The sequence below is a fragment of the Peromyscus maniculatus genome, chromosome 21, assembly GCF_049852395.1.
Source record: "Peromyscus maniculatus bairdii isolate BWxNUB_F1_BW_parent chromosome 21, HU_Pman_BW_mat_3.1, whole genome shotgun sequence".
NCBI classification, from domain to species: domain Eukaryota; kingdom Metazoa; phylum Chordata; class Mammalia; order Rodentia; family Cricetidae; genus Peromyscus; species Peromyscus maniculatus.
In genome coordinates, this window is record NC_134872.1 from 41,373,387 (window position 1) to 41,517,565 (window position 144,179).

At 40.4% G+C, this 144,179-nt stretch overlaps 1 protein-coding gene and 1 pseudogene across 1 annotated transcript; both read left to right on the forward strand.

Moving 5' to 3' along the window:
- Positions 1 to 24,907: 24,907 nt before the first annotated feature.
- Positions 24,908 to 79,812, forward strand: Efhb (EF-hand domain family member B). The gene is made up of 13 exons (XM_076557528.1): positions 24,908 to 25,871; positions 32,151 to 32,213; positions 33,124 to 33,267; positions 35,547 to 35,727; positions 40,667 to 40,777; positions 53,879 to 54,008; positions 60,995 to 61,078; positions 61,696 to 61,763; positions 66,227 to 66,381; positions 69,611 to 69,818; positions 76,763 to 76,975; positions 77,484 to 77,665; positions 79,579 to 79,812. The coding sequence occupies exons 1-13, from the start codon at positions 25,008 to 25,010 to the stop codon at positions 79,750 to 79,752; spliced, it is 2,577 nt and encodes an 858-aa protein (XP_076413643.1). The 5' UTR covers positions 24,908 to 25,007; the 3' UTR covers positions 79,753 to 79,812.
- A 3,077-nt stretch (positions 79,813 to 82,889) lies between these two features.
- LOC102926554 (GTPase HRas pseudogene) lies at positions 82,890 to 83,680 on the forward strand (annotated as a pseudogene).
- Positions 83,681 to 144,179: the final 60,499 nt, after the last annotated feature.

The following is a 144,179-nucleotide window of genomic DNA, read 5'->3' on the forward strand; positions in this document are numbered from 1 at the left end:
CTCAAAAAACATATATATATATATATATATATATATATATATATATATATATATATATATATATATACACTAAGGGCTCCAAGAATATTTGAGAGCTTAATTACATTTAGGATGATTACTACTAACTGGTTATGTTGTTATGCACCTTTAACCTTAGCACTCCAGGCCAGTTAAGGCTACATAATGAGACCCTGTTTAAAAAAAAAAAAAAGAATGTTGAGTAGGAAATTCTTGAGGAGCCCATACTCACTCTTGGGTTTGCCTTCCTTTCCATAGCTCTTCTTCAGTAAGCTCATCTTTCTCCTTAGTGCTTCTCTTTTCCTTAACCACTGTGCTTGAGCCGATACTAAAATAGGTTTATTCAACCCCACCTCTCCCATAAAATAAAAAGCATAATGAATGTTTCATTTAGATGACCTCACAGAGCTAAAGAGATGTCTCAGCAGATAAGGGTGTTTGCTACTAAGCTTAACCACTTGAGTTTGATCCTCAGTACCCACATGGTAGAAGAAAAGAACTGATTCTCACAAGTTGTTCTCTGACTTTCACATACTCACCAAGACATATCTATGCATTCTACCCCTAAAAGAAAGGTATATTTAAAAACTGAATTAAAATTTTGTAAAAAAAAAAAAAACCCACAAATAACATGTTAGATGCTGCAGTTCATGAATTACCGTGATATTTCTATTATGTTACTCTAAAGCAGTGGCTCTCAAACTTCCTAATGCTGTGACCCTTTAATATAGTTCCTCATGTTGTGGTGACCCCCAACCATAAAATTATTTTCTTACTACTTCTTAGCTGTAATTTTGCTACTCTATCAATCATAATGTAAACATCTGTGTTTTCTGATGGTCTTAGGTGGCCCCTGTGAAAGGGTCATTTGACCCCCAAAGGAGTTGCAACCCACAAGTTGAGAACCACTGTTCTAGAGTATTGTATGCTCATTCATTTCTATCTGCTGATTTTGTCTTTATTTAGTTTGTCTAGTATTTAGTTTATTGGATTAGAACAGAGAGTTCCACATGTTTCTCATGGATTCTGTCTATTGGTCATTTTAAAGAAAATGAAATGCTTTGCTGTTGGGTTGCCATTCATACCATATCCCTCTTTCCTTTTTTTCTGACCACAGATGACTAGACAGAACCAACAATTATCTATATTTTAGTGTCTAATATGGAATTCTACTGTAATGACTTAAAACACTGTTTCATGTGCATATTGCCCTTAACTCTCCAGGTACCCAATCATAAATTCCCAGTTTCTAGGCTTCTATCAATTACTCACAGCTTCCATATCATCTACCTTCTCTTCCTCCCTTCCTTTCCTTTCCTTTCCTTTCCTTTCCTTTCCTTTCCTTTCCTTTCCTTTCTTCTCTCTCTCTCTCTCTCTCTCTCTCTCTCTCTCTCTCTCTCTCTCTCTCTCTCGTTTTTTGAGACAAGGTGTTACTATGTAGCTCTGGCTGTCCTGGAACTCACTCTATAGACCAGGCTGGCCTCAAACTCACAGAGATCCATCTGCCTCTACCTCTCAGCTGCTAAGATAATAGGTGTATACCACTATGCCCAGTTTCTTTAATTTATCTTCATTCCTTGTTTAGCTGAAGAACTAATCTTTGCATAGATGGAAATGAGTGATTGCATTTTTGTTGTTTTGAGACTGTTTTACTATGTAGCCAATGCTGCTGGCCCCAACACTCAAATTCTCCTGCCTCTTACTTCCCAGTACTGGGATTATTAGATATGTGTTACCATGCCCATTCACATTTTTTTTTTCTATTTGTCTATATATTTTGAGACAGCCTCAAGTACATAGCTTAAACTGACTTGTATCTTCCCCCCAGTCCTCCTGTTTTTACTTTCTCAGAGCTGAGGTGAAAGGTATGAGCCACCATGCCTAGTTGACTTATTTTCATCTTTTATTTTTTTGTGACAGTGGTAATGGAGCCCAGGGTCCTTCACATGTTAGGAATTATACAAATGAGCTATGTCTTTTTTGGAATATTTTTTAAATTTTGAGGCAATGTATTCCCCCCCCACTCCCCAAAAACAAATGGTGTGGCAGTTAAAATAGATTGTGAAGTTGACAGGATCTGGAGTCATCTAGGAGACACCTGTGGTGGTAATCTAATTGTATTGAAATATTATTTTGATTTGTACTGAAATATTAATTTGATTGTATGTTAATAAATAAAGTTGTCTGGGGGTCAGAGCTATTAGAGCCATAGCAAGAGTGTGGCGGTGGTGGCACACGCCTTTAATCCCATAGATATCTGTGTGTTCAGGGTCAGAGCTATTAGAGCCATAGCAAGAGTGTGGCGGTGGTGGCACACGCCTTTAATCCCATAAGATCTCTGTGTGTTCAGGGATACAGCCAGCATTGGAGACATATGCCTTTAAGACCTAGGGGGCTGTACATTCAGACAGTGACGAGGCAGTCATGTGTTTGGGTTTACAACCAATGAGAAGGCAGAACAACATACTTTAAAAATACGAACCGACAGGAAGTAGGTCTTTTTTCGCGAAGCTGGGACAGCAGGAGGAAGGGTGAGATTTTAGCTCTGAGCTCTGACCTCTCGGCTTTCTCTTTTACATTGTTTCTGTGTTTCTTATTTAATAAGACGGTTGGTTACATCTACATCTGGCGCCCAACGTGACAAGAATCCATTAAAAACTGCTTGGCTTGGCGGCAGGTCCGCTTTCCCGCAAGGGCGGCAGGCGGCCCGCGGCGGCGGCGGCAGCGGCGGCACATGGCGGCCGGCGGCGATCGGCTTCTTAGTCCGAGCTGCCGGCGTCCTAGTCCGGGTAGCAACTTCTAGCCCGGGCCTAGGTCTGTGAGCAGCTTGCATAAAGCCGGTGCTACAAACAACTCAGACCTGCCCTGCCGAACAGGGCCCTGCCTGTAAAGTCAACGCACGTGGTCGGAGCTTAAGGAAGCCAGACCCAAGCCTTGACTCGGCACAAGAGGGAACACGTGGCTGCATTTAAGCTTTAGCTGGCTACGCTTTCTTGTGCGTTCTCTCTTTCCTCCTCTCTCTCTCTCTCTCTCTCTCTCTCTCTCTCTCTCTCTCACTCTCTGGATTTACACCTGGGACACTAGGTGGCTGCTTTGAAAATCCCCTCGGATTTCTACTGTTCTACGCAGATTTGGTAAGTCATAATATATCAGATATTTTAAAGGAAACTATCTAAAAGAGAATTTTTTCCACATTAAAAAACAAATGGGTTTTATGTGTACATTGGAAGAAAATTGGTTTTTGTTCGAAATTTTAGGCAGTCTGGCAATGGAACAACTATATAATATTAGTATTGGTGGAATTATGCACCTTATCACTATAATTATCCACATTTTAATATTTAAAAAGATAGTCAATTTAAGTGCCAGGATAACAGCTTTAGAAGAACTTGTTAAACCTGTAAAAATTCAGACAGAAGAAATTAACAGTGAAGTTGTTTCAAGTCAGGATCATAAGGTTGCAGAAAGAAAGCCTGTTTTCACACAGTCACCCTTAATTTATCCTGTAACAGTACAGCAGATGCCTGATCAAATGGCTACACAAAATACTTGGGCTCCAATTGAAATGTTGGATTTAAAAAGGTTTAAGGAGGCAATAGTATCTTATGGCATGCATTCCCCATATGTAAAGCAAATGTTAAACACTTGGTCAACATATAATAGGATAGTACCACAGGACTGGCGGGACCTCGCACAAGGTGTTCTGGAACCCAGCCAGAGACTTCAATTTCTGACTTGGTTTAAGGAGGAGGCTAAAAACATAGAAAAACAATGGAGGGATAAAGGAGTACAAGTTTGCCAGGATCAGCTTATGGGCGAAGGCCAATATGCTTCAGCACAAGCACAATGTTTATATGATGTCCAAACCCTAATTTTATGTCGAACGGCAGCCTTGAATGCATGGGACAAAGTTGAGGAACCAGGAAAAAAATCTGAGTCATTTACAAAGGTGAAGCAAGGCCCAAAAGAGTCTTTTACAGATTTTTTACAAAGACTGGCTTCAGCAGTAAAGAGAACGGTCTCGGATTCAGAAGCTGGTAAGGCAATAATTGAATCTTTGGCCTTTGAGAATGCGAATGCAGCATGCAAAAGAATAATCAGGCCATTAAGGGCAAGATCTGCACCTATGGAAGATTGGATTAGAGAAACAATTAATGTTGAAGCTGATGAGCATGATGATACATGGGTAGGAGAAGTAATTTCAAAAGGTTTGAGGAGTGTTAGATGTTTTGGATGTGGAAAGCAAGGACATTTGAAAAGGGACTGTAGACAGGTCATTTCCAGAAACAATGTTTCTTCAAGGAACAATGGCAACAGAATGCCCCTTCCTTCTGGAGTATGCAGAAGGTGTGGTAAGGGAAAACACTGGACCAACGAATGTAGATCAACAAAGGACAGACAGGGTAATCCTTTGCCTCAGTCTTCGGGAAACTCCCAGAGGGGCCTCAGGCAGGCCCCCAGTGCAAATCCAGTTCAAACCTTTCCGGCAGCCATAGAGGAAATGCCTGCTCTGGAGAGCGATTAAATAACCAAATGCCTATTGGAATAAATCATGCTGGTCAGAATGATGAAACAGAGAGAATAGAAAATTCAGGAGAAAACATAAAGAAAATTTTTTGGCAAACTTCTATTAATGAACAAAGACCAAAATTAACGATAAAAATAAATGGTGTTTTGTTGTCTGGTCTGGTAGACACAGGTGCGGACGTTACCATAATTGCACCAGAATTTTGGCATCCAACTTGGCCTCTTCAGGAGGTAAACGTTCAACTGTTAGGAATTGGGACATTATCTCAGGTGAAACAGAGTGCAAGATGGCTCGAATGTATAGGTCCAGAAGGACAGAGAGGAAAATTAAAACCATATGTGGCTAACATAACTATGAACCTGTGGGGTCGAGACTTGTTGCAACAATGGAATACTCAGATTAACATCCCTCCAATCTCAGAAACAAATCATAAACTAGCACATGTTACTGAGAGAAATATTAGAAGATATTGTTCTAATGAGTGGTCACCAGCCATCCATATTATACAAGAACAGGGCACAATAACTGATGATCTTCCAAAGACACCAACAGCTCTACCTTTAAAATGGTTAACAGACAAGCCTGTATGGGTCCAGCAATGGCCTTTAACAACAGAGAAACTCCAGGCTTTAGAAGAGCTGGTAGAAGAACAGTTAAATGCTCAGCATATTGAAGAATCAACCAGCCCTTGGAATTCTCCTGTATTTGTTATTAAAAAGAAATCTGGTAAATGGAGAATGGTAACAGACCTTAGGGCAATTAACAAAGTAATTCAGCCAATGGGTTCTCTACAATCTGGGATGCCTTTGCCTACTCTGTTACCAAAAGGATGGCCTCTCATAGTTATTGATTTAAAAGACTGTTTCTTTTCAATACCCTTACAAGAAAAAGACAGAGAAAGATTTGCTTTTACAGTGCCTACTTATAATAATTCTCAACCGGTTAAAAGATTTCAATGGAGGGTCCTCCCACAGGGAATGTTGAATAGCCCAACTCTGTGCCAATATTTTGTACAACAGCCATTGGAAGTGATACGTAAAAAATTTCCTAAATCTATAATTTATCATTATATGGACGATATTTTACTAGCTGACTCAAATGCAGATACTTTAGAAATAATGTTTGAAGAAGTAAAGAAAATTTTGCCTTGCTGGGGATTACAAATTGCTCCTGAAAAGATACAAAGAGGAGATTCTATTAATTATTTAGGATATAAAATAGAGCTACAAAAAATTAGACCCCAAAAGGTGCAAATTCGGAGAGATAGACTACAGACTCTTAATGACTTTCAAAGATTATTTGGAGATATTTCTCATCTACGAACTATTGTTGGGGTAAAAAATGATGAACTGACTAATTTGTTCAAAACCTTAGAAGGTGACAAGGACTTAAATAGTCCAAGAGAATTATCACCTGAAGCTGAGAAAGAATTAGCCTTGGTAGAAAAGAAAGTGCATGAAGGACACGTGAATCGTATTGATCCAAAGCTGGATTGCATTTTGGTTATCTTACCTTCTAGGCGTTCTCCTACTGGAATATTAATGCAGAGGGAAGATATTATATTGGAATGGATATTTTTACCAAATAAACCAAATAAAAAATTAAAAACTTATGTGGAAAAAATCTCTGACTTGATTTACAAAGGAAAATTGAGACTTCGTCAATTAGCAGGCATAGACCCAGCAGAAATTGTCGTACCATTAACTAAGGAGGACATTGAAAAATTATGGACAGAAAGTGAACCTTGGCAAAGAGCTTGCAGTAATTTTTTGGGAGAAATTAACAGCAAATATCCCAAAAGCAATAGAATTGATCTTATAAAGAGAGCTGAATGGATCTTGCCTCGAATTGTACGGCAAAAACCCATATCTGGAGTTCGTACATTTTATACAGATGCCAACAAAGAAGGAAAGGCAGGTTACAAATCAGAAAATTTAAGTAAAGTGGTTCAAAGTCCGTATAATTCAGTGCAAAAATCAGAATTGTATGCTATTCTGTTGGTATTAATTGATTTTTCAGAACCTCTCAACATAGTAACTGACTCTCAGTATGCTGAAAGAGTGGTGTTACATATTGAGACTGCAGAATTTATCCCTGATGCTTCAGAATTAACTTCACTATTTATTCAATTACAAGATACAATCAGGAAAAGGAATCATCCTTTATATATAACTCACATTCGATCCCATACTGGTCTGCCAGGCCCTCTAGCACAAGGCAATGAAGAGATTGATAAATTATTGATAGGAAATGTGCTGGAGGCCTCAGAATTTCATAAAAAACATCACGTTAATAGTAAAGGTTTAAAAAAGGATTTTTCCATAACCTGGCAAAAAGCCAAAGAAATAATAAAGAAATGTCCTAATTGTTCCTTCTACAATCAGACGCCATTACCAGCAGGATGTAACCCAAAGGGTACTCAGAGAAATGAAATCTGGCAGATGGACGTGTTTCACTTTGCAGAATTTGGAAAATTGAAATATGTACACCATACTATCGATACTTATTCAGGATTTCAATGGGCAACTGCTTTGAGTTCTGAAAAAGCTGATTCTGTAATCACTCATTTGCTAGAAGTTATGGCCATCATGGGTATACCTGCACAAATCAAAACTGACAATGCTCCATCATATGTCTCTGTTAAAATGAAACAGTTTTTTGCTTATTACAATATAAAGCATATTACAGGCATACCACATAATCCTACAGGTCAAGCAGTTATAGAAAGATCAAACAGAACTCTAAAGGATATGCTAAATAAACAGAAATGGGTAACAAAAACCCCCAGAAATAGACTGCATAATGCTCTTCTAACTTTGAATTTTCTGAATGCCAATGAGAAAGGAACAACAGCTGCAGAGAGACATTGGATAATAGAAAAAACTACAGAATTAAATCAGCCTATATACTTTAAGGATGTGCTGACCTCAGAATGGAAACCAGGGTATGTATTACATTGGGGACGTTGTTTTGCTTTTGTTTCTACAGGAGAAGATAAGCTGTGGGTACCATCAAAATTGATAAAGGTTCGATTTGAACAAGAGAGACCTCTTAATTAGAGGAGGTGATAGTTCATCAACCAGCATGAACATCCAATTTAAACTAACTTGTATCAATAAAACATGCCTTTTCATTTCATCAGATAATAACTTGCCAAAAAGGAACATCCCCAAAATTAGTCTTGGGGAAAGGTTTTTGTTTTTGTCTTTTAGGAGAATGAAGGTTAAGGAATCTGAAGAACACTGGACAAATGAGACAACTGAAGAAAAGGGACAAATCATCTATCCCAAGAAACAGAGTGAAACGGTGTATGGGTATATATTATCTAAAAAAAATTTTATGTCTTCCTAAATGTTTGTTTCTGCTTTTCTCTAAAGATTTAACACTATTGGTCTTCTAACAGTCCCAGTTCAATTAAAATTTAAAGCTGACTTTGGAGTTGGAGAATGGCTCTCTCCTTCTTTAAAATCAAGCATGTTGTTAAAAGGAAAATGCAAACTCCCTGTATCATGCCAGAATAAGAGCCATCTTCTGCTATGGTACAGGACAAAAGCAAAATTAATTAAGGGACTATTCTATTACTAATCTCAACTCTTTGATTCTATTCTGATTCTTTAAACTGTTCTCAAAGTATAAATTTTATATCAAAATTTACAAGATTAATATATATATATATACATTTTAAACTTTGTTAAGATATGAATGGTCACATAGAGTACTAACTAATTCTAGAAAAAAGGCTAGCTGCATATATATGTTTTTGTGTTCGAGTCTCTTATCAGTTTTCTGCAGGAAATCACGGCCTGGCCTAACATCAACTGAAGTCTCCAGAAAGAAGATGGGGCCCCACAACAACAACAATTCCACGTGGACAATAATAATATCATTAAGCTGACAAACATCATCCACAGATCAGCTTTGAACTACAAGGTGCTCAGAGCAATTTTGAGATGACTAGCTGAGATGATCCAGTCTCAAAGACTACTTGAATAAGGACTTGAGATAAACCCTGAACTTTGGCATTATACACAGACTGGATAGTGAAGGATATAGTTACCTCTCTTAGAATTTGACAATTAACCTAAAATTTTTCTTTCAGGATAAAGAAAACTTCGCCCATACCCAGCAGGAAGCAATTTTAAGAATACGACGCCCACATTCCCAAAGAGGTGGTGTGGGGCAGGTGGTTTTTTGGTCTTTTTAATGGGTTCTGGGTCTGGGATAATTTTTAGTATTTAGGGGGGTTGGTTACAAGTTATTGTCAAGGGTTAGGAAAAAGGCTAAGCAAAGGAGATTAGATTTAAGGTTCTTGTTTAAAAAAAAAAAGAAAGAAAGAAAGAAAGAAAGAAAAAAAGAAAGAAAAGAGAAAGACAATTACTAGTTTTAAATACTTTACATTGGATTGAATTGTTTTATATTGTACACAAATTTGAAACTGATATTGTTAGAAAATGCTATATGTATATTTCTAATTGTATTTATTCCATCCATTTAACAATGTAATGCAAATTTCTGATCCTTGAATGTTATTATTATCAACTATTAGGATATAAAGAAATGAAAGCTAGTAGTTAGACATTATCATAGAACTTGTAGTCATATTGGATATGTTTTAAAAATTGAGCAGAGATGTTTTAGACAGGTCATCTTCAAACCCTTCAGAGATCTACAGAATATGGCATTTAAAATGTTTTAATAACTTAGAAAATTTTTCTTTTTTGAGACATGTCGGCTCCTGGCAGTACCAATCTACTTTAGAGAAAATATGGGCATTGAAGAAACTGCATATGGAGTCAACTTTCATTCTGGCAAAAGTTAGCCACTGGACAACAAAGTATCCTCGAATCAACAGGACAAAATGGACAGACAGATCACGAAACAAGGGACTACTGATTCTTGCCAAAACAAGTGTGGTTATGGCTTTATCAAAAGGCATCTTCTGAGGCCAGGACAATATGGCCCCATCCCTGAAGTGGCCTTCGCATCCGGAAAAGGTACGGTGCCCTTTTCTTCGAAGGCAGCTTAACAGGCAGAGGGCCGATGGATTCTGTTGTACAATGGAACAGCAGCTGAAAGCTCATGCCTCTCAAAAGTAGACTGGCATTTAATAGAGGGATGTGGAGAAGAAGGGGATGCTGAGATGAAGCCATATATACACAGCCAAGAAGAATGGACAGCTGAATTAAAAAACTGTCAACAATTTCCAGAATTTAAAATCCTGAATCATGACAGGACACTAGTGGAATTCAGGTGTTTCTGGTACGTGGACTGCTCTCACCCAATGTGAGGTTGAACTGTTGACCTTGTGTACATCCTACTTCACAAATGAGTCTGTCAGATACACTAAGCCTATAGGCTGAAGATGATGCCCCAACACTGCGGAGAAACCTCAGGTGACTGCCCAGGCAGCTGGCTGTTTCTGTCAACTCACAAAATTTTTTTGGAAGTTGCTTGCATGCACTTCCTGTTTTTATTTTTGTTAGCTAATATTATTCCCTTCTTGGGTCTCTGAGGGAGTTGAAGATTAGTTAGTTATGGTTGAAGATTAGTTAGTTATAGTTGAAAATTAATTAGGATAGAAAGTACATTAGATACATCTTGGAATTATCAAAATAGGATAGATAATGGAATTATTTTCTCTGATTCGTCAAATACCTGTTTAGGTATTTATTACTTGTATATATTGTATATAGTTATTGTACTTTTGTATATAGTTTTTCTTTTGTTAGTCATAACCTTTTGCTTTTTTTCTTTTTATTAAAATAGAAAAGGGGAAATGTGGTGGTAATCTAATTGTATTGAAATATTATTTTGATTTGTACTGAAATATTAATTTGATTGTATGTTAATAAATAAAGTTGTCTGGGGGTCAGAGCTATTAGAGCCATAGCAAGAGTGTGGCGGTGGTGGCACACGCCTTTAATCCCATAGATATCTGTGTGTTCAGGGTCAGAGCTATTAGAGCCATAGCAAGAGTGTGGCGGTGGTGGCACACGCCTTTAATCCCATAAGATCTCTGTGTGTTCAGGGATACAGCCAGCATTGGAGACATATGCCTTTAAGACCTAGGGGGCTGTACATTCAGACAGTGACGAGGCAGTCATGTGTTTGGGTTTACAACCAATGAGAAGGCAAAACAACATACTTTAAAAATACGAACCGACAGGAAGTAGGTCTTTTTTCGCGAAGCTGGGACAGCAGGAGGAAGGGTGAGATTTTAGCTCTGAGCTCTGACCTCTCGGCTTTCTCTTTTACATTGTTTCTGTGTTTCTTATTTAATAAGACGGTTGGTTACATCTACAGACACCTGTCAGAGATTATCTTGGTTAGGTTAACTGAGACTTGAAGATCTATCCTGTATGTTTTGGCACCATTCTCCTGCCTTGTGTCCTGGGCTATGTGAAAAAGAAAAGCATGTTGAACACCAGCATTCATCACTCTCTGTCTTAGTTGTTTTTCTATTGCTGTAACAAACACGATGACTAGGGCAACTTATAAAAGAAAGCATTTAATTTGGGGCTCATGGATCATGACCATTATGATGAGGAGCATGGTAGCAGGCAGGCAGACATGGTGCTAGAGTAGTGGCTAAAAGCTTACATCTGACCCACAAGTAGGAGGTAGAGAGAGCTAACTGAGAATGACATGACATGGGTGTTACACCTCCTCTGACAAGGCCATGTCTTCTAATCTTTCCCAACCAGTTCCAGCAAACATACTTGCCTATACCACACTCTATTCTTCCTGAGTGTGGATGTAATACAAGTAGGCATTTCAAGCTCCTGTGCTTTGATTTTTCTGCATTGATTGTGTGTTGGACCCATGAGCCCAAATACACACCTCCTTCCTTAAGCTGCTTGTGTCTGGAAGTTTGTCACAGCAATAAGAAAAGTAACTAAGACATTTAACTTTAATATAAGCCAGAAAACAAACCAACGGCAAAATGAGGCTATTAATACTTGAGCTGGGTGTTGGGGGATATTAGATCACATTGTGAACTCCAAGTTTGTATTTGTGTTGATTAAATAAAAATAAACCTTTGTTCAGGAGGCTGAATTAGCAACTAGTTGACAGAAAGTAATCAGAGAGCATCTGGGAGAGATAGAGAGACACAGGAAGTGATAGGGAGGCATTTGGAGTGGCGAGGCCTTTTCCGGTTTGGCAGAGTGAAAACACAAGTCTTTCAGAGAAGCCATCAACGAGAGAAGCTCGTTGCCACCCAGCCTCTCTGTGCCTGCAGGATTTCACCACAGACTTTGAATCTTGAGTCTTATTTATAAATAGAACAACAGAGATTTAGTTAAAGCTACCTTTAATACCAATGACAGAGCAGGTGCCCGAGGGAACAGAATTCCCATCAGGCTTCAGCTTGAGCTGCCAGACCGCTGCTCTACAGGCAGGCCAGTAACTGCAGAGTTGCAATTGCTGTCTGAAATAGCAGTAGATTAAGGTGCAGCATTGTGCCAAGTTAAAACAATAGCTGGGGTCTAAGAAGATGGCTCAGCAGATAAGAACACTTGTGTAAGCACGAGGATATGAGTTCTAATACTGAAAGGGAAAAATCAGTAGCCCTCTTGAGAGATGCCCTCTCTCCCAACTCCTCTAAAGGTATTTGTTGACCAGCAGTTTTAGAACTGACCAGAAGTTGAACTCACAGGAAGATAAGCCTGGAACAACAAATCTATATATCCTGGACTTGGTAAAACAGGATATGGGCAGTAATGGACTCAACTGACCAGAAATTGAACTTATGGGAAAATAGGACTGGAACAATAAATCTGAATGTATTTATCCTGGGTTCAGCAAAAACAGGACATAGGGAGTAAAAATCATGTCTCTGTAGATACCCTGCATCCTGTTAGCCACTAGTAATTGCACACTTATAGTTCAGCCAGTAACTTCAAAGAACTACCTCACCCTGAGTCCCCTCATCCAACCAGAGATATGTAACCTTCTGAATGTAAACCTTTCCTACATAAACCCCTTGAAGTGAGTGCTTGGAGCCTCCTCCATCCACTATGTTGAGTGTTTGGAACAGACCAAGCTAAGGCTTGCTTTGTTATTAAACAGCCTCTGTGTGCTTGCATCAGATATTGGATCTGTGGTGGTCTTACTTAGGGATCAGATTGGTGCTGCCAGGAGCAATAGTGTCTCATATCAACAGAATTCTAAGTTATCAAAACATTTAAGTGCCATATTCTCTAGGTCTATGAAGTGTTTGAAGATTACCTATCCATCTGATATATGTTTCTGTAAATCTGGAGAATCTGACTAACATAACTATATAAATGACAAGCCAGAGTGACTATAGCTCAGTAAGTCTTCTCTACTAAAATAACTTAAGGAATAAGGCTTCACATTAACAAGATAAACAGTCTGTAAGCAGGTGTACCATATAAGGACAGTGATACACAAAATAGCTGTTGGAGCCCATTAGGTTTCCTAGTGGCTATAACCAGCAGGACTGCATAGGAGGTTGATTGGATCCTGGGCTTGGATACCAGGTGTTTGTAAGGGTCTAACTAGCAAGGGGGAGGTCTTTTACTCCACCCCTTGGTATTGTTATGAATAGCCCTTTGGAATAAAGCTCTGGGCCCATTTGGATAAGGATCCAGACCCACCCGAGTCTATTTCTCTCTGCTTCTTAACTCTGTAAGTCTCTTATCCCTCAATCCTCAAGTGTTCCTGGAGTAAATAATGGTGGGGGCTGGCCCCCCACAAATAGCTTAAACAGTGATAGGAATGTAGAGTGCAATAGGCAATATGACAATAATCCTAAATATGTATCAATATACAAAATATTCTAAACAGATATAGAACATACATACAGTATGACAAATATAATATATTTGTATCAATATACAAAATATTTCAAATAGGAGTAGAAATGTGTGTACAAGACAACAAATATAGCTTTTTATTTGTATCAATATACAAGAATCCATATCAGTGCAAATTATCTAAGCTGATATTTTAATGAATTAGTCTCTTAACTATGGTAATGAGGCTTAGAAAAAAAAGGCAATTTCCAGAGGTGGAAGGAACCTTGAGGTACCAAATGTTTTAACTGTGGTAAATCAGGTCATATGAGTAGAAACTGTACATGGGGTGCTCCTAGAAGCAATAATCCTTCTAGAAATAATCCAAACAGGAGACCCCAAACTTCTGGATTATGCAGAAGATGTGGCAAAGGCTGACATTAGACCAATGAATATAGATCAACAATAGATATACAAGGCATTTCTTTACCAGAAAGAAACACCTTTGGGGGGGGGGCTTCACAGATCCCCAAACCAAAAGTAGTCCAAACATTTCTAGCCACTGAAGGAAATTCCTCTCCAGGACAATTAAATAACCCAGTGCCTAATATAAAGAACAATACTGCAATGGATGACAGAACAGCTCTGATAGATGAATCAAAATAATCCAATAAAATGAATATTTTGGCAGACTTCCATAAATGAACAAAGACCAAACCTTAGACTTTGAATTAATGGCATTGTTCTAGAGGGCCTGGTAGACATAGGTGCAGATGTGACTATAATTACATCAAAATCATGGCATCCGAATTGGCTTCTTCAAGAGGTAAATGTCCAGTTTGTAGGGATTGGAACCCTATCTCAGGTAAAACAGAGTTCGAGATGGATTGAATGCATAGGGCCAGAAGGACAGAGAGGAAGGCTGAAGCCCTATGTGGTAAATGTAGCAATAAATCTTTGGGGCCGAGATCTGTTACAGCAATGGAATACCCAGATTAAAATTCCTACAATCTCAAAAAGGAAATACAGACCAATGCATGTTTCTAGGAATAATGTTATAACATACTATAAAAAACAGCCATCAACTGTTCAGGCTGTACATAAACAAAGCACAATTGCTGTTGAACTCTCAGAAGTACTATCAGCCCTACCTTTAACATGGCTAACTAATAAACCTCTCTGGATTGGACGATGGCCTTTGACAAAAGAGAGGCTAAAAACTTTAGGACAGCTGGTTCAAGAGCAGTTAAATGTACATCACATTGAAGAATCTACCAGCCCTTGGAATTCTCCTGTATTTGTTATTTTAAAAAAAAAAGTCCAGTAATTGGAGAATGCTGACAGCTCTGAGAGCTATTAATAAAGTAATCCAGCCTATGAGCACCCTATAGATTGGGATGCCTTTAGCATGAATCTTAACAGTTCTTATTAATAAGATCAAACCCAGGGCCAGTTATTGGGGTGAATACTGGAAGATCAGAGAGACAGAATGAGCCACAGCTAACTTCACCTGGCCAACTTCTCAGCTGGTCCTATTTTCTCAGACTGGAAGTTTCTGTGTCCTTATCCCAGTGGCTCTCAGCTGAACTGCTGCTCAAAAGCCTGAAGCTTAACCAGCTAAAAGCTTAAGCAGCTAAATGCTTAACCAGCCAAATGCTTCTAGTTTCTGGTCCTCACGCCTTATATACCTTTCTGCTTTCTACCACCACTCCCTGGGATTAAAGGCTTGCTTTCTGGGAATAAAGGTGTGATGAATCACCATGCCTGTCTGTATCCTTGAACACATGGATTTCTGCCTCTGGAATGCTAGGATTAAAGGCATGTACTACCACTGCCTATCCTTTATGTTTAATACTGTGGCTGCTCTGTCTCTGACCCCAGATAAGGTTATTAGCATGCATAATATTTGGGTGAATACAATACCACAGATGCCCTTGCCCTCTCTGCTACCCAAATAATGACCTATAATAGTTATTGACTTAAAAGACTGTTTCTTTACTATACCTTTGCAAGAAAATGGTAGAGAAAAATTTGCCTTCATAGTACCTAATTATGACAATTCCTAGTCAGTCAAGAGATATCAATGGAATATTGATATTCCCTGTCCTCCCACAAGGAATGTTAAATAGCCCTATCCTGTGCCAATATTTTGTGCAAAAACCATTGGAGATAATCCATGTGAAATTTCCACAATTCATTTGTCATTATGTGGATGATATTTTATTAGCTGATCCAAAGTTAGGTACCTTAGAAAGCATTTTTGAAGACGTAAAGAAAGTTTTGCCTCACTGGGGACTATAAATTGATTCTGAAAAAATACAAAGAAGAGATTCTATTAATTACTTAGTATATAGGATAGAGCTACAAAAAATTAGACCCCAAAAGGAACAACTCAGGAGAGATAGATTGCCGACTCTTAAAAATGATTTTCAAAATTGTTAGGAAGCATTTCCAACTTACAAGGTATCACTGGAATATCTTAGATGGAATATTTTAGATGGACTAAAAAATTTGGCTAATACTCTAAAAGGAGACAAAGAATTAAATAGTCCAAGAGAATTACCAGCCAAAGCTGAGAAAGGAATTGGCTCTAGCAGAAAAGACAATACAAGAAGCACATGTGGATCGTGTGAATCCAGAACTTAAATGCATTCTGGTCATACTCCTCTCCAGACACTCCCCAACAGGTATTTTGATGCAGAGGGACGATATTACATTGGAATGGATATTTCTACTATGTAAACCAAGTAAGAAGTTAAAGAGTTATGTAAAAAAGACCACTGATTTGATTCAAAAAGGAAAATTAAGACTTCACCAGTTGACAGGAATGGACTCAGCAGAAATTGTAGTACATTTAGCTAATGAGGAAATTTCCTCACTATGGAAATATAATACATACTGGCAGAGAACCTGCAGTGACTTTTTGGGAGAGATTAACAACTGTTATCCCAAAAGCATGAGAATAGAATTCATAAAGAGAACTGAATGGGTCCTTCCTCACATTGTACAACAAAAGCCAATTTCTGGAGTCCTCACTTTCTATACTGATGCAATAGATGCAATAAATCAGGGAAAGCAGGATACAAATTAGGAGACTTAAGTAAAGTGCTTCAAAGTCCATACAACTCTGTACAAAAAGCAGAACTGTATGCCATTCTTATCGTGCTGATGGACTTCACAGAACCCCTCAATATAGTCACTGACTCTCAATATGCAGAGAGGAAGCACCGCCTCCTTCGGGCTATACAGCCCAAGGTCACAGGTGGAGCAAATACCACTACAGTTCTATTTGTTTCTATTTTATTGATTTCAGTCCTGAGTTTGATTATTTCCTAAGTTCTACTCCTTGTGGGTATAATTACTTCTTTTTGTTTAGAGCTTTCAGAATTCAATGAAAATGAACACACAACATACCCAAACTTATGGGACACAATGAAAATGGTGCTAAGAGGAAAGGTCATAGCACTACGTTCCTACATTAAAAAAAAAGAGAGAGAGAGAAAAAAGTCTCACACTAGTGACTTAACAGCACATCTTGAGGTGTATTTCTTGCATGTAGCAGAAGGGTGGATCTTGTTTTTGCAACCTTTCTGCTAGTCTGTGTCTTTTTATTCAGGTATTGAGACCATTGATATTGAGAGAGATCAATGACCAATGATTGTTAGTTCCTGTCATTTTGTCTTTGTTGTTGTTGTTGTTGGTGGTGGTGGTGGTGTGTGTTTCCATTCTTTTGATTTTGATGGTCTAAGATTATTTATTTCTTGTGTTTTAATAGGTATAATTAACCTCCTTAGGTTGGAGTTTTTCTTCTAAAGTTTCTGTAGGGCTGGGTTTGTATATAGATATTGTTTAAATCTGGCTTTATCGTGGAATTTCTTTCTTTCTTTCTTTGTTTTCAAATCAGAGTTTCTCTGTATAGCTCTGGCTGTCTTGGAACTCATTCTTTAGACCAGGCTAACTTTGAACTCACAGAGATCTGCTTTCCTCTGCCTCCTGTGTGCTGGGACTAAAGCCACTTGCCACCACTGCCCAGATATCACGGAATATCTTATTTTATTCATTTATAGTGGTTGAAAGTTTTTCTGGGTATAGTAGTCTGGGCTGGCATCTGTGGTCTCTTAGAGTCTGCAGCACATCTGTCCAGGCCCTTCTGACTTTTAGAGTCTCCATTGAGAAATTAGATGTAATTCTAATAGGTCTTCCTTCATATGTTACTTGCTCTTTTTCCCTAGCAGCTTTCAATATTCTTTCTCTGTTCTGTATGTTTAGTGGTTTGACTATTATGTGCCAAGTGGATTTTCTTTTCTGGTCCAATCTATTTGGTGTTCTGTATGCTTCTTGTACCTTTATAGGTATCTTCTTCTTTAGGTTCTAACCTAAAATTTACCTATAAATTTTCTTCTGTGATTTTATTGAAAATATTTTCAGGGTCTTTGAGTTGGGATTCTTCTCCTTCCTCTATTCATATTATTCTGAGGTTTGGTTGGAAGAGGGAGGCCATACTACACTTCCAGAGCCAGCTTTTTAATAATGTAGAACACTGTAAAACAATAGTTTAATATTAAACATACCCTAAAGACACTTAATCCCTACAAAACTGAATCCAGTGATGGAGAGACAGAGCAAGCAGAGTATAAAGAAGGCTTAGAGATAACATTTCTGGGGGCAGGCCAGCTGTAGTAGCACAGAGAGCTGCAGACAACAGAAGAGGGGGCTTATGGTGCCCACCAGGGTTGCACACCAGGCACCCATATCACCCTAGCCCAGCAGCTAGGCAGTAGCCTCAGCCAGCTCTTCTGATTTAGGACACAAGAATCTCTTAACCTTTTTTTTTTTTTTTAAGCAATATGTCTGGGTTTAGAGGGGGAGTGAGCCAATTCCACCTCTAAAGCCAGCTTGGTATATTTGGGAATTTGGGCGTAGCATCTCTTACTACTTCCTGCTGGAGGGGGGTGCTGTATCTTATGGGGACACAAGAAAATTTTAGGCCTATGGGGTAGTCCGTGAGGCTGTATTGTGTGAACCAGTTGCCTTGAAATCACTCTGGATGTTGGAACATCTGGGCCATGGTGTCATCAGAGACCTTTCAGGGGGTCTTGGCTGGTGAAACCTGATTTATCTTAATCTGGAACAAATCCACAGCCTCTGCTTTCTGTGGAAACAAAAGCAGAACCTCTTTTCCAAAGAAACATATCCTTAAATCCAAATTTTGAAGTCAAGGTACCTTTAAAATATACATTTTGGCATAACTCAACAGCTTTTGCAATCAAATGTTTTTCTTCAGTTACGAATATCAAAGAGAACATAATCCAGATTCTCTGTGTGGTAGCCATCTTTACGTGGCTTATTTTTTATATTACCTTGAGCCTATTGCTTTAAACTGCACCATTCTAAGACTGAAACGGCGGTGTGGCTGCTGGCTCCGCCCATTTCAGCTTACCAACATGGCGTTTTCTGCCAGTTCTGTGAGTCATCAAGTCTCAGAAATAGTGAGTCTAAGCTTTTATCAAAGCAGCGTGTAGCCCAGAAACCTTTTTTTTTTTTTTTTTTTTTTAATACTAGTAAAGCCTAAATCTACCACACAGTGTAATGTGCTGCTGGTAGACACCTCATTACCACCATACTGCTGGTCAAACGCAAACGCCAGGAACCCGCCAGTAGTTCAAACCCGAGTTTTGTGGTGTCTAGCTGCCCTTATGAGACATGAAGCAGGAAACTGCTGGTTTTGGCTCTGTTTAGAATTGGTTATTAAATATTCTCAGGTTTAAGGTGGAAACTCGAGCCGTTGGGCACCATTTGTTGCTGGAGGGCTTCTCTCCAGCTTCCACCAAGCCCCACAGTCCCACAATCCATATATAAAATAATCACTCAGACGCTTATAATACTTATAAACTGTATGGCCTTGGCAGGCTTCTTGCTAACTGTTCTTTTATCTTAAATTAACCCATTTTTATAAATCTATACCTTGCCACGTGGCTGGTGGCTTACCCGTGTCTTTACATGCTGCTTGTCCTGGCAGTGGCTGCAGTGTCTCTCCTCCTTCTTCCTGTTTCCCCAATTCTCCTCTCTCTTTGTCCCACCTATACTTCCTGCCTGGTCACTGGCCATCAGTGTTTTATTTATATAGAGTGATATCCACAGCAGGACAGAGACAGAGCATGCTTCAGTGAGGAGCTAGCATAGAGGCATCTAGGAGCAGTCTACCTCACAGAAATCCTGAAAATGTTGGATGCAGCTCAGAGGAATTTTGGCTGTGCTCATTTTAATTCCCATCTCTGCAACAAAACTTGAAAACAACCCAACAGACAACAGAGAACGACAGAAAAAGACAGTACAGCAACACAATCAGAAGCAAACAAACAAACAAAAAAACAGACTAACACAGACATATCATAGCCACCTTCACTATTACACCAAAACCTGAAGGACAATATGCTGGAATTCCTGGCCCCTCCTCCAGCTACATGACAGCACATGCGCAATTTAGCAGCCAAGCAAGGGTGCTTATGTAATCCGTGCACTGTGTGATCGAATAATTTGCGTGCAGTGTGATCATGCAATCTGCGCATGCATGGCGTAGCTCCATAAACCCATATGCACGAGTGCAGGGGAATTTATAAGAAGCCGGACAAAGAGCCCTCCATTCTTCTCCTTCTCCTCCTTCCCCTCCTCCTCTGCCTCCTCCTCCTTCTCTTTTTCCTCCCCTCCTACCCTCTCTCTATGTGCACATGTCTTCCACAGGCTTGGTTACGCTCTCTTCTGTCTTTCCCTTCTGTTAATAAAGCTCTGCTTTGATAATGGGTTTTGTCATGCCTCGTGACTTTTCCTCACAGAGTAAAACTGCCACAATAAAGCCAACACAATAGAGCACCCTCTCTGCCCCAGATCTACAATTTTGTCAGATCTTGCCTTTTGTCTCTCCAAATGTCCAGACTTCAAAATAGAACAGAACAACTCACCGTGAATCACCCAAACTTCAGAAGTACATTGACCAGCAATTCTTACTTTCAGTTTGCAACTTTGGGGCAGCTGCAGTCTGGGATCCCCAGGGAATATCAAGTCCACCTCGGACATGTTCTTTCTGGGGCCTATCTCAGACTACTGGCCATGAGTCTGGGGTTTCCTAGGGATCTCACTGGGGCCTCCAAATGGTATGGAGTTTGTAACCTCTGGGAAAAGAACACAGACTCAATCCAATTATAATTAAAAGATTTGTTGATTAGCTGCTAGCAGGCTGAACAATCTCTGAGCCAAATTTGAAATTGTCCTGTAGGAGGAGTATGGGGAAGGACTTTTCGGGGGAAAAAACATATGAGACCTTCACTATCTGTATAAGTAAGTAAAATCTTGTCTGTTCTGCCAAGTTAAATGGTTAAGGCAACTCAAAACAATCCTATATCTGTGTAAGCAAGTTACAGAAGCCAAAAAAGCAATTAGTCATATCATAACAAGTAAGTCACAGCTGTACATTTCTGGGCGGGTGTCACTGAGTCAGGGTTACTGGGAACTTATCCCCTAGGGACTGGAGTTAGAGACAAACAACCGGTGGGTACCAAGATGGATGCCTAGCATAAAATGGAGCTTTTTTAGCCATAAGAAAAAGTATTTTCTGGGACTTTGAGCTTCAATTCTTCTCCTTCCTCTATTCCTATATTTTTGTTTAGTCTTTTACTAGAATCTCTTATTTCCTGGATGTTTTATGTCAAGACTTTTTTAGATTTAAAATTTTCTCTGATCAATGCATTTGATCATTTCTTCTATTGTATCTTCAACGCTTGAGATTATCTCTTCCATCTTTTGTATTCTGTTGGTAAAGCTTGTCTTTGCAGTTCTTGTAAAAATTCCTAACTTTTTCATTTCCAGAATTCCCTGTTTGGGTTTTCTTTACTGATTCTATTTCCATTTTCAGGTCTTGGACAGTCTTATTCATTTCCTTCTACTGCTTGTGCTTTTTTTTTTTTTAATTTAAGATATTTATTAATTTCCTCTTTAAGGACCTCTATCATCTTCACAGAAGTTTTAAGATCTTTTTCTTGTGCTTTAGCTATGTTGGAGCATTCAGGTCCTGCTGTGGTAGGATAGCTAGGCTCTAGTGTAGACATATTGTCCTGGCTGTTGAGAAGGCCAGGCAAATGCCATGACAGGCTCCTAATAACTCAGTTAAGAACTAGGCCTCAGTTCCTGCCTCTTCCACCTAGGGGAACTGCGCATACTATGCCTGGGCCAAACCCTCTCCCCCCCTCCCCACAGGTGACAGCCAAATAAGCGCAAAGCCTGGGATTTGTCCAAGAATGGAAAAGCTATAGCCTTAGCCCACCCCTGCTAGCCCTAACCAATTAGAAATGTATTAGTATGACTGCCACTTGTGTAAGCAAATCCTAGGTAGAATGATCACACTGCTTTTAGAATCCTTTAGTTGTGTATAAATGAGCCTGCAAGCTTTTCTTGGGGGTCACCAATTTTGCCAAGATAGTAAATGCTTTTGCTGATTGCATCCCATCTGGTGTTCTTTTACGGGATTTCTGGTGGACCCTAACAGCTGTTATTGACTGTTTTTACACTGGCTTTTAGACATCTGGGATTGGGATGATTATAGGTCTAGGTGCTGATTTCTAGATTTGTCTTTATTTGGGTTTTGTTCCTTGATTTCTGTTTCTTCTTTGGATTTTTGGAGAGTGTGATGGCTGTGTGTTGACTGGTAGGAAATATTCTTTGGACCTGATAGTTGTGACCACTGGAGGTTCTAGGTAAAAGATATTTCTGGGTATTAGTAGTTGACACTTAGGAATGGGGCTAGGCTAGAGGCCTGAAGGGGTTTACAGGAGGGAGGAGAGCAAAGTGTTCAACCAGGATTGCTTATTTCCTCTCCTTGGAATGGGGGAAGACAGTGAAGAGATATCAACCCTGAGGGTCTACTATAGTGCTGGTGATGAGACTTAGGGGGTTGGATCTAAAGAAACAGAAAGAGAGGGGAAGATCTGCAGATGGCCTATCTGCTTCCTTGGCAGGAGTAGCCTGTGGCTTACCAGGGCGCCTGCTGGAGTCTGCATCTGGGACAGAGCAACAAGGGAGAGAGGGAGTTGAAGATGGGGAGGGTCTGTGGGTTCCACAGGAGATGTGGGTGGGGGAAGGGAGGTCGTGGTTGGTGTTCTGTTGTCTTCCTTCTTTGTTTATTCAGTTAACATTCTTTTAATTTATTTTGAAATTTAATTCATTTTACATATGGGGTTTAGCATGCAGAGAAATAAGCTTCATTCTGACAATTTCTTCCATGTAAATCATTATCCTAGCTGGAAGATGGTGGCAAATACCTTGAATTCCAACACTCAGGAGGCAGAGGCAGATGGATGTCTGAGTACAAGGCCAACCTGTTTATAAAGCAAGTTCCAGGACAGCCAGGGTTACACAGAGAAACCCTGTCTTGAAAAAACAAAACAAAAAAACCCAAACAGAACAAAAAGGCAGTGTGTGTGTGTATGTGAAGAATTAGAGTGATGGCTCAGTAGTTAAAACTTCATATAGCTCTTGCAGAAGATCCAAGTTTCCAAGTCGGGCAGCTCCCAACTCCCTGTAACTCCAGCTCTGGGGGACTCCAACACTCTGTTCTGGACTCTGCAAGGTTCCTATGTACGTACTCACAAGTACATATATACACACACATTTAAATAAAAATTTTTCAGTCCGATATATAATCTTAGTTACTTTAGAAGATGAAGAAGCAGGATTACTTCAAAGCCACCATAAACACCTTAAACAGACCCTGTCTCAAAATGTAAAAAGGCTGGAGTATAGCTTAGTGATTGAGCATTTTCCTAGGATGTGTGAGGCCCTGGTTCAAACCCCCAAAAAGAGAAAAAAATAACCGATTGAAGCTGTGATAGAACATAAGTGTAATTTTAGTTTCTATTGAGAAGAGACTTCTCTTACTGAGAAGCTGACATAGAATTTTAAAGTAGAGGCCAGTTTAGGCTACAATATATCTCATCTCTAAGAAAAACAAAACAACAAAAAATGCAACTTCAATTTATGTAATCTCCCACATTGAAAAGCAATAAAGTTGAGTTGTCATGTTTATAAAATACAACATGTGTTATTGTGTTATACTCAACTGTTTTGATGGAGATAGGGTCTTCCTATGCAGGTCAAGTTGGCCTTGAATGTGCAGTTACCCTGCCTATCTTCTGAGTGCTGAGGTTACAGGCTTGTGTTGCTATGCCTGGCCTTCAAACTTCAATATAGACACTTAATATAATTTGAAGCCTAGTCATCTAAGGACTTTGAGATGTCACTATAAGAAAAAGATACTTTTATACTACAGCTGTGAAATATAACTTTATAGAATTTAAAATAATTCTTTAAAATTTTTTGCTACATTTTAATTTATTTGGGGGTGATGGAGGTTGCCATGGGGCACATGTGGAGATCAGAGAGCAGCTCAAAGGAGTTGGTGTGTGGGTCCTGCAGGTAGAACTCATCAGGTTTGGTAGAAGGTGCTCTTATCTGCTTGAGCCATCTCACTGGCCTTACTGTCGTTCTTTGGAGCTGCAGATAGAACTGGCTGGCCGAGATTCTGGATATCAGTATGCAGTGTCAACTGTAGGGAGAATGGGTGTGTAGGTGTAATTTTTTATTGTTGTTGTGGGTGTGGTGGGTATGAAACAGTCTCTTTAAGTAACCAAGTGGCCTTTGCTGGCCTGCACCTTCTTTGCAGACCAGACAGGCCTAGAACTCAAGAGATTCTCTGGCCTTAGCCTTCTGAGTGTTGAGATTAAAGGCATGTGATAATAGGCCCTGCCCATTCCTGATTCTTTAGCACTAAGATAACTCTAAGCACTGGAGATACTTGGGGGCAAGGGAACACCTAAAAGAAGCAGTCGCCACAAAATATTTGCTCCCAGATCACCAATGAAGAGGCAAATGGCCTTCAGAAGAGAATTTATCTCTCTGTGTTTGTATCTCCCTCCTCTTTCCCTGTTTCTTTTACTCCAGGCTAGCCTTGAACTCATGGCTACCCCTCTGCTTCTGCTTCCTGAGTTCTGTGATTGCAGTTATATACCATCATGCCTGGCTCGGTCTACTAAAACCATCATAATAGGACTGTATAACTTGGGAAACTGAAGAGAACTTGACAAACATTAGGTTTAGTATCCAAAAGCCACCTCACTCAAGTTTTATTTTTTTATTTTTATTTTTGTCTTCTATAGTAAAAAGAAACCCGGAGGTTTGTGGGGGAGGTGTTGGGGATTCGGGTGAACACAGATTGATATTGGGGAGATGGCTCAGCGGTTAAAATCTTGTGGAGAGTTCAGTTGGTTCCTAGCCCCCTCACAACTTCCTGTAACTTCAGTGGCTGGGTCCACAACGCATGTGGCTTTTCTGACATCTGCACACACACACACACACACACACACACACACACACACACACACACACTCATACTCACACTCACATACAGATAATTAAAAATAATATTCTTTAAAAAAAGAAAGAAGAAAGAAACCGGGGTTTGAGGGGAAAAAAAGGCGTGAACTTACTGAGGCACTATGAATGAGAGATGGGCGGGTTGAGTTACCGGGAAGAATTGCTCGCCAAGCCCCGCCCCAAGTTTGTTTCCCAGGTAACGGGGTAAACAGACTATCTACTCTCCTTCCCCAAGGTGTAACGCAGCAGGCAAGAAGCAGTCAGCAGGGAGTGCCGGGAGAATGTGTTCATTCGTGAGAGTGGGGTCCCCGAAAACTTGGCAAACTTCCCTGGAGCCAAGTCCAGCTTCCCCATTAGAGATGAGCTCCCGGGAAAGGATGAGGGCACCTGAAATCATGGAGGTGGGACTCACCCAGGAACAGAAGGACGATATAATAGACAGGACAATTAAGGATTCAAAATCTCCCAAGGAGCTGGAGCTTGAAATGAGACTAGGACAAAATCGAAGATGGAGGGAGAGGATGGCATCACCAGAAACAAAATCACCACCGTGCCATGCTCTTGGAGTAGGATTAGAAAGACATACTATTTCCAGGACACCCACGGAATTGGGTAATTTAGGACTCTACAGGGGCTCCACCTTCCAGGGCCCCAAACCTCTGGGTGTGTTACCAGGAAGAGTAGGGTCAGAAAACGAGGGCCTTCCACCTCAGCTTCCCTATGGAGGGACACAACAGCCTCCTTTGGGCACAGTGTATGCAAGTCCACAGGCCGCGGGAAGCACAAGGAGGCCTGTCGCCTTTGGACCTGCGTGGACAGATGCTATAGTGGAAGAGCAGCCTGCTGTAGGTTTGGAACTCAAAAAAGAACTGGAAAAAGAGCCCCCCTGTGTTGTGGTGAACCCCTACAAAGAGACACCCCCTGCGGAGGTAGACATTGGGTTACCACAAACCCAGGAACCAGGTAAAGCCAAGAATGCAGAGCCTCAAATAGGCTTAGTAACAGAACCTTTTGAGTGCCCATTTGCCCAGCAACCTAAAGAGAAAAAGGAGTCTGCGGCCATGGAACCTGGAGTAGAGGCTCCAGCCCACATCAGACCCATATACGCTGGGAAATTCTTTGATCGGATGCCTTGCTGGCCAAGTGTAAGTTCATGTCGTTTGTTTGTTTGTTTGTTTGTTTGTTTTCCTAGAATTTCTCCTTGAATATGTGGTAGCCATGTCTTTACTGAGATGATACAGTAGTGAGGCTTGTTTGTGTTTGGAGAAACCAAGTTTTTGCTGGGATTAGTTAGAGTTTCTATTGCTATGATGAAACACCATGACCAAAGGCAAGTTGGGGAGGAAAGAGTTTTTCTTTGACATCACAGTTCATCATCAAAGGAGGTGAGAACAGGAACTCAAACGGGGCAGGAACCTGGAGTCAGGAGCTGATTTAGGCCATGGACGGGTCCTGCTAACTGGCTTGCTCAGCCTGCTTTTGTAGGGAACCCAGGACCATCAGCCCAGGGATGGAACCACCCACAATGGGCTGAGCCCTCCTCTGTAAATCACTAATTAAGAAACTGCCTTACAAGCTTGCCTACAGCCTGATCTTATGGAGGCATTTTCTCAATTGAGGCTTCCTCCCCTTTGATGGCTCTAGCTTGTGTCAAGTTGACATAAAACTAGCCAGTACTGATTATTATGTTTTAAAGAATATATTTATTATTATTATTATTGTTTTTTTTGAGATGGGGTTTCTCTGTGTAGGCCTGGCTGTCCTGGATCAGACTGGCCTCCAACTCAAGGTTCACTTGCCTCTGCTTTGCAATTGCTAGAATTAAAGACATTTAATACCACCCCTGTCCGGAACTAGTACAGATTCTAATAACCCTTTGCTATTGGACTCTCTCCAGAAATTCCTTCTATTTCTTTGAATTCTCTGCCTACCATCCTAGATGTTAGTGTGCTGCTGTTTACACACCCCAATTTCTATTTCCTCAACCCTCTCATACATTATCAAGATTTCTAATGTTCCTATGATGAAGGGGGAGAGGCATTTTTCTTATGTTTAATATTCACTCAGGGTGTTGTCTCTCCTTCCAGCAAACACTTGCAGTCATCACTGTGCTAGAACAGGGCAACATGAGATGGGAAAGTCTATGTCCTTTGCCATGGAGGTTTAGGCTTAATCCAGTGATTGACAGAATGAATTTTCACAGGTGTCAAAAGGAAGATAAAAAATATGTTTTCTCCTTCATGGAAATGCATTCTTCAACACAAAGCTCAGAGAAATAGTTTATGAACAGGATAGGTGCTGTGGTGGTGACCCTAGACTGGGATAGGCAAAACAGGGAGATTGTCATGAATTCCACGCTAACTTTGGGCTACAGGGTCAGACCCTGTTCAAAAACCAAAACCAACCAAACCCCAAAAAAAAAAAAAAAAAAAAAATCCAGGGGAAGGTGTCAATCTCTAATTCAGAGGACTGCCTGCTTAGCCTGCAAGCAGCTCTGCATTCTAGCTGTAGGACTGCTTTTCCTCACCACCCAATATTCACTTTGGATACGATAAGCCACTGTAGGTAAGCCACAGGATAACCAAACTGTTCTTGCTTTATCTTTGTTTTGTTGTTTGAGACACAGTGTTGTGTAATGCAGCCACGCTGCCCTCAAACTTGCTACACCCCGAAGAAGAGAAGACGTTTGTGTTTCGAGACAGAATCTATGTATTTTAGGCTGGTCTCGAACCTTTCCATCCTCTTGAGCCAGCATCCTCAGAGCTAGGCAGGGCTAAGATTGTTCAATGAAGAAATGACTTTTTTTTTTTTTCTTCAAGACAGCGTTTATCTGCATAGCCCTGGCCATCCTGAATCAGGCTGGCCTTGAACTCAATTCACTTGCCTCTGACTCCTGAGTGCTGGGATTAAAGGTATGCACTATCAGCACCTGGCGAAGAGATGACTTTTGTTGTTGGTTATTTATTTTTCAGACAGGGTCTCATATAGTCCAGGATAATCTTAAACTCCTAATCCTCCCGCTTCAGTCTCAGGAGTATTAGGATTATAGGCTGGCCTGGAAGTTACAGCAAATCTCTTGCTTTAATGGTCCTTAGGCATTCTGAGTAGAGCTCATATGCTGAGATTTGAAGACAAAATTCTGCTAACAAACTCATAGGGATCCTTCAGAGTTTTGTCTGGGTGCAGTGGACTTTTGTTCCCCCTGGGGCTTAGTTTGCGCTTTTGTTTCGACCCACTCTGCTTTCTGGTCTGTCGTTGGGCTTCCCCAGCCACTGCTTCTCCTCTCTGTGTGCCTGTTCTTTCTGGATTGGTTCTGTTGTTTGTAGTTTCTGATCTGGCCTCAAACACACATGTATTGTAGCCTTTGGCTTCTGTGCAGGCTAGTCTTATGTCAACTTGAAACAATAATTATCTCAAAACACAACTGAGAAAATGCCTCTGTAAGATCCAGCTGTAGTGCATTTTTCTTAATTAGTGATTGACCGGGGAGGGCCCAGCCCATTGTGGGTGGTGTTATACCTGGGCTGATGGTCCTGGATTCTTAAAAAAGTAGGCTAAGTAAGCCAGGGGGCAAGCCAGTAAGCAGCACTCCTCCATGGCCTCTATCAGTCTTGACTCCTGGTTCCTGCCATGTTTGAGTTCTTGTCCTGACTTTCTTCAATGATGAAACAGTGATATGAAAGTATAAGCTGAAATAAACCTCTTTCCTCCCACACTTGCTTTTTGAAACACCACATAGTGTTTCATCAAAGCAATAAAAACAAAGACAGCTTCCAAAGTGAGTAGTTCTAAAATGTCTGCTTCTGCCACCTTCCACTTTTCCCTCCACCCACTTACCCTTCCTTTCTTCCTTCCTTTTTTTCTCCCCCCACCTTTTTGTTTTGTTTTGTTTTTTTGAGATAGGGTTTCTCTGTGTAACAACCCTGGCTATCCTGGAACTCACTTTGTAGATCAGGCTGGCCTTGAACTCACAGAGATCCACCTGCCTCCCTAGTCCTTTAGGTGTGTGCCACCATCACACATTCTTTTTTTTTTTTTTTACAACATTGTATATATGTATATATACATATATATACGTATATGTATATACATGATTATATTTTGAAGCAGAGTCTCATCTTACACTGAAGTGCAGGCTAGCCTGGAACTCATTATATAGCATCTCAGTCTTGTCTGGAACTCACAGCGTTGCTTTTGCTTCAGCTTTCTAAATTGACAAGATTATAGCTGTGAGCCATCATGCATGTGTGGCACACTATCTCTGACCAACTCTCTCTCTCTCCCACCCTCCCTTCCTCCCTCTCTGTAGCCAGTGCTGACTTCAAATTGGCAAGCTTTCTGCCTTAGCTTCTTTAAAAGGACAGCAAAGAGAAGGTCAAGGAAACAGTCACTAGTTGGGTGGGGTGGCTCAGTAGGCTGAAGCAGGAGGATTGACACAAATTCAGGGTAGCCTGGCTGTAGGACGAACAGTGATCAGCAGTGTTTAAACGGGCCAACAGAAAGATGAAGTCTGCACTTTCCTGTGACTCTTCTACCAAATGCCCTTTTACACGGTTAATTGAACATTAAAAAATGGTCTTTTTTTTTTCATTTAGCTAATAAATAAAAATTTCACTATATAATACAGAACTGTTTTATTTGGTATGGGATGGAACCCCTACAAGATGGTTTTCACTGAATCATTGCAAAGGCAAGCTTTTACACTGCTATTTTTGGTTTATGAATTGCAGAAATATGAATTCAATTATTAGAAGAAAGATTAACCAGAAAAGTGGCACATCATTTATAGGCACAGAGGTTCACAGAAAATAAGTGAGCCTAAAATGGGTAGTTAGACTCAGAGACTTATTACTTTAACAAAAGAGAGGTTGAGAAGCTGGCCACAGTGGCTCATACCTGTGAATCCCAGCTACCCAGGAACCTGAGGTAAGAGGACAGTAAATTCAGACCAGCTTGGTCAATAGAGAGTTAAGAGAAGGAGATGGGGGAAGAGGATGGAGGGGGCAGTCAGGAAGGAGACAGAGAGAGAGAGAGAGAGAGAGAGAGAGAGAGAGAGAGAGAGAGAGAGAGAAGAAGAAGAAGAAGAAGAAGAAGAAGAAGAAGAAGAAGAAGAAGAAGAAGAAGAAGAAGAAGAAGAAGAAGGAAGAAGAAGGAGGAGGAGGAGGAGGAGGAGGAGGAGGGAGGGAGAGAGGGAGAGGGAGAGGGAGAGGGAGAGGGAGAGGGAGAGGGAGGAGACTAGTCTTCAAGGAATGATAGATTATGGAGACGAAACTAGGAAATATTTCAGAAGAAATAATGCAAGACACAGGATATTTTGGTAGATTCTGTGCACTTTACCTGTCAAGTTGACATAGCCTAAAGCAGTGGTTCTCACCTTCCAAACGCTTTGATCCTTTAATATGGTTCCTCATGTTGTGGTAACCCCCAACCATAAAATTATTTCACATAAAATTATTTCAACCATAAAATAATTTCATAAAATTATTTCATAACTGTAATTTTGATATTATTATGAATCATAATGTGATATGCCAACTGTCTGATATGCCACCCCATAAGAGGGTTGTTCAACCCTCAAAGGGGTTGCGACCCACAGGTTGAGAAACACTGGCTTAGAGTTGCCCTAGAAGAGAGACTCTGTTGAAGCGTTGCCCAGATTAGATTGATCTGTAGTACCTGTAGTCAGGCCTGTAGAGGGGTTGTCTTGATTGCTAACTGATGGAGGAGGGCCCCTGCCCACTGTGGGCTGTTCCATTCCTTGGGCAGATGGTCCTGGTCTGCATAAGAAAGCTAAGCATGAGCTAGTGGGCCAGCAAGCAGCATTCCTCCATGGTTTCTACTGTACTGTCTTGCCTGGGAGTTCCTTGGTCAGAGGTAGTAGTGTGTAAATTAGCAGGCAGGTCTGCTTGGGTTTCTGCCCCAACTTCCCTTGATAGATTGTTACCTGGAAGTGTAAGCCAAATAAACACTCTCCTTCCCTACATTGCTTTTGGTCAGTGTTTTAACACAGCAACAGAATGAAACCAGAAGTCTGTTTATGCAGGATCATCTCCATGGACTGTCCTCAGGTGCTGAGAATTGTTCTTGCTGAGTTTGGGGACACTTCATAAAAGCAAGTCAACATCCTACTTTTAAGCAGAGCAAGAGTAGGGAAGAGGACTCATGTGTCTATTGATTGATTTTCATTACCCTCTGCTCAAAATAATCCATTGAATATTTTAGGTGATTTATTTTTATTCTTAGAGGATATTTTAATTTTTTAAAGACAGGGTCTCCTATATCCCAGGCTAGTCTCGGTCTTTATGTAGTTGGTGATGAGCATAAATATCTAATCCTCCTGCCTTTACCTTCAAAGTCCTGAGAGTGGAGGTGTGTCCCAGCATGCCTGGTTTATACAGTGCTGGTGGTCAAACTTGGGACTTCATGCATGTTAGACTAGTATTCTACCAACTGAGCTACATTTTTAGCCCTTGTTCTTTTTGTTTTGGTCTTGAATTCTTGGGGATGCCCAGACTCTCAAGTGCTGGGATTATAGGAATGAACCACCATGCTGAGTTCCCAATTCTTTCAATTTTTAAAAGAGCAATGTGAACATTACAAAATACCAGCCACTTTGAAATAAAGGAAAGTGATATATGTGTTGTGTTTCTGGGAGTTCATTTTTAAAAGCTTTGCTCTGAGCAAAGGAAGGATAGATAAGACCCAAGTTACAAACAAGTGGGCAAAGCCAAATAAGATTTGGATTATTCCCTCTAGGGACTGGGCTACAGATAACATGCCTTCACATATCAAAAATGTGTTTTCTGGGTTTACGTGAGAGTTTGTGCAAGTCTTGAGGCTGAGGCAGGGGAATTGTGAATTAGGGGCCAGCCTGGGCTACATAAGAAGATCTGTATCTTAAAAAACAAATTTGTATTGGAAATACACAGATATACTCACATATTTGGATGTGAAATAATTAACCAGTGAAAAATGTTAGGATTGTTTGTGACTGAGCATGGTAATGACTATAATCCCAGCCCCAAGGAGGTTGAGGCTGGAGAATTGCCATAAATTTGAGAGAAACCCTCTGTCAAAAAACAGACAAACGGTCTTATTGACATAATAAACACCTATAATCCCAGCACCAGGGATGTAGGTAAGGATTAGGAATTCAAGGTCACGCTGTACTACAAAGCCAGTTCTAGACCCAAACAAAGCAGAAAAATACCCTGTTGAAGGCAAGTAATACCTCAGACCATTTCCAGAATTACTGGATGACTTTCTGCCTTTTGTTTGTTTATTATTTATTTGTCTATTTATTTTATTGTAGTTTAAAAAATACTCTTTGTAGTATTTAAGGCACAGACCAAGTTTGAAGTAAAGTCCATTCTTTTAAAATGATTTTTTTCACAGTGAAATGATCAATGTTTTCTCCCTCTAAGGCAGGAAAAGTTAAGCCAGTTGGATACAGAGTTGCAGCCTGTTTGACTGAAAAGCTTCCCAGGGTAAGCACTTCCTAGCCTTTCATTTGTATCTTGAATAAGAGCTGTAGGAGACTGAATTCTCAGCTTTCCTGTGAACGAGTGCACAGATTCAGTGTGGTCAATTTTGAACTCTTACTATATTTTAAAGATGTCTATTGATTTGTCCAAGAAAATGAAAATTAAAGTTTACATTTCCTGTAGTTCACCAAAAAACTCTGGAATTCAATGTGTTTCAGTAGGAATAATGGGATGGGTTGTAGCCTGGATTTTTGTTTCCTGATCTCTCTCTCTCTCTCTCTCTCTCTCTCTCTCTCTCTCTCTCTCTCTCACACACACACACACACACACACACACACACACACACAGATCTGTGTGAATATATGCCACATGTGTGCAGGTGTCCATGGAGACCAGACAAGGTTATTAAATTATTTGGAGCTGGAGTAACAGGTGACTTTGTATGTGCCACCTGATGTGGGTACTGAGTATAGATCCACTCATACATTTCTAGCCTCCTAAATTATAATCTTAAAAAATGTTTTAAAGTTGATTTTTATTTTATGTGTATGAGTGCTTTGCCTGAATTTATGACTGTGTGCCACATGCATGCCTGGTGCTTACAGAGGTCAGAATAGATTGCCGGATCCCCTGGAACTGGAATTACAGAGTTTTGAGCCACTGTGTGGATGCTGGAACTGAATCTGGGTTCTCTGTAAGAACAGAAATGCTTTTCATGACTGAGCCATCTCTTTAGCCACTCAAACTATAATACTTGAAGTATTTTATTTCCACCAGTAAACAGATTTTAGGGGACATGTCTTCATTTGGGGATGAAATTCCTTCTCAGATAGCCAGCACTGCTTAGAGAAGGTGAATTGATATTTTAAAATTTGTGCTTCATGGTCTTGTTTCCTTGTCTCACTTTTTCCAGCTTATTACTCCCCCAGAGGCAAAAAAGTATTTCAACTTCAGGTATCCACCTCCTGGAGCAGAAAGAGTATTTTATGGCAGAGCAAACGATCCCCAAATTGCACCTTATTTGACACATGGAATAAGATCTAAAATTTCATTACCGGTAAACCTTTCTTTTTCTTTCTTATTGATTTACATTGCATTATTTTAATTTACCAAGTTAGAAAGTTGCACAAATAAAGGTATAAGTGAAATTCATAACTCCTGTGTACATTTTCTTTCCTCATTCTGTCCTCTAAAAGCACTAGTCTTGGGCAATGAATTGAGTTTTCAAGCAGCAGGAGGTAAGAACGTGTGAAGGAAGTGGGGTTCAAACAGCAGACTTCACTGTTCCCCATTTTCCCAGTAAGGAGAAATGTCACACTTTGTTAGCCATAAAGAGACCAAGATTGGCTGCTCTTTCCCATAGGCACAACAGAGAGTATATATAGATCTTGAGTGGACATGGGATCAATATTTGATAGTGGGTACCTGGCTATAATTGTCGTCTGTTTAGTTATCTGCCTTCCTATCTTCCTTTCTATATCTGTTATCTGCCCTTTATTTAACTTTTTTGATGGGGCTAAAACTGGAACTCAAGGTCTTATCTGAGCTGGGTAAACACTACTTTCAGTGAGTCCAATCACCAGCCCTCTCATTGATCACTGATTAGTCTGTGTTTTGTTTGTTTGTTTGTTTAAAAATCTTTTCGTGTGTGTGTGTGTGTGTGTGTGTGTGTGTGTGTGTCCATGTTACAGCATGTGTGGAGTACATGTATGGAGTACGTGTGTAGAGGTCAGATGAGAACTTGGGGGAGTCAGTTCTTTCTTTCCATCAAGTAATTTCTGGGGAATAAACTCAGATCATCACTCTTGGCAACAAGCTCCCTTACCTGCTGAGCCATTTTCTTAGTCTTAAAAAATTAGTTAATTAATAATTATGTGTGTGTCTCTGTATGTGTTGTGTGTGTGTGGGCATGCATGTAGGGACCCAGAGGTCAACTAGAATTGATTCTCTCCTTCCACTTTTACATGGGTTCTGGGGATCATACTTAAATTTGCAGGCTTTTGTGGCAAGTAACTTTATGTAATATACTTTCTTGTTGGGACCACCAGCCTACAAACAATGACAGGGAGACACTATTAATTATGAAAGCTAGGCCTTAGCTTAGGCTTGTCCCACTACCTCTTATAACTTAAATCAACACATTTATATTAATCTATGTTTTGCCATGTGGCTTTTTACCTTTTCATTATTTATGTCTAATCATATCTCTTCTGCGTACCACCCCCCATCTCATTGGCATCTCCTCTCCTCCCCCTACTTCCCCTCTCTGCCTGGAAGTCCCACACCTCCTGCCTAGCTGTTGGCCATTCAGCTCTTTATTTAACTAGTCATAGCAATATAACTTCACACATTGTACAAAACTCACAAAACCTTTACCTGTGAATGCATCTCTCAGGCTCTTTTTTGTTTGCTTTTGAGACAATGTACTGTGCCCAGCATCTCTCTATTCTTTCTCTTCTTGTCTCCCTGTTTCTTGCTATCTTTTTTTTAATCTTTTTGTTTGTTTGTTTTGTTTTGAGAGAGGGTTTCTCTGTGTAGCCCTGACTGTCCTGGAACTCACTTTGTAGACCAGGTTAGCCTTCAACTCAGATCCGCCTGCCTCTGTCTCCCAAGTGCTGGGACTAAAGTTGTGTGCTACCATGCTTGCTATTGTTTTTATCTTTTGTTCTTTGCATTTTTTTTTATTCTGTAGTCCAGGCTGGCCTCAATCTTCCTGTCTTTACTACTCAAGTGCTGGGATAACAGTACTGTGTCATCAAGCCCAATCTGGAATGCATATGTTTGAGAGAATGTTTGGAAATGGTTCGTGTCCTATGCTTGTCCTGCCTGCTGTTCTCGAGTGTTTGAGTCAATAACTTGGGAACTCCTTGCATAAGAACTACTTTGAAAGGTTTTTATTTATTTACTTTTTATTTTATGTCTTATTAGGCAAGTGCTCTGTTGCTGAGCTGTTTCTCTGTCTTTTTCTTTTCTTTTCTCTTTTTTTTTAGTTTTGACTTTTTTTTTCTGGCTCTAGGGCTTGAACTTACAGCCCTATGAGCAGTCTAATACTGAATCATATCTCCATGTGGCCTTGCACTCTCTCTGTAGTCCTTTCCATCCTGGATCTTGGTATCCTGGTGCTTCAGTTCCCCCAAGAGCTAGGATTATAGTCCTAGCTGAAAGTTCTGGATCTGGTATGTTAAAATTTTCATTACTGATTCTGTCAGTTCATAGGAAGGTAAGCAAACCAATGATGATGGGGAAGTAATGTTTTAATCATATTTTCTTCTCATTAGGATTTTCATTTTCTTACATATACTTGTTTTGATACTTTACACTCTATAATTTCTTTAGGTGAGCACATTGGTAAACCCACAGCCCATTACCACATTTCAACAGAAAATTAAAGACAAAAAAGAATCTATATATTTTAGCAATCAACGGGCACCATTGGGAAAATCTCATGATCAAACACCAGGATTGCCTAAAGGACTGGATGTAATCAACACAACATTTGGGACACCAGTTATCAGAGGTAGTAGAACTAAGGGGTAGGAGGAGGTGGGAAAATATGTCATATGAAACAGTATTACAAATGCCACTGGTATATTTTTGTTGATGATATGAAGAATTTTTAAGAATGAAAGATGCTCATCATCTTAAAATACGTTGTTTTCTGGTTAGACCATTCTTTTATCACTAGCTATCCCTGTTTACGGTGGACATCACATGCTCTCTGCCCCTAACTACAGCACCATTTTTGCATTTTTACTTTTGGTTTTTTGCTTTTATTTAAACCTCTAATTTTTTTTCTAGTTAGTCTTTATCTTGACATAGTACTCAGAAAAAGACATACAGAGAGTGACTCTTGAAGTTCTCCATGTAAAAGTAAAAAGATGGTATCACAGCAAGATCTCTCTCCTTTCTTCCCTCTCTTCCTCTTCCCTCTCTTCCTCATTCCCACCCTTCCTTTCTGCCTTTCTGTCATTTTTTCTTTCTTTTAAGGTTATTTTTTGAACCCAAATTCTCATAGGGTTTCTGTGTGACAGCCAAGACAATAAGAATTCTGGCTTTGCAATGGAGAGACAGTTAAGTATAGCAGATATAATATGACAGGAGACTCAGAGAAACTGGCATCAGGATCAACTCAGAGCTTCCCTCAATATCTATTTGTGCTGTTGTGTCTTTTTCTTAGTTACTGGTGATTAAGCTCAGGTCCTTGCATACCTACATATTAAACTAACGGGGCAGAGTGTAATTTCAACTTTCACACTTGATTTTGAGATGGAATAGAACTCCCCACCCCCTTTTTGAGATAGGCTCTTGTTTATTAAGCCAAGTTGGCTTCAAACTCATTGTGTTTGAGAGACAGAAGGCCAGGTTAGCATCAAACTTAATGGCAAACCTCTACTTTCAACTCCCAAAGTGCCAGTTTACAGACATAGGATACCACACCTCATTGCTCAACACATACATTTTTTTTTTTAAATAATGGAATTGGTCACAAGCCTTCTTCTTTTTATAATTTCTTTTTAATTATTACTTGGTGGATGGGTGGGGCATGTGCGTCATAGTTCTCAAGGAGGTCAGAGGACATCTTTGTGGAGCCAGCTCTCTCCTTTCACCTTACATGGCTCTGGGGGTCAAACAAGTTGAGTAGAAGTGATTTTACCTGAGCCACTCGACAACCTCACTTTTTCTTTCTTCTTTCTTTTTTTTCAATAGGCTATTTTTTAAAAGACCCTATCATGTTGCTGGGTCTCATTAAACTAAAAAACCCATTAGATTATTTTCTTTTAGGTAGTAATATTTGCTCTGAAAAGAGATTATTCTTAGAATGCAACAGTCTGCTGTGGTATCTTATTATCTCAGCTGTAGAGTTAAAATCTGTTAAAATTTGAACTGTGAAAGTTCTTTCTCATTTTTGCTTTAGTAAATATGTTTGTTCTGCTTAAAAATGTACTATAGAAACCCTGTCTCAAAAAACAAAACAAACAAACAAACAAACAAAAAATGTACTATAGAAAAGATAAAGTATCTTTCTTTTTAGTAATGCGCTGGTTAATTTTTCTTATCTTGGCACAATCTAGAGTCACTGAGAAGAGGGAATCTCAATTGAGAAAATATCTCCATATTGTCCTGCAAGCAAATTTGTGGGGTATTTTCTTGATTCATAATTGATGTGGGAGAGCCAAGTCCATTAAGGGTGATGCCATCCCTAGGCAGGTGGTTCTGAATTGCATAAAAAGGCAAGCTGAGGGGCTGGAGAGATAGCTCAGTGATTAGGAGTGTGTACTGATATTCCAGAGGACCTGAGTTGGGTTCCCAGGACCCACATTGAGTGGTTCATACTTGTAACTCCAGCTCCAGGGCATCTGATGCCTCTGGCCTTGTAGGACACCTGCACTCACGTGCATATAGCCACACACAGACATGCAAATACACACAATTAAAAAGTAATAAATAAAAAACAAGCTAAATGAGTCATAAAGAACAGATAATACCCAGCATTTATCTGTGATTTTTGCTTCATTTCCTGTTTCCAGGTTCCCACCCTGCTTGAGTTTCTGCCTTGACATCTTTCAGTGATGAACTGTGACCTGGAATATATAAAATAAATGAACCCTTTCCTCCCCAAGTTGCTTTTGGTTATGGTCTTTATCACAGCAATAGAAAACAGACTAGGAAAAGTAGGAGTGAAAAAATCCTAATTATAGGCTGGGGACACTGCTCAGTTGGTAGAGCACTTGCCTAACATGAAGAAGCCCTGGTTGGTCTCCAGTACCACACAAACCATGTGGGATGGTGCATACCTGTAATCCCAGCACTCAGGAAGTATAGACAGGGGATCACAAGTTACTGACCCTGTCTCAAAACAACAGAAACAAAAATCCTATTTATATAAACTTTCAAAAATCATATGGGCCAGTGAGATGGCTCAGAAAGTAAAGCACTTGTGCAAGTCTGGAATCTTGGGATAGAGCATTGGAACCCATGTAAAGTGCCACCCTCATCATGCACATGCATGCATGCACACGATGATAATGATGATGATGATAGAGACAGAACTATAGAAATTACATAGTAACTACTATCTAGGATTAGTTTACATTTTTTAAATAGGGAAAGTACTCTCTAATACTCATCTGGGTATGATGGTAGACACTTATAATCCTTGCATTTAGGAGGTTGATGCAGGAGGATGAGGAATTCAAGGTCATCTTCACTTACATAGCAAGGTAGAGGCTAGCCTGGGCTATACATGAGACCTTTTTTTTTTTTTTCTTCAAAGAAGCAAACAAAACTCTAAAACCACTGCTTCAAAATGTGTATCAATGGCTATAATGATTCACACATCAAAAGGAGCACTGTTTCTATTTGCTTCATTGAATCCCTGAAAGCAAAACAGGCCCATTATTACTTCCATTGGAACCATTTGTGAGAAACGTTCCAAGGGTTTTCTATATGTTTGTTTTGCTTTGTTTGTATATTTTATTTTTTTGAGACAGGGTCTTGTTTACTATGTCTGGTGCTTATTATGTAAAACAAACTGACTTCGAACTTTTAGAAATACATCTGCCTCTGGACTGCTGAGATTAAAGATGTGGTCTACCATGCCTTGTACCCCCAGGGTTCTCATGCTAGTCATTTTGATCCTGAAATATGAGCACACTGTATACTGGCAACATTCCTGTCAGAACACTTGAAGAATATTGTTGTTGGTTGTTTTTGCTCTTTTTGGGGGGCCTGCCATCCAGCTCCCAAATAAATGACACACGGAGCATCATTATTACTTATGAATGCCTGGCCTTAGCTTGACTTGTTTCTTACCAGCTTTTCTTAAGTTATCCCATCTACCTTTTGCCTCTGGGCTTTTTCTTTTTCTTACTTCTGTAAATCTTACTTTCACTCTTACTCTGTGGCTGGCTGTATAGCTAGGTGGTTAGCTCCTATTGTCCACCTCCTTCTCTTCTCATTCTTCAATTTCTCCCTCCCAGATTTCTCCTCTTCTTTTATGTCTCTGCCTGCCAGCCCTGCCTATCCTTTCTCCTGCCTTGCTATTGGCTGTTCAGCTCTTCATTAGACCATCAGTGTTTTAGACAGGCAAAGTAACACAGCTTCACAGAGTTAAACAAATGCAACATAAAAAAAAATGCAACACATCTTTGCATCATTAAACAAATGTTCCACAGCATAAGCAAAAGTAACACATCATAAAATAATATTCTACAACGGGATATAGTCATCATTACGTTCAACTTAGTGCTCTTCCTCAAATTATTTATTTTTTTGTGTTTGCAAGACAAGATGTCTTACTCTGTAGTTCAGCCTCACACTCAAATAGATTTTTCTGCCTCTATTTCCCAAGCACTAGGATTACAGATGTAAGCCATGCTGTGGGGCTTGAATTATCATTCAAGAAGAGACATATTATTTCTTTGAACATTAAAAATAAAACATCTAAAAATCTTTAAGTAGTGTTTTATAGGAAATTTTCCTCTACTAGGAATTAAACCTTGAGCCTTGAACAAGCTAGGCAAGTGTTCTACCTCTAACCTGCATTCCTAGGGATCTTTTCACTTTTTGTTTTAAGATGAAGTCTTACTGTATATCCCAGACTGGCCTGGAGCTTCAGATTTCCCAACTCTGCCCTGTGAGAAAAATAGTAAGTGAAACAAGACAACTCACTGTATGCAAACTGAGGATTTGTGGAAAGAGGAATTTCTTTTTGACTCCATGAGTTCCCTGTTATCTCTGGCTATGATGAGAATAGAGATTCAGATGAAAATAGACTAGATGTTTATACTCCCATTTACAGCTCCCAAAATTTGTACATTACATCCCACTGGACATTAATGTTGCTAACTTTTAATTCAGATTTGCTTGCATTCTCTTAGGAAGTTGGGAATAAAAGTAAAGCAGAACTGTCTAAAGTCTCAGGACTGAGAATTTAACTGGAGTTGGAGTATGGTGGAGGATAACTTGAGTGGCTCTGGCAGAGTTCTGATCTTCAGAATTCTCAGGGCTCTACAGCAAAATGATACATAGACTCATTCTCTCCCCTGCCTCTCTCCTTCCCTTCCCTCTCCTCCTCCTCTCCTCTTCCTCCTCTGTCTTCCTCTCCATTCTCCCTCTCTCTCTTCCTCCTCTCTTCTCCCTCTCTCTCCTTCACTCCACTCTATTAGGACAGGGTCTTACATAGCCCAGGCTAGCCTCAAATTCACTATGTAGTCCAGCCTTGAAATCCTGGTCCTTCCTCCACCTTTAAGTGCTGAGAGTCTAGGTATGTGCCACTATGTCCAGCTCATCTTGTTTTTGCTTATAAACATTCACTTATATTGGCCATGTGATTGATCTCTAAGGCATTCTGTGTAGCTTATTTAGCTTAGACCACATTTGTCTTTTGCTGTAGTTTATATACACAACAAATATGTAGGAGCCCTTAATATTGATCTCATTGATTCTTCCTTCAGAACTGTCTGCTAGTGACACTGTGAATCCACCAAAATCCTTTGAAGACGTGATTAAAGAAGGACAGGAAGGACACGATTTGTACATTGTCTCTCACCATGATTATTTTGCAGGTAAGACTCAGTATGAATTGAGGCTGAGGATATGGGACCTTCAGATTTGTCAAAAAGACAGCATAATGTTTGTGAAATTAGACCCCTGATGGATGATGAGATTGGTCAATAGGAGGCAATTTACTATCATTCATAGCATCATAAATCTTGGTAGCTGAGAACACATAGATTAATGTATCAAATTCGTAAAATATAGAACTAGCTAGGCATGGTGTTACATGATTATAATCCCAGCACCCAAGAGGCTGAGAGAGGATTCCAAGTGTCAGGTTCGCATGGTGTACATAGTGAAGCTGTATATTAAAAAAGAAGCAAGCAAGCAAGTAAACAAACAATAAAGAGCCAGGCATGGTGGCACAGGCCTTTAATCCCAGCACTCTGGAGGCAGAGGCAAGCAAATCTCTGTGAGTTCTAGGCCAGCTTGGGCTATATAGTGAGACCCTGTCCTGAAAAATAAGTAAATAAATAAATAGAAAAAAATAAAGAAAGGAAAAAAATAAAGAAAAGAAATAGACATGGTAACTTACTCCTATAATCTCAGCATTCAGGAGGCTATGCCTTAAGTTTGAAGACTCTGGGCTGCAGAGTGAATTCTAGATCATTCTTGGCTACAGTGAGACAGAACTTGCCTCAAAACAGCAAGGACAACAATAAAAGAAATGTAGACATACATGTATTATTAAAATGAAAAATCAGTTGTAGTGATGGTTCATCAGGTAAGGAAGTTTATCATGCAAGACTGGTGACCAGATTTTAATCCCCAGACCTTACATAAAGCTGTTGAGAGAGCAGAGTATAAAAAGTTGTCTTCTACATGTTCACTGTGGTACACTCCCCACCCCACCATGCACATGCATATACCAAACAATTGTAAAGGGAAACATCAGATGATATGTTATATGTTCTTATTCTATTTAGTGGTTTTTAGTTTTAATGATTTCTTATTACAATCTCAGCCCCACCCCTTACCATACATAAAGAAGAGCCTGTATTGCCCAGGATGCTCATAAATTCCTAGACTTAAGTAATCCTTCCTTCTAGCTGGGACTGTGGGCATGCAACACCAATCTTGGCCAAGTGTGCAGGTTTATGGATTGGATAGGGTAGGTTCAAATCCTGTCTTAGAACTTGAGAGTTTACATACCTGATCATCAATCCTTCTTAGTTCTTCAGTGGCATGGTATCCTTGTGAGAGATGAGTACATGCAAAAATTCTTAGCCTGGTGCCTAGAACAACAACCATCAGCTATTAAGTAAAGGTAACAAAGATAACTGAATTTTCCCAAGACCAACCCTGAGAAAATTCCTTCCAGAGTCCTGGGAAAGACACTTCATCTGGCATGGGATTATCTGAGGGAAAGGAATCTACATACACCATGTTTTTTTTTTTTTTTTTTTTTTTGTCCGTTTAATTTCTCTACGACAAAACTCTATACAGCTTCAGCTCCATCCTCACATTCAACTCCTCTCTGTGTCCACTTTTCCTATTTTCATAGTTTTAGTAAGCTCCTGTGCCTTTGACCTCATCTATGTCCTCTGCCCCTTCATCCTCCATTTTGCCTTCTTAGCTCCTTACTCCTGGCTCTCAGAAAACTCTCCTAGAGATCTTCTTTACCCTCTACAGAGTCTCTGTCTTCCTCTGTTATCTCTGGCCACGTGGTTCTGTGTCTGCCTCTGGAATTCTGCTCCAGTCCTCACTGCACTTGGTTATGCAAAAAGCCCTATTGTCCTCCTTTAATCTCTCTGCCATGCCACTAGGCCTGATGGAAGGGGATGGTCTGAGCTCAATTTGCACAAGAAGCAAAGCTAGGCATCTACAGCTTGCTTGTCTCCTAGGCTCAGCAGGGAAGTTAGTTACCTGGAGGTTCAGCAGGTCTGAGAAGCTGAACTGTTTGCCAAATGGTCTAGTAATATATGGGCCCACAAGAAATTCATAGCAAGGCACAGCTGAATATTAAGGCTGCATAACACCAAATATCCATGATAAAAATGGCTTCCCATTTGACAGATTCTTTGTCAGTCAAAGTATAGCTTTATAATACACAGGTTAATCTCTATAATATATTCTTGCAGCCCGCAAGAATTAAGTGTTCTTATGTAATGACATCACAGTACTAGAATCATTTTAAGGACCAACATTATAAATTTGATATTGCTGTAAAATACAACTCAATTAAAAAATATGTGAATGCTAGTCTTGATAGATTAAAGAAGTGAATTAGGCTCTGATTTGGGTCTTGAGAAAGCCCCATCTGGGATCTGCCATTCTCTTCTTTCTCAACTAATATCTGCTGTTTCCTACACTTCTTAATGTGTTCCCAAGGCCTGATAATCTCTACCTCTGACTCCAACTGCTACTGTCCTTGCTCACTTGAACATAGTATCTTTCTGATGCCTTTGACTCTTTTCTTTATCTGTCTCCCTCTGCTTCCCTGACCTGCCTTTTTTTCTTCCTGCCCTCCCACGTTTTTTATGAAAATCACATTTTGCCTTGTTTAGTCCACAGCTTGATCTTTTGATTCTTCTCTCTCCAGCTCCCAAGTAATGAGATTATAGGAATGTGTCATTATACCTGGTGTGGTAGGAATATTTAATTTGGAGCTGGCCATGATGACTTGATGCCAGGACTTTTAGGCTATCCTTGGCTATATAAGACTCTGTTCCAAAGCAGCAATAATCTACAGCAAAACAATAAAAACAAAAGATAACCATGACTAAATGTGTGTGTGTGTGTGTGTGTGTGTGTGTGTGTGTGTGTGTGTGTGTGTGTGTGTATATGTATGTGCATGTGTGAATTGGTGGGTGTTTAAGAACTATTTAGACCTGGGCTCATAGGAGCTCACAGACATTGGACTGACAGCTAGGGAGCCTACATGGGACTGACCTAGGCCCTCTCCATTTGTGTGACAGTTGTGTAGCTTGGTCTATTTGTGGGAATCCTAGCAGTGGGATCAGGACCTGTCCCTAACGCTTGAGCTGGTTTTTGGGAACCTATTCCCTATACTGAGTTGCCTCACCCAACCTTAACACAAAGGGAGCTTAGTCCTACCTCAGCTTGATATGCCATGTTTTGTTGACACCCATGGGAGGTCTGGCCCTTTCTGAACAGAAACAGAGAAGAGTTGGATGGGAGGGAGCAGAGGGGAGGTGGGGGTGGGGGTGGGGAGAAGAGGAAGGGAAAACTGTGGTTGGGATGTAAAATAAATGAAAAAAAATAATTCATAAAAAAAGAAAACTATTTAGAATAGGGCTGAATGTATTGAGTTGGTAAAGTGCTTACTACACAAGTGTGAGGGACTGTGTTTAAATCCTCAGAATCCACATAAAGCTGAGCAGAGTAATATGTGTCTGTAACTCCGGTCTGGAGAATGTCTAGAATATCACAGGCCAACTAGCCTGGCTATGCAGTGGCAGAAAACAGCAAGGAGACCCTGTTTCAGACAAAGTATATGGTGAGGACCAACACGCAACCTAAGGCTCTGCATGCATGCTACGACACAGCACACCCACATATATGAACACACACACACATATATATATATGCACACACATCACACAACACATCATACACATATATACGCACACACACACATATATATGCACACACATCACACAACACATCATACACATATATACGCACACACACACATATATATGCACACACATCACACAACACATCATACACATATACATGTACACATTGAAAGACCCCCGCTCCATTATGAGGACATGGGGCTTTGGGCCAATGAAATGCCCCCCCCCCCTATAACTTAGCCTAAGAAACGCCATTCTAAAGGAATCAGAAAAACAGGAGTTCACAGCCATAGCCAGCCACCCGGCCTTGACAGAGATAACTATGGCCAGCCATCCAGCCTTGAGAGAGATAACTGTAGTCGGCGGCCTTGGGAGAAAGACAATTGAGTCAAATCAGGATATTTTATGGCTGGCCCCCTGGCCTTGAGGAATAAGCAGCTGGCCTGGACAAGGCCAAATCAGCCACACACATACGACCCCAAGTTCACCCTGGCCTTCTTTGAAACAACGAATAGGGACCCTGTAACTATGCTTCTCGCTTCTGTAACCGCGCCTCTGCCCCTGGGATCCCATAAAAAGTCCCCCTTGCCCTAGGAAGGCGCGCAAGTCCTCCAAGAGACTTCGCCCCAGGTACCTGGTCTAAATAAACCCTCTTGCTTTTGCATCTGATCTGTGGTTTCGGTGTGTTCCTTGGGTTTGGGGTCTCTCCCGGAGGAAGATCTCAGTTGGGGGTCTTTCAACATGTGTCATGCACACACACACACACACACACACACACACACACACACACACACACACGAGTATTAAAACTGTACTAAGAACAGCTCTAATGGACAATAACAAGTTCAAAATTGTCTTCATTCTGCTGATTTTTATGGAAAGTACATTAGCCTTTTGAAAGTTACATAATCAGAGTTACTTTTTTTTCATGCTGAGACTTAAACTCATTGTAGAGAGTCTGGACATTAAAAATGAAGAAAAGGTAAATGTATCATATAGCCCACTATAACCACAGTTGGCAACCTGAGCATTTTTCTAGCCCTTATCCATTGAATTCCTTTGACCCATCTAGGTTTGGATAAATAGGATATGATGCTTCATGGTTTCATGGAATTGGATATACATTTAAGATTATTTAAGGGACTGGATTGATGGGTCAGTGCTTAAAAATATGTACTGCTCTTGCAGAGGGCCAGGGTTTGGTTCACAGAACCCATATTGGGCAGTTCTCACCCATTGGTAACTCTAGTTCCAGGGGGATCTAACACCTCTTTCTGGCCTCCAGGGATACCTGCCTTCATGTGCATGTACTCCCCCATAGACACATAATTAAAAATAATAAAAATGAGCTGTTCATGGTGGAACACACCTTTAATCCCAGCACTTGGGTGGTAGAAGCAGGAGGATCTCTGTTAATTCAAGGCCAGCCTGGTCTACAGAGTGATTTCCAGGACAGCCAGAGCTAAGTAAGACCTTGTTTCAGTAATAAATAAACAAATAAAGCTCAAAATAGTGCACTAGAGACAATGTTCAGAGGCAATAATATCTGCAACATCTTTAAAATACACTTACTTTAAATAACTCCTGGAATGATAGATAATTCTTGAATAAATACAGACTATATACAAATATTTAGTATTCAAAAAGATTTCTCAGTGTCCAATCTTTTCTTCCTTCTTTTTTTTTTTTTTTTTCTGTTTTGAGACAGTGGTTCCTATGTAGTTCAGGCTGGTCCCAAACTCACTGTATAGCTGTCATTGAACTAGGAATCTTCTTACTTCAGCCTCCCAAATACTGAGATTACAGGTATATGCCACCATGCTTGGCTTATGTGTGTACTTTAGTGTACAATATATATGTATATATACTCTTATATAATGTTGCGGTAGTGCCCGCGCTACCACCACCTGTTTACCATGTCCAAGCGAGGGGCTGTGGATTAAAAAATAGAGATAAGAAACAGCGAGTCATTCACCACAGCAGAACGCCAAATGCTGTTTATTGAAAGAGGGAGGAAACCTTAAATACAGGCTTACAGCACAATGGAGGAACCCCCGAGGGCAGAAGTTCGCTACCAAATGTTCTACATTCTTGCATCTAAGCTGTTTACACCAAATGCAGGATACACAAACAAAGAACCTCTGGTGAGTGTTCAGGAAGAAGGAAACCATCAGGGAATCAGCATATGGAGGACATCTGGTCAAGGTCAGCAAGCAGGCAACAGTTTACTCAAGATGGGAGGGCCAGGGCCCTACAATATAATCCCAGTTGATTCATTTTGCTGCATAGAATATTTTTTCATATTAGGATCTATAGCACATTTTGCTGTTGTATGATATTTTGTTTGTGTTCTGACAAATAAGTCTTACCTGGAGATCAGAGGGCAGAGCTAGCCGCTAGTTAACCATAGAGGCCAGGCGGTGGTGGCACAAGCCTTTAATCCCAGCACTTGGGCGATGGAGACAGGAATATAAGGTGGGTGGAGACAGGATCTCAGCCCCCTTTCAGTATGAGGATTTGTAGAGGTAAGTAGTCTCTAGTGGCTGCTGCTCTGCTTCTCTGATCTTTCAGCTTTCACCTGATATCTGACTCCAGGTTTTTATTAATAAGACTAATTAGGATCACACTACATTTTTCACTATTTTTAATTGAAAATAAATTTTTTCCTACAACATATTTAGATCATGATTTCCCCTCCCCCTTCATCCCCTCCACCAGATCATTCTCACCTCCCCACCCACTAAACTCTATGCGTTCTTTCCCTGTATGTTTAGAAAACAGGCAAAAAAACAAAAACAAAAACAAAAACAAACCAGAATAAAAAGAAAAAAGAAAAAGAAACACACACACCCATAAAAACAAAAAGTCATAAACCATAATGTGTAAGCAAAAGACTCTAAGATAAAAAAAATACCCAAGCAGACCAATATGAGACAAAAATACCATTGAGTTTGTTTTATTTTGGTCATCTTCTGCTGGGCCTACCTTTAAGTGTGGTTTATATACCCAGTGAGACTCCATTAGAAAAAGCTAATTTTTCCTTTGCAAGTAGTTGTCAATTGGAGATAATTTCTTGGTTAGAGATGGGAACTCATGTCTACTTCTACTTCTCAGTGCTGGGATACTATCTGGCTTAAATCTGTGTAGGCTTTGTGCATGCTGCCACAGTATCTGTGCATTCATATGTGCATCAGTCCTGTTGTGTCTAGAAGACACTGTTTCCTTGGTGTACTCTTTTCCCTCTGACTGACAATCTTTCAACCTTCTCTTCTGCATAGATCCCTGATCCTTGAAAGGAAGGATTTGATGAAGACCTCCTATTTAGGCCTGAGTGTTCCAAAGTCTCTCACTCTCTGCACATTGTGCATTTGTGGGTCTCCATATTGGATCCCATCTACTGCAAGAGGAAACTTCTTTGATGATGGCTGAATAAGACACTAATCAATGGATATAGCAGAAAGTCGTTAGGAGCCATTTCATTGTTATATTTCTTTGGCAGAATAATAGTATTTGGTTTTCTCCTAGGCTCAGGCCTGTCTCAGGTTCTTGGCCACTTTAGCATTGTCAGGAATGGGTTCCATGGAGTGTCTCTTAAATCCAGTCAGATAGTAGTGAGTTTCTCCACTATATTTGTACCACCGTTGCACCAGTGTATCATTCAGGGTTTGTAGCTCAGTTGGTGTTTTCCTTGGTTCTTTGATAACTTGCAGAGTACCTTTTAAGACCATGAGTACTAGTCAGTAGGGGTAAAGGCTCTAGATTACCACCAGCTCCATTTCTCTGTGTTCATTGTGTTGTGTAGGTGTTGTCTTCAACAATAAGGCTTTACCATCAGTTTGTGGAGAACAACCAATAGCCTTGGAAATAGCTTGGGTTCGTGGTTTCCCTGAGGCCCCTTTGGCCAACAACTCAATTAGATGTAACCCATCCCTGACACTGGAGGTTTCATTTGGTGACAAGAAAAGTCCAGTTGGGGCACTGTCTTCTCAATTATTTGGTGACTCCATTTACATTTCTTTCATAAATGTGTTTATTTTGAAAAGCTTCTATGGTATTAGGTTTCCATATGACCCCTCAAATGGCCCTTAGTTTCAGTTTTACTTTCCTTATCCCCCCTCTTTCCTCACTGTCTCCATTTAATTCTCCCATCAGATCACCCCTTGTCCATGCATAACTATATACTCTATTTCCCCTTCCTCGGGAGATCCTCCCCCCACTCAATCCCTTAGTCTATACCTACCTCAGTGATTATATGGATAGTAACCAATTATTGAAGACTTAACAGCTAACATCCATAAATAAGTGAATACATAGCATATTTATCTTTTGGGGTCTGTGTTACCTCAGAATGATTTTTGTCTAGCTCTATCCATCTAATTGAGAATTTCATTTTTTTTTAACAGATGAGTAATATTCCATTGTGTAAATGCATCATATTTTCTTTATCCATTCATCCATTGATGGATGTCTGGCTGTCTCCAATTTTTGGCTATTATGAATAGAGCAACAGTGAAATGGATGAGTGAATGCCTTTGTAATAGGATATAGAGTTCTTTGTGTATATGCCCAAGAGTTGCATAGCTGGATCTTCAGGTAAATATATTTCAGCTTCCTAAGGAACCACCACATTGATTTCCATAGTGGTTGTACAAGTTTGCACTCCCATCAGCAATGGAGGAGTGTTCCCCTTCCCCCGTAGCCTTACCCTTTACTGTACAAATGACAACCCAGCATGAGCTGTCATTTGTTCTATTGATCTTGGCCATTCTGAACTGGTGTAAGATGGAATCTCAGAGTAGTTTTGATTTGCATTTCCCTGATTACTAAGGATGTTGAATATTTCTTTGTTTCTCAGCTATTTTGTGTTTCATCTTTTCTGAACTTCGTGCTTACTTCTGTAGTTCAATTTTTAATTGGGTTATTTGTTTTCTTAATGTCCTGTCTTTCGCTTCTTTATATATTTTAGGTATTGACCTAAATCTATTGTTCTAATTGATAAAGATCTTTTCCCATTGTGTAGCCTGCCTCTTGGTCTGAATGATGGTATCATTGCCATACAGAGGATTTCCAGTTTCATGAGGTCCCATTTGTTAATTGTTGTTCTTAGTGCCTGTGCTATCAGTGTTCTGTTCAGAAAGTCTTTTCCTCTGCCAAGGACTTCAAGACTATTTCTCACTTTGTATTCTATCAGATCAGGGTATCTGGCCTTATGTTCAGGCCATCGACCCATTTGAAGTTGAGTTTTATACAGAGTGATAGATATTAATCTATTTCATTTTTAAACATGCAACCATCCAATTTGACCAGCACCATTTGTTGAAGATGTTGTCTTTTTTTCTCATGAATATTTCTGTTTTTTTTTTTAAATCAAATATCAGGTGTCCAAAAATACGTGGAATTATGTCTAGGTCTTTAATTCAGTTCTATTGACCAATGTGTCTGTTTTTATGCCAATGCTGTGCTGATTTTCATTACTATAGGTCTGTAGTACAACTTGAAATTGGGGGTGGTGATACCTCTAACAATTCTTTTTAATATTTAGGGTTGTTTTTAGCTATCCTGTTTTTTTTCTTTGTGTGTGTGTGTGTGTGTGTGTTTCCATATGAATCTGAAAGTTGTCCTTTCAAGATCTGTGAAGAATTGTGTTGGAATTTTGATGGGGATTGCATTGAATTTGTAGATTGCGTTTGGTAAGATAGCTATTTCTCTACATTAATCCTACCTATTCATGAGCATTGGAGATTTTTTCCATCTTATGATATGTTCTTTAATCTCTTTCCTTAATGACTTAAAGTTTTTATTATGTCTTTTATTTGCTTGGAGATATATATTTCTTGGTTGGCGTTTATTGCTTTGTGGTTAGTTGCTTTTTTGTTTGTTTGTTTGTTTGTTTTTTCTAGAACCTTGAGCTGTGTTTTTGGTTGTCTCACTGAATTTGTTTTCTTTTGATACAAAGTCTTACTGTGAGCCCTGGCTGGCCTATTCCTTGCTATGTAGACTTGGCCTCTGCCTTTCAAGTCTTGGGCTGCATCATGACATCCAACTATGATTTTTTATAAAATATGATCTCTGTGCCTACAGACTTTCCTTTTAGGACAGCTATATCTCAGATTCTGGTGGTCCGTGCTGTTGTTTTCATTTGATTCTAGAAATTTAAAAATTTCTTCAGTGAATCACTGCTCATTCAAAAGTATGGTCTCCAAGTATTTGTGTAATATCTGAGGTTAGTCTTCTGTTAATTTCTAGTTTTATGTCACTGTGGTCTGGTATGATGAAGGGAATTATTACAATATTTTTGTATTTGTTAAGGCTTGGTTTGGGGCCTAAACAGGGACCAATTTTACAAACAGTTCCAAGTACCAGGGAAGAATGTATATTCTCTGTCTCTTGGATGGAATATTTTTGTGGGGTGTTTGCTAAATCCATTTGATTGTTATTTTTGAACATGTTCTTGCTATGTGGCTCAGGCTGGTTTTATACTCAAAGTCTCCTTTGGCCTCCTGAGTACTGTCATTTACAGGCATGAACATTCACTCTCTTTATACATGTCCTTTATGCCAATAGCACATTTCTTGTTTTGTTGAGACAAGGTCTTGCTATTAGGTTAGACTTAAACTCATAATAATCTTTCTGCCATTGCCTCCTGATGATGTAATTGCAGTGGTCCCATTATACTCTCTTTTGTGTAGGTTTTTGAGTCAATTCATACTGTTTTGATTGCTACAGCTTTGTAATATAATTTTGTTTTATTTTATTATACTTTGCTGCTGGGAATTGACTAGTAGGATTTGGACATTCAAAGCACAAGTTCCATTATTGGGCTGCTTCTCCAGCCTTTGTCATATAATTCTATGTATATATTTATGGAGACAGGGTCTTACGTATCCCACGATGCTTTGAACTTGCTGTGCAGCCAAAGATGACTTTAAAATCCTGATCCTGGGGCTGAAAAGGTGGCTCATCAGTTAAGAGTCTGTGTTGCTCATTCAGAGGACCCAGGTTCTGTTCCTAGCACCCCATGATAGCTCACAACTTTCTGTAACTCCAGGCAAGTGCTCTGATGCTTCTGGCTTCTTCCATGGACACATGTACATACCACATTCCATACACATAATTAAAATAACACACACACACACACACACACACACACACACACACACACACATACACACACACACACACACACAATTTTAAAGTCCTGATCCTTGGGCTGGAGAGCTGGCTCAGCCATTAATAATGTTTGTTGCTCTTCCAGAGGACCTGAGTTTGATTCTCAGCATCTACATTGGGTGGCTCACAACTGCCTATAACTCTAGCTCCAGGAGATCCAATGCACTTTTCCAGAGTCCAACAGTATCCACACACATGTGTTAGACACACAGATACATAGATATATACATAAATAAAAATAAAAATGTTTTAAAATGTACTGATTCTTCTGCCTCCATCTAAGTACTAGGCTATTGAGACTGATAGGAGTTGGAATCTCTGTATTGCTTTCGGGATTATGGGCATTTAAAATGTGAGTGTGTGTGTGTGTGTGTGTGTGTGTGTGTGTGTGTGTGTGTGTATTTACATGTGCCCATGAGTATCTGATGAGAGGACAACTTTTCTGAGTTCGGTTTCTCCCTCCACCATATATGTCCTTGAATCAATATGTGATTTGTGGCAGGTACCTCTATCCACTGAGCTATTTCACCTGTTCCAGTATGGGTATTTTAATGTTATCAGTGAACAAAGAATATCCTTCCATGTGTGCCTTTATATTTTCTTTCCACATTGTTCTGTAGTTTTCAGTGTACAAGTCTTTCACCTTCTCTGCTAAATTTATTCCTAAGTGCCACGTGTGGTAGTGTGGGGCCTATTGACTCAGCTATTAGGAGGGTAGGATAGGATGATCTCTTTAGCCCATGAATTTGAGGCCATCCTGGACAACATAGTGAGATCATATTTCAGAAAAACAATGGCTTGGGATGTAGCTTAGTGGTAGAGAGCTTGCCTGTTAGGGTGCAGGGCTAAGCATTTGAGCTTCAGTTTTACCAACCACCCAACCAGCCAGCCAAGCAGCTGATCAGCCAGCCGATCAGCCAGCCGATCAGCAACCGAAAAAAGCAAGTTTATTCCTAAGTATTTGGCTAGTTGGTGCTATTGTAAAAGGGGTTGCTTTGTCAGTTTTTTTCTTTGTTCTGGGTAGTTATTTTTGGGGAGCACAAAAGTCCTTGCACTCATGGAGAAGCACTAGGGACACTAGGATTGTTAAACACACAGGATAGTCTCTTTAACGGGAGAGTTGTATATCCTATTTTTCTATCCAGAATAGAGGTGGTTAATAGCCAGGTGATCTGTGATATCTGCAGGGACAGGCCATAACTAAGTGCCCACAAGAAGGACCAGAGGTGGCTAATAGCCCAGATGACCTCTTCAGTATCTGTATGTCTGAGATAGCACCATATCCTTCCTAGGGCCCTCAAGATAATACTTGTAGCCTGTCTCTGGAACCTATTGTGGAGGCCCACAAAGGTTCCTAGTGAGATCTATGCTTGCTCTACCTAGCAGAGATGCATTAGAGGATTGCTTGACCATGTGCATGATTACCAGGTGTTTGGAAGGGTCTGCACTTGAATGTGCTAAGGGGAGGTCTTTTGCTCCACCCCTTGGCATTCCTTTAAAAAGCCCTTTAGAAGAGACAGAAGGGGCTGGTGGATAAGGATCCAGGCCCTCTGGAGCTATCCTGTGTTTCTATCTGTCTCTTTCCCTTCTGTCCTTCTATCTAAGTATTTCTCACTTCTCCGTCCTCAAGAGTACCCTGGTCTAAAAATGGGAGTGGGTCTCCTACAACCTATCTTCATAAAGAAATGACATATACTTTGAGAAGGGTTTTGATGTGATTATGCCTCTTTATGCACACAGGATTGTGTTACATCAATTTTTTCCCCCTAAATTGTACTGTACTTAAATATGCCTGCAATGAACTGTCCAATGTTAGACTGTAGAAGTTTAACCCAACACTGGCTACTGAGTTGTCTTGAACCAGACTGTGGATCATCAGTCTGCCAGCCCTGGTAGTTGCAGAGACCCCCACAGTTAATTTTATATGTTGATTTTGTGTCCTGCAGCTTTCCTAAATTCACTTACTAGTGTTACTGGTTTTAGGTTATTTATTTATTTATTTGTTTACTTAGGATTTTCCAACTTTATTGTTTTTGCCTTTTGAGATATGATTTCACTGTGTGGCCCAGGCAGGCCTAGAACTCACTGTCCTCCTATCTCAGCTTCTATGTACTGAGATTATAGGCATGAGCTACAACACCTGGCTACATGAACACAAGGAGCTCTGGATATAACATCCCATGGTGTTGCAGCATGTGCAGGGGAGGGTCTTTGTCATCTGTAGCTGAGTCTGCACAGCTCCCTATATGGGTACAATTGTGGTCTTTGTCCCACTCATCCAATACCGATGAGAACACAGTGTGCTTTCCCTAAGATAAGGTGTTTTTTTTGTTTGTTTGTTTGGTTTGGTTTGGTGCTTAACTCAGAAGTCTTCTTCCCTGCTCTCACTGCCCACAGGAGAAGCAAAGAACCGAAAGTATAACCCACAAAGTTTCCATAGGTTTGACTTGTATGGAGTCCCAACACCTCATTTTAATGATGGGCGCACCATGGCCAAAACTTTACATTGGCTCCATGAACTACAACTGTAAGTGTGATTATACCTGGTCCAGCAGTAAATCTTAGAGATTTAGCATTTGCACTTGAATAACTATGTATTTAAAATTTATTTGTAAGAGATATTAAATATGTCAACATGATTTAACATAACATTCATAGAAAAAAACAGATCTTGCAATTTCTTTACTTCTACCACCATTCTGTCTTGTTCCTTCAGAGATAGCCAGGATACTATTTTCTTGTTTGTGCTGTTCTGAAATTACTTCATGACTTGTTTTTTAGAGAGGGACTCACTCTGAAGCTTATAGAAGCCTAGAATTTATGGCAGTCCTCTTGCCTCAGCCTTCCAGTGTTGGAATTACAGACATACCCTAGCTTTTACTTATTTTTGTTGTTGCTTTAGATTTTATTTTTAAGTGTGTGTGTGTGTGTGTGTGTGTGTGTGTGTGTGTGTGTGTGTGTGCGCACACGCGTGCGTGCACACACATGTAAATGCAGGTGCACCTCACAGGCTGAGACATCATGATATTCAATGCTTTGTTGATACCCATGGGAGACCTGCCTTTTTCTGAACAGAAACAGAAAAGGAGTGGCTGGGGTCGGGTAGAGGAGAGATGGGGAGAGGGAATGGGAGGAGAGGAGGAAGGGGAAACTGGTTGGGGTGTGAAATTAAATAAATAAAATAAAAAATAAGTAAAATGCCTTTTTACTTCAAGAGGGAAGAACCAGAGCACATTCACAATCAGATCAAAGTGAAACCAAACTCCAACAGTATGCATCACTCAGTGTCCAGTATATGGGATTCACACACAATCTCCTGGGCTTCTGCAAAGGGCTTGGGTCACTTCTTCGGCTCTACTCTTTGCAGCACACATTGTCTTCTAGGCTCCAGCTCACCGCAGTCCATGGCTGCTGCTGTTCTTGGTGGTCATTCCATGGTATTGGCATCTCAATACTGGCATCTTCTGCTGCAACTGGGTTTCATATTCACCAGTAGCTTCTGGTGGGCTCTCTTCTTGGTGCAAAATTTCAATCTTCTTCACAACCTCTTCAATCCTGAAGCTTCCATTGCTATTCCATCTGCACCTTTACCAATGGCCTCTCCTGACCTTTCACAGGGCCAAGCCTCAGTTTTTCACCATGATCCCTTCATGCCTTCAAAACTAGTACCACCTTGGAGACTCAAAACCAAGTTTGGCTGCCAGCATAAGGTACAACCTTGACCACCTCTGGAACACAGCTTCTGTGTGCTGTCTCTGAGGAAACACTTCCCAGAAAATTTCACCTCAGTGATGCTGGTCTTTTCTTAATCACTACCAATTTCTCAGCTCTAGCTGAACAGCATCAATAGTACCAAGTAAAGCAAAGATTTCACTTCAGTAGTTCTGGTATCTTGTTAATCACAGCTGATTCTTCAGCCTCAGCTAACCAGAATCAAAGATTCTTAACTCAAAATAGCAAATGATCCTGATAGAGTCATTTAGGGACTCTTTAATTTCCCCCTGAAACTTCACAAGCCAGGCCTTCATTATCTTCATTGCTCTTAACATTTTTATCTTCCAAGTTCTCACAGAATAGATCACTAAGATTTGAATACTCAGTGGCCTTTCTAGGTCAAAGTTCCAAAGTCCTTTCATAATCCCTCCAAAAACACATGGTCAGGTCTGTCATAGTAACACTGCACTTCTGGTACCAATGAACGAAAGCAACTTTGGGAGAAAATGGTTTATTTGGCTTACATATACAGTGTCACAGTAACACCCCACTTCTGGTACCAATGAACAAAAGCAACTTTGGGAGAAAAGGGTTTATTTGGCTTACATATATAGAGTCACAGTCCAGTAAGTGAAATCAAGGTCCAAGGCAGGAACTCAAACTAGGCAGAAACCGGGAGGCAGGAGCTGATGCAGACACCATGGAGGGGTGCTACTTACTGGCTTGCTTCCCATGGTTAGCTCAGCCTGCTTTCTTATACAACCCAGGACCACATCTCAGGGATAGATCCACCCACCATGGGCTGGAGCCTCCCCAACCAATCACTAATTAAGAAAGTGATCTACAGGCTTGTCTACAGCCTGATCTTATGGAAACATTTTCTTGATTGAGGCTCCCCTCCTGAGAGGGCTATATAGCTTGTGTCAAGTTGACATAAAACTATCTATCACATTGCTTATATTAGTTGGAATTTTCAATATGAACTTATAGAAGGTTTATTAGATTGGCTTACGGGATGTGGTTTGGGTAGTCAAACAATGACTGTATTGTGCCTGGGAAACTGAGAATCAGATAATTGTTCAGAGGTCCCAATCTGGTGCTGGAGTCCTGGAGGATTTCTGGAGAGATGCTGATCTTCAGTCTACATTGGAATCCCAAAGATGTTGGTTCTAATACCAGTGAAGGAATACAGCAGCAACAGAACAGATGATCTTGCTAGTAAGAGTGAGGGTAAGCAGGCAAAAATCATTTTTCTTCTTCTATGTCCTTTTGCATGGGCTGCTGCCAGAAGGTATGGCCCAGATTTAGGGTGAGCCTTCCTGCTTCAAATAATCTGATGAAAAAAGTCACTCACAGGAGATAGGAGTGTCATCAGTTTGTGTTGTAGTAAATTCTATATTCAGTTAAGTTGACAAACAAGATTAGCCATCATACTTTCTCATCCAAAAATAAGGAGGAAAGGAAAGAGGAAGGAAGAGGAGGAGGATGTTGTTGTTGTTTAGAGGGAGACTAGAAGCTGAAGAGAAAAGATATTTAGAAGAGAAGGTGTTCTGAAGATAGATGTAGGCCAAGGCTGGAGGGACATAGCTCTAACCAAAGACACCAACCAGCAATACCAGCAGCCAACAGACACAGGAAAGAGCAAGGAATGGTTTCCCATTGGGGAAAATATGAGCATGCTAACCTCCTGACTGACAGCTGCCTACAGAGCTGTTAGAGAACAGTTGGGTTGTTTGAAGTTGTTTGTGGTAACTTGTTAAAGCATCCATAGGCAGGCAATGCACTTGGTCTGCTTTCCTGGGTGTCAGGGAAGACCTGACTTTACTCTGATTTCTGCCATTTTTAGGGAGTATGGAGCTGGGTGTCCAGCTACCTACTCTTCTGGCAGTGTGGTTCCTATAATAACAGTTCTCAGCTACAAAGACAAAGTCTATTAACATTCTCTTTATTATTAATTTAATCCCATCTTGAACATCATGAGGTTGGAGTACTTAAGTTCCCAGATGAATACTTTGAAGCTAATCATTTGTCTAAGTTCACGCAGCTGGGGAAGTCCTGGTGATAGGCTAGAACCTTGGCAGGGTGGCTTCAGCAGCTGGGCCTACCCCTGCATGGGCCTATTGGCCTGGAGGCTGTGGCCATCTCTTTATGGTTCCTGGTCCTCTCATCAGATCTGTCTCTTTTACTTGGACAGGAATAAGAGATGGGTTACGTTATATTTCTCCACAAATTTATTCTTCTTTAGAAATTCAGCTCAAAATGTGAACAATCAGGAAATGCTATTAAAAGCAGAGGAACTGTAAGGCTCTGTGTTCAATGGGGGAATTTATAATGTCATTAATTAATAGTGCTGTAATTTTACTTGTTTGATAATGATCATAGAAGTAACAAAGTCATACTACAGAAAATCAATACAATAAAAGCCGTAATCCTGTCAATTTACGTTGACCACCATTCACATTTAATTTCTAGCATGGCTCCCCAGGCAGAGTATTGGATAGTTCTCCCCAGACTGCCACCCCACTTTGTAGCCTTACTCAGAAGTTACTATGAATCGTTCCTTAGCACTGTGTAGTCTTCATAACCAGAGCCTAAAATGCATGCAAGGCTTTTTGTAATCACTTGACTGAATATTCGGATTTTTTTTATTATAACTAATGAGACTATAATGTTTCATGAACGACTGAGTTATATATCCTTACACACACACACACACACACACACACACAGAGTTTTTTCCTCTTTCTTTTCCTGTATATGTGTGTGTGGCACATGTGCATGTGTGAGGAGGCACATATATGTGTGTGCATATGTGGAGGCCTTAGGATGGTGTTGGAAATGCTCTTTGATCACTCTTTGTCCTTATTTTTTGAAGATGAGTAGCTCAGTCAAATCCTGTGCTCACTGACAGCTAGTTTTCCTAGCTAGCTGGCTTTAAGGATCCTGGATCCCGTGTCTCCCTTCAGAAACTAGTATAGGCATGCTAATATGTGCATTCTGAGCACCTGAGCTCCAGCTTCTAGTTTGTGCAGCAAGTTCTTTAACAGCTGAGCTATTTTCCCAGCCCTCAACAAATGTGTGTGTGATATAAATGCACATATTTTCTGCTTCCTTTTTCTTAGAGAGACAGGCTGTGCTGCTGTCTCTTGGGTTGACACAGTCCCCTGCCATAGCCTCCTGACTGACCATAGGTGCTCCACTGCTCTAGCTTCCACAATTAAAAATGTGTTTTATTAGCATTAGTTTATATGTATATGGGTGTTTTACCTATATGTATGCCTGTGTACTATGTGTGTCCACAGAGAGCAGAAGAAGGCTTTAGATCCCTGGGAACTAGAGTTACAGACAGTTGTGAGCCCCCATGTGGCTTCTGGAAACTGAACCTGGGTCCTCTACAGAACAACGCATATTCTTAACCCAGGGTCATCTCTCCAGCCCTGCTTCCCATAATTTTAAACGCTGTGTGGGGTGCCTCTTTATTACCGATTCTTCGATGGAGATAAAAGGGCATGGTGGGAATGGGAGGGACGCAGCTCCACACAGACACACATGTCAGCCTGAGGAGTTCTTTTCTGAGTGAAGCTGGCATTCTTGACATTGCCACAGAGAAGAATTTCAGGATGATTCAGTATGAGAAGCAGAGTTTGAGCTTATTATAAGAGATTAAAACATTTTTAAAAATTGTGGTATTTATGTATGTTTTCTGTGGTGTGTGTGTGTGTGTGTGTGTGTGTGTGTGTGTGTGTGTGTGCATGTACATGTGTAGTGTATGTGTAAAACTGTCCAAGTGCATGTGGAGGTCAGAGGAGTACATTGTCAGGTATCTTCCCTGTCACTCTCCACCTTATTCCCCCAAGACAGTGTCTTTCACTGAAATGGAAGCTTACCATTTTTGGCAGACTGGCTGGCCAGAGGGAGCTCGTGGGATCTGCCTCCCCACACCCTGTCCAGTGTTCATTGAAGGCACTTATGGCCAGACCCAGCTTTTTTATGTGTCTGTTTGGAATCTGAACTCATATCCTCTTGCTTTCATCCTCTGAGCTACCTCTGTAGCCCCTAAGAAGATACTTTAACATAAATATAAGGGTGGATTTAGGAGAAAGGCTCATAGGAAAGGAAGGCAGTACTCACCCAGGTGTGGGCGTGGCCTTCTCAGGGAAGAATCTTGCTCAAGTCTCTTTACAATATTTGCATATGTGACTTGGTGGCTTCTGAAGTTCTGCCTCAAAGAGTTGCTAAGGAACTGTTTCTCTCTCTTCCTTTTCCTTCAGTAAATGAGGTCAGGGACTGAGGGGACATTGAGTAGGACAACAGCAGACAAAGTAAAAGCTTGGGAGATAAGGGTATGCAAGGAAGCAAATGTGCTTTTTTAAAAACATTTGTTAAGCGTGGGTACAATATGTGTGCATATCCTAAGGTGAGCTTGCCTCCAAGATAAATTTTTAGGTAAACATTTATAGTTTCTTAGTGACATTCTTTGAAATAAGCACTTTACAACTGGGATAGGAGTAAGGTTAGACCTGAAGTGTGGTTCACTGTTCTTTTAACATTCTTTTTTTTTTTAAATATTTATTTATTTATTTATTATGTATACAGAAGAGGGCACCAGATCTCATTACGGGTGGTTGTGAGCCACCGTGTGGGTGCTGGGAATTGAACTCAGGACCTCTGGAAGAGCAGTCGGTGCTCTTAACCTCTGAGCCATCTCTCCAGCCCCTCTTTTAACATTCTTATTTCAGATATCTCTACATAAAAGGAATTTGGATGCTATAGGGAGCACCTTTCCCCATATTATATGTTCCATATTATCTGCCTTTCTGCCCTGCCTAAAAACATTTTTATGTTTTTTGCCAAAGTGTTTCCTTATGCTTGTCTACGCCATTTCGCCCCCCTTCTTGTGTTGAGGATTGAACTGAGCCTCATGCATGCTAGGCAAGTGTTCTTCCACTGAGCTAAATCTCCAAGATTGTCAGGTCCAAAACAAGAAGGGACAAATGGCTAACTGTGGTGCCTATTAGCATACCAAAGTGTTTTAGGGCCTCCTGGCTGACTCAGTACCTGTGTCTCCTCTCAGCTCTTCTCACCAGTCCCCTACCCTAAATTTCTCCAGCTCATGGGCTTCCCTTGCCCCAGATTTGGATTTCTATATAACCGTGCCATTTTGGCCATGTGCTTTCTTGGCCTCCTCTCTCTTGACCCCCTTTTTCCTTTGCTTTTCTCTTCCTCTCTCGCTCCCCACTCCTCTCTCTCTTCTCATGGACCTGTTCAATCTGTGGGTCATGTTCAGTCCACTACTTTCTTTTCCTGTTCTGGACTTTTCCAGATGCCTCTGGCTGTACTCTCCCTCATATCTACTATAAAAATCTTCCCCTCAGCCATACCTTGGATAGTTCATACTCCCACTTTATACACAGAACATGCTGTCTGCCATCTACCAAATATATTTTTATTATAGAGTATGTGATAGAAGTATCAATAAATGTAGTGTTAAACATGGAAATGTCGCCGGGCGGTGGTGGCGCACGCCTTTAATCCCAGCACTCGGGAGGCAGAGCCAGGAGGATCTCTGTGAGTTCGAGGCCAGCCTGGGCTACCAAGTGAGTTCCAGGAAAGGCGCAAAGCTACACGAGAAACCCTGTCTCGAAAAACCAAAAAAAAAAAAAAAAAAAAAAACATGGAAATGTCTTTTGAGACTTGTTCATTGTAGGCACAGTAATATGACACTTTTTAATATGTGAATATTTTGCATTCAATTACATTTTAATAATAAAGATACCTGACAATTTTCTCATTTTGTAGGGAACGAGGAGCTAAAATTGTATCTAAAAGAGTCGATGACTTCAAGGAAAAGTTTCAACACAAACTTGGAAGAGTTTTAGACCCGTGAGTTTGAGCTTGAGGCCATGTCAGCGGTCTTTGTTCCATGTTGAATGGTCCTGTGGTCTTCTGGGTGCTGGGCTTGGTGGCACACACCTGCGATCTTAGTACTGGAGAGCAGAGGCAGGAGAACCAGGAGCTCAAGGTCACCCTTGGCTATATTATTGAGTTGGAGGCCAACCTGGGCTACATTGAAAAACCATATGTTTGTTTGCTTTTTACTAAATTGTTTTTAATTGAATAAGAAAATTATTCCCCTGTTGTTCATCAATGGAGTATTGTCACTGACTGTAACATTTGGGCTACCAGGAGATTGGAGAAGAGGGAGAGAGAATTCTGTGTAAAGCTTTATTTCTGGGATATAAAAAAAAAATATTTTGGCCATATTTGTTTTGAACCCCCCCCCCCCCACACACACACACACTCTCTCTCTGGAGTGGTCTTCAGGGAAAACCTTCAGCCGTTGTTAATACAAATGGACACGACTCTGGTGCCTTCCCTGTGATTTTTCACAGTGTGTCTGTAGGAGTGTTTGTAGGTTGTTAAGGGCCCAAGGCAAACATATATAGCTTTCAGCTTCAGATGATGGCAATTTTAACTAAGGAATCTGTTTTCTCCTATAGCATTGCAGAAACTATGAACGTCACCCCAGGCCACACATTTGGAGCTTGCCTCCAGCCTGAGGAATATGGTAAATATGTGAATTTTCTTCTTGACAAATAAACATATCCCCATTAAAGGAGTGGCTTTCTTAGAGAAGCCCACACTCAGGCCCTGGGTGTGACTTTCTTTCTGGAGAGTCTCTTTTTCTTTTAACCCCCATGCTTTTAGCCTGTGTTGAAATATCTGAAATAATCGCTTTCCCCCAAAACCCTCTAAAGGGCTGCAGGTTCTGGGGTCTTGTTACTGCCCAGCATGATGCCCATGGATGCATACTAAATAAATTGTTGAAAAACATCTCTAGAAAGCTATGTGTTACATTCACCATGGATGTAGATACATATATACACATACACATATATATGTACATTTTTTTCTATAGCGCTGGAAGTTGAACTCAAGGCCTAGTGCATGCTAGACACAGCACTCTACCATTAAGCTATGTCTCCAACTCCTCCAAGCTTTTGATATTAAAACATTAAAGCTTTATAGCATTAATGATATATAAGAAAGATTTTCTTCATGTTATGTTTGAACTAATACAGTTTAAAGGCCTTATCATGAATACTATAAGTGGACTTTTACTTAGAAAATAAATATAAACGTATTAAGCAAACTCAGTGAGATAAGGTAGCTTTTCATTTAATTTCAATGTTGTGCTTACATCATGAAATGGAGGTCTCTTTCTGCTTCTTAAAAATGCAAAATCTAGGCTAGCAAGATGGCTCAGTGCCAAACCTGACAACCTGAGTTTGGTACCTGGGACCCATATGGTTGGTGGAAGGAGAGATCTAACTCCCAAGAGTTGCCCTTTGACCTCTTCATGAGTGCCATGGTGCATTTGTGAGCCTGTGAGTGCTTATACCTGTGCACATGTCCCCAGTTCCCCCCATACATAAATAAGTAAGTATATGTACATGTGTGTGCAGGTCCCCTGGAGGTCAAAGGAGTTGGATTCCCTGGAGTTAGAGGTACAGATGGTTGTGAGCCATCTGATGTAGGTGCTGGGAATTGGATTCTCGTCTTCTGGAAGAGGAGAACATGCCCTTAACCATTCAGCTATTGCTCTTGCTCAGTAAGAACATTAAATAAAGAAATGAAGGCTGCAGAGATGGGTCGATGGTTAAGAGGACTTGCTGATTTTCTAGAGGACTGGGGTTCAATTCCCAGCACTCACATGGTGGCTCACAACTATTTATAACTTCACTTCCAGGAGATGTAGTGCCCTCTGTGGGCACTAGACACACATGCTGGGAAAATATTAATATGCATAAAATATTAAAAATAAATAAGAAAAAGTGCAGATTTTAGGCCACACTATAAATTTACAGAATCAGAAACTGTTTTGTGATATTTGAGGCAGTACATCAGGCTGGTCTCTAATTTACTATGTCTTATCTATTCCTCCAAATCCTGGGATACAGGGAGGCACCACGATGCACAGTAACACATTTGTTTATCCATAGGATCCAGCTTTAGAAACGTTTAAACTGTAATGCACCCTAGTCAGGCATAGTGGTTTATTCTGTAATCCCAGCATTTCAGAGATTGAGGCTGGATGATTGCTTCAAGTTTGAGAATATCCTAGCCAATAGAGTAAGAGGGCATGTCTAAAAAACATTCTTCAGTATGGGATTGAACTCAGGGCTTTTCACAATGTGAGCAAATGGTCTGCTCTAAGTAAATCCTTAGCCAAGAGAAATCCTAACTCAAAAGTGAGAGAGAGAGAGAGAGAGAGAGAGAGAGAGAGAGAGAGAGAGAGAGAGAGAGAGAGGAGAGAGAGGAGAGAGAGAGATCATAAGCACTCTGGTGTACCACCACATAACTTAGAACCACTCTCATCAGGCAGCCAGCCAGCAAATCATCAACCAATCTGTAGTTGGCAGAAGACATTTGTTAGGAGGTCTTTTTTCTAGTTTGTTTTAAAAAATTAAAATAAAAATGGTTTCTTATGGCTGGCCTCCAACTTGCTATACAGGAAAGAAGGGCCTTAATCTGATTTTCCTGCCACAGCCTTCCACGTACTGGGATTACAGAACTGTGCCAACATGCGGAGCTTTGGTTTTGGTTCAGTTTCACTGCATAGCCCGGGGTGGCCTCAGGTATATATTACTTTGCTTTCTATCGCTGTGATAAACACCATGACCGAAAAAGCAACTTGGGAAAGAGAGGGTTTATTTCAGCTTACATTTTACACTCTACCACTGAAGAAAGCCAGGCCAGGAACTCTGAAAACAGAAACTGAAGCAAACCCCAGAGAGGAACACTTCTTATTGGCTTCCTCCCCAAGGCTTTCTCAGCCTTATACAGCACAGGACAGCCAGCCCAGGGATGGCACCACCCACAGTGGACTGGTCCTTCCCACATCAATCACCAAGAAAGTGCCCCACAGGTTTGCCTACAGGCCAGTCTGAGGGAAGCATTTTCTCAGGATGTTTCCTATTTTCAGATAACTAGCTTGTGTCAAGTTGACAAAACATTAGCCAGGACAAGGTAGGTGTGTGCTCCACTCTTGGCTAAGGCAGTTTTTGTTTTATAAATAATAAAGAACCTACATCCAGTGACTGATGGAAGCAGATACAGAGACCCACAGCCATGCACTTGGCCAAGATTCTGGAGTTCAGTTGAAGAGAGGGAGGAAAGATTATAGGAGCAAGGGGAGTCAGGATCATGATGGGAAAAACCACAGAGATAGCTGACCCAAGCTAGTGAGAGCTCATGGACTCTGGACTGACAGCTTGGGAGCCTGCATGGGACCACACTAGGCCCTCTGAATGTGGATGAAAGTTGCATGACTTGATGTGTTTGTGGTTCCCCTGGCAATGGGACCAGGACTTATCCCGGGTACAAGAACTGGCATTTAGAACCCATTTCCTATGGTGAGATGCCTTACTCAGCCTTGATGCAGCAGGGAGGAGCTTGGTCTGGCCCCAACTTGGTATACCAGCCTGTGTTGACTACCCAAGGGAGGCCTTACCCTCTATGAGGAGGGGATGGGGGTAAGGTGAGGGGAGGAAGAAGGAACAGGTGTCGGTATGTAAAAGGAAAGAAAAAAATGTTTTTAAATAAAATTTTTTTGAAAAGATAAAAAAATAAAAAAGGAAAAAAATAATAAAGACCAGAAAAGCCTGGAGCTAAAGCTTAATGGTAGAGTACTTGCCTAGCATACTGTGGTTCTTGGTGGAGTCCTCGATACTGAAACATAAAATAAGTGACATACTTCAAAGGGGAAGAAGTACAGTAGTGTTTATTATCTGATTGGGTTTGATTTTCTTTCTTTTTTCTTTTTTTTTTTTGTATTCTGAGACCCTAGTCTTACTATATAACTAAGGCTAGCTTGAAATTCAGTGTGTAGCTTTGAACTAGTGACTTTTTCATTCAGCCCTCTTAGTGCTGGGATTACAGGCACAATCCACAATGCCTAGTAGATGTTTTCATGAGCAGAGACTTGTGGGTGGGGAGATGGCTCAGCAGTAAGAATGCTTGCTGTGTAAACTGAGGACCTGAATTCGAATCCTCAGCACCTATGTAAAAGCCAGGAATGGCTCTACACACTTGTAACTCCAGCACTGAGGGTCAGAGATTGGTAGGTTCTAGGAGTTTACTGGTAGCTGTGGTGATATATTGTGTACCCTAATAAAGCTTGCTTGAGGGTCAGAGGACAGAGCCAGCCACGAGATAGAGGCCAGACAGTGGTGGCATACACACTTAATCCAAGTACTGGGAAACACGCATACCTTTAATCCCAGGAAGTGATGGCAGGACAGAGAAAGGTATATAAGGAGTGAGGAAACAGGAGCTAAAGTAGGTCAGCTGAGACCCTTTTGGGTGAGGACTCGGAGGATTTCAGTGAGAGGATTCATAGAGTTGGTGGCTGTGGCTTGCTCTGCTTCTCTGATCGGTCAGCTTTTACCCCAATATCTGGCTCCGGGTTCTTTATTAAAGGACCATCTAAATTCAAACAACAGACTGCTGTCCTGAAATGTGAGCTGCCAGACACTGAGAGACCTTGGCTAGTGGAAAATGATACAGGAAGACACCTGAAGTTCTTCTATGGCCTCTTGCATGCACTTTCATGAATGTGCATACCTGCATACACATGTGCATGCACATTAAAAACAAACAAACAAACAAACAGAAACATTAACTTTTAAGAGTGGATTGGTTTATGTACTTTTTTATACACAGAAGCATTCTGTATAATAGTATCAGAGTGAGTGAGTGTGGTGTGATACCTGTAGTCCCAGCACTTAGGAGACTGAGAGGAATCCCATGAGTTCAATGAGGCCAGCCTGAGTTATAGGAGACCTTGTCAACAAAACTAAAGTAGTGGTGGGAAGTGCCAGCATTAGATATGACTGATTTTTGTTTTTTCATTCTTAGAGGTTGTTAGGTTTCTCTGCCTTTGTCTCTTTCTGCCTCTGTCTCTTTCTCTCTGGAAACGCTATAGCCATATTTTAAATTCACATGCAAGACAACTTCTTTCTTCAATAGGAGTTGGTGATCTCATCCATTACAGACGCCCAGGTGAATATCTCCGTGGGAAAGACCGCCAGCGAGCCTTGATTGCAGCTGCTCGCCACCACTTGAAGAAATTTAATTATCAGCACTTCGACACTTTGCTGTTGGCTTTCAGGCACTATGACAAGGCCAGTAGTCTCACAAAATGAGGGGGTTTATGACGTATGGATAAATTCCAGCAGACTGGTGCAAATGGTGGGTCAGCAAACTATGGTCCAAGGGTCAGAGCCAGCTCATGACTTGTCCTTGTAAGTGAAGTTTAGTTGAAGCACATCTGTGACTGTGTGGTTTTAAGCACGGTCAATGATGACTTTTGTTCTATACATAGGCAGAACTGAGTAAATCTCAGTGTTCTGACAAGGGCAAGTGTATCTCTGTGGGTCTCTGGGGGACACTGGATAGTCTTATACCTAAGTTTTGGTGTCTGTAGAAACTTCAGTCTACATCTAACTCATTCATAGAATGCCATTGACTAAGATAGCATGGGATGGTATCTATCCAAAGGCTGCAAGATCAGTTAAAAAATAATTTTTTTTTTGAGACAGGTCTCTTGTAGTCCAGGCAGGCTCTGAACTCATGTTGTAGCACAGGATAGGAATGAGCTTTCTATTTCTGCTTCTACCTCCCAAATGCCAGAATTAAAGACCTGTGCCACCACATCTGGTTTATGTGGTACTGGGGATTTAGCTACTGGCTTTGTGTGTGCTACCCAAGCACCATATCAATTGGGCTGCACCTCGAGGCCAAGGTCAACTAATTTTTAAACTACTGTAAATGTAATTTATTTATTTAATTTTGGATGCTGGGGATTGAATTTAGGACTTTTCACATGCTAAACACATGGCATGCTCTGAGTTGCACCCCAAGTTCTTTGAATGTACATCCCATCCTCCCCTCCCCCCCCCACCCCGTTTTCCAGGAAGCTCAGAGCCCATTGAATAGTTTCAGTGTCAACTTTGCGGGCATTTGAATTTTTTTCATTCTCACTTTGCTTTGATTTCCCCCTACTCCCTTTTGTGCCTCATTGTACCTGGTTTTCTAGGCAGTTTAGAGACGATTTTAAGTGGATTTAAAAAGATTATTATTCTTGTAGGATCCAGGGATTGAACGCAGGTGATTAGGTCTAGTGTGAGTGCCCTTACCCATTGAGCTCTTTGCTGGACCTACAAACCATTTTTGAATGAGTTTGATATCAATACATGTGATGTGTGCTGATACATAGTATCACAATCATTTTAAATTATGAATTTAGCTTTTATTCAAAATCAAATAAGCAAAAATTTTAAGAAATTTGTGTACATTATTGACATAAAATAAAGTTAATAGAGACAGCCATAAGTTTGCAATAAATATTATAAAAGAATCCAGGGCAGCATGAATATAAACCATGTCACTACATGGTGCTCTAATTGAGATATGAATAAGGCTGAGTGAAAAACAAAACAAACTTTAAAAGTCCTTACAAAACCTTAATAAATGTTCTCTTCCTCCTGGTCCTTAATGAGTTTATGTAATTTCTTAAGTATATATATATATATATATATATATATATATCTTGGAATTTTTTTTTCTGGTTTTTCTGAGACAGGGTTTCTCTGTAGTTTTGGTGCCTGTCATGGATCTCGCTCTGTAGACCAGGCTGGCCTTGAACTCACAAAGATCTGCCTAACTCTGCCTCCCCAGTGCTAGGATTAAAGGCGTGCAACTCCACTGCTCGGCTCAAAGCTGTCATTATCGATAACATCTATTTTAGCATTACTTTTTGGTTCTGTCACTAGCTACCACATTGTTTTCCTGGCAGGGTAGCAGGTTTGTGGTTTTGGTTGACTTGGGTTTGCCATAGAGATATTTATAAAGGATTTTACATTAATTCAGGCCATTTATAACTCCATTGTCAAGGTAATATATGTTAACAACAGGAGGCATAGGCAACTTCTTCAGGGCCACAGAAACTTATTTAGAATTCACTTGGTCTGTCTCATTGGGTCATTTTGCAGGGGTTTGTTTATTTGCAGTGGAATTGTGAATTCAATCCTGGGCAGCTGGAGCCCCAAATCCTCAATGATTTATTCAAAAGTTGTTTCTCTAGACAGATTCTCTCCCGAAATCTCTCTGATGGGCCAGCGGAGTCATACGTTCTTGATCTCTTTGACTGAATTTTTTTCAGTGTTAGGGATAGAAGTCAAGGCCTCAAACATTTGAGGCAAGCACTCTGCTCTTGAGCTGTACCCCCACCTATAGCATCCAGGATTCCCTGCTCAAAGCAACCCCCCATGGGGGTGGGGAACAAAATGAAACCCTTCTGCTCCTTAGCATCATCTCTGAGTGCATCTAAGGCTGGCTTGAAGGAATGCACCAGGGGCTGGGTGGTTAAGATGCCCTAGCTGTTGGCTTTCTTCTTTAACAAGTGTTATATACTTTGTCGGCCTCCCAAGGGACCCAGCCAAATTTCTCTTTACTCTCCCATTGATTTCCTTTCAATCACACTTAGGTATTTCTGCCTTTAACTATTGTGTGAAAAGAGACTAGATGTTTTTCCCTCTCTAGAAGAATGAATCTTAACACTGTTACAGGGGTAGACTTAAGGGGTTGGTAGCTTCTCTCTCTTGCTAGTGGGAGTAATATCAAACAAAACCAGGCCTCCCTGCACTTTGCTTTGTAATCTTATCTCCATTTTCCTTGTTAGTAAGCAATGATGTTGAGGACCATTAATGGCCCCAGTGAGAAACAGAAGGTGTTAAAAACTCTGTCAGCTTGAAAAATTGTAATGAGCTGTCAGACAGGCAAAACATTGCTCAAGTGAAATGCCAAGCATGTTTTATGATTATGCCAGCTACATTCCAATGCAAATAGTTTGGTTTAAAAGGTATGATTAAGCAGGGTGTGTGAGAACAAGCCTGTCATCCCAGAACTTGGGAGGCAGAGGTAAAAGGACCAGAATTCAAGGCCACATAGTTGATCTTAAGGCTGGCCTGGACTACATGAGACCTTGCCTCAAAACAACAATAAAGCACTAAAATAAATAAGTAATAACAGGAAGAAAATAAAAGAAAAAACATGATTAAAATAAGTGGGGTTGTGAGCACAGCTCACATGTGTTGACTATGTGCAAGGGCCTGGATTAAATCTCCAGGACCAATAACAAAAAGATTCTGAATGATAGTCTGCTTATACTAGAATCTCTAACTACAAAGTGTGTCTATCAGGTTGACTCAATGAGGATAACTCTTGCTTTACATATATAATATTTGATTCCTCTTAGTGGAGGTTAGAATTTGCTGAGCATGTGTGCTAGAACCATTTCTTTTTTATTAGAGACCACACTCATCTTGTCCTCTTTTGTTTACTGGTTGACAGAAAGGAGATGGGATGATCGACAGAGAAGAACTATATGAAGCTTGTGACCAGGCAAACCTGCATCTAGACAAGATGCTCCTGGACCAGCTGTTTGACTACTGTGACGTGGATCAGGATGGCCTGATTAACTATCTGGAATTTGCCAATTTCCTTAACTGGAAAGACAAAGTACCTCTCAGAGAGTATGAGAAGAGGATCATTATTAAAGGTATTTCTTGGCCGGGCAGTGGTGGCGCACGCCTTTGAGCCCAGCACTCGGGAGGCAGAGGCAGGCGGATCTCTGTGAGTTCGAGGCCAGCCTGGGCTACCAAGTGAGTTCCAGGAAAGGTGCAAAGCTACACAGAGAAACCCTGTCTTGAAAAACCAAAAAAAAAAAAAAAAAGGTATTTCTTGAAAGCTTGCTGAATTCTTAAATAGATTTTTATATTTTCATAGTTTTTAGGATCTCAACCAACATTAATATTATGTGTCCTAGTTTAGCTTCAACGGTCAATTTGACATAGCCCAGAGTCATCTGATTGCCCAGATCAGACAGATTCTTTGAGAGATTGTCTTGATTGATGATTTGTGTATAAGGGCCCAGCCCACTGAGGGAGAACTCAGTCCATCCCTAGGTAGGTCAGTCTGGGCTGTATAAGCTATCTGAGGGGCTGGAGAGATGCCTCAGTGGTTAAGAATGTTTACTGCTCTTACAGAGGAGCCAATTAAGATTCAATTCCCAGCATCCACATCAGATGGTTCACAGCTCCAGGGAATTCACTGCCCTCTAGCCTCCACAGGCACCTGCATGAAAATGGTGCACACAAACTCATGCAGCCTCACACAGAATTACATAAATAAAAATAATAAATACATTTAAAAAAAGATAGCTGAGCATGAGCAAGAGAAACCAATAAACAGTGTTCTTCCATAGTTTCTGGTTCTGTTCCTGCTTCAGTTCATGCCCCGACTTCCCTCAGTGGTGGACTGAGATCTGGTGTAAGCCAAATAAACCCTTTACTTCCCCAAATTGTTTCTGGTCATGGTATTTATCACAGCTACATAAAGGGAACTAGGACGGTATACATACGTGTTTGTTCATTGGAGGATGTATATGAAAGGGAAGGAAAGAATGTGAGAACACTCAGGAAGATGGAAATGTGGGGCTGAGGGGCAGGGCAACAATGAGACTTGCCTTTTTAAAAAATTAGGTATAAGATTTGTTAGTGATCATGATGGTTGGGATGGGACATTAAGCACAGTGGCAGCCCTCATGAGCGCAGACTAGCCACTTGTCCAGGGGCAGCAATTGGGGATATGTTTGATCCCTCAGCCTTGGGAGATCAATTACTTCTCAGCTGTGTCTTCAAATTCAACTGTATTGCACTTGGTGAAGCCTCACTTCTTGGAGATGTACATCTTCGGGTGGCCAGGGAAGGCAAACTTGGCCCTGAACAGGGCTTCAGTCACATAGTTCTTACTCTGCACATTGGAGCCATGAGGAGAGGAACCTGATTGGCTTACTTATGGCTGCAGAGGAGACTTACTTTTTAAAAAAGTTTTTTAATTAGCATATATTAGTTATAAGCAGTAATGGGTTTCTTTATGACATTCCATACATGAATATATGTATTTAATAATGTTCATGGATTACCCTTTCTTGTCCCCCTCTTGCTCTTCTCTTTTCCCAATCAGAGACTTATTTTTCAATGTATGGTTTTGTATCATTTGATATTGGGACTATGTATTTAAAAATTAAAAGTAAAGTACTTAGAATCTTAAAACTTAATAACTCCTTATGAAGGATTTTGAAAACCCCATTTTAGTTACTTTGCCACATTCAAGAAAAGTCAATATTGAAATAGAATTTGACATAAGAATATTTGATTTTTAAAATTTTACATAGGGCTGGAGAGATGGCTTAGTGGTTAAGAATACTGGCTGCTCTTACAGAAGACCTGAGCTGAACTCCCAGCATGTACGGGCTCACGACTGTTAGTAACTTCAGTTCTAGGGCATGTGACACCTTTTTCTGGTCTCCATAGGCACTGGGCATGCATATGGTATACAGACAGACATGCAGGCAAGGCACTCATACACATAAAATAACATAAAAAATAATTTTTGCACAAAAAGTTAAGCATGGTGGTACACAATTGTTATTCCAACACTGAAGAAGTAGAGGCAGGAAGATTGTGAGTTTGAGGCTGGTCTGAGCTATATAGAGACCCTGTCTAAAAAAAAAAATCCCCCAAACAAGTCACAATTTTCCACAGAAATTTGTAGTCTTAACTTTAATTTTTGTGGTACTGGAAACTAAAGCTACATAGTAAGCAAGCACTCTGCACTGAGTTAATCCCAAGTCCTCTTTTTACTTTTTTTTTTTTTTTTTGTTTTTTTTTGTTTTTTTTTGTTTTTCGAGACAGGGTTTCTCTGTGTAGCTTTGTGCCTTTCCTGGAACTCACTTGGTAGCCCAGGCTGGCCTCGAACTCACAGAGATCCGCCTGCCTCTGCCTCCCGAGTGCTGGGATTAAAGGCGTGCGCCACCACCGCCCGGCTCCTCTTTTTACTTTTTACTTTGAGAGAGACTCTCACTAACTTGCTTAGACTCTCTCTAAGCAACTCAGATAGGTCTTGAATTTGTATTTTCCTGTTTCATCCTGAGTATCTGGGATTAGAGATCTGTGCTTCTAGGCCTGGTGATCATTACCTTTGATTAAAATATTTTCATGTTTATATGTTATCTTTCTGTATCACTAAAATATATGTATGCAATTGTATATATGTATGCATGTATTTATCTATCAGTTCCAGAACAGGCCAGCTCATGAACTCTCTAGTGACCTTTCTATCTGTGGTTCCCAAGTGCTGGGATCACAGGTATATCTCCTCCCCTACCCCCCCCACGCCCCCCACCACTTCTTGATTATTTATTTATGTTTTGTAACATGGTCTCACTGTATTGTCCCCGCTGGCTTAGAATTCAGTCTCCTGTGTTATAGGAGTTGTTGGTATGTCCTGTCATGCCTGGCTTATGAATAGAATTAATCTTTTTATCATCAAATATTTGAAAATATTCCTATTATCTTTTCTGTTTTCAGATCTTTCTCCTTCCCCTGCCCCCTCTGTATCTTTTGAGGCAAGGTTTCCTGTGGCCCAGGTTGGTTTTAAACTTTCTACATTGTTGAGGCAACTCAGACCTCCCAATTTTTCTGTTGCCACCATCTGAGTGCTGGGATACCACACATATGCGACTATGCCTGCTCCCCCCACATTCCCTTCCTTCCCTCTCTCCTTCCTTTCTTTCTTGTATAAATTTGGAATTTTTATTTTAAATTATGTGTATACATGTATGTGTTCATGGGGTATGTGTGCAAGTACCCATGGGATCCCTATGAGGGTGTCAGATCCTCTTGAACCAGAGGTATAGGCAGACGAGTTACCTGATGTGGTAGTGGGGCGTGAACCCAGGCCCCCTGTAGGAGTAGTATGCACTCTTAACCCCGAGCCATCTCTCCAGCCACCCACTGCTTTTTTTTTAAGTCTATAGCGATACCACCTTGGCTTCCATTTTCAGCACCTGGTTGCTGGGATTAACTTTTTAAAAGGTTAGTGACATTTTTTATTTCCCCTGTGGAATGTCTCTCTTCTACAAAGTAATAATACTGTTATTTCCACTTTTATTCCTGGGTTGGCATGTCATTCTGTAAGACTAAACTAAAAAAAAAAAAGAAACAAAATTTTGTTCTTCTTGGTGATGCGAACCCTTTGTCTGGGACAATATTCTCTTCACCCACTGAGCATATAGAGGGACTTTTTTTTTTTCAATTCATGTATGTGCATGTGTGTACTATACATGGATATGGAAGTCAGTGGACAATGTCTGGCCTGGAGGCAAGCACTTTTACGCCCCCCCCTCCCGTTTTTGAGACAAAAATCTCACTTAAGAGGCAGAGTCAAGAGGACACACAGCCTGGGTTATATAGTGCTAACACATCCACATTCCACTAAACACAGTGTTTCTGTCTCTTCAGAAATAAATAGGGGGCAATATTCTTTCCTTGCTTATTCATCTTTTTTTGATATTGCCCATTATATTTTTGTCTTATTTATGTGTGTGCATGTGTGTACTATACATGGTTATGGAAGTCAGTGGACAACTTGTGGGAGTTAACTCTCTTTCCCTCGTGTGGGTCCTAGCAATAGACTCTGGATTTCTTGCCTAGAGGTCAGCACTTTACCCAGTGACAGAGCCATCTCTCTGCACCCCTCCCCCTTTTTTGAGACAAATTCTCACTGTATAACTCAGACTGGCCACATGCATGTGGCAACCTTCTTGACTCTGATTCTTAAGTGCTAGGATTATAGATGTGAGCCACTATATCTGGCATTTTCCCCTTTCTTGGTGATGCTTAAGAGAAAGTAGAGGAATGTTCTTAAAATAGTTGCTTTATTTATTTTATTACTTTTTTTTCCATTTCAATCCCTTGCCTCATTTCCTGAATTCTTGGATTATAGACATGTTTTGTCATATTTGGTCTCATTTTTGTTTTTTGAGTCAAGGAAGCATTTGGTGGTCCAGGCTGGATCCTCCTGTTCAGCTTCCCCATTGGTGGGATTACAGGCATGCTCCACTATGCCCAACTTATTCCTGGGTTTTGGTCAGCCCTCCCTTCTTCCCTTCCTCCTTTCCTCCCCCTTTCCCTTCTCCTTTTTCTTTGAGACTGGGTCTGACTGTGTTGTTCAGTCTCAACCCCAAACTCCTAGTACTCTTGCCTCAGCCTCAGAGTTCTGCAGGATCACAGCCTGTGTTACCAGGAACCATGTTTTTAATGGAGTCCGCTTCGGGGGTGGGGTGGGGGCAGTGGTGGGGTGGTAGGAGAGAGTTTAAGCCAAGGCTGGCACTGGTCATTCTGCTTCCACTTCTCTGCTGTCAAGGGGAGTTCTCAAAGATTTTGTTTTCTTGTTTTTAGGGCACAAATTTAAGCTGGTCTGGTGGCCGGTTGGCTCAGGAGTTTAGAAATGTTTTACCAGGAAATTTCCTTCTCTCTTCCCTCCTTTCCTTTATTCTCTTCTCTTCTCTTCTCTTCTCTTCTCTTCTCTTCTCTTCTCTTCTCTTCTCTTCTCTTCTCTTCTCTTCTCTTCTCTTCTCTTCTCGCCTCGCCTCTCCTCTCCTCTCCTCTCCTCTCCTCTCCTCTCCTCTCCTCTCCTTTTCCTTTCTCCTCATTTTCTTCTTCTTTTTCTTTTTCTGAGACAGGGTTTCTCTGTGTAGTCCTGGATGTCCTAGAACTCACTCAGTAGAGCAGGCTAACCTCGAATTCAGATTTGCTTGCCTCTGCAAAGATTTAAGGCATGTGCCACCCCCACCATACCCTTCATTTCTTTGACTTTTTCTTGTTCTATTTATTCCAGGCTGTCTTAAGCATTTATCATCCCCCCTGTCTCAGCTGCCCTAGTGCTGGCATTATATATCTGTGTTACCATGCCCAGCCTTGTGATGTATTTCCTACACCACATTCTGTCTCAGGGCTGGCTTTGGGGGACAGGGGAAAGCATGTACCATTTTCAAACCATGCAGTTTTCTGCTTTTAAGGGTGTGTGGGGGGAGGGGGCCGGGGAGAGCCTCTGTAGCTTTCAAGGCATGCCTGCCCCCACTGTAGATCTCCTGGAACAGTAGTCCTCTTGGAGCTCTTGTTTGCAACCCTCTCATGGATTTCTTCTGAGTTCTTCTGTGGCTGTGGCAACACCACACTGCCCTCCAGTGGTATCTGTGGAATAGCTAGCCCTTTGAAGGGCGGTCTTAGCTCTCTGACTGACTGACTGTAAAGTCAGTCTGCAGTTTCAGTACTACCTCACATTTTTTCACTTTTTGGGGCTTGGATTGGACCCAGTGCCGCCTGGTGCATGATAGCTGCACATGCTCCTTTGGTGTCACTCACAGTCTTGGTTTTTCTTTTCTTTTTTTTTTTTTTACACTAACTTGTAGGAAGTTATTTTAGAGATGCAGGCCCCCAGCTCATAGTATGTTCTTGTCCCTTCTCTGCAGGGTGCATGCTCTGCTCTCCCAATCCAAGTATATGTGTGATTATCATTTTAACTTTTTCACATTGGGGGTGGAGAGTTCTGTGGTATAGAGCAATTGTTGCTTGTGCAGAGGACACAGGTTTGATTCCCAGCACCCACATGGTGGCTCACAACCATCAGGAACTCTTTCCAGGGGATCTGATGCCCTCTTCTGGTCTCTAGCAGTACCAGTCACACATGCCATGTACATATACATGTTCAGGCAGAAAACTGTGTATGTGCTTGCTCACAATGTGTGTCACAGCACATATGTGGAGGTCTGAGGACAACATGCAACAATTAAGTCTCTCTTTCCACCATGTGGGTCCCAGAGATTGAACTCAGCTTGTCAGGCTTTGTGACAAGGGCCTTATCCACTGAGCCATCTCCCTAGCTCATGTGTAAAAATTTTAATCGCAAGTATGTCTTTCATCCCCCTTTAGGACTCAGTCTTAGGGAAAGCTGTATAGTTCAAGCTAAATAGGAGGCTAAGCTCTAATAAAGAGAGAGCTGAGGAGACAGTTCAGCCATGGACCACTTGTCTAGCTTCCATGAGGCTCTGGGTCTATTCTGGTATAGGAAGAAAAAAATAAAGGGTTCTCTGTTTTTAGTTCTCCAAATGGAATAAAGTTTTCCTGGAATAAAGTAAACCGAGTAACAGAAAGTGACACTAGGTCATACTGGGATCACAGCTGACATTGGCCTGAACTTGCTGTTGCACAGTGGAGTATCATCGCTGGCTGCTGCTTCACAGGTGCTCAGTTCCACTGTGAGAAAGCAGCTACAAAGGACATTAATCTTTAAAAAACATTACATTTATTATTATTATTATTATTATTATTATTATTTGTGTGTATGCATATATGTGGCTGCACATGTCACAGTGCACATGTAAAGCTCAGAGAACAGCTTGAGGGAGTCAGGTCCTTCCTTCCACCATGTGGGCCTTGGGGCTCTAACATAGGCTGCCGGGCTTGGTGGCAAGCGGCAAATGCCTTTCCTGCTGAGCCATCTTGGAGGTCCAAATAATCCAACTTGTTGCAGAACAGCAAGCACCAAGAAATGACATCTTCCTGTACTTTCTTGTCCCCTGTCTGGTTTTGCTTCAAGGTAGAAAACCAGACTGTGAAAACATTGCTGAGACTAGCACAGGAGAAGTTGAGCCAACTCTTCTGATACAGCCTGGAGATATCGTCCCAAAAGAACCAGGAAGTTCAGAAGAGACCCTCCGGGTACTTCTGAGACCAAGTGACAAAGTTGCTAACCACTATAAGACAACTTCTTCTGAGATCAATGCAATTGTTGGAGCTGTTCCTTCTATATGTAAGCATGTCCCATTCCTTGTCAAGTTAAGTGATTAGCACACCTAGAAATGCAATGTTCCTAGCATGTCCTTGCACTGTCCCTAGCCTCTTTCTGCATTAGACTATACATTTGTCAAGGCCTTGGGCCTTATGTTTAACTATGTACTGTAAACACTCAGTGGTCTCACAGATATATTTTACTGACCTGTTCATGATGGCCCACATTTAAAAAAAAATCTATATTAATAAAATTAAGACGCTGATTGATGAGCATGTTTAAAGCTTTCCTAAGCTGTGCTTGGACTTTGGGGCTCAGGCATTATCCCTCCTGCCTCAGCTTCCCATATCCTTGGAGCCAAGGAGTTTCCTGCTGTGTTTGGCCACACTCTGCTTTTTACATAGTCTTTGGATTTTACATTTAAGCCTAGAATGGTTTATGTCAAGTGCTCAGTAGTCAGGTGTGACTGGTGGCCACTGTTCTACAGCAGGGTTTCAGGGTGTCTTTTTCTCCCTCATTGATGACCTAGGTTATCCCATATATGGTGTTCCAACCATTCGATCTGACATTCCTGCTCCGAGGATTCGTCGTATCAGTGATGTAAATAATTATGGTGAAGAGGGCAATGCTTACTCACTGCTGCATCCCTCCATCTTTGCCCAGAAAGGTGTGTTTGAGAGAGACTTCTTCAAGACCAGATCAAAGGAAGAGGTACAGAAATCACCCCAAACTGCAATTCTATGCAAATATACAAAGACAGAAATTTTGACTTAGCAATGATCACTATTATTATTGTGACAAGTTTTATTATTGTTGTCTTTTATTTTATTTTTGAGATGGTATTTTACTTCTTACCCCCCACTTTGGTTGGTCTGGAACTAACCTTGTAACAAGCCTACAACTCTTAGTGGTTTTCAGTCTTAGCTTCCCAAAGCATGAACCAACATACTTGGCTAGTGTTATATTTATTTGTTTTGTTTTGAGACTGGGTTTTGCTATTAGCCCAGAGTGGACTTGAAATCATGATCCTCCTGCCTCATCCTACTGAGTGCAGGAATTATAGGTATATGCTATTGCTTCTAGGTTAATTCACATCATAATCATTATTATTACCATTATCATTATCATCATCATCATCATTATCATCATCATCCCATTAGCCTCCAAATCAGCTATGTAGCTGACTTGGTCTTGAACTTCTGATCTTCCTGCCTCCACTTCCTGAGGGTTGAGATTATAGGTATGTTCCTGGTACTTGTTGGGCTGGGGATCAAATCTGGGATTTGTGCATGTTAGACAAGAGCCTTATCAACTGAGCCCTAGTCCTAGCTGCCACCCATGACTATCATATTTGACTTTTCAGAATTATAGCTTGTATATGGATCCTGAAGTACAGGATTCTTGATAAATGATAATCAGTTTGGTTGTAACAGGTTGCTAAGTTTTTCTTTTTCTTTTTTCTTTTTTTTTCTGGATGTATTATATAATTCTTTTCCCTTTCCCGAAGGGTCTCACTATGTAGGCCAGTAGTCCTTCAAGAGCACCTTCCTGCCTCTGCTTCCCGAGTGTTGTGATGACAAGCACAAATTACCATACCCAGCTGTTTTTTTTTTTTTTTTTTCATTTAAACCTAGTTAATTCCTATTTTGGGAGTTGAATTAAAAACATGCACTTATTTATTTATATTTTTTGTGTGTATTTCATGTATGCCTGAGTATGTGTGGATGTCAGAGGACAACTTGTGGGAATTGGTTCTTTTCTTCCATAATGTGGGAATGGGGGGGGTCAAACCTAGGTCATCAGTTTTGGTAGCAAGCACCTTCACTGGTGGAACCGCCTTCACTGCCTTGTTTTGTTTTTAAAAATTGAAAAAAAAAAAAAAACAGTTCAGAGGTGAGAGGGTCTCACTCTACAGCACAGGCTTACCTGGAATTCACTGTGTAGGCCAGGCTTGTGGCTAGAGTTTTCTTGCCTTGCCCACAGTCAGGACAAATTTTTGTCACCCGCCAGTCCCACAGCTGCTCAGACCCAACCAAGTAAACACAGAGACTTATATTGCTTAAAAACTGTATGGCCGTGGCAGGCTTCTTGCTAACTGTTCTTATAGCTTAAATTAATCCATTTCTATAAATCTATACCTTGCCACATGACTCGTGGCTTACCGGCATCTTTACATGCTGCTTGTCTTGGCAGTGGCTGGCAGTGACTCCTTCTATCTTCCTGTTCTTTCTTTTCTCCTCTCTGTTAGTCCTGCCTATACTTCCTGCCTAGCCACTGGCCAATCAGTGTTTTATTTATTGACCAATCAGAGCAACACATTTGCCATACAGAACATCCCACAGCACAGGCTGGCTTCGAACTTCAACATTTCTATGTAAGCCTCCCAAGTTCTAGGGCTACGGGAATGCACTCCCCCCATGCCTACAAAGTACTGGAATTTTGATACCTTCTCATTTTATGTGTATAGGCACATATGCATATGTGAACACATATACTATGAGGGAGGATCAGTGTCCATTTATTAAATGTTATAAAGTTTTTAAAATATAAATTTTATCTTACTTAATTTTTTAAAATACAAAATTAAAATCACAAATCTTTGGCCTTAAATTCATTGTTTCTAGATTTCAGATATATTAACTAACATTGGAGTCAAGCTTTCTGAAGAAGAATTTGAAAATGTATGGAATCTTGCATCAAAAAAACACCACAGAGGAGAAGTTTGTGTTGAGACCATCAGGAATGTTCTAGATGAGCTACTGCATGCAGGCCGAGTCAAGTGTAAAACAATCTTGTGATATTTTGGAAACTCACACTTTTAAGCAAAAGAGTCATTAAATCTGTGTTGCTCTAACATATTCTGGTTTTGCTGTTATGTCAGAACTTGGCAGTCACTCTGGTATAACTCATGTGTCTATATAGGGCTGATAAGTTAGATCTTGTGGACTTCATCTTATTGTGAATTCTAGAGCATCTAAGAACTTGACACATGCTGTAAGAACCTTCCACCTCATCATATTCACAGCTTAGAATGATGTTGAAAGTTAATAATGTTTAGCAGGCCTAAGAATCCCACCGTTTCAACACATCTAAAGTTTGGTTGGTCTGTAATGCCAAATTCATACAATTTTGCTGCCGGTGCTTGCTACTGTATGCTCTGTTACAACAAGACACCTACTTAGGGTGAAGTTGGTCTCTACTGAATCCAAGAAAAGCAGTTTATTGAAAGAACAGGATGTAGGGAGCAAAGTCTCAAGACCCAACAATTGATTGCATAATGGCCACTAGCTTAATATCTTCTTAATTTTTTAAAAAAGTTTTGACACAGGGCCTCATTAATATAGCAGGCCTGGCTTCTCCTTGAGACCTCTTGCCCTGCCTTCATTTTTCCCACACCTGGCTCTTAATACCTTCCTATGAACAAAGAAACACATTGTCCTTGATGGTCAGAAAAGGACATGGCTGCCCCATGGCAGATGCAGGCTTCAGAAAGTTACCAGCGGCAGACTAGACTGACCCACTCCTTTGCTCATACCCTGGCTCTTTGATACACAGTCCATGGGGCAGAATGGGGCAGGGATGATGTGATGGTTGATCTTCCTTGTCAGCCTGCTTAGATTCAGAACTACATGGACACATGTCTCTGCATGTATCTGGCAAGAGAAATGGAGAAACATTTTGGCACACTGCCACCCCTGGGCTTCTACCCCACTATCACAGCCCTTAAGGTACCTTTTCACCCAGTTTCTCTGCCACCCCCTTCTCAGGAGTCAAAGAGGGAAAATAATTCTTCCCAAGGTTTAGAAAAGGAAGGAAGGAAAACAGCCCCCCCCCCAAGATCCAGCTATACCACTCCTGGGCATATACCCAAGAAATGCTCAATCATACCACAAGAGTACTTGCTCAGCTATGTTCATATGAGCATTGTTTGTAATAGCCAAAACCTGGAAACAACCTAGATGCCCTTCAACTGAAGAATGGATAAATAAATTGTGGCACATATACACAATGGAATACTACTCAGCAGAGAAAAACAACGACATCATGCGGTTTGCAGGCAAATGGATGGATCTAGAAAAAATCTTCCCGAGTGAGGTAACCCAGACTCAGAAAGACAAATATGGTATGTACTCACTCATAGGAAGATACTAGATGTGGAACAAGGATGACCGGACTGCTACTCACATCACCAGTGAGGCTACCTGGAAAACGGGACCCCAAAAAAGACACGGAGAAATGGATGAGATCTACATGAAAAGCCTGGTCATGAGTGGGAGCAATGAAGGGCAACGGTTGAGGGAAAGAGAGTGGGAGAACCTAGCTGGATCAAGAAAAGAGAGGGAGAACAAGGAATAGGAGACCATGGTAAATGAAGACCACATGAGAAGGGGAGGAAGCAGAGAGCTAGGGAGGCCCACGGAGATCCACAAAGATACCCCCGCAAAAGACTGCTGGCAATGGTCAAGAGACGGCAGGAACTGACCTACTTTGGTGATGGGATGGCCAAACACCCTGATAGTTGTGCCATAAACCCCATCCAAGGACTGAGGAATCTGGATGCAGACATCCACGGCTGGGCCCCTGGTGGAGCACTGGGAGTCTAATTAGTGAGAAAGAGGAGGGTTTATATGAGTGAGAATTGTTGAAGCCAAGGTTGGATAAAGCACAGGGACAAATAACCAAATGAATGGAAGCACATGAACTATGAACCAAAGGCTGAGGGGCCCCCAACTGGATCAGGCCCTCTGAATGGGTGAGACAGTCATTTGGCTTGATCTGTTTGGGAGGCAGCTGTGTGGTGGTGCTGGGTCCTGGGCTCGTTGCATGAGTTGGCTGTTTGAATCCCGGGACTTATGCAGGAACGCTTGGCTCGGTCTGGGAGGGGGGGGACTGGACCTGCCTGGACTGAGTCTATCAGGTTGATCCCGGTCCTCGGGGGAGACCTTGATCTGGAGGAGGTGGGAATGGGGGGTGGACTCGGGGGAGGGGGAGGGGGGCGAGAGGGGGAGAACAGAGGAATCTGTGGCTATTATGTTGAACTGAATGGTGTTATAAAATAAAAAATAATAATAAAAAAAAAAGAAGGAAGGAAAACAGCCCCCCTCCCCCCCCAGGGGCCATAAAGGAATGGAAAAGTTCTGAGAATAAAGAAAAAAATAATTGGGCCAAATTTGGCGAGGATCATGAGAGATACACAGAGAAATAGACGGTAGAGGTTAAAGCAAAAGTAAAAATCACTGCACCTGAGCCCTAGACCTCAAGGGATTCTGGCCTTCCACCTTGGGACCCCAGGGTTGTGGCTGCTCAAACACCATACATAACATTAAGGAGAGATCTCCGTGATATGGACCCCTACAACCAGCCCCTCACTGGGAGGTATGTGTCAGGGGAAAACTTGGCCCCCAGCCCTAATAGGCCTCTAGAGTGGTACCCCTGGGAGGCTAAAGATAAGGAGGAATGCCGGACCAGGGTAGAAGCCAATCGGGTGGCCAACCCCCCTATCCCTATTACCTATGGTGTGCTAGCAGGTACAGCTGAAGGGTACTTTACAGGGGTCCAACAGGGGGTCGTGCATGGTCCTTACCATGATCAGGTTGGACAAACAGGGCTTGTAGCCTAGAACAAATTAGATGAAGGGCCTACCAAATCTCCCATAGCAGGGGTAAGACAAAAAACCCAACAAACCCCCATCAGAGTTCATAGATAGAGTCCAACAAAATATGTAGTTAATGATTGCCCTCAAGGGATTACTGGAGGGACGGGAATGCCCATACAACATATGAGGGGGCATTCAGGGCTTCCAGGATTCCTGTCCAGGGGAAACCATCGAGCCAACAAGCTGGCATTGGGATTTAGGATACTGACCTTAAAAGATAGTCCATACCTACAAAGCATTCAACTCTTCCTAAAGGTACCCCCTTTTTAAACACAGGGAGTTAACCCCAGAGCCAAATATCCTCTGATAAATATCTGTTAAACTTAAACATGTTTTTGTTTTAATAGAACAAAAGGGGGAATTAGCCCCCATATTCAGTTATTCTGCACCCTGTGGCCATCGTGCTCTGGCCCCAGGGCTACAAGGACACCAGCATCGGGCCCCAATCAGGGCGTTCTGCTCCCCAGCCACTCCTTCGTGCCCCTTGTGGGGCAGGAGCTCCTGGAGTGACAGTCCTTACAAAAGTGATGACAGAATACAAGCTTGTGGTGGTGGGTGCTGAAGGCATGGGAAAGAGTGCCCTGACAATCCAGCTGATCCAGAATCATTTTGTAGATGAATATGACCCCACCATAGAGGATTTCTATCAGAAACAGGTGGTCATTGATGTGGAGACATGTCTGCTGGATATCTTAGACACAACGGGTCGGGAGGAATGTTATGCCGTCTGGGACCAATGCATGTGCATAGGAGAGGGTTTCCTCTGTGTGTTTGCCATTAATAACACCAAGTCCTTTGAAGACATTCATCAGAACATCAAGCGGGTGAAGGATTTGGATGATGTGCCAATAGTGCTGGTAGGGAACAAGTATGACCTGGCCGCTCGTACTGTTAAGTATTGGCAGGCCCAGGACCTTGCCCGCAGCTATGGCATCCCCTACATCGAAACATCAGCCAGGACCCAGCAGGGTGTGGAGGATGCCTTCACACTTGTATGTGAGATTCAGCACCACAAACTACAGGAGCTAAACCATCCTGATAAAGAGTGGCCCTGGCTACATGAGCTGTAAGTGTGTGCTATTGTGGCATCAGATGGCGGTACTCCAGCTGATGGTCGTCCTGCTCTTCCTGGCTCCTGTTACAGCCTGGAGGTCTCATTCCCACACCACTGCTGCCCCCACATCCTTCGGCCTCCCTGTCTTCCCTACAGCAGCCTCTGACACCCACCCCAGGAGAACTCTATCACCTGCTTCCAGTATCCACTACCACTTCCCAGGGCCCCACTACTGGCTCCTCAACGTCCTCGGAGCCTGGGGACAATGGTGACTATACCAAGATGGCCTTTGGTGTGGCTGCACCCCACTGCCATAGACCAACCTGCTCTTCCACTGCAGCCCTCGCACGCACAGCCAATGGCAAAAGCGACGTCCAACACCCCAGGGCTGGCGGCTAAAACTGTCTTTGCTGCTGCTGCTGAGCGAAGCCCCACTGGACCTCTACTTCTCAATGTATGCTTACTGAGAAAGACTGTATGTGGACCAGCCAGATGGCATACCTCTGCTCTATGCTCCTGCAGAAGTCCCCAGCTTTCACTTGGGCCAGCATCTTTCGGCTTTGGATCTACATCCATGAGGACACTGACCTTTTCTACCTCAACCAATAACCTGGACCACATTTCCTGGGAACAGCTCAGCATTTGTAATGGTAGCTTCCCCTTGCTTATATCTTCCTCCAGGTCTTCCTGGGGTCTGCAATCCGGCGGGAGGATGGATGTCATTGGCCAGGCTGTGCCCATGTGTACTTCTCCTTCATCAAAGACTGCTTTCCAGCATGTAGCTCCCTCAAATCCCAGGACCTCTACGTTCTTGGAAGGGGAGAGTTTGCCCTTCCATTGCAACATTGACAGCTTGGAGATGAGCACTTGCTGGGCCCTGGACCAGGAGCTGCTGCAGGCCGCAAGAATATATCATAAGAACTCAGCTGGTTATGGCAAAGTCACTACCTGGAGGGATCAAGGATTTCCTCCAGAGGAAGCCAAGTTCCAAGGAGTTTTTGGTGTTACTTGGCTTGTTATATATCAGCTGTATTCTGTTATGAAAATCATGTGTGCCTTCATAGGTTTCCCAATTGACTTTTCCCTAAGAAGGGCTAACAGTGTGGACTGATCACTCTCTGGACATACACATTCCAGGTATTTGGATAACAGCCTCAGGAAAGGCTTTCTCTGGAACCTTAGCCACTTTCAAGAACTACAGGAAACACCACCCAGGTGGGCACCCAACTTCCGAGGATAACAGTGATAACAGCCCACATGCAAATCTCCTGACTTAAGGTAAATTCCACAAGGAGACATTGCCTAGGTCAGGTGGACCTTAAGTAATAGCTTTACACAATTTGGCTCGGAACCTCCCTTTATATACCGGGACTTCCAGGGCACAGAATGGAGAAGAGAAAAGAGAATGGAAGAACTAGATGGGTAAGAACTTGAGAGGAACAAACTGAGATGGGGAAGTACTAGATTGAAGGGCTAGAAGAGGGTACTAGAGGAACGAGATGGAAGATGAAGAAGAGCCAGATGGGGAAGAACAAGATGAGGAAGAACAAGACGAGAGAGGAGATGGGAGAGGAACTGATATGGGAAAGAACTAGATGGATGAGAACCTAGAAGGGACAGAACTAGAAGAAGGAATTAAGATAGAACCTAGAGGGGACAACAGATAAATGTAAAGAGATATTGGTCAAGAAAAGAGCTAAATATGAGAGCAGAGTATATGCTTGTAACTGATACAGAATAATAAAGTATATGGACTAAGGAATTTCATGTACATAGATTCATTTCCTTTAATCAAAGATTAATTATCAGCTGGTTGTAGATTCTTCCCGGACCCTGGGAGGGGACTATTGAGGGGCTTGACCCCCCTAGTCCCCGATAAGGAGCTGAAAGACCCCTGGCAGAGATCTTCCTCCGGGAGAGACCCCAAACCCAAGGAACACACCGAAACCACAGATCAGATGCAAAAGCAAGAGGGTTTATTTAGACCAGGTACCTGGGGCGAAGTCTCTTGGAGGACTTGCGCGCCTTCTTAGGGCAAGGGGGACTTTTTATGGGATCCCAGGGGCAGAGGCGCGGTTACAGAAGCGAGAAGCATAGTTACAGGGTCCCTATTGGTTGTTTCAAAGAAGGCCAGGGTGAACTTGGGGTCATATGTGTGTGGCTGATTTGGCCTTGTCCAGGCCAGCTGCTTATTCCTCAAGGCCAGGGGGCCAGCCATAAAATATCCTGATTTGACTTAACTGTCTTTCTCCCAAGGCCGCCGACCACAGTTATCTCTCTCAAGGCTGGCCATAGCTATCTCTGTCAAGGCCGGGTGGCTGGCTACGGCTGTGAACTCCTGTTTTTCTGATTCCTTTAGAATGGCGTTTCTTAGGCTAAGTTATGGGGGGGGGAGCATTTCATTGGCCCAAAGCCCCATGTCCTCATAATGGAGCGGGGGTCTTTCAGAGCTTCAGGAGAAGTATGTGCTGGAGGCTGAGTGCATAATGGACACCGATGACCATGTATGATAAGGATAACTCAGCGCCCACCTTCTTCAGAGGTTGGGGCTGACAATTCTCCATGGGACTGGCCTCAAAGATGGACTGATTCTAGTAATTCCTTAATGTGACTAAAACAGCCTCCTTTTGGAAATCATCAGCTGTCTTTGGGGGTAGGAGTAGGGAAGGATAACTCTCTCTTTGTACCTTTAACTGGTTTCTTAACTCTTCTCTCTGTAGATGTTCACGTCAGTACTTCAGATAGTAAAAGCCTTTTTCTCCTGCCCACCATATTGGTAAAAAGAGACTTTTTAGAGAAATCCCCTAAAATTTTTAACTAGTGTTAGGACTGAAAAACCTATACTGTGTTTGCTTCATAACTAAATCACTCAGGGACAGTAGGGCTGATCTGTCAACTGATTTTCTGTGTTCTCAATAAATGTTGGGTTTGACTTGAAAAAAAAAAAAGAGAGGCAAAGGGGTGGGGGGGTGGGGGAGGGGGCGGCAGGAATGCCAAACAGGTAAACAGCCCACCTTATTTAAAAAGCAAAAAGCGGGAATCTGTGAGGCATACATGGGCTGCAAAGAGGGTGCCAAGAGAAAGTTAGACAAATAGAGCTTAAGCTTTAAGCTGTTTTCACTGAGAGTAGATACAAATGGTGCTAGAAGAAGTTAGTTTACGCTGTTTATGCAGAGAATAGATACAAAGGATGGCCAAGAGGAAGTTAGCTTAGGTTGTTTGTATGGAGATTAAAGACAAATGGTGAGGGAGGAAGTTAGCTCAAGTTATTTATGCTAAGATACTAAAAACAAGAGATGATGTCAGTGCACAAATAATTTGTAAATAGGGTGACCTTTAAAATGATTGGTTGGTTCCTTCACCCTCTCCTAGGGTTCTGAGGTTTTTGCTATAAAAGAGGCTCACTGGCTAACAATAAAGGAGACTTGTCTCTGGGTAAGAGGGAGGCTGGGGAACAGGCCAGCAGCTCGCACTTACCTTTCCTTGGTTCCAGGCCACCTCTTCACAGGTGACCTAAGTTCCCGGTGGGGCAGGACCTCACAGTATCTAGCAGGCTATTTCAGAAAGTTTAACCAAAGAGGGAAGAGCCAACCAGACTGTGAGCAGCATCTTCCTGCCTCTTCTTTGGATTCCTTGGTAGTTTGATACCAGATGTAGTGAAATTGTTCTATTAAGTAAAACACTGGATACTATGGCTTCCACCCATCCAACTACTTATGTGTCATTGATTATCTGTCCAGCTACCTGTCCATGCTGTGTCAAAGCAAGCTGCATCAACTGTGTTTCACTTTTTGATGCCAAGAAAACAGGACAATGGTGCCCTATCTCTATGCTTCCCTCTTTCCCTTCTTCCCTCCTTTTCAAGGTGCTAGCTCTAACCCAGGACCTTTTATATACCTAGATGGCTAAAGATCATAGGACCACACTCTCAGCCATCAATGTGGAAACTCCAAAATCAGGAATACTCTGGTATACTAGTCAGGGTTCTCAGAATAACAAAATTTATAAAATGAATCTCTCTTTATATATAGAAAGGGGATTTATTAGAATGACTTACAGGCTGCAGTCCAGCTAATCCAACAATGGATGGCTGTGAATAGGAAGTCCAAGAATCCAGTCCATGAGGCTGGATGTCTCAGCTAGTCTTCAGTCTACACTTGGAATCCTGAAGAATTAGGCTCTAATGCCAGGGAAGGAATGGATTTGATAACAAGGTGAGAGCAAGCAGGCAAAGAGCAAAAACTTCCTTCTTCCATATCCTGAAGGTATGGCCAGGATTAAAGGTGTGTCTTCCTGCCTCAAGATCTGGGTTAAAGTCTTATGTCTCCCTTCCTCAAAGGTCTAGATTAGAAGAGGATATACCTACTTCAAATTAAGAAAAAAAAAATCCCTCGCAGATATACTATCCAATTTTGCATTAAAATGCAAAATTTCCAATGTAGTCAAGTTGATAACCAAGAATATCCACTAAATCTGTCATTGTTATCTAATCTACAGAGTTTATTTAAATTCATCTAATGTTATAGTAACATTTTTTTTCTCTTGATTTAGCGCAGATTCAATCTACAACTATATGCTGCATTTAGTGGCTTACCTCTTTGGTTTCCAACAATCTGAAATAATTTTTTATCTTTGAGCTTTTTAACTCATTTTGGAGACAGGGTCTCACCATGTGGTCCTGGCTGTTTTGGAACTCACTAGGTAGACCGGGCTGGCCTGGAACTCATAGAGATCTGTCTGTTTCTGCCTCCTAATTGCTGGGATTAAAGGCATGCACCACTATGCCTGGCTAAGCTCGGTGCTGTTTATGAATTAAGTCAGTTATTTTGTAGACTCTTTCTTCATATAGTGGTGTTCAGTGGCACAGGCCCATAATTCCAGCTACTTTGGAGGTTAAAACAAGAGGATTATGGGTCTGCCTTAGCTCCAACATGAGTTCAAGTCCAATCTAGGAGATTTATTTACCAGGCCCTGTCTCGAAATCCAAAATAAAAAGTAGGGGTGGAGATGTTCATACAATGGCATTGTCACAGAGAGTGACATCTTCTCTGCTTAACTTTCATTTCCTGGCTAGCTTTCTCTCCATATGATGGGAAGATCTTCTTTTACAGCTTACCCAAGCCCTTAATTCAATCTTGAATACTGACACGCCCCCACCCCTTCACCCCCCCCTACCCCTTCATCCCCCCATCCCCTCACCCCCCTACAAATCACACCTCTTTTAATTGTTGCAATTTATTACACTATATAGAGGCGGAATCACACAGGACACTTGGGTTTTTTGCTTTTTCGAACATATCAACGCTAATCCAGATATTATGAGCAGACAATGTGAACAGATAGATAATCCTTATTTGAAGTGGGCATTTAAGCATACTTGTTCATTCTCCTCCTGTAAAAGCACCATAGCTCTAGTTTGTTTGGTTTTAGTGTATGTGGTTTGCTAAGGCCAACCTTTTCTAGTTCGTATCTGGGCTTGTGGTGTTAGCCGGGCCTGGGTATCATGAGCTTCTTTGGATGACTATGATTGCTTCAGGGATGGCCCAAAGCAATCCCATCTGAGCACAGATTATTTTTTTCTTTTCTTCTCTTTTTTTTTTAGATTATAATTACATTATTTCTCCTTTCCCTTTAAACTCTCCCATACACTCCTCCTTGCTCTCTTTCAAATTAATGGTCTTTTTTCATTAGTTGTTGGTACATGCATATATGTATATGTATATTCCTAAATACAACCTACTCATTCTGTATAATGTTACTTATGTATATGTTTTCAGGGCTGACCAATTGGTATTCATCAGTTGGTGCGCTTTTCTCCAGGGAATACAGTTTCTCCTGCTTTCAGCATCTTAGTGGCCCATGTTTTTTTTGTGTGGGATTGAAGACTTGTGGTCTTCTTTACCATGTCTATTGCTGTCCTTGTTCAGCTCATGATGAGCACAGGACTTTAAATACGGAAACATTGTTAGGCTGTTGAGAAAGTAATGCTGGAAAATTGAATGCCTAGCCCATGGCTACAAGTAGATCTTCCTATTTTAAGGAAAGAATGGAAGATGATCAGAGAGCAAGCAGAGCTCATGTGTTCTGAGGACATCAGTATTGTCTTCTCAATGACTATGCCATTTTAAATCCCCTATCTAACTTATGTTAGCTAGCTCTACCTCTATATATTTTAGCTGTACAGAACAGTTGTCTTTGTTAATTCAGCCCTTTTGAACTCTGCTTTGTCACAGGTGATTAAAAAATGTGTCAGTACATTCATGTTTATCTACTGGACTGAAAGTTAAAACCATAAAAACAAAAACTTGTGGCTGAAGAGACAGCTCAGCCAAGCAACCGTGATGACCCAAGTTCAGTCTCTAGCAGCTGCATTGTGGTGTGCATTTGTAACCTAGTGCTGGGGATGTGGAGACGAGCAGGACCCTGGGGCTTACTGCCAATGGAATCAGTAAGCTTCAGGTCCCCAAAAGCGACCTTTCCTCCAAATATGGTCGACAGCACCTGAGGAATAATAGCTGAAGATGATCCTGACTTCCACATTCATTTGCATATTCTCTCTCTCTCTCTCTCTCTCTCTCTCTCTCTCTCTCTCTCTCCTCACCCCCCCCCCAAGGTAGCCTAGGCTGGCCTGGAACTCACTATGTACCCCAGATTGGCCTTGACCTCACAGGAGTCCTCCTGTCTTAGCCTCTGGGATGCCAAGAATACAAGTGTGAGCCACCAGACTCAACTGCCTTCCTCCTTTTCATTAAAAAGTTATCAGGACTGGCATGACCCCTCAGTGGGTAAAGGCACTTACCATGAAAGGCTGGAGACTTGAGGATGACTTCACTATGTAAAAGTGAAAGGAGAGAACTCACTGCATAAGGTTGTCATCTGACCTCCATATGTGGGCCATGGCATGTCGAGCATCCCATTATGCACACACACAATAATAAATATTTTAAATATCATTTATTTCTGAATGTGGTAGCTCACACCTGTGATCTCAGCACTAAAGAGACTGAAACAGTAGAAGTTAGTCCAAGGTCAACCTGGGCTGTGTAGAGATCCTGTCTCAACAAAATGCAACAAAGTGAAACAAAACCTTCCCATCCTCTTCCCTTCTTCCCTCATTTCCTTCCTTCCTTCCTTCCTTCCTTCCTTCCTTCCTTCCTTCCTTCCTTCCTTCCTTCCTTCCTTCCTTCTTCCCTTTCCTCCCTCTCTTTTTTTTTTTTTTTTTGGTTGTCTTTTTGGAGAACTTGTTTGAATAGCCCAGGCTGGCTTTGAACTTGCAATGTAGTGAGGATGGCCTTGAATGCCTAACCGTCTTGCTTTAGTCTCTTGGAATTGCAGGTGTGTACCACATGCCTGGATCCCTTCCTTCTTTCTTGACTGTCTTGCTATGTTTCCTGGACTGACTTCAAATTCATGATCCTCCTACCTCAGTCTCATGAGTATGCTCCCATGTCAGGCTATGTTGAGTTTGACTAAATCTTGGCAACTTTCAATGAACTGATGTTATTGCTAGGCATAGGGGTACACCTAATGTTTCAACTGGAATTTACAGTTAAGCCGTAGCTGGTGTTAGGGAGTTCCAATCCACTGGGAAAGACCAAAGACTCTATTTAAATTATAATTAGCTGAATTTTTATTTAAGCTGAGGCTGACCTTAGTTCCCATGGTCAGATTTAGAGCTAAGGTCCAGCTATAAGGGAAGAAAGCTTTTAAAGGCAGATTACAATGAGTTCATTCCTGTGGAATTTACAGCTGTGTGAGGATCTGCCTCACTCTCCCTTACATAGCAATAAGCAATAAGCAGAGCAATAATAAGAGCTCACAGAAACCAGAGCAAGTGGTTAACAATTTCATAACTGTTGTATATTGTGGGGATTGGGTAAGGAGTCGGAGTTGCTAAGTGCTTGTCTTTTAGGAATTTAGAGTGGATGCCTAGCACAGAATGGAGTCTTCCTTATCCATCACACTGGCAGTGCCTGGAAGCCCTGCTGTCTGTTGAAGACCCGTTTGTTGTTGCCCGGCAGATATCTGGCTAGAAATCTCACCATTTCTCATTGGGGTGTCTTTATTAATGTCCTATCAATGAACCATTTTAGCTTACCTTTAGTTAAGGCTAGTATCTTAGCTCTTTGCTGATGTCTTACGTTTGCAGATGCAAACTTGAAGAAATAATCTTTAACTTGTAAACCCCACTATCATGAACTGTAGCCAAATTTGACCAGGGTTTGGTTGAAAAGCCAATGGCCTGATGGAAATTAGGCTCAGAGCACTTGGACCACTGATGGTAAGACACTTGCTTATGGTTGCACATTGACTTAGGCTGTGACAAGGTATATAGTATTGAGAATTATACGAACATCTCCCGACTCATGCTTCTTGTCTTTGGATTAATAAAGAACAGAGAACCACAATTTCAATCAAGCTTCATGCCTTCAGTGGTTCCTAACTCATCATTTATTTTTTTTCTGCTACTTGCTGCAATGGCACATTCAAATTGTATTTATTCTGATAGATAGTGCTGAGTTCTTGATTTTAATTGCAGTCAATCATAGTCTCCAGCATGGCACATTCTGCCAGCCCCATGCGTCACTTATTCTAACTGCAGAACATTAGTAATTCTGGTTCACCAATCAGACCCCTCCTGGGAGTGAACTAAGAGCATTGGATATGAATAATAAAATCTGCTGCTCTCAGGGCTTATGACCTTGAAAAGACGTTTAACCTTAAAAGCTGTGTGTGACCTTTCAAAATGGAGATAACACTGACTATTGATCAATGTGTAAGTTTGTTTTGATGTTTGTGAAAAGCTGTGTTAAATACCCAGCATTGTTTTATCTCAATAAAAGTTAGCCGGGCAGTGGTGGTGCACGCCTTTAATCCCAGCACTCGGGAGGCAGAGGCAGGTGGGTCTCTTTAAGTTTGAGGCCAACCTAGTCTACAGAGTGAGTTCCAGGAAAGGCGCAAAGCTACACAGAGAAACCCTGTCTTGAAGGGATCATCCATTGTAGGTACACTGTCTTCTCCATTTGCTAATATAGCCCCTGACTTCTTGGCTCTCCTGCATCCCTGTCATTCTTATTTTATTAACAGCTATCTATTGCTAACTCAGATAAATTGGACAGGTCTCACTGCTTTACTGCTCAGCTTGTTCTAGGTTTTAAGATCAACTTTTAATTTTATTATTTATTTCTCTTTGTTAAAAACCTATTTAAAAATTGTATTACCGTGTGTGTGTGTGTGTGTGTGTGTGTGTGTGTGTGTGTGTGTGTGTGTGTGAATACTTGTCCATAGGTCAGAGGTGACTTTCTGGAGTCATTTCTCTCTTTCCACCATTGTAGGTCTTAGAGATTTAACTCAAGTCACCAGTCTTGGCATCTAGTGCCTTTACTCTCTGAGACATCTCTCTGACTCCCAATTAATAATATTTTTATAGATTAAAAAAAGGCAAATATGCTTGGAGGTGTAGCTTGGTTGGTAGAGTTTGAACTCTATTTGTTTTTAAAAATTAACTTCAGGCAGCTCAGGCTGACTTTGAACTCATCATGTAGCCAAGGATGATCTGAACTTCTGAACTTCCTGCCTCTACCTCTTTTTAAATTATTTATTTATTTATTTTATATGAATGAGTGTTTTGTTTACATGTATCTTTGGTGTCAAAGAATCCAGAAGAGGGTCATCAGATCCCCTGGAACTAGAGTTACACAGAGTTGTGAACTGCCACATGGGTACTGGGAACTGAACCTAGGTCCTCTGCAAGAGCAGCCAGTGCTCTTAAATGCTGAGCCATCTCTCAAGCCCCTTTATCCATTTCTTAAGTAGTAGTTCAAAATCTAATTTTGTCACTGTATTTCCAGAAGAAAATCATATGCTTTTTCTGTGAACTCACTTACTTCCTCCTGTACCTTCATAAGATGACAAGCATTCTGCATGTTATATAAGTAGCTGTAAGTGATCCTCTTCTCTCTATAGTAGAGTTTTCCTGAGGATGAAGTATAAATTAGACCAGTCTAGTCCATTATTTGTAATACTGTAGTTTCTCAAAAAGTGTGGGGGAATTAAGGGAAAGTATTCTGATTAAACAGTGATAGCCTCAAAGGACTGGAAGAATAAAGACTGTCCTCTATGTCAAATCCCCACTAAGCTATTTATCCACCTGCATGAAACAGGTGGGGAGGCTAGCCCTCCTCACTGGGGGATCAATGATTAGTTCTGCATTTAGGAATTTTTAACAGACACTTAGTCCCTAGCCAAGTGAAGATTTGAGAAAGAAAGAAATGTCACATGGCAAATAAAGGCAAAATCTGACAGTGCACATGTCTCTGGCAACATTGACAAGGGCTCCTCTGCTGCTTGAGGAGGTAGCCATTATTTCAAGCAATTGGGCTAGCAAAACAAGATTCATGGCTGTTGGAGAGAGTGAGCACAGAATAAACTCTTCAGTAGGCTTTAAAGAGGGAAGACAATAACTTCCACATATTCTCTAGAGGTGTTACAGTCCACTTGGTGTGGGAAGGAATTTGAATACCAGAGAGAAGGAAGTTGTAACACAGAAGCCACAGAAAGCATCTGAGGATGGGAAAAGGCCTCAGGCTGGCTGCATTGGATAGAGATGGAGAAGGCAGATGGTATCAGAACCTAAACACTCACCATCTGAGAGTGAGTAGAAATGAGAGTAAGGGATCATGAAGAAGAAATGCATGTCTCATTAGATAGCCCTGGAAAATGAACAAGACTGTCGGATCCCTCCCATTTGTGGTCATGAGACTGGGCACTCAATTTTAGATGTTTATTTTTTCTTTTCTGTCTTTTTTCTCTCTTTCTTTTTTATTTTATCTTATTTTTTTTGGAGACAGGGTCTCATGTCGCCCAGGCTGACCTTGAACTGCCATATAGCCAAGGATAACCTAAAACCCCTATTTCTCCAGCTTCTCCCTCTGAAGTGCCAGCAATACAGACCTGAGATTCCATGCCCATTTAATTCATTTTCTTCATATGCATCTGTTAGATTTGAAGAACTGACTTTGCTAGGGATGGCATTTTGCCCGAAGATAGTGAAAAGGATGGGCAAATGAGCTGAGTTCACACAAAGGATACTACTGGAGCAATGCTCCATGAAACAAAGGTGTGTGTGGAGGAAGTTGGTGGGATGACACTGAGTGGAATGGCAGGCCAGTAGTTTGCACTGTCCCAGTGAAACAAAACACCCTGGAGAACAGTTATGAAATAAATAAAAGCCAGAAAGAAAGGCATTTGACTAGAGCCCAGGGCACTTGCAAATGAAGTTCTAGAGTTGGAATAGTTGCGAGTTATCACATCATTTTGGGCGTGACAAGTCTGTTTGACTGGAGTGTGGAGAACAGGATTATTGAAGATAAATTCATGGAGTCTTGATGGATTTTGATACCATCCAATCACCTATTGCCAGGAGAGAGAGAAGACAGAGAAAGGGGAGAGATAGGAGGAGATAGAAAATTGGGAGAGAGAGAAGGGGGAGATGATGGAAGGGTGGGGGATAGGGTGGGAAGAGGGAGAGGGAAAGAAAGGAGGAGAGAGAGAGGGGTGGGAGGGAGAAGTGGGAGAGAAAGAGGAAGAAGGAAAGGGAGAGACACACATCTGGACCCAGGATTCATAATATGTTTAAATTATGATGAAATACAATATGCCTTTAGAAAATGCATGTACATACATTTTGTCATGTAATATGCAATCCACTCACAGATAAATTTCTAGATAGCTGAATATTAAAATAGCTCCCATCCCCCAAACATTTTATTCACAGGTGGGTTTACTGTAGACTCTTATTGTACCTCCTTTCCTCCTCTCCCACCTTCCTGCCTCTGTCTCTCCTTACTTCCTTCTATAGGCACATATATTCAATTTATTATTACTTATCAGCTTTGGTTAAATATCCTTTTTTTAGAATTCTCTGAATGGAGGGCCAAAGAGAAGTGTTTCTTATTTCTAACAGTAGAGGGCACCCTAGTATTTCCAAACTTACCTAGGAACCTTAGTTGACTACAGAGTGGATGCAGGCGGCTCAACTTGACTTTCTGATAAAGAGAATGCTCAAACTGGAGGAAGGACCATTTTACATCACACTTAGAAAAATACAAAGTGACCCATGAAGTTTATTTAAAAAACTATTTAATTAGTGTAATGTGGTAATGAACATTTAAAATAAGTAATTAGTGTAGAAATGAACATTTAAAATAAGAAAGCATGGGGAATCAATTTTTATTTTTATTTTTTAGACAGGGTCTTCCTATGTAGCTGGGGCAGATCTGGAGTTCATTATGTAGATCAGGCTGGCCTTGAACTCACAATCCTTCTGCCTTAATTCTCTGAGTGCTGGGAAATAAAGTTTTTATAGATTTGGGACAGCTTTGTTGATAGTAAAATATATTAAATTGACAAAAACTCCAAGAAGCCATTGTTACTTAGCTTGGGCAAATGAACAATTCATTTTTTAAATAGCAAACTAACAAGATGGGAAACTTACTAGAAATGTTATGTGGGATGGAAAGGATACTTTAATTTTATATAATCACTCTGTAATAATGTAATAATAATGAAAACCCACTGTGGTAGGCATGAAGAACTGGGCCAGCTAGAGGTTAACACTCCAATCATAAACTAGAAGAGCATTTTTTTCTCTGATGAAACATTTACAATAATAACCCTGTAAAAAAGTAATGGGATCTATTTAAAGCCCATTTATTTCCCAGCTAAGTGGCAATTTCCCATCACTCAAAATGCTAATACTTCCCCCTGAAGCCCTAGGGATAAGCCAACTCATGTGTGTTCATTAAAAAAAAAAATGCTTAAAATAAGCAGGTGAGTCTGTTTTAATAATTTCTGTCCTGCCAGCAATAAGACAGTCTCAGTTGCAAATAAATACATCAACAAACAGATTTTCTTTAAAGCACACAGGGTCTCATATCATTCCCAAATTAGCCAATTTGCATGATGCTATTGGAGGAGCTAATTAAAAAGTGTGTTTAGAGTAGGAAATGTTTCCTTTGAGTCATCTAGAGCTTAGCTTGTATTCCACCTCTAACAGGCTGAGGTACTTCTGCCTGAGCTGAGGAAGAATTGTATTCAGTCCCCTTTGGAGTGAACTTAGGTGCCATGTCAATATGAAACTCATCGTTGAACACTTATCTTTTAAATCAGACATTCTGTTGTTTTTTAAAAAATGATAAGCAGCACTGGTTACCATACAGAAAGGTCATGAGGCCTGAGCATCTAGTATCAGAGCTTTATTGGGGCGGGGGCACAAAAGAACCAGGCCTGGGGAAGAAGCACATGCAGAGAACACAGAGAGAGAACAGAGAAGAGATAGTGGTGGTGGGGGGAGAGAGCAGAGAAGAAGGGAGTAGTTTTTGTCCAGCTTTTTAAGGGTTCTTGTGAACATTCTCAGGTGGGCTTACAAAGCTATGCCACACGTGCTGATTGTGTGACTACACTGTGTGCATGTAATCACCAGCGCACGCTGATGACATAAGACACAAGACTCCTTGCTTAGCTGCTGAACTGGGCATGTGTGGCCATGCAGCTGGAGTGGGGGCAGAGTCCTAACATGTCCCCCATAGCTGTATTAGTAAGGGTTCACTAGAGGAACAGAACCAATGAGATGGGGAAAAAGTATGTAAGAGTTTATTCTCATTTACATTAAAAAGCAATATCATTTGTGTCACACCCAAGAAACTGAGAACCCTGTAGTTGCTCGGCCTTGAGGCTGGGTACCTCAGCAGTTGGGAGAGCCCCACACTGGCTCTCTCCCATTGGGGAGGTTGACTACCTGGAAGTTGCTCAGTCCTCTAGGCTGATTGCTTTAGCAGCCTCAAACTGTACCCAAACTGTGAAAAGTTCCTAAAAAACAGCTAGTCATTTGTCCACAATGAAAGCATGGATGTGCTGGTTCTGATAGCAGTGAGGGAATTATCATCAGCAACATTGCACATTAACTCAGTGGCTAGAGGGAAGGTCATGGCCAACAAGAAGCCAAGACGATCTTTCTTCTACTATGCTCTTTTGTTCTTGGTGCTACCAGAAGGTGCCAGCCACAGTCAGGCTGGGTTTTCATACACCAGCATGGCAATCTGAAGACTTCAGGCAAGGCTCCCTGCTCAGGTGTTCTAACTTGTGGTGAGTTGGTATTAAAGCTAGTTCTAATAGTCTCTAAGTCACAGGTGGTTAGCCAGTAACTTAAGTATACTGTCTTTTTCTAGAGAACAGCCTGTGGTTTGTTCTGTTGGATATATCTTTGTGATTAGAGTGTATGGTTCATGGTGGGTTGTCCTTTGACATCTACAAGTATGTCCCCACACATACATACAGACACATACACCACACAAAGCATCAATGTTTAAAGAAATAAAAAAAGTTATCAAAAAGGATGAAGTTTTGAGGAGGACTTCTTCACCTTTATACACATGAGGTGGGGTTTCAGTTGAACTCCTGGATGGTTGTCTTTCCTCGGTTTATACCATTGTGGAGTTTGTATTGGGAAAGTATCTAGTGTTCACTACAACTATTTTCACTTCAGTTGCTTGCCATCTTTGTGCACCAGAGGCCACACTTGTCTTCACAGGGTGTCAGCTGAGTATGCTCACTATCCTGACACTCTTAGATTATACCCCCTAGGGTACAATCTGGTTGGTGGTGTCTTTATGCTTATTTGGAATATGGGATATGGGAAGCAGTCAAGTCCTGATATCTGAACAGGATGATGACCTATCTTTGTACTCTCAAGATCTCCTGAGTAATAATCATCATGCTGGAGGGCACAGCAAGCACACTGCAGCAGAGTTCCCAGTATTTACAGTAGTGAGTAACAGGTTTCTTGATGGGTGGATCCACCCACTCTCTTCAGGCTCAGAACTCTCTTTCCCCCTTATTGAAAATAGATTTTTTTCATGTAGTGTATTCTGAATATGATTTTCCCTCCCTCAACTCCCCTGAGATTCACCTCCTCCCACATTTGAATCCACATCTTTTCTATCTTTATAAAACAAACAGGAATCTAAAGAATAATAATAAAATAATTAATATAAACAAACAAACAAGAGCCAAAGAAAAAACATAAGAAACCCATATAGATGCAGGGACACACATGGTCATACACATAGGAATCCCATAAAAACAAAAACCAGAAGCCATAATATATGTGGAAAGGACCTGTAAGATTAAAAACAAAACAAAATAAAACTTAAAACACTATGAGACAAATGATGCCAATGAGTTTGCTTTGTGTTGACCATCTACTGTTGGGCATGGGGCCTACCCTTAAGAGTGGTTTGTCTTGTACAGCCACTATGGAAAAATCCCATCCTTAGAAAGACGGGAATCAATCTACCTCAAGATCCAGCTATATCACTCTTGGTCATATACTCAAAGGATGCTTCATCCTACCTCAAGGACACTTGCTCAAATATATTGATTGCTGCTCTATTTATAATAGTCAGAAATTGGAAACAACATATGTGTCCCTCAACAGAAGAATGGATAAAGAAAATGTGGTACAATTTACACAATGGAATATTACTCAGCTGTTAAAAAAATGGCATCACGAAATTTGCAGGCAAATAAAACTAGAAAAAAAATCATCCTGTGTGAGGTAATCTAGACCCTGAAAGATATGGTATGTATTTGCATATATGTGGATATTAGTCATTAAATAAACAATAACCACACTATAATCTGTAGATTCAGAGAGGTTAGGCATAGGCATAGGGAATGGGGGGGCACATAGCTCTCCCTGGGAGGGGGAAATGAACAGATTTAATGGGTAGACTAGGGCAGGCGGCAGTGGGATTTAGTGGGAGGATCAGGTGGGAGGGGGAGGGAGAGGGGAGATGCGGTTGAGGGAGGGAATTTGGGGAGAGACAGAATTGAGGGGCATTTGAGGGGTGGTAGGGAAACAGTGCAATACAAATTTCCTAAGATATATGAAGGAGATCCTAATGAAGTCTTAAAATAATTAGAAAGATAAAGCCTCAACTGTCCATCTCTTGTCACCAAATAAAGTTTCAAGTGCTGGGACTGGGTTACATTCAATTGAGTTGTTGGCCAAAATATGTATATATATTAAGAAGATTCTATTATATTATTTCCTTTCTCTTCTCTCACTATCTCCATTTAATTCTCTCATTCCAGTCACCCCTCATCTATCCATAACTATATATTCTATTTTTCCTTCGTTGAGAGATCCCTCCCTCCACCTAATCCCTTAACCTATATTCAAGATCTGTGATTATATGGATAGTAACCTGCTTATTGAGCACTTAACAGCTAATGTCCACATATAAGTGAATGCATATCACATTTGTCTCACTCAGGATAATTTTTTCCAGTTCCACACATTTACCCAAAAGTTTTATGATTTCATTTTCTTTAATGGCTAAGTAATAACCACTGTGTAAGTCTACCATATTTTCTTATCTGTCATTCATTGACAGACATCTAGGCCATTTCCAATTTCTAGCTATTATGAATATAACAGCAATGAACATGGTTGAACAGTCTTTGTAGTATGATGTATTGTCCTTTGGATATATGTTCAAGAGTTGTATAGCTAGATCTTGAGGTAGATCTATTTTCAGCTTCCTAAGGAACTGACACACTGATTTTCATAGTGGCTGTACAAGTTTGAACTCCCATCATCAATGAATTAATGCTTCTCATACTCTGACTCCTGGTTAGCATGAATTATCATTTGTTTATTGAACTTGACTACTCCTATTGATGTAAGATGAAATCTCAAAGTAGTTTAATAACTAAGAATTTTGAACATTGCTTTAAGTGTTGCTTAGCAATTTGATTTTCATTTATTGAGAATTCTTTATTTAGATTTGTAGCACATTCCTTAAATTGAGTTGTGTAGCTAGAGTTTCCTGCCTTGTCCACAGTCAGGACAAATCTTTGTCACCTGCCAGTCCCACAGCTGCTCAGACCCAACCAAGTAAACACAGAGACTTATATTGCTTACAAACTGTATGGCCGTGGCAGGCTTCTTGCTAACTGTTCTTTTATCTTAAATTAACCATTTCCATAAATCTATACCTTGCCACGTGGCTGGTGGCTTACCGGCGTCTTCACGTGCTGCTGGTCATGGCGGCGGCTGCAGTGTCTCTCCGCCTCAGCCTTCTGCTTCCCACAATTCTCCTTTCTCCTTGTCCCACCTACTTCCTGCCTAGCCACTGGCCAATCAGTGTTTTATTTGACATACAGACCATCCCACAGCACTTCCCCTTTTCTTTTTTTTAAAAAGGAAGGTTTTAACTTTTATACATCTCCAAAGTCAGCTTGGTATATTTGGGAATTTGGGCGTAGCTTCTCTTACTACTTCCTGCTGGAGGGGGGCGCTGTATCTTAAGGGGACACAAAGAAAATTTTAGGATCATGGAGTAGTCCATGAGGCTATATCGTCTGAGCCAGTTGCCTTGAAACTGTTCTGGACGTTGGATCATCTGGGCCATGGTGTCATCAGAGACCTTCAGGTGGTCTTGGCTGGTCAAACCTGATGTATCTTAATCTGGAACAAATCCATAGCCTCTGGCTTTCTGTAGAAACAAAAACAGAGCCTCTTTTCCAAAGTAACATATCCTTATAGCCAAATTTTGAAGTCAAGGTACCTTTAAAATACACATTTTGGCATAACTTAACAGCTTTTGCAATCAAATGTTTTTCTTCAGTTACAAATATCAAAGAGAACATAATCCAGATTCTCTGTGTGATAGCCATCTTTATGTGGCTTATTTTTTATATTACCTTGAGCCTATTGCTTTAAACAGCAGCCTTTTAAGTCTGAAACTGCGCTGTGGCTGCTGGCTCTGCCCACTTCAGCTTCCCAACATGGCGGTGGTACGTTTTCCGCCAGCTCTGGGAGCCATCAACTCTCAGAAATAGTGGGTCTATGCTTCTATCAAAGCAGCATGTAGCCCAGAAACCTCTTTTTGTTTTGTACTAGCAAAGGCTAAATCCACCATGCAGCTTAATGTGCCACTTGCAGAGGCCTCATTCCCGCCATACTGCAGGTCAAGCTCACACGCTAGGAACCCGCCAGTAGCTCAAACCGGCAGGCTGCCGCTCATTTGAGAGAGACAATTAGGAAGCTGTTTTTAGCTCCGTTTTAGAATCTTTTCTCAGGTTTTAGGTAGAAACTTTTGCCAACACGTTGGGCGCCATTTGTAGCTAGAGTTTCCTGCCTTGCCCACAGTCAGGACAAATCTTTGTCACCTGCCAGTCCCACAGCTGCTCAGACCCAACCAAGTAAACACAGAGACTTATATTGCTTACAAACTGTATGGCCGTGGCAGGCTTCTTGCTAACTGTTCTTTTATCTTAAATTAACCATTTCCATAAATCTATACCTTGCCACGTGGCTGGTGGCTTACCGGCGTCTTCACATGCTGCTGGTCATGGCGGCGGCTGCAGTGTCTCTCCGCCTCAGCCTTCTGCTTCCCACAATTCTCCTTTCTCCTTGTCCCACCTACTTCCTGCCTAGCCACTGGCCAATCAGTGTTTTATTTGACATACAGACCATCCCACAGCAGAGTTGTTTATTTTTTGATGTTCATTTTTTTTAGTTTTTTAAAATATATTTTAAATATTAGCCCTCTGTTGTATGTTGTAGGTATTAAGCCACTATAAGATGTATAATTGGCAAAGATTTTCCCCCATACTGTAGCCTACCATTTTGTTTGATTATAGTGTCCTTTGCTGTGCAGAAGTTTTTAGTTCTGTGAAGTCCCTCTTCTTTAGTAATTGTTGGTCTTAATTCCTGGTCTATCAGATTCAGTTCAAAAAGCCTTTTCCTATGCCAATGGAAATAGTTCAAGACTATTTCCCACTTTCTTTTTTTTCTATCAGGTTCAATGAATCTGGTTTTATATTGAGGTCATTGATCCAACTGAAATTGAGTTTTGTGCAGGGTAATGAGTTTGGATCTATTTTAATCTTCAACAGGCATACATCAAGTTATACCAACACCTTTTGTACAAGTTTCTATCTTTTTTTCTAGTGTGTGTTTCTGGCTTCTTTGTATAAAAACCAGGTGTCTATAGGTGTGTGGACTTCTGTCTGGGTCTTCAATTCAATCCCACTTATCAACATGTCTGTTTTTATGTCAATACCTGCTGTTTTTATTAGTATAGCTCTGTACTACAACTTGACATTGGGGATGGTGAGACCTCCAACAGTGATTTTATTGTTCAGGACTGTTTTATTTATCCTGGGTTTTTTGTTTTTCAATACAAAGTTGAAGATTGTTCTTTCAAGGACTGTAAAGGATTGTGTTGGAATTTTGATGAGAATTGCACTAAATCTGTATATTGCTATTGGTAGGATGGCCATTTTCATTATGTTAATCCTACCAATCCATGAGCATAAGAGATCTTTCCATCTTGTGATATCCTCAATTTCTTTCTTCAATGACTTGAAGTTTTTAATCATACAATTCTTTCTCTTGCTTGGTTAGAGTTACCTCTAGATATTTTATATTATTTGAGGCTATAGTGAAAGATATTATTTTCCTGATTTCTTTATCAATCTGTTTATCATTTGTATATAGGAAGGCTATTTATTTTTGTGAGTTAATTTTGTAACTTTGCTGAAAGTGATCAACAAGTGTAGAAATTCCTTGGTGGAATTTTCAGGGTCACTTACATATACCATCATATCATTTGCAAATGAAGATACTTTTACTTCTTCCTTTCCAAATTTTATCCCCTTGATCTCCTTCAATTGTCTCACTGCTCTAGTCAAAATTTCAAGTACTATAGTGAATAGATATGGAGAGAGTGGACAGATAGCCTTGTCTTGTTCCTGGTTTTAGTGGAACTGAGTTTTTCTTCATTTAATATGATGTTGGCTATGGGCTTTCTATATACTGCCTTTATTATGTTTGGATATGTCCTTTTTACCCCTAATCTCTCCAGGAATTTTTATCATGAATGGAAGTTGGATTTTGTCAAAGGCCTTTTCTGCATCTAATGAGATGATCATGTGATTTTTTTCTTTCAGTTTGTTTATATTGTGGATTACATTGATTTTCATATATTGAACCATCCATGCTTATCTAGAATGAAGCCTATTTGTTTGTAGTAGATTACCTTTTCGATGTGTTCTTGGATTGGGTTTGCAAGTATTTTTCTTGAGTATTTTTGCATCTATGTTAATAAGGGAAATTGGTCTGCAACTTCTGTAGCTGGAGTTTTCTCCAGTCTTGCCCAGGCCCCCAGCTTCTTGGACCCAAATAAACATACAGAGGCTTACATTAATTAAAACTGTGTGGTCTAATGGCTCAGGCTTCTTGATAGGCTAGATCTTACATCTTAAATTAACCCATAATTCTTATTTATGTTTAGCCATGTGGCTTGGTACCTTTTCCCAGTTTTGCCATCACATCTTGCTTCCTCTGTGTCTGGCTGGCAACTCCTGACTCAGCATTCCTGTTCCCAGAATTCTCCTCTCTGCTTATCCCTCCTATACCATACTTCCTGCCTGGCTACTGGGCAATCAGCATTGTATTTATCAACCAAACCAGAGCAACACATTCACAGCATACAGAGCGATATCCACAGCACTTCCCATTTCTTTTTTTTTTTTTCAAAAAGGAAAGTTTTAACTTCTTAAAAAAATTTATTTATTTATTATTTTATTTTATTTTTTTCGAGACAGGGTTTCGCTGTGTAGCTTTGCACCTTTCCTGGAACTCACTCTGTAGCCCAGGCTGGCTTCGAACTTACAGAGATCCACCTGCCTCTGCCTCTGCCTCCCAAGTGCTGAGATTAAAGGCATGTGCCACCACCACCCGGCTGGGAGGAGGTCTTAAATACAGGCTTACAGCATAATGGGAGAATCCCAGAGGGCAGAAGTTCGCTATCGATGTTTTACAATCTTGCATCTAAGCTGTTAACACCCATTATTCAGGATACACAGACAAGGAACTTCCCTTAAGCATTCAGGAGGTTAAAACCTGGGAGTGAATTAGCATAAGGAGGATATCAAGGTCACAGTCAGCAAGCAAGGCAACAGTTACCCAAAATGGGGGCTAGGGCTCTACAGGTCCCCCTTTTGCTAATAAATGAGCTTCAGACTTAGGTTGCATGGGACGTCAGCAGGTGACCTTACCCGTCATGGAGACGCCTGCCCAGTCCACACAGGCGCTCTGTCTTAGGTTGGTGAGCGTCCCTCAGGCATTACCCATCTTTGAATACTCATTATCATACAGGCTTAGTCATGTGTGAGCTACAGAGTTAACTGCTGCCAAAGGTCTGGTCCTGGATTTTTTTTTTGGTTGGGAGACTTTTGATTTCTGTTTCTATTTCTTTAGGGGTTATTGGTCTATTTAAATGGTTTATCTGGTCTTGATTTAATTTTGCAATGTGGTATCTATCCAGAAAATTGTCCATTTCTTCCAGATTTTCCATTTTTGTGGAGTACAGGTTTTTGAAGTATGACCTGATGATTCTCTGGATTTCCTCAATGTCTGTTGTTATGTCTCCCTTTTCATTTCTGATTTTGTTAGTTTGGATGCTCTCTCTTTGCCTTTTGGTTAATTTGGCTAGGGGTTTGTCTATCTTGTTGATTTTTTCAAAGAACCAACTCTTTGTTTCATTGATTTTTTGTATTGTTCTCTTGGTTTCTCTTTCGTTGATTTCAGCCCTCAATTTGATTATTTCCTGGTGTCTATTTCTCCTGGGTGAGTTTGTTTCTTTTTGTTTTAGAGCTTTCAGTTGTGCTGTTAATTCATTGATATGGGATTGCTCTATCTTCTTTATGTGTGCATTTAGAGCTATGAATTTTCCTCTTAGCACTGCTTTCATAGTGTCTCATAAGTTTGGGTATGTTGTACTTTCATTTTCATTGAATTTTAGGAAATCTTTAATTTCTTTCTTTATTTCTTTTTTGACCCCTTGATGTTTCAGTTTCCATGAGATTGTAGGCTTTCTATAATTTTTGTTGTTGTTGAAGTCTAACTTTAAGGCATGGTGGTCCGATAAGATATAGGAGGTTATTCCAATTTTTTTGTATCTGTCGAGATTTGTTTTGTGACCAAGCATGTGGTGGTTTTTTTGAGAACGTTCCATGGGGTGCTGAGAAGAAGATATATCATTTTGTGTTAGGATGGAATGTTCTGTAGATATCTATTAAGTCCATTTGAATCATAACATCTGTTAGGTCCTTTATTTCTTTGTTAAATTTCAGTCTGGGAGATCTGTCTTTTGGTGAGAGTGGTGTGTTAAAATCTCCCACTACTAATGTGTGGGGTTTGATGTGCGATTTAAGTTTTAGTTATGTTTCTTTTATGAATGTGGGTGCCTTTGTATTTGAGGCATAATGTTCAGAATTGAGACTTCATCTTGGTGCATTTTTCCTGTGATAAATATGTAATGTCCATCCTGATCTCTTTCGATTGATTTTAGTTTGAAGTCTGCTTTATTAGATATTAGGATAGCTACACCAGCTTATTTCTTAGGTCCATTTGCTTGGAAAGCCTATTCCCAGCCCTTTACTCTGAGGTAGTGTCTGTCTTTGAAGTTGTGTTTCTTGTATGCAGCAGATGAATGGGTCCTGTTTTCTTATCCATTCTGTTAGTCTGTGTCTTTTTATAGGTGAGTTGAAACCATTGATATTGATGGATATTAATGACCAGTGATTGTTAATTCCTGTTATTTTTTGTGGTCCTGTTGTGTTGTTCTTCTTTGGTGTTTGTTGGTGTGGGATTATCTATTGTCTGAGTTTTCATGGGTGTGTTTATTTTCTTTGGGTTGGATTTTTCCTTTTAGTGCTTTCTGTAGGGCTGGGTTTGTGGACAGGAATTGATTAAATCTGGTTTTATCATGGAATATTTTGTTTACTCCACCTATGGTGATTGAGAGTTTTGCTGGGTATAATAGTCTGAGTTGGCATCTGTTGTCTCTTAGTGTCTGCAAAACATTTGTCCGGGACCTTCTAGCTTTCATAGTCTCTATTGAGAAGTCTGGTGTTATTCTGATGGGTTTGCCTTTATATGTTACTTGGTGTTTTTCCTTTGTGGCTCTTAATATTTCTCTTTGTTCTATATGTTTAGTGTTTTGTTATTATGTGGTGAGGGGACTTTTTTTTTGGATCCAGTCTATTTGGTGTTCTGTAAGCTTCTTGTATCTTCATAGGTATTTCTTTCTTTAGGTTAGGAAAGTTTTCTTCTATGATTTTGTTAAATATATTTTCTGTGCCTTTGAGTTGGTATTCTTCTCCTTCTTCTATCCGTATTATTCTTAGGTTTGGTCTTTTCATGGTGTCCCAACTTTCTTGGACGTTTTGTGTTACGAATTTTTTGACTTTAGTGTTTCCTTTGACTGATGAATCCATTTTCTCTATTGTGTTTTCAGTGTCAGAGATTCTCTGTTCCATCTCTTGTATTTGGTTGGTTATGTTTGTTTCTGTAGTTCCTGTTCATTTAGTCAGGATTTCTATTTCCAGCATTCCTTCAGTTTGTGTTTTCTTTATTGTCTCAATTTCATTTTTCAGATCTTGGAATGTTTCTTTCATCTGTTTAATTACTTTTTCTTGGCTTTCTTTGATTTCTTCTAATTTTTTTATCTTTTTTTTTTAAAGATTCATTTATTTATTTTGTATACAGCATGTATGACTACAGGCCAGATGAGGGCACCAGATCTCATCATAGATGGCTGTGAGCCACCATGTGGTTGCTGGGAATTGAACTCAGGACCTCTGGAAGAGCAGTCAGTGTTCTTAACCTCTGAGCCTTCTCTCCAACCCAGATTTCTTCTAACTTTTTGTTTGTTTTTTCTTACATTTCTTTAAGGGAATTTTTTTATTTCTTCTTTAAGGGAGTTTTTAATTTCCTCTTTAATGGAGTTTTTCATTTCCTCCTTAAGGGGATTTTTTATTTCCTCTTTAATGGAGATTTTCATTTCCTCTTTAAGGGAAGTTTTTATTTCCTCTTTAAGAAAATTTTTTATTTCCTCTTTAAGGGAGTTTTAAATTTCCTCTTTAATGGAGTTTTTCATTTCCTCTTTAAGGGAATTTTTTATTTCCTCTTTAATGAAGATTTTCATTTCCTCTTTAAGGGAATTTTTTAAGTTCCTCTTTAAGGGAAGTTTTTATTTCTTCTTTAAGGGCCTCTATCATCTTTTTAAAGTCATTTTTAGGATTTATTTCTTCTGCCTTGGTATGTTCAGGTATTGCAGGTATAGAATCACTAGGTTCTGATGTTGTCTTATAGGTCTTTATGTTGTTGCCTGTATTTTTGCACTGGCATCTACTCATCTCTTTCTCTGCTTGGTGCAGGTGGTGTCTGTGTCTGAGAGTGCCTCTCTTGTTCTAATTTTTAGTGTTGGTTCACTAGGAGTTCTTGGTTAAATTGTTGCTGTTGGGCTCTGTTTCTTTGGGAGCAGCTTAGCCAAATCAGTGTTAGTGGGTTCTGTCTCTTGGAGCAGTTGTTCCCAGTTGGTGTAGGGTGAGCTTATGTTTTCAGTGGTGGTTAGGTTCATAGGGGTTTGTTTTTTGATTTTTTTTGGGGGGGGGGTTTCATGGAGAATCAGGGAAAGGTAGCTAGCTGTCTGGTCGCTGGGACTCTGATGGTTAGGGCCTAGGGCTTAGAGACCTGATCTGTCTATGTGGAGATGGGAGCCTACCTGTTCTCAGTCAGTGAAGTATATACTTACAATTCTGGTGATCTGGTTCAGTGGTTGGGTGGTGCCTTCTTTTGTGTTCTCAGGTCACGTTTTGCTTATTCTTCAACTCCTCAGGTAATCTTGTTTCCTCAGACTTCAAACTATAGGATTCTGAATCCTTTCCTGGATGGATTTCAGCTGAGCAGGGTAGTCTCACCAACACCTGTAAGTTGTTGGGTTTCACAGGATCAGCAGCTGGGCCCTGGGTTGGCCTCAGACAGAGTGTTCAGATCCATTCTGGTCTCATCCCATGGAGATGGCTCCTTCCCTGGGTGTTGGGATTAAAAGTGTCCCTGTTCCATGCTCTTCATTAAGAGCTTGTTTTCACTAACTCAGTTTCTGGTCTTTATTACGACTGTGTCTTGGCTGCCGCCGCCACCACCTGCAACTGCCTGCCTCTGTGGCCGGCCACCTCCACCTGGAAGGTTTTAACTTTAACATAGTAAAATTACATATAACAAAAAAATTATCAAGCAAGAATTACAGTTACAATATCTAGTCTATTTATAATATCTAGTCTATTTGTATTTGGCAAAATTAAAGAAGATATCCTATCTATCCTATATTTGTGAGTCTAAGGTTTATATCTAACTTATCTTTTATCATAACTAAGGAAATTATAACCATCTAGTATTCAACTACATCAAAGACCTCAGAAGGATATAATATTACCTGAGAAACAGAAGAAGGATGCAAGCAATTTTTGAGAGTCTTGCAAGAGTAGACAGAGATAGCTGGCAGCCTGGACAGTCATCTAAATTTCCTCTGTAAAGTTGGGACATCTGTCTTCATCCCACAGGCTCAGAATCTCTCAGTCACTTCTCTCTGTGTCCTATAGAATGTCTGGCAGTTTCCTCTGTGAAGCAGGAACCTGAAGGACCATTTCACCAAGCAAAGTTCAGTGGTCACCTTCCTATGGGTCCTGCATGTCCAGTTGATACATCATTTTGTCAGACACTCCAGGCAAGAACAGTTTCTTGCTCAAATGGGTATTTTTGCAAAGAAGAAGATAAACTCCATATAGAGTGTCTTTGGTGCTCATCCTCCTTTCTGAAATAAATCGGTGCTGCCAGGAGCAGACATGTCTCACTGTCCAGAAAGTCTAAATTTTTAAAACATTTTAAATGCCATATTCTGTAGGTCTTTGAAGTGTTTGAAGATTACCTACCTAATTGAATTATATCTATGTATACCTAGAAAACTTAACATGACTATAAGTTTGACTACCATAGAAGACTAATTCATAATCTGTATTTTTTATTATCCATTACAACTCTAAATAAGTTGTAGAGTAGAAATGAGAGTAGAAATATATAGAGAGTATTATAACAAAATTAAGTTTAAACTTGTATCAATAAACTAAAATCCATAGCAATGTAAAACATTTCTAAACAAGTTGTTGCTCTTTAAAAGTAGGTTCATTAATATATCCTTTCATTCAGTCATATCTATACTATCCCCTTTTATTCTTTAGAAAGAGATTGTATTTATAATCAACCTGGTTTAAATAAAATATCATTTTTTCTCATACCAGAGGGCTCTTCTGATATGGGACACAGGAATCTTTCAACTTTTTTTTTTTTTTAGAAATATGTTTGGGTTTAGAAAAGGAGTGAGCCAATTCCATCTCCAAAGCCGGCTTGATATATTTGGGAATTTGGGCATAGCTTCTCATACTGCTTCATGCTGGATGAGGCCACAGTATTCTTATGGGGACACAAAGAAAGTTTTAGGATTATGGAGTAGTCTGTGAGGCTGTATTGTTTGAACCAGTTGCCTTGAAACTGTTCTGGATGTTGGATCATCTGGGCCATGGTGTCATTGGAGACCTTTCAGGGGGTATTGGCTGGTCAAACCTGATGTATCTTAATCTGGAACAAATCCATAGCCTCTGGCTTTCTGTGGAAACAAAAGCAGAGCCTCCTTTCTAAAGCAACATATCTTTAGATCGAAATTTTGAAGTCAAGGTACCTTTAAAATATACATATTGGTTTAACTGAGTAGCTTTTACAATCAAATGCCTTTCTGCACTTAAAAAAAATCCCAAAGACAACACAATCCAGAATCTCTGTGTTATATCCATCTTTACGTGGCTATTTTTTGTATTACTTTTACTTTATCTTTAAAGACTTTATTTTTTAAAACCATTTATTTTTTATATAACTGTATATATTGATTTTTCTCTCTTCCAAGCCTATGTACATTTTTTACACACATTGTAAACCGTTTAGAGGTTTATCCCATCTGAATCTGTCTTGTGAATCTGTTGCTTTAAACTGCAGCATTTTCTGTCCAACTCAACTTCCCAACATGGTGGTGGTACTTTACCACTAGCTCTGGGTCTGAGAGCATCATCAATTCTCAGAAGCAGTGGGTCTATACTTCTATCAAAGCAGCATGGAGCCCAGAAATATCTTTTTTTTTTTTGTACTAGCAAAGGCTGAATCCACCATACAGCATAATGTGCAGCTGTAGATGCCTCATTCCTGCCATGCTGCAGGTCAAGCCTACATGCCACGAACCCACCATAGAATAGCTCAAGCATGTAGGCTGTGGCTAACCTCGAGAGAGACAATTAGGAGGCTGTTTTTAGTTCCTTTTTAAAAAAGTTTTCTCAGGTTTTAGGTGGAAATTCCTACCCCACATTCTGGTGCCATTTGTAGCTGAAGTTTTCCTGTGTCCCACCTGGCCCATGGCCAGGACAAATCTCTCTCACCTGCCAGTTCTGCAGCCACTTGGACCCAAATAAACACACAGACTTATATTAATTAAAACTGTATGGCCTAATGGCTCAGGCTTCTTGGTAGCTAGATCTTACATCTTAAATTAACCCATAATTCTTATTTATGTTTAGCCATGTGGCTTGGTACCTTTTCTCAGTTCTGCCTTCACATCTTGCTTCTTTGTTTGGCTGGCAACTCCTGACTCAGCCTTTCTGGTCCCAGAATTCTCCTCTCTGCTTATCTTGCTTATTCTATACTTCCTGCCTGGCTACTGGCCAATCAGCATTTTATTTATCAACCAAATTAGGGAAACACATTCACAGCATACAGAGCAATATCTACAGCAAATTCCCTTTCTTTGTTGAGTCTTTATGTGGTTTGGATATAGGGATAATTGTGGCCTCGTAAAATGAAATTGATAATGTTCCTTTGGTTTCTATTTTGTGGAATGATTTGAGGAGTATTGGAATTAACTATTCTTTGAAAGTCTGGTAGAATTCTCTCATAAAACCATCTGGCTTTTGGATATTTTTTCCCTTTGGTTGGGAGACTTTTAATGACTGCTGATATTTCTCTAGAGGTTATAGGTCAGTTTAAATTGTTTATTTGATCTTGATTTAACTTTGGTAATTGATATCTATCAAGAAAATTGTCGAGCTGAGAAGTTGTCCAGTGCTGGAGGTCCTTGGAAGGGCAACAGAAGAGGAGAAGGCAAGCTTTGCAGGATCCCAAGGGTCAGATAAGCAGACTGAGGTGGACAGGACTGGCGGCGGCGGCAGCGGCCGACAGAGACATTCAGGGCGGCGGCGGCCCACAGAGGTGGACAGGCCATGCGGCAGAGACAGGCGGACGCAGGTCGGCGACTTGCGGAGGTGGAAGGGCCCGGTGGCAGCGGTCGACAGGGACATACAGGCCCAGCGGCAACCGGCAGAGACATACAGGCCCCGTGGCAGTTCACAGAGGTGGATGGGCCCAGCAGCAGTGACAAGCAGAGGTAGGTAGGCCCGCGGCAGCAGCCGGCAGAGACATACAGGCCCATTGGCCGCCCGCAGAGGCAGACAGACCCAGCGGCAGCTGACAGGGATATACAGGCCCAGCGGCGGAGACAAGTGGACGCAGGTGGGCCTGTGGCGGCGGGCTACAGGGGTGGACAGGCCCGGGGACGGAGAGGGGCAGACACAGCTTGGAACGGGGACACCCCTAGCCCCAACACCTGGGGAAGAGGCTATCTCCGTGGGTCGGAACCAGGGCAAGTCTGGACACTCCGTCTGGGGACAACCCAGGGCCCAACTGCTGATCCTGTGAAACCCAACAACTTGGAGGTGTTGGTGAGACTACCCTGCTCAGCTGAAACCCATCTGGGAGAGGATTCAGATGCCTACAGTTTGAAGTCTGAAGAAACAAGATCAGCTGAGGAGTTGACAAATGAACAAAATGTGACCTGGGAACACAGAAGAAGGCGCTACCCAGTCACCAAACCAGATCACAAGAATCATAAGTATATAATTCACCGATTGAAATCAGCTGTCCCTGAAGAAACAGCCCAATAGCACCAATTTAACCAAGAACCCTTACTAAACCAAGACTAAAAATTAGAACAAGAGAGGCACTCTCAGACACAGACACCACCTGCACCGCACAGAGGAAAAGATGAGTAGACGCCAGTGCAAAAATACAGGCAACAACATAAAGACCTATATGGCAACATCAGAACCTAGTGATTCTACACCTGCAAGACCTAAACATACCATGACAGAAGAAACAGAAGAGATCAACCCTAAAAATGACTTTAAGAAGATGATAGAGGCTCTTAAAGAAGAAATAAAACATTCCCTCAATGAGGAAATAAAAACTTTCCTTAAAGAGGAAATGAAAAACTACCTTAAAGAGGAAATAAAAACTTTCCTTAAAGAGGAAATGAAAAACTCTCTTAAAGAGGAAATAAAAACTTCCCTTAAAGAGGAAATGAAAAACTCCATTAGAGAGGAAATTAAAAACTCCCTTAAAGAAATGGAAGAAAAAACGAACAAAAAATGGGAAGAAATCAAATCAAGCCAAGAAAAAGCAATTAAACAGATGAAAGAAACATTCCAAGATCTGAAAAATGAATTTGAGACAATAAAGAAAACACATGCTGAGGGAATGCTGGAAATAGAAATCCTGACAAAACGAACAGGAACTACAGAAACGAGCATAACCAACCGATTGCAAGAGATGGAACAGAGAATCTCTGACACTGAAGACGTGATAGAAAAAATAGATTCGTCAGTCAAAGAAAACACTAAAGACAAAAAAGTCATAACACAAAACGTCCAGGAAATTTGGGACACCATGAAAAGACCAAACCTAAGAATAATAGGGATAGAAGAAGGAGAAGAATACCAACTCAAAGGCACAGAAAATATATTCAACAAAATTATAGAAGAAAACTTTCCTAACCTAAAGAAAGAAATACCTATGAAGATACAAGAAGCTTACAGAACACCGAATAGGCTGGATCCAAAAAAAAGGTCCCCTCGCCACATAATAATCAAAACACTAAACACACAGAACAAAGAAAAAATATTAAGACCCGCAAAGGAAAAAGACCAAGTAACATATAAAGGTAAACCCATCAGAATAACACCAGACTACTCAATAGAGACTATGAAAGCTAGAAGATCATGGACAAATCTCATGCAGACACTAAGAGACCACGGATGCCAACCTAGACTATTATATCCAGCAAAACTCTTAATCACCATAGGCGGAGTAAACAAAATATTCCAGGATAAAACCAGATTTAATCAATACCTGTCTACAAACCCAGCCCTACAGAAAGCACTAGAAGGGAAAATTCAACCCAAAGAAGCTAAACACATCCATGAAAAATCAAGCAATAGATAATCCCACACCAACATACACCACAGAAGAAACAAGCTGGTGTAGCTATCCTAATATCTAGAGAAAAAGGATGTTTCAAAAGAGAAGAAGTCTTGTGGCAATGCCTCAGTGGTCCAGGTAACTACCAGAACTCAGAAAAGTTGGTTGAATTTGGGATTGACTGGGAGGCCAAAGATTTAAAAAGCAGAAGATTCTCTCAAGACACAAGTTGTGTGATAATAGTGTGTTTTGTGTGTGTGAATGAGAATTTGTAAATGTTGAATTCTAGGCTTCGACAATCATTGTCAGTGCAGATTAAGCTGCAAGTATTTATGCTTTAAAACTTAAATTATAAAGCTAGTTACGGCTTTCTAACAACTAGTTTTAATGTTTATGAGCATATTTTACCTACATTACCTTTTCAGGATGTTGAGAAAGATGCATCACAAGCAAAGGCTGGAGTCTGGGGGCTAGATGGTTTTGAGGAAGAGGTCTTGGTGGACTCTTTCATAGAGCAAAGGGAAGCAATGCCTTCTGGGAAATGAGCTAAACTTTAATCTAGTCTTTAGGATTAGAAGTCAAAAACAAAAATATTAAGGAAAGGAAAACCTAATTGATCTTTGAAGTATTGTTATATGGAATTGAGTGGGACTTTTGAGCCCTTTCTTCCAGAAAACAAGGACTTGGTTGTCAGGCCTATATTAGGCCTAAACCTTGGTGCCATGTAGTTGTACTTAAATCATTTCAATGGAAAGTGTCTTAGTGATTGGAACTTCTAGTGCAGTTTGGAGTTCTTCCATTTGAAAAATGTGATATTTGCATGGGATTGTTTGAATCTTGTTCTCTAGTCCCTCCCCATTACCACCCTCATAGTCTGAAGGTAGATTTTTCTCTTGATAAAGGAACAAAAAAGGTGAACATCTTGTTTGTAAATAGGTATCTAGTAACTAGTGGTAAACTTGAAATGGTAGAATTCTTTAAAGCCTAATTCTAGATAGCCTTAAGAAAATATATCTTAATTACTTTTGAACCTGTATTCACCTTATTTTTTTCAAATATCTTAAGTTATATTTTGTTTTTCAGAGCTGCTTCTTATTTGGGGCTACTTTTTTTTTTTTAATTGAGGCGTAATTCATAAAAGGCTATATTGTTTTGATGAGACTTTTTACAACTGTGGCTGGATGTCTTTCTTTAGTCTTCCAAGAAGGGCCATTTTACTTTTTTAGAGTTACTTTTAAAGTCATGAGGTCAACAACTTGGACTGCTATGCATGTAAGTGCTAATGCAAATTAAAGCCCAAGTTGACCTCCAGCAGCAGTTCATTCTATGTTGACAGTGAGAGAACACTTTGCCTGTTAGGATACTGTTACTCGTGGACTGAAATGCTGAAGAAACCCCTCCCCCTATTTTGTTTTTTTGCAAAAATCAAGGTATATTCTAGGGTTTCCTGGTTGACCTCAACAGATAAACTGAGATGATAGTCTTAGTTCAGAAATGATCTGAATGTAGATTTACAGTCTACGTGTACAGCTGGCTAAGTGAGATCGCTTTCACAGTTCTGCATGTATCCCATCGGCTCCCCATTAGTCAATGAACTCTTAAAATTGGTATTGTAACATTATTACAATGTTTTGCACCAATTTTATAAACTTTACAGTACAATATGTGTTCCTTTTCTGAGGCAAACCAAAGGTATATTTCTCAAGGTTCTGCTGCTATCAGCAGTGTTGATGGAGGATTTTTTATACATTTGTAATAAATAGAAATAAACCAGAAAAAAAGAAGAAAAAAAAAGTGGTGAAGGAAAAGGTGAACACTGCAAGAATACTCAAAAGGACTGAGAGTTGCAAACGCCAAGATTGGCTTTGCATAGTAAATGGAATAGAACAGCTCTGAACTATAGCTTACTTTTCCTTGTTTGGTCTGACAGAATGATTGAATGCTTTTGTACAAAAATCAGAGCCTTAAAAACAAGGATTTGGTGAGATTGTAAAATGGTGTGCCACTTTGGCAAAACAGTCTGGTGGTTGGTCAAAATGCAAAACATTGTTACTCTGTTACTCACCAATTCTACCCTTAGGAATATAACCTCAAACTACTGAAAATGTGCACCTATGAAACATGTACATGAAGGTTTACAGCAGTGTGTTGCTAATAGTAAAAAAGTTAAAACAACTCAAATAGCTATCAAATACTGGAAAGAAATAAAATGTGGCTTATTCATACAATAGAATATTATTAAGACATAAAAATGAATGAGAAACTGACAGATTAAATGACTTTGGTGAACCTTCATAATTTCATTTGTAGATCTTTCCATTTCTAATTTATAAATACATTTGGGGTTACAAATTATAAATATACTGCCTCCTGTCAACATTGTATACTTCTATTTGATGATTTCTGTGTCAAAAATTATATGGAAATGTTTCCAAGTATTTTCTGTATTAACTGTGAATGAATAGAACAAAATAAATTGCCTGTGATGGAAAAAAAAGAATAAAAAAGAAAGAAAGAAAATTGTCCATTTCTTTTAGATTTTCCAATTTTGTGGAATATAGGTTTTAAAAATATGATTCTCTAGATTTCCTCCAGGTGTGGTATGGCCCACTTTCCATTTTTCTGCCTTTTATTTAGTTTTGATAAGGGTTTGTCTATCTTATTGATTTTCTCAAAGAACCAGTTTTTTGTTTCATTTTCTTTGTATTTTTTGTTTGTATTTTATTGATTTCAGCCATTAGTTTGATTATTTCTTGCTATCTACTCCTCTTGGGTTTACTTACTTCTTTTTGTTCTAGAGCTTTCAGGTAGGCTGCTAAATCGCTAGTGTGGGATTGCTTCAATTTTTATGTAGGCCCTTAATTCTGTGAACTTTCATCTTAGCACTGCTTTCATTGTGTCCCATAAGTTTGGGTGTGTTCTGTATCTGTATCTAGAATTCATTGAATTCTAGAGTCTTTAATTTCTTTCTTATTTCTGTCTTGACCCAATGTTTTGTTCAGTAGAGAGTTGTTCAGCTTCTATAAGCTTGTAAGCTTTCTTTTGTTTCTGTTTTTGTTGATATCCAGCTTTAGTCAGTGGTGGTCTGATAGGATGCAGGGGCTTATTTCAATTTTCTTGTATCTGTTGAGGCTTGCTTTGTGTCCAAGAATGTGGTCAGTTTTGGAGAAAGTTCCATAAGGTTCAGAGAAGAAGATGTATTCTTTTGTGTTTGGGTGAAATGTTCTGTCAATATATGTTAGTTCCATTTGGTTTATAAGGTCTATTAGCTCTACCTTTCCTCTGTTAGTTTTTGTCTGGATGACCTGTCCAGAGTGAGGTATCAAACTCTCCCATTATCAGAGCATGAGTGTCAATGTGTGATTTAAGTAGTAGTGGTTCTTTTACAGACTTGGGTATCCAGAGTTTGGGGCACAGATGTTAAGAATTTCAATATCCTCTTTGTGGATTTTTCCCTTTTATGAGTATGTAGTGTCCATCCCTAACTCTCTTCTGATTACTTTTGGTCAGAAGTCTATTTTGTCAGATATAAAAATGGTTACACCAGCTTGCTTCTTAGGTCCATTTGCTTGGAATATCTTTTTCCAAGCCTTTACCCTGAGGTGATGTCTATCTTTAATAGTGAGCTGTGTTTCTTGGATACAGAAAAAATATGGATTCTGTTTTCTAGTCACATCTGTTAGTCTGAGTCTTTTTGTTGGGGAATTGAGACCATTTATATTAAGAGTTATCAATGAGCAGTGTTTTTTGATTGCGATTTTGTTGTTGTTGTTGGTGTATGTATGTGTGTGTTTCCTTTTTTGATTTGCTGGTCTGGGAATATTTATTTCTTGTGTTTTCTTAAGTGTGATTAATGTTTTCAGGTTTAAAGTTCAGATTAAAGTTTTCCTTCTAGTGCCTTCAGTAAAGCTGCATGTGTAGATAGATACTGCTTAAAATTGGTTTTGTCATAGAATGTCTTTATTTTTCCATTTATTGTGATTAAATGTTTTGGTGCTGGGGTAGCACCTGTGGTCTCTTAGAATTTGTAGATGGTTCACCTGGGCACTTCTGGCTTTTTGAGTTTCTATTGAACAGTCAGGTGTTGTTCCAATAGGTCTTTTTCCTGTGCAGATTTTAATATTTTCTATTCTTTATGTTTAGTGTTTTAATTATTATGTGTTATGGGAAATTTCCTTTTTGTTCCAGCCTATTTAGACTATATACTTCTTGTAAGGGGGACTATGGTGTAGACAAATTTCTAAGTGGTCTTATTAAATAAAAAACACAGAGCCAAATATAGGGGTGAAAGCCTTAGAGATCAGGGAAATAGGAATAGCCACGAACTAACCTTACCTCATCATGCCACAGCTTCCAAAATGAGCTGCTTCCTTTCTACCCTCACCTTTCTTGCCTTGCTGTTCTGCCCTCTCATTGGTTCTTAGCCTAGCTACCTCACTTCTTTGTAACTGCCCGTCTGTACAGACCTCCAGGTCTTTATGATTGATACTGGGATTAAAAGCATGTGTCACAACACTTGGCTCTGTTCCTTAGTGTGACCTTGAACTCACAAAGATACACATGGATAAAGGCATGTGCTAACATTGCTGGACTTCTGTTTTTACTAATAGTGGCTGACCTTTATCCTCTGATCCTCAGATAAATTTTATTGAGGAACACAGATAAATTATCACTACATTTCCCCTTTTTGTCTAATAAAATTTTTAAAAATTAAAGAAAAACTATATACAATTAGTATAATAACTATATACAATATATAAGCAATAAATACATCAACAATGTCTAGTCCATTTGCATTTGACAAATTCAGAGAAAGTATTCCATTATCTATTCTATTTTGCTAAGTCCAAAATGTACCTGATTCACTTTCTATCCTAACTTATATTACTAACAGAAAACTATCTTATAATATCTTTGAAATCTATACACTATACACTTCCTAAGTGAGTTTCTTTTCTGAATTTCTTAATGAAGAGAATTGCTACTACAACTATCTAATCTTCAACTCCCTCAGATACCCAAAAAGGAAATAATATTACCTAGTAAAACAAGAAGTGCAAACAAACAACTTATAAAAAAATGTGAGTTGACAGAAATAGCCAGCTTCCTGGACAGTCACCTGAGGTTCCTCCACAACATTGGGGCATCATCTTCAGCCTATAGGCTTAGTGTATCTGACAGACTCATATGCAAAGCAGGATGTACACAAGGCCTATAGCTTGACCTCACATCCAGTATGAGTATTCTGTGTAGCAGATAAACCTGAATTCCACCAGTGTCCTGTCATGATTCAGGATTTTAAATTCTGGAAATTGCTCGTGTTTTTGGAATTTGGCTGCCTATTCTTCTCGGCTTGTGGATGGCCTCATCTCAGTGTCCCATTCTTCTCTACATCCCTTTCTTCTTGGCTTGTGGGTGGTTTCATCTCAGCATCCCATTCTTCTCCATATCTCATTCTTTTCAGCTTGTGGGTGGCTTCATCTCCTTTATTAAATGCCATTCTACCATTGAGAAGTTAGAATCTGTTAGCCTAGTTATTCTTTCAAGAATAACTGTTTCAGCTACTGTTCTACTGCACCCCAGAAACCAGCAGTCCATTGACTGTTCAACTGCCTTCCAAGAAAGGGGCACTGTACCTTTTCCAGATTACAAAGCCACTTCAGTGATGGTGCCATATTGTCCTGACCTCAATGGATACCTGTTGCCAAAGCTGCAACCACACTTGTTTTGGCAAGGATCGGCAGTCTTTTGTTTTGTGTCCCGTTTGTCCATTTTGCATAGCATACGGTCAGCAGTTGATGCTAGGGCATTTTGCCGCCTGGTGGCTAACTTTTGCCACAATGAAAGTTAACTCCACATACATTTTCTTCAATGCCAATATCTCCTCTGAAGTAGATTGGTGCTGCCAGGAGCTGACATGTCTCAAAGTCATAAAAAAGAAAAAATTCTAAGTTATTAAACATTTTAAATGCCATATTCTGTAGATCTCTGAAAGGTTTGAAGATGACCTGTTTACCTAATATATCTCTGCTCGACCTTGAAAACATATCTAATATGACCACAAATTTGATTGTAATGTCTAACTACTAACTTTCATTTCTTTATATCCTAATAGTTGGTAATAATAACATTCAAGGATTAGCAAATTGCATTACATTTTTAAATGAACTGTATAAGTACAATAACTTGAAAAAGATTAGGAATATATGTACAGCATTTTCTAACAATCTCAATCTCAATATATATAATTTGTATACAATATATAAAAATCCAATCCAATATAAAGTATTTAAAACTAGTAGTTGTCTTTTTAAAGTAGATTCAATAATCTACCTTTTTATCTATATTATATCTGTATCCTCTCTTTTTTCTTTTCAGAGTAGATTCAATAATCTACCTTTTATTTTATCATTTCTATCTTTTTTTCAAAGTAGATTCAATAATCTACTTCTTATCTATATCCTCTTTTTTCTGTTTTTTTTTTTTTCAAGCAAGAACCTTAAATTTAATCTCCGTTGTTTAGCCTTTTCCTTGGTCAGTAACAATAACAACTTGTAACCAATCATCCTAAACAATGAAAATTATCCCTCTTTTCTGCCTTTATGACTCTGTAAGAATTCAAGCCCAGTGACCTTGCTCTGGCAGAGGATGCTACTGCTTGGGTTTTATAACTGAACACCTCAAAGACTTGAGAAAATGGAGAGGTATAAGGAGGGAGAGGAGGATTTTAAAGAGAGAACTTGAGTGTAGCATGAATCTTTTTTTTTTCAGTTTCTTTTTTTCCTCTTTTTATTTTATTTTTATTTTATTTTACAATACCATTCAGTTCTACATATCAGCCATGGGTTCCCCTATTCTCCCCCCTCCCACACCCTCCCCTTACCCCCAGCCTATCGCCCATTCCCACCTCCTCCAGGGCAAATCCTCCCCAGAGGACTGCAATCAACCTGGTAGACTCAGTCCAGGCAGGTCCAGTCCCTTCCTCCCAGCCTGAGCCAAGTGTCCCTGCATAAGCTCCAGGTTTCAAACAGCCAACTCATGCAATGAGCACAGGACTTGGTCCTGCTGCCTAGTTGCCTCCCAAACTGATCAAGCCAATCAACTGTCTCACCTATTCAGAGGGCCTGATCCAGCTGGGGGCCCCTCAGCCTTTGGTTCATAGTTCATGTGTTTCCATTCATTTGGTTATTTTTTTTCAATAATTGAGTAAGACCGAAATTTATTATAAGCCACAGTCATCCTAGGGACCTCCATGCTATATATATAGCCTCTATGGTTCTATGGGTTGTGGTCTGATTGTTCTTATGTACTCACTTATGAGTGAGTACATACCATGACTGTCTTTCTGGGTTTGGGTTATCTCACTCAGGATGATTTTTTCTAGTTCCATCCATTTGCCTGCAAATTTCATGCTTTCATTGTTTTTCTCTGCTGAGTAGTACTCCATTGTGTATATGTACCACATTTTTTCCATCCATTCTTCCGCTGGTGGGCATCTAGGTTGTTTCCAGGTTCTGGCTATTACAGATAATGCTGCTATGAACATAGCTGAGCATGTATCTTTATGGTATGAATCAGCATTCCTTGGGTATATGTCCAAGAGCGGGATGGATGGGTCTTGAGGTAGTTCGATTCCTAATTTTCTGAGAAACCGCCATACTGATTTCCACAGTGGTTTTACAAGTTTACATTCCCACCAACAGTGGAGGAGTATTCCCTTTGCTCCACATCCTCTCCAACATTGGCTGTCATTGGTGTTTTTGATCGTAGCCATTCTGACAGGTTTAAGGTGCTATCTCAGAGTCATTTTGATTTGCATTTCTCTGATGATTAAGGATGTTGAGCATTTCTTTAAATGTCTTTCAGCCATTTGTAGTTATTGTTTTGTGAATTTTCTGTTTAGCTCTTTAGCCCATTTTTTAATTGGACTGTTCAGTATTTTGATGTCTAGTTTCTTGAGTTCTTTATATACTGTGGAGATTAATCCTCTGTCAGATGTGGGGTTGGTGAAGATCTTTTCCCATTCTGTTGGCTGTCTTTTTGTCTTATTGACTGTGTCTTTTACCCTGCAAAAGCTTCTCAGTTTTGAGAGGTCCCATTTATTAATTGTTGTGCTCAGGGTCTGTTTTTGCTGTTGGTGTTTTATTTAGGAAATGGTCTCCAGTGCCAATGCGTTCAAGAGTGCTTCCTACTTTCTTTTCTATTAAGTTTAGTGTAACTGGATTTATGTTCAGGTCTTTGATCCACTTGGACTTGAGTTTTGTGCATGGTGACAGATATGGATCTATTTATAATCTTTTACATATTGACATCCAGTTATGCCAGCACCATTTGTTGAAGATACTTTCTTTTTTCCATTGTATAATTTTGACTCCTTTGTCAAAAACCAGGTGTTCATATGTGCATGGATTAATGCCAGGGTCTTCAATTCGATTTCATTGGTCCATATGTTGGTTTTTATACCAGTACCAAGCTGTTTTTATTACTATAGCTCTATAGTAGAGTTTGAGGTCAGGGATGGTGATGCCTCCAAAGGTCGCTTTATCATATAGGATTCTTTTAGCTATCCTGGGTCTTTTGTTTTTCCATATGAAGTTGAGTATTTTTCTTTCCAAATCTGTGAAGAATTGTATTGGGACTTTGATGGGGATTGCATTGAATCTGTAGATTGCTTTTGGTAAGATTGCCATTTTTACTATGTTAATCCTACCTATCCATGAGCATGGGAGATCCTTCCATTTTCTGATATCTTCTTCAATTTCTTTCTTTAGAGATTTAAAATTCTTATCAAAAAGGTCCTTCACTTGTTTAGTTAGTGTTATCCCAAGGTATTTTATATTGTTTTTGGCTATTGTAAAGGGTAATGTTTCTCTGACTTCTTTCTCAGCCCTTTTATCATTTGTGTATAGGAGGGCTACTGATTTTTTTGAGTTGTTCTTGTTGAATCTTAAAAGTTCTTATTAATAAAATCAAACCTGAGGCCAGTTATTGGGGTGAATACTGGAAGGTCAGAGAGACAGAACAAGCCACAGCTATCTTGCCACAGCTATCTCACCTCGACGGATCCTCAGCTGGTCTTGTCTCCTCAGACTGAAGGCCTCTGAGTCCTCATCTGGAATGAATCCCAGCTGAACTTGTGCTGCTTCAAAGCCTGAAAGCTTAACCAGCTGAATGCTTAGCCAGTCAAATGCTTAACCAGCCAAAATGCTTCTAGTTTCTGGTCCTCATGCCTTATATACCTTTCTGCTTTCTACCATCTCTCCCTAAGATTAAAGGCGTGAGTCACCATACCTGGCTGTTTCCAATGTGGCCTTGAACTCACAGAGATCCCAGATGGATTTCTGCCTCTGGAATGCTAGGATTAAAGGCGTGTGCTATTACTGCCTAACTAGTGGCTTTTCTGTTCTCTGACCCCAGATAAATTTATTAATGTACACAATAATTTGGGGAACACAATACCACCACACTTGAGGATGAGACAGAGAAGAGAAAAAAGAACAGATAAACTAAATGGGTAAGAACTGGAAAGGAACAAACTAGATTGAAGGGCTAAAAGAGAGTACTAGAGGAACAAGATGGAAGATGAAGAAGAGCCAGATGGGGAAGATCAAGGTGAAGAAGAACAAGATGAGAGAGAATTATCCCAAACCCAAATCCATTGTAAGACCAAAACCACCCTCCCCACCCCACCTCTTGGGAATGTGGGCATTGTGTTCTTAAAATTTCTTCCTGCTGTTTGTGGGTGAAGGCATCTTTAGGGGATTCTGAAAAGAAAATTTTTGGGTTAATTGTTTTTCTCAGGCAGTGACCACCAGGCTTTCTTTTACAACCCAAAAGGGGAGTGGTGAGTGAGGAGGTCAATTGAGAGCTAATGATCAGTTAGTATATCAAGAAGAGGATCTATGTGCTCAGTCTACATTCCTAGAAGTAGTTAGGTAAGAAGTTAGGAGTCTATAATGTTAGTAATAGAAAAGGAGGGCCTCAGATTGCACAAGAAATAAAGTTATCTGCCTGACCTAGGGAACAGGCATTGTATCCCTTCATTGGGGGCTGGAGAGATTGCTCAGTGGTTAGGAGCACTGGCTGCTCTTCCAAGGGACCTTGGTTCAATTTCCAGCACCCACATGGCAGCTTACTGATACTATTTTAAATAAGCACCTTATATATCCATTAAGAGTAAGAAGCATGGCATGGTAATACCTGTCTGTAATGCCAACCATTGTGTATTGAAGTGGCATGGTGGTACCTGCCTGTGATGCCAGCCATTGTGTACTGGAGGGAGGAAGACAGGCAGTTCAAGAAGGTCAACCCTGGTAACACTGTGAGTTCAAGGTTAGCCTCAGCTCCTTAAGACCCTGCCATGATTTTGTTGTTTTAGTTCCTGTGCAGCACTAAGTTGAAACACTGCCTGGGAGGGAGGGGGACTCAGAAGAAGCAGGATGTAAACAAATTTCAAATGTCTAGGAAAGGGGCACTTAGAGATTTCTAAGACCCCTCCCCAGGGTTATGGAAGCAGCAAACAACTGCTGCAAGTAGAGACCCTGACTAGCTGAGCTACCAGAGACAATGTTCTGGACCTGCCCAGCTGCCTGCTCAGAGGGCTTCAGGGTTGTAGCTTTTGTGAGTTGTCATCTGACTTGTGGTGGGCTTTTCAGGGATGCAGCTGCATTTGAATCCCTGTTCTGGTACATAGTTTCCATAAAAAACACACTTGTTCACATTGTTGGACTTTGGTAAAATCATTACTCTGGTCTGTGGTGAGTAGATATATGTCCTGCTCTCCAGAAAGGGTATAACACAACAGATCTCCTAAAGGTCCCAGAGCCTTTCAAAATAGTGCCACTAGATGAGGACAACATTCAGAACATGAGCCTGTGGGGGTACATTCAAACCACTGCAAGAGATCATGTAGAGAGATTGCACTCAGATCTAGCCAACACCACATGGAAGAGAAAATTTTCCCATCAGAGCCCAGTCAAATTAGGGAATCAGGGGAAACAATACATGGTTATTCTTATCAGGCAGCATGAATCAAGTGAAAGAGCCAGGGATCAAAATGCCAATCAAAATAGACCATGAGTAGTTTCTCAAGATTTTGCCTCAATGATAACCATTTATTCATTCATTTGCTTAAGCAGCACAACATTTATTGAAGATATATTATGGACTTGCCAATAAAAATTTGTAAATGGATGAGGGGGAAATACACACCATTGCTACTTAAACCAGATCTCCATTTAGAACTGACTTCTTATTCCTTTCAGATGATTTTAAATGCACTTGACTATGAAGAAAATGGCTTTTGACTAATCAGTAATGACAACTAATTTTTCTAGCACATTGGTAGAGCTTCAAACTGTGAATTAAGACCACATGTTTCCAGGTACACTGTAATTACCTACACTTCCAGACAGGTGAGTCACTTCAAAGTAGGAGTACTATATTTATAATGTAGAAGCCAGTTATCATTTTGGGCTTTGAAATCAACTTCTCCACTTCAGACTTTTTGGCTACCTGGGTTCAAATTTTCTCTTTATTGTGACTTTGGGAGCCATTATTGAGATCCAAGGCTATGCTATTTCTGTTTGTTACAATGTATAATAGAGAATATGTACTGTAAGGTAGACTCTAAACAAATACTAACTGTTGTTATCCACCATGGTTTCTGGATCACTGACTCTGATTTAAGAACTCTTCTTTGCTTTTTGGAAAATCACCTGAGGGCTAGTGAAGCGACTCAGCAGGTAGAAGTGCTCGCTGCCAAACCTGAGGATTTAAGTCTCATTTCTGGGACTAACATGGTGAAAGAAGAAAACAGACTCCTGCAAGTTGTCCTCTGATCTTACTCATGCTTTGGATGGACACACACACACACACACACACACACACACACACACACACACTCCATAAATAAATAAGATGTAAAAAAAACAACTTGGGGGCTGGACAGATGGCTCACAAGTTAATAATATATACTGCTCTTATAGAGGACCTGATTTCAGTTCCCAGTGTGCACATTGAATGACTTACAACTATTTGTTACACCACTTTCTCTTTTGGCCTGAATAGACACGAGCACTTATATGTACACACCCTGACCATATATACATAATTACAAAATAAAATGAATTGTTTTTAAAAAGAAGATTTATTTTAGAGAAAATGGTGCTTAGCTGTCTTCTGAAAATGCCTAAGAAAGTCCAATGCTGAAGTTCAAGATGGGTCCTGTATAGTTTCTCTACTTTAAGATACAAATAATTGGAACACCCACCCAACTTGGCCCCAGTTGCCAGCCAGCAGGCAGGGCTCCTGTAGGAAGGCTCCCTATACACCAAGACCGCCCAGCAGCAGACTCTGCAATCTACACACCCTGCAACTATTCCCACCCTCCTGAGACCCCAGCCACTTCCTGAGGGTTGGAAACCAACCCGCCAGCTCTATTTGTCTCATCAAGCCTAGAGAGAGAGCTGTCATTGGACAAAGGGCTGTCATTGGACTAAGAGTAATCTCAGCAGACAGGAAATCTGCCATCCCTCTTTAGACCAAGAGTGGCTTTCTGAGAAGTAGAATCTCCCACCTCTCATTGGACCAAGAGAGGCTTTCTGAAACACAGAATCAGTCAGCTTTGACTGGACCAAGAGTCCTGAGAAGACCAAGAAAGCATCTGTGACTCACAGAATCAACTAGCTTGGGTTGACCCAAGAACAGCTCCCTGAGACACAGAATCTGCCTGGTCCAATTAGACCAAGAGCTAAGATTAGACCCAGAAGGGCTCCCTGAGACACAGACACAGCAAGCAACAACTCACTCAGACACAGGCACCTCTTACACCCATTAGAGGAGGAGATGGGCAGAAGTCAAGGCAGAAGTACATACAACAACATAAAGAGCAATATAGCACCACCAGAACCTAGCCCTCCTCCAACAGCAAGACCTGAACATCACAAGGTAGAAGAAGCAGAAGAAAGTGACCTTAAGAACAGCATCATGAAGATGCTAGAGTCCTTTCAAGAGAAAGTGAAAAATGAAACTGAGGAAAAGATAAACAAAGAAGTAGAAGAAGTCAATAAAAAATTGAGAAAAAGACAAGAAAAAATTGGAAGAAATAGAGGAAAAGACAAATAAAAAATTGGAAAAGCAATAAATCCCTTAAAGAAAAACATGAAAAAGCAATTAAACAGGTAAGGGAAACAGTTCAAGACCTGAAAAGGGAAAAAGAAACAATGAAGAAGACACAAAGAGAGGGAATGTTGGAAATAGGAAATCTGAGTAAATGAACAGGAAACACAGGTGCAAGCATAACCAACAGAATACAAGAGATGGAAGAGAGGATCTCTGGTGTAGAGGATACTGCTGTGGATATCTCTCTATATAAATAAAACACTGATGGCCAGTGACCAGGCAGGAAGTAGGTTGCCAGGCAGGACGTAGGTGGGACAAGGAGAGAGGAGAATTCTGGGAAGCAGAAGGCTGAGGAGAGAGACACTGCAGCCACCACCAAGAGAAGCAGCATGTAAAGACTCTGGTAAGCCACCAGCCACGTGGCAAGGTATAGATTTATAAAAATGGGTTAATTTAAGAGAAAAGAACAGTTAGCAAGAAGCCTGCCACGGCCATACAGTTTATAAGTAATATAAGCGTCTGAGTGATTATTTTATAAGTGGATTGTGGGACTGCGGGGCTTGGGGAACCTGGAGAGAAGCCCTCCAGCAACAAATGGCACCCAACGGCTCGAGTTTCCACCTTAAACCTGAGAATATTTAATAACCAATTCTAAACAGAGCCAAAACCAGGTTCCTGCTTCTTGTCTCATATGAGCAGCTAGACGCCGCAAAACGCAGGTTTCAACACTGGCGGGTTCCTGGCGTGTGCGTTTGACCAGCAGTATGGCGGGAATGAGGGGTCTGCCAGAGGCACATTATGCTGTGTAGTAGATTTAGTCTTTACTAGTATTTTTTTAAAAAAAAAGGTTTCTGGGCTACATGCTGCTTTGATAAAAGCTTAGATCCACTATTTCTGAGACTTGATGACTCCCAGAGCTGGCGGAAAATGTACCACTGCCATGTTGGGAAGCTGAAGTGGGCGGAGCCAGCAGCCACAGCGCTGTTTCAGGCTCAGAAGGATGCAGTTTAAAGCAATAGGCTCACAAAAAGTCTGATTCAGATAACATCGTTTACAATGTGTGTAAAATATACATAGGCTTGAAAGAGACAAAAAAATTAATGTAAAAAGCCACGTAAAGATGAATATTACACAGACAATCTGGATTGTGTTGTCTTTGGGATTTTTAACTGCAAAAAAACATTTGATCAAAAAAGATATTGAATTAAACCAATATGCATATTTTAAAGGTAACTTGACTTCAAAATTTGGATTTAAGGATATGTTGCTTTGGAAAAGAGGTTCTGCTTTTGTTTTCACAGAAAGCCAGAGGCTATGGATTTGTTCCATATTAAGATACATCAGGTTTGACCAGCCAAGACCCCCTGAAAGATATCCAATGACACCATGGCCCAGATGATCCAACATCCAGAACGGTTTCAAGGCAACTGGCTCCCACAATACAGCCTCAAGGACTACCCCATAGGCCTAAAATTTTCTTTTGCGTCCCCATAAGATACAGCGCCCCCCTCCAGCAGGAAGTAGTAAGAGATGCGACGCCCAAATTCCCAAATATACCAAGCTGGCTTTAGAGGTGGAATTGGCTCACTCCCCCTCTAAACCCAGACATATTGCTTTAAAAAAATGGTTAAGAGATTCTTGTGTCCCAAATCAGAAGAGCCCTCTGGTGTGGGACAGAGAAAAACCAATATTTTTATTTAAAACAGGTTGATTATAAATGTGATCTCTTTCTAAAAAAGAAAAGGGGATATGATATAGAGATATAGGAGGATATAGAGATGATAAGATAAAAGGGTAGATTAATGAACCTACTTTTAAAGAACAACTTGTTTAAAATGTTTTACATTGGTATAAATTTTAGTTTATTGATACAAACTTGAAGTTAATTTTGTTATACTGTATATATATATATATATATATATATATATATATATATTCTTGTTTGAGGTATTATGTTTATGTAGCTCATTTAAAATTGTAATAGATAATTAAAAAATAGATTAATAATTAGTCATCTATGATAATCATATTTTTAGCCATGTTAGTTAAGTCTTCTAGGTATACATAGATATATTTCAGATAGACAGGTAATCTTCAAACACTTCATAGACCTAGAGAATATGGCATTTAAATAACTTAAAATTCTGTTGACGTGAGACACAATTGCTCCTGGCTGCACCAATTGATCCTGAGAGAATGTTGGGCTTCTAAGACATTTCCATTTGGAAGTTTGTCTTTTTGGCACAAAATGGCCTACTGGGCAAAGAACTGCCCTTGCCTTGATGACTGACAGTACAAATGCAATGCTGTCCTTTCTGGACAAGCGGGACACAAGGAAAGCGACCACCGTACTCTGCCAAGACAGGATAAGATGGTCTTTCAGAAATCCTGCTTCTGAAAATGGTCTGTCAGATACTCTAGGCCTGTAGCCAATTTGAATGCACCAACAATGCTAAAAAACATTAGGTGACTGTCCAGGCTGCCAGCTGTCTTGGTCTACTTTTGCAAGATTCCCGAAAGTTGCTTGCATCCATCTACCATTTCTCAGGTACCATTATGTTCCTTCTCAGGTCTTTGATGTGGTTGAAAACTAGATAGTTGTAATTTCCTCAGTTATGATAAAAGATAATTTAGATATAAAACCTTAAACTCATAAATATAAGATAGATAGGACATCTTCTTTAGTATTGTAACTGTAATTCTTGCTCGATAATTGTTTTGTTATATGTAATTTTACCATGTTAAAGTTAAAACCTTACTTTTTAAAAAAAAGAAGAAAAGGGGAAGTGCTGTGGATATCATTCTATATAAATAAAACACTGATGGCCAGTCACCAGGCAAGAAATAGGTTGCCAGGCAGGAAGTAGGTGGGACAAGGAGAGAGGAGAATTCTGGGAAGCGGAAGGCTGAGGGGAGACACTGCAGCCACCGCCAGGACAAGCAGCATGTGAAGACACTGGTAAGCCACCAGCCATGTGGCAAAGTATAGATTTATAGAAATGGGTTAATTTAAGATAAAAGAACAGTTAGCAAGAAGCCTGCCACGGCCATACAGTTTATAAGTAATATAAGCATCTGAGTGATTATTTTATAAGTGGATTGTGGGACTGCGGGGCTTGGGGAACCTGGAGAGAAGCTCTCCAGCAACAGATACAATAGAGTAAATGGATTCGTCAATCAAAGAAAATACCAAAGCCAAAAAAGGTCATAACCAAAATGTCCAAGAACTCTGGGAAACCATGAAAAGACCAAACCTAATAATAGGGATAGAGGGAGGAGAAGAATACCAACTCAAAGGCACAGAAAATATATTTAACAAGATCATAGAAGAAAACTTTCCCAACTTAAAGAAGGAAATGCCTATGAAGATACAAGAAGCCTATAGAACACCAAAGAGACTAGACTCCAAAAAAAGTCCCCTTGCCACATAATAATTAAACAAGTAAACTTACAGAATAAAGAAAGAATATTAAAAGAAGCAAAGGAAAAAGGCCAAGTAACTTATAAAGGCAAACCCATCAGAATAACACCTGATTTCTCAATGGAGACTTTGAAAGCCAGAAGGACCTGGACAGATGTAATGCAGACACTAAGGGACCATAAATGCCAGCCTAGACTATTATAACCAGCAAAACTTTTAATCATCATAGACAGAGTCAACAAGACATTCCAAGACAAAACCAGATTTAAACAACACCTATCCACAAATCCAGCCCTACATAAGCACTAGAAAAAAAATTTCAACCAAAGGAACTCAGATATACCAACAAAAACACAGGCAATAGATAACCCCACAGCAATAAACCCCAAAGAAGGGAAGTACACACACACTACCACCAAAAGATAACAGGAATAAACGATCACTGGTCATTAATATCCTTTAATATCAATGGACTTAATTCACCTATAGAAAGACACAGGCTAACAGAATGGATATGAAAGCAGGATCCATCTTTCTGCTGCATACAAGAAACACACCTCAATTTCAAAGATAGACACTACCTCAGAATAAAAGGCTGGGAAAAGTTTTACCAATCAAATGGTCTTAAGAAGCAAGCTGGTGTAGCCATCCTAATATCCAGCAAAATAGACTTCAAACTATAACCAATCAAAAGAGATCAAGAAGGACATTACATATTAATCACAGGAAAGATTCACCAAGATGAACTTTCAATTCTGAACATTTATGCCTCAAATACAAGGGCACCCACATATATAAAGAAACATTACTAAAGCTTAAATCACACATAAAACCCCACACATTAGTAGTGGGAGACTTCAACAACCCACTCTCACCACTGGACAGATCTGCAAAATCAAAACTTAACAGAGAAATAAGGGACTTAACTGATATTTTGACCCAAAGGAACTTAATCCATATCTACAGAACATTCTACCTTAACAAAAAAGAATATACCTTCAGAGCGGTGGTGGAGCACACCTTTAATCCCAGCACTTGGGAGGCAGAGCCAGGCGGATCTCTCTGAGTTCAAGGCCAGCCTGGTCCACAGATCGAGATCCAGGAAAGGCGCAAAAGCTACATAGAGAAACCCTGTCTTGGAAAACCAAAAAACAAACAAACAAACAAAAAGACTAACTTTTGGGCTGGAGAGATGGCTCAGAGGTAAAGAGCACTGCTTGCTCTTCCAGAGGTTCTGAGTTCAATTCCCAGCAACCACATGGTGGCTCACAACCATCTGTAATGAGATCTGTTGCCCTCTTCTGGCCTTTAGGGATATGTGCAGACAGAATACTGTATACATAATAAATAAATAAATCTTAATAAAGAAAAACAAAAACAAACAAACAAACAAACAAACAAAAAAGAATATACCTTCTTCTCAGCACCCCATGGAACCTTCTCTAAAATCGATCACAAACTCAGTCACAAAGCAAATCTCAACAGATACAAAATAATTGGAATAACCACCATGGTTTCAAGTTAGAATTCAACAACAACAAAAATTACAGAAAGCCTACAACCACATGGAAACTTAATAATGCTCAACTGAATCACCAATGGGTCAAGAAAGAAATAAAGAAAGAAATTAAAGATTTCCTAGAGATCAATGAAAATGAATATACCACATACCCAAACTTTTGAGACACTATGAAAGCAGTGCTAAGAGCAAAAATCATAACACTAAATACCCACATAAAGAAGTTGGAGAAATCTCACACTGGTGACTTAACAGCATACCTGAGAGCCCTAGAACAAGAAGATGCAAACTCACCCAGAAGGAGTAGACACATGGTAGGAAGTAATCATACTCTGGCTTGAAGTCAATGAAATAGAAACAAAGAGAACAATATAAAGAATCAATGAAACAAAGTGTTGGTTCTTTGAGAAAATCAACAAGATAGGCAAGCCCTTATCCAAACTAACCAACCAAAAGGCAGAGAGAGAGAGAGAGAGAGAGAGAGAGAGAGAGAGAGAGAGAGAGAGAGAGAGAGCATCCAAATTAACAAAATCAGAAATGAAAAGGGAGACATAACAACTAACATTGAGGAAATCCAGAGAACCATCAGGTCATACTTCAAAAATGTGTACTCCATAAAACTGGAAAATCTAATAGAAATGGATAATTTTCTGGATAGTTACCACATACTTAAGTTAAATCAAGCCCAGATAAACTATTTAAATAGACCAATAACCCCTAAGGAAATAGAAACAGTCATTAAGGGACTGGAGAGATGGCTGAGTGGTTAAGAGCACTGACTGCTCTTTCAGAGGTCATGAGTTCAATTCCCAGCATCCACATGGCAGCTAACATCTATCTGTAACTACAAGATCTGACACCCTCACACAGACATGCATACACGCAGAACACCAATGCACATCAAATACAAATAAATAAATTACTGGAAAAAAAAGAAAAGAAAAAAGAAACAGTCATTAAAACTTTCCCAACCAAAAAAAAAAGCCCAGGACCAGATGGTTTCAGTGCAGAATTCAACCAGACCTTCAAAGGAAGTGATAATACCAATACTCTTTCAATTGTTCCACACAATAGAAACAGAAGGAACATTACCAAACTAATTCTATGAGGCTACAATTACCCTGATTCCCAAGTCAAAGTGCAACAAAGAAAGAGAACTACAGACCAATCTCCCTCATGAACATTGATGCAAAAATACTCAATAAAATAGTGGCAAACAGACTCCAAGAACACATCAAAACAATTATCCACCATGATCAAGTAGGCTTCATTCCAGAGATGCAAGGATGGTTCAACATACAAAAGGCTGTCAATGTAATACACCATATAAATGAACTGAAAGAAAAAAAAAACATGATCATCTCACTAGATGCTGAAAAGCCCTTTGACAAAATTCAACACCCCTTCAAAATAAAGGTCTTGGAGAGATTAGGAATATGCAGAGAACATACCTAAACATAATTAAGGCAATTTACAGCAAGCCAATATCAAAGTAAATGGAGAGAAACTCAAAGCAATACCACTAAAATCAGGAACAAGACAAGACTGTCTGGTCTTCCCATACTTATTCAATATAGTACTTGAATATAGTACTTGAAGTTCTAGCCAGAGCAATAAGACAACATAAGGAGATCAAGGGGATACAAATTGGAAAGGAAGAAGTCAAACTTTCCCTATTTGCAGATGACATGATAGTATTCATAAGTGACCCCCAAAATTTGACCAAGGACCTCATACAGCTTATAAAGACCTTCAGCAATGTAGCAGGATACAAGATTAACACAAAAAAATCAGTAGCCCTCCTATATACAAATGACAAAAGGGGCTGAGAAAGAAATCAGAGATACACCACCCTTTACAATATCCACAAATAATATAGAATACCTTGGGGTAACTCTAACTAAACAAGCGAAGAACCTGTATGACAAGAACTTTAAGTCCCTGAAGAAAGAAATTGAAGAAGATGTCAGAAAATGGAAGGATCTCCCATGCTCATGGATAGGCAGGATTAACATAGTAAAAATGCCAATCTTGCAAAAAGCAATCTACAGATTCAATGCAATCCTCATCAAAATCCCAACACAATTCTTCACAGACCTAGAAAGAACAATACTCAATTTCATATGGAAAAACAAAAAACCCACTATAGCCCAAAGAATCCTGAAAAATAAAACAACCTCTGGAGGCATCATGATTCCTGACTTCAAGCTCTACTATAGAGCTACAGTAACAAAAACAGCTTGGTACTGGCATAAAAACTGACATGTGGACAAATGGAACCATACTGAAGACCTTGACATTAACCCACACCTATGAACACCTGATTTTTGACAAAGAAGCCAAAAGTGTACAATGGAAAAAAAGAATCTTCAACAAATGGTGCTGGAATAAGTGGATGTCAACATGTAAAAGACTGCAAATACATCCATATCTGTCACCATGCACAAAACTTAAGTCCAAGTGGATCAAAGACCTCAGCATAAGTCCAGTTATTCTGAACCTGATAGAAGAGAAAGTAGGAAGTAGTTTTGAACTCATTGGCACCAGAGATCACTTCCTAAATATAACACCAGTAGCACAGACACAGAGAGAAACAATTAATAAATGGACCTCTTGAAACTGAGAAGCTTTTGTAGGGCAAAGGACATGGTCAACGAGACAAAACCACAGCCTACAGTATGGGAAAAGATCTTCACCAACCCCACATCTGACAGAGGGCTGATATCCAGAACATATAAAGAACTCAAGAACATATTAGACATCAAAATTCCCAACAGTCCAATTAAAAAATGGGCTATAGAGCTAAACATAGCAGTCTCAACAGAAGAAACTCAAATGGCTGAAAGACATTTAAGGAATTGCTCAACATCCTTAGTCATCAGAAAAATGCAAATCAAAACGACTATGAGATACCATCTTACAACCACCAGAATGGCTAAGATCAAAAACAGTGAAGAAAGGTCATGTTGGAGAGGATGTGGAACAAGGGGAACATTCCTCCACTGTTGGTGAGAATGCAAACTTGTACAGCCACTTTGAAATCAACATGGTACTCTCTTAGAAAATTGGTAATCAACCTCCCTCCAGACCCAGCTATACCACACTTAGGCATATACCAAAGGAATGCTCAATCATACCATAAGGACACATGCTCAACTATGTTCGTAGCAGCATTATTTGTAATAGCCAGAACCTGGAAACAACCTAGATGCCCTTCAACTGAAGAATGGATAAATAAAGTGTGGCACATATACACAATGGAGTACTATGTTTCTCAATGGAGAAAAACAATGACATCATGAGGTTTGCAGGCAAATGGACGGAACTAGAAAAAAAAAATCATCCTGAGTGAGGTAACCCAGACTCGAAAAACAAACATGGTATGTACTCACTCATAAGTGAATATTAAATGTAAAACAAAGGATAACCACAATTCTAAGGAGGCTACCTAGTAAAAAGGACCCTAAGAAATACACAGGGATTTCCCAAAGACAGAGAAATGGATGAGATCTACAAGAGCAAACGGAGGGTGGGGGGGGTAAATGGAGGGCAAGGGTTGGGGGAAAGAGAGCTTAGGGGAGCAGGAGCTGAGTGGGAGAATGGGGAAGGAGATACCATGATGAATGTAGACCCCAGGGGAATAGGAAGAAGCAGAGTGCTAGAGAGGTTCCCAGAAATCCACAAAGATACCTCCACTGTAGACTACAGGCAGTGGTTGAGAGAGTGCCTGAGCTGACCTGCTCTGGTGATCGGATGGCCAAACACCCTAGCTGTCATGATAGAACTCTCATCCAGTGTCTGATGGAAGCAGATGCAGAGATCCACAGCCAAGGCCCAGGTAGAGCTCCAGGAATCCAATCAGCAAGAAAGAGGAGGGATTGTATGTGTGAGAGATATTGAGTCCATGATTGGAAAAAGCATAGGGACAGATAGCCAAACTAGTGGAAATGCATGAACTATGAACTAAAGGCTGAGGAGCCCCCATGGAACTGGATCAGGTCCTCTGGATAAGTGAGACAGTTGATTAGCTTGAGGTGTTTGGGAGGCCCCCAGGTTGTGGAGCCAGGACCTGTCCTTGGTGCATGGGCTGGCTTTTTGGAGCCTGGGATCTATGCTGGGATGCTTTGCTCAGACTTTGTGTAGGGAGGAGGAGACTGGACCTGCCTTGCCTGAGTCTACCAGGCTGGGCTGACTCTCCAGGGGAGACCTTGCCTTGAAGGAGGTGGGAATGGGAGGTGGGTTGGAAGGGAGGGCTGGGGGATGGGAGGAGGGAGGACGGGAGAATCTGTAGCTGATATGTGAAATTAAGTTAATTGTAAAATAAAAATATTTTAAAAAGATACAGATAATTGAAGGACACTCCCCCCCATGCTAACTAGTGCTTCACATTCAGTGAGAGACCCTGTTCAAAAAATAAGGTGGAGATGTCTGCCAGCAAACCAGGTAGGCTGCACACAGACCTTCTCCTCTATCTCTGTTCCCCAAGATCCAATCCCTCAGTCTTGTCCCTAGTACTGCAACAGTACACTGGCTGCAGCCTCCCTTCCCTCCTGCTCACATCTCTTGTGGATCCCACAGACCATCCCCTCCTCACCTTCCTCTCCCAACTCATTACTGTTTCCTAGTCCCCAATGCCACCAGGCACCTGCTGCTCAACCATAGGCCACACCTGCCAGAAAACCAGGTAGGCTGCCCACAGATCTTTTTTTCTCTTTTTGTTCCTCTAGACCTCAGTCTCATTCTTAGCACTGTAAAAGATCACCAGCTATAGCCTCCTTCCTCCCTGCCTGCATTTGTTGTGAATCACAAAGTCCATCCCCTCCTAATATCACTCCCCCAACTTGTGGCTGTATCGAAGCCTCCAATACCACCAGGCATTCCCTGTGAACACACCAGCTGAGCAGGCCAGGAAAATAGACAACACACAGCCATCACACTCTTCAAAAATCCAGAGAGGAAACAGAAACCAAGGAATAGAACACCTACCCAACAAACACAAATCCAGAACCAATGCCTAGATCTACAATCACCCCAAACCCAAATGCCTAGACATCAGTGTAAGAACACAATCAATAACAACCAGGGCAATATGTCTCCACTAGAGCCCAGCTAGCCTACCACAACGGACCTTAAATATTCCAGCATAGCTGAAGCCCAAGAAAAAGACCTTAAAACCAACTATATGAAGAAGATGGAAGTCCTTAAAGAAGAAATGAATAAATCCATTAAATCCAGGAAAATACAAACAAACAATTGGATGAAATTAATAAACCCCTTAAATAAACACAAGGAAACACAAACAGTTGAAGGAAATGAATAAAACTGTTTAAGAACTGAAAATGGAAATAAAAGCAATAAAGACAACACAAACCAAAAGAATTCTAGAAATGACAAGTTTAGTAATTTGTATAGGAACTACAGAGGCAATCTTTGCCAACAGAAAACAAGAGACAGAAGAAAAAATCTCAGGCATTGAAGATACAGTAGAAGAAATAAAATGATACATTAGTCAAAGAAAATATTAATTCTACAAGAACTCATGACACAAAACATCCAGGAAATCTGGGACACTATGAAAAGGCCAAACCTAAGAATAATAGAAACAGAGGAAGGAGGAGATTCCCAGCTCAAAGGCCCAGAAAATATTTTCAACAAAATCATAGAAGAAAATTTACCTAATCTAAAAAAGAAGATGCCTATGAAGGCACAAAACCTTATAGAATACCAAGTAGGTTGGACCAGAAAAGAAAGTCCCCTCAGTACATAATAATCAAAACACTAAACAAACAGAAAAAGAATAATGAAAACAGCAAGGAAAAAGACCAAGTAATATATAAAGGCAGAATTATTAGAATTATATCTAACTTCTCATTAGAGACTCTAAAAGTCAGAAGGGTCTGAATAGATGGGCTGCAGACTCTAAAAGATCATAGATGCTAGCCAAGACTACTATACACAGTGAAACTTTCAATCAAAATAGATGGAGAAAATAAGATATTAGATGAAAAAGGCAAATTTAAACAATATTTGTCTACAAATGTTGCACTATAGAAGGTGTTAGAGGAAAAACTCCAACCTAAGGAGGCTAACAGCACCCATGAAAACACTGGAAATAAATAATCTCACACCAGCAAAACCAAAAGAAGGGAAGAACACTTATTCACCCACCCACCTACCACCACCACCACCACCACCACCACCACAACCACAACAACCAACAACAAAAAGAAGGAAACAACAACAGGAATTGACTATCATTAGTCATGGATATCTGTCAATGTCAATGGTTTCAATTCCTAAATAAAAAGATACAGACTAACAGAATGAGTTTGCACCCATTCATCCTTCTGGTGCATCCAAGAAAAATACCTCAATATCAAGCATAGATATTACCACAGAATAAAGGGTTGGAAAAAGCAAATGGACCCAAGAAGTGAGCCGGTATAGCCATTGTAATATCAAATAAATAAATAAATAAATAAATAAATAAATAAATAAATAAATAAATAAATAAATAGGGGAGGACGTCAAACCAAAACTAATCAAAAAAGATAAGAGAGGACATTGCATAGTCATCAAAGGAAAAATCCAACAAGATGACACATCAAGTTTTAACATCTATGCTCCAAACTCTGAGTACCCAAGTTTGTAAAAGAAACACTACTACAGCTTAAATCACACATTGACCCTCATGCACTGATAGTGGGAGAGTTTGACACTCTACTACCACCAAAAACTACCAATAGTAATATGCAGATTTAGTACAATCCGCATCAAAATTCCAACACAATCTTTTACAACCCTTGAAAGAACAATCTTCAACTTTGTATTGAAAAACAAAAAACCCAGGATAGACAAAACAGTCCTGAACAATAAAAGCACTGTTGCAGGTCTCACCATCCCCAATGTCAAGTTGTAGTACAGAGCTATAGTAATAAAAACATCAGATATTGACATAAAAACAGACATGTTGATAAGTGGAATTGAATTGAAGACCCTGAAATAAATCCACACACATATGGGCATATTAAATAAGAAACACAGAACCAATGCAAAGAAGAAAGCCAAGAGATCAGAGCTAAGAGCCTTACCCACCTGCTGCAGCTAGCCAAGAGACCTCTCCAAAAGGGACCTACTTCCTGTGTGTTTGTCTTTATATAGTCTTTCTGTTCTGCCTTCTCATTGGTTGTAAACCCAAACGTATGACTGCCTCGTCACTGTCTGTATGTACAGCTCTCCAGGTCTTATATGGTATTGAGATTAAAGGTGTGTGTCTCCAATGCTGGCTGTATCCTTGACCACACAGAGATCTACATAGCTCTTCTATCAAGTGCTGGGATTAAAGGCGTGCACCATGAATGCCCAGCTCTGCTGTGGCTTGCTATTAGCTCTGACCCCCAGGCAACTTTATTTATTAACATACAAATAAAATCACATTTCAGTACAAATAAAATACCACCATATGGGCACCTGGCTTTTTACAAAGAAGCAAGAAATACACACTGGAATAAAGATGGTGTCATCAACAAATGATGCTGGTCAAAGTGGATGTCTACATGTAAAGGAATGCAAATAGGTCTGTACTCATGACCCTGCATGAAACTCAAGTCTAAATTGATAAAAAAAAAACCCTCAACATAAAATCAGACACAGATACACTCAGCTTGATAACAGATACAATGAGGAATAGACTTGAATGTATTGGCACAGGAGAGAAATTTCTGAACAGAACACTGATAGTGCAGACACTAAGATCAACAGTTAAATGGGACCTCATGAAACTGAAAAGCTTCTGTAAGGCAAAGGACACCATCAATCTGACAAAATGATGCCCTACAGAATGGAAAAAGATTTTTACCAACTCTACATCTGATAGAGGAGTAATATCCAAAACATACAAAGAACTCAAGAAACTAGATATCAAAAATCAACAATCCACTTAAAAATAGAGTATAGATCTAAATAGAATTCTCAATAGAGGAAAGTCAAATGGCTGAGATACACTTAAAGAAATGTTCAATATCCTTAGCGATCAGCAAAATACAAATCAAAATGACTCTGGGATTCTATCTTATATTTGTCAGAAAGGCTAAGTTCAATAACACAATTGACAGCTAATGCTGACAAGGATATGGAGCAAGGGGAACACTCCTCCATTGTTGGTAGGAGTGTAAACTTGTAAGTCGGTATGTAAATCAATATGGAAGTTCCTCAGAAAATTGGGAATCAATTTCCATGAAGACCACTATTGGACATATACCCAAAGGATGTCCATACTACCTCTAGAACACTTGCTTAATGATGTTCACTGCAAATTTATTCATAATAGCCTAAAACTGGAAAAAACCTAGATGTTATTCAACAGAAGAATGGATAAAGAAAATGTGGTACATTTACACAATGGAATATTACCCAGTTATTAAAAAATGACATGAAATTTGTAGGCAAATGGAGGGAACTATGAAAAGTCATCCTGAATGAAGTAACTCAGACCCCCAAAGTCAAATATGTTATGTACTCACATATAAGGGGATATTAGCTGTTAAGTAAATGATAAACACACTACAATCCACAGACCCAGAGAGATTAGGTAAAGAGGATAGGTCTAGAGGGGAACAAATGAATCTCCCTGAGGAGGGGAAATAGAATAGATTTTATATGTGGACTTGGGACAGCAAGGTAGGCACAGCAAGGTGGAGATTCTGTGGATGGAGGACACAGAGGGAGGGAGTATGGGGAGAGACAGCTGGAATTTGGGGTTTCTTAGGGGTTGGTATGGAAACCTAGTACAGTGGAAACTTTCTAGAATGTATGAGGACCCCTAGTAATGGAGAATACAGTGTATGAACTGGCCATCTTTTGTAGCCAGGCAAGACTTCCAGTGGTGGGACTGGGTTGCATTTGGTTGAGTTGTTGGCCTAGGGGGGATCCTATGGAGATCCCCAATCAACCCAGGATGATACTAGAGCATAGGGCCACTTTCCAAAAACTAACATTGAGCCCCATTGCTGAGAACAACAGCCACACAACTTGGAGCCCTTCACCCTTAAGTTCTCATTTCTTTGGTGCAGGAAGATACTTTGCAGGCTACCAAAAGAGAAATGTGGATACCAACCAGCCACAAAACCATTGACTAACAATCTGTCCTGCCTGCAAAATATGCTAGGGCAATGTTGGCACAGAACTCGTGGGAGTAGCCAACCAATGTCTGATTTGACTAAAGGCCAACTCCATGGTATGGAACCCATACCTGATACTACTTGCATGACCAAGAACCAGAGACTAGATAGTCCAGAGGCCTAGGGTATAACCAAACATGACTACTAGTCTAAAAAGCCAATAAAGTGATTCCTAATGACATTCTCAGATCAGTGCCTGATGCAGTAATCATCAGAGAGACTTCCTCTGGCAGCGTATGGGAACAGATGTAAAGGCGCATAGCCAGACATTATATGAAGACAGAGTCTATTTAGGGTATACATTAAATTCTTCTTCTCAGAACTCAGGGAATCCAGGGGAAAGGGAGGCAGAAAAACAGTAAGAGTCAAGGAGATGGAGAACACCAGGAGAACACTGCCTTCTGAATATGCTCAGCAAGGGGTATATGCACTCACAGAGACTGAAGCAGCAAGTACAGGACCTAGGTGGGTCTACACCAGGTCCTCGGCATATATATTAGAACTATTAGTTGTGGGACTCCTGACAATGAGAATGAGTAGGTCTCTGATTCTTGTGCCTGCTCTTGGGACTCTTTTTTCCTCCTGTTGGGTTGCCATGTCTAACTTTCATATGCAAGTTTTTGCTTCATATTTTTTGTTGTGTTTGGTTGTTATCTCTTAGAACCCTGTTCTTTTCTAATGAGAGATAGAAATGATGTGGATCTGGAGGGGAGGTGGGAGGGATTGGGAGGTGTGGAGGGAGGGGAAACTGTAATCAGGATACATTGTATGAGAAAAGAATCTATTTTTGATTAAAAGCAAGGTGGAGAGTGATAGAAGACACCTGAATTTGACCTATAACCTCCACATGCATGTGCACATATGACAGCTATTTTAGTAACTTTGGAACCTTGGTCTAAAGTTAGATTCGTAGAGAGTTTGTGTTTTATTTATACTTTTTAAATCTTGGTGGCAGAACTTGGGCTCCGAAAGTTGACAGACAGGTTCTTAGATAGAAACAGTAAAACAAGAAAGAGTAATACATATGTGTGGATTTCCCCTACCAGGTAGACAGGGAAGATGTTAGAGAAGACAATGGAAGGCTTCAGAAAACCATTTATGGAGACAAGGAGATTTAGCAAGTTATGAGGCTGTTAGAACGCAGAGGGGTGGAGGGAACCATGGGATGTGGGTGATCACCTAAGATCCCTTGAATCAGCAATAAGGTAGCTGTGATATTCATGGAAGGGCAGAGGGACTTTTAGTTAGAGGGTCATGGGTGGAAATTCTGGGGTGGGGGAAAGGTACAGACCATCCCTTAAGGATAAATTAGCTTCAAAATGGCTCTCTACAGATTATCTGTTGGAACTGGGTGCTATGTCAGGGGCTTGCTTGGCATGTGTAAGGTCTAGAGTTTAATCCCAGCATCACAAAAATAAACCAAAATATGAGCATTCCATTGGATAAAATGGAGACATGTGCCCTTTACTGGTAAGAAATACAGATGGAAGCAATTTAATTAAGTTATTGAATTCAATATCAATAAAAGAAAAATTATTGACAAACCCTTTATGATGTTATTGAGGAACTCATCATGACTTATGGTTATTTGTGTCAAAATGTTTAATTTGAATTAAATAGTTCAAGCAATATTAAAAATTTCATTTATGATGATGATTAGTGTGTGTGTGTGTGTGTGTGTGTGTGTGTGTGTGTGTAGGGAGGTACACCTATCATGGCTTGCCTGTGGAGGTCAGAGGACAATGTTATGGAGTCAGTACTCCCATCACCTTTGTGTGGGTTCTAGGAATCACATTTAGGTTGTCAGGCTTCACAGAAAGCATCTCATTGGTCTTCTGTTTTCCCTTTTACTTTTCTCCCTTCTCTGTCTTCTCTCACCCATGATAATACTAATTCCTCCCTAAAAAACACTTATGTTATTTCACTTATTTAATTGAAATACATAGTAGTGATATGTATGGTTCTGTTTTAGGCTCTTTACAACTTGAAGAACTGCCTGGACCTTCTGTATTCTGAGAATATTTAAAAAATGTAATATAAATACATAGGTTTATAAAGTAAATAATTATACTGAAATAGAATTGTTAAATGCTAAGTATATTGTGATATAACAAACATGATTTCAATAATCCATTAAAAGCTACCATATGTGGTAACTCTAAAAACTGTCATAGTTGAAAGTAATGAGCATAAATTAGCATAAATGTTTGGGGAACTTGCAGTACTCCAAATGTGACATGGAAATTGCAGCTTTTCTATTTCTACATCTTTATGTGCTACAAATAATACAGGGGCTTATTCACTGAATTCACAATTGAAGGATGAGTTAAAGTTCAGTTAGATCCTACAAAAATCAGTGTAGTATTTTTTTTTTTCATTTAAGTAGGTGTACTTCCTACAGGTTCAGAACTTCTAGTGGGAGAATTCTACAACTCTAAATGAACAAAGTAGGGTTTCTGCATATTCAAAGTTCATGTTATCACAGTTTCTCATTAAGAAATGTATTTACCTCAAGGCCAGCATGGTCTAAAGAGCGAGATCCAGGAAAGACACAAAGCTACACAGAGAAACTATGTCTCGAAAAACCAAAAAAAAAAAAAATGTATTTACCTTGTTGGCAGAAGAAAGCACTGAAATTACAAAGGGTTTGGGGAAGATTGGATCCCACACAGAATATTTTATGATGGAGCACAGTAGAATCTCAACACCATGACAATCTTGGGAAGCAGAATTGGTTTAAATGAATGAAAGTAAAAAGAAAACAAGTCTTGAAAGGAAGTGGTTGAATTTGTGGTGTGGTTTAGATGACAAATTTTGCCCCAGTTAGTTCATGTGTTCAAAACTTTGTCCCCACACACTGGTGCTGCTGAAAGGTGGTGTCATTTTCCATGGGTGGAACCTATGTCCTTGTTGGGTGTAGTAGGCCCAGTCTCCTTCCTCTCTTTCTTAGCTTCCTGGTGGTTGTGAGGTGAGCAGTCTCTCTCCCTGTCCTCCTATCATTGTATT

Bases quoted from the DNA above. Each gene is read 5' to 3' on its own strand.
- Efhb (XM_076557528.1), top strand. From the start codon at position 25,008: ATGTGTTCATTCGTGAGAGTGGGGTCCCCGAAAACTTGGCAAACTTCC. The intron at 61,764-66,226 runs GTAAATATGTGA...TTTCTTCAATAG, and splicing joins CCTCCAGCCTGAGGAATATG to GAGTTGGTGATCTCATCCAT. The intron at 76,976-77,483 runs GTAAGCATGTCC...TTGATGACCTAG, and splicing joins TGGAGCTGTTCCTTCTATAT to GTTATCCCATATATGGTGTT.